The sequence below is a fragment of the Patiria miniata genome, unplaced genomic scaffold (genome assembly GCF_015706575.1).
Source record: "Patiria miniata isolate m_02_andy unplaced genomic scaffold, ASM1570657v1 HiC_scaffold_17, whole genome shotgun sequence".
NCBI lineage: Eukaryota > Metazoa > Echinodermata > Asteroidea > Valvatida > Asterinidae > Patiria > Patiria miniata.
This window is the reverse complement of record NW_024037055.1, coordinates 14,558,869-14,693,649: the sequence shown is the minus strand read 5'-3', so window position 1 is coordinate 14,693,649 and position 134,781 is coordinate 14,558,869. Positions and strand designations below refer to the sequence as shown.

The 134,781-nt window shown below is 39.7% G+C and overlaps 2 protein-coding genes across 4 annotated transcripts; both read right to left on the bottom strand.

Moving 5' to 3' along the window:
* Window positions 1-17,882: 17,882 nt before the first annotated feature.
* Window positions 17,883-32,466, bottom strand: LOC119723930 (kinesin-II 95 kDa subunit-like). Of its 2 annotated transcripts, XM_038194841.1 has the most exons (9): window positions 32,335-32,466; window positions 29,429-29,546; window positions 27,483-27,557; window positions 26,997-27,099; window positions 25,821-25,910; window positions 21,853-21,916; window positions 20,669-20,735; window positions 20,142-20,268; window positions 17,885-18,378 (listed from the first exon to the last, which is right to left on the bottom strand). In XM_038194841.1, the coding sequence occupies exons 2-9, from the start codon at window positions 29,496-29,498 to the stop codon at window positions 18,285-18,287; spliced, it is 690 nt and encodes a 229-aa protein (XP_038050769.1). In that variant the 5' UTR covers window positions 29,499-29,546; window positions 32,335-32,466; the 3' UTR covers window positions 17,885-18,284. The 2 variants fall into 2 exon arrangements, with proteins under 2 accessions (XP_038050770.1, XP_038050769.1); XM_038194842.1 differs by lacking the exon at window positions 27,483-27,557 and having other exon boundaries at window positions 17,883-18,378.
* A 39,636-nt stretch (window positions 32,467-72,102) lies between these two features.
* On the bottom strand, window positions 72,103-110,673 carry LOC119723929. Of its 2 annotated transcripts, none has more exons than XM_038194839.1 (3): window positions 110,557-110,673; window positions 93,197-93,872; window positions 72,103-73,338 (listed from the first exon to the last, which is right to left on the bottom strand). In XM_038194839.1, exons 2-3 carry the CDS (start codon window positions 93,632-93,634, stop codon window positions 73,228-73,230), a joined length of 549 nt encoding a protein of 182 aa, XP_038050767.1. In that variant the 5' UTR covers window positions 93,635-93,872; window positions 110,557-110,673; the 3' UTR covers window positions 72,103-73,227. The 2 variants fall into 2 exon arrangements, with proteins under 2 accessions (XP_038050767.1, XP_038050766.1); XM_038194838.1 differs by lacking the exon at window positions 110,557-110,673 and adding an exon at window positions 100,899-101,070.
* Between the last annotated feature and the right edge of the window lie 24,108 nt (window positions 110,674-134,781).

Below are 134,781 nucleotides of genomic sequence, written 5' to 3'. Positions count from 1 at the left end.
AAATCTTCAAAATTGTGCATGTTAGAGTATTGATTAATGTTCCTCTTGCTTCTAGATGAATTTCTGTCTTGTTTTGAGAAAAGTCAATTTTTGGCCAATTTTGACTAAAAATGTAAAGCTAACCCCTTGCATTTTTTTCAATTTTGGCCAAAAAATGAAATTGCTTGAAAGTTGCTAGAAAGATGCCTTACGGGCCCTAGAACGCATTCCAAATCGATTGCTGGACAGACGTGCTATTAAAGAGGAAGTTCCGTCGAAAATTTAAAGTAAAATCGCTCAGAAAATGTAATTCTTTTTCTCCCAAAATGGATGATTTTTGCCCAAATCTTCAAAATTGTGCATGTTTGAGTATTGATTGATGTTCCTCTTGCTTCTAGATGAATTTCTGTCTTGTTTTGAGAAAAGTCAATTTTTGGCCAATTTTGACTAAAAATGTAAGGCTAACCCCTTGCATTTTTTTCAATTTTGGCCAAAAAATGAAATTGCTTGAAAGTTGCTAGAAAGATGCCTTACGGGCCCTAGAACGCATTCCAAATCGATTGCTGGACAGACGTGCTATTAAAGAGGAAGTTCCGTCGAAAATTTAAAGTAAAATCGCTCAGAAAATGTAATTCTTTTCTCCAAAAATGGATGATTTTTGCCCAAATCTTCAAAATTGTGCATGTTAGAGTATTGATTGATGTTCCTCTTGCTTCTAGATGAATTTCTGTCTTGTTTTGAGAAAAGTCAATTTTTGGCCAATTTTGACTAAAATGTAAGGCTAACCCCTTGCATTTTTTTCAATTTTGGCCAAAAAATGAAATTGCTTGAAAATTGCTAGAAAGATGCCTTACGGGCCCTAGAACGCATTCCAAATCGATTGCTTGACAGATGTGCTATTAAAGGGGAAATTCCGTCGAAAATTTAAGGTGAAATCGCTCAAAAAATGTAATTCTTTTTCTCCAAAAATGGATGATTTTTGCCCAAATATTCAAAATTGTGCATGTTAGAGTATTGATTAATGTTCCTCTTGCTTCTAGATGAATTTCTGTGTTGTTTTGAGAAAAGTCAATTTTTGGCCAATTTTGACTAAAAATGTAAGGCTAACCCCTTGCATTTTTTTCAATTTTGGCCAAAAAATGAAATTGCTTGAAAGTTGCTAGAAAGATGCCTTACGGGCCCTAGAACGCATTCCAAATCGATTGCTGGACAGACGTGCTATTAAAGAGGAAGTTCCGTCGAAAATTTAAAGTAAAATCGCTCAAAAAATGTCATTCTTTTTCTCCAAAAATTGATGATTTTTGCCCAAATCTTCAAAATTGTGCATGTTAGAGTATTGATTGATGTTCCTCTTGCTTCTAGATGAATTTCTGTCTTGTTTTGAGAAAAGTCAATTTTTGGCCAATTTTGACTAAAAATGTAAGGCTAACCCCTTGCATTTTTTTCAATTTTGGCCAAAAAATGAAATTGCTTGAAAGTTGCTAGAAAGATGCCTTACGGGCCCTAGAACGCATTCCAAATCGATTGCTTGACAGATGTTCTATTAAAGGGGAAATTCCGTCGAAAATTTAAGGTAAAATCGCTCAAAAAATGTAATTCTTTTTCTCCAAAAATGGATGATTTTTGCCCAAATCTTAAAAATTGTGCATGTTAGAGTATTGATTAATGTTCCTCTTGCTTCTAGATGAATTTCTGTCTTGTTTTGAAAAAGTCAATTTTTGGCCAATTTTGACTAAAAATGTAAGGCTAACCCCTTGCATTTTTTTCAATTTTGGCCAAAAAATGAAATTGCTTGAAAGTTGCTAGAAAGATGCCTTACGGGCCCTAGAACGCATTCCAAATCGATTGCTGGACAGACGTGCTATTAAAGAGGAAGTTCCGTCGAAAATTTAAAGTAAAATCGCTCAGAAAATGTAATTCTTTTCTCCAAAAATGGATGATTTTTGCCCAAATCTTCAAAATTGTGCATGTTAGAGTATTGATTGATGTTCCTCTTGCTTCTAGATGAATTTCTGTCTTGTTTTGAGAAAAGTCAATTTTTGGCCAATTTTGACTAAAATGTAAGGCTAACCCCTTGCATTTTTTTCAATTTTGGCCAAAAAATGAAATTGCTTGAAATTGCTAGAAAGATGCCTTACGGGCCCTAGAACGCATTCCAAATCGATTGCTTGACAGATGTGCTATTAAAGGGGAAATTCCGTCGAAAATTTAAGGTGAAATCGCTCAAAAAATGTAATTCTTTTTCTCCAAAAATGGATGATTTTTGCCCAAATATTCAAAATTGTGCATGTTAGAGTATTGATTAATGTTCCTCTTGCTTCTAGATGAATTTCTGTGTTGTTTTGAGAAAAGTCAATTTTTGGCCAATTTTGACTAAAAATGTAAGGCTAACCCCTTGCATTTTTTTCAATTTTGGCCAAAAAATGAAATTGCTTGAAAGTTGCTAGAAAGATGCCTTACGGGCCCTAGAACGCATTCCAAATCGATTGCTGGACAGACGTGCTATTAAAGAGGAAGTTCCGTCGAAAATTTAAAGTAAAATCGCTCAAAAAATGTCATTCTTTTTCTCCAAAAATTGATGATTTTTGCCCAAATCTTCAAAATTGTGCATGTTAGAGTATTGATTGATGTTCCTCTTGCTTCTAGATGAATTTCTGTCTTGTTTTGAGAAAAGTCAATTTTTGGCCAATTTTGACTAAAAATGTAAGGCTAACCCCTTGCATTTTTTTTCAATTTTGGCCAAAAAATGAAATTGCTTGAAAGTTGCTAGAAAGATGCCTTACGGGCCCTAGAACGCATTCCAAATCGATTGCTTGACAGATGTTCTATTAAAGGGGAAATTCCGTCGAAAATTTAAGGTAAAATCGCTCAAAAAATGTAATTCTTTTTCTCCAAAAATGGATGATTTTTGCCCAAATCTTAAAAATTGTGCATGTTAGAGTATTGATTAATGTTCCTCTTGCTTCTAGATGAATTTCTGTCTTGTTTTGAAAAAGTCAATTTTTGGCCAATTTTGACTAAAAATGTAAGGCTAACCCCTTGCATTTTTTTCAATTTTGGCCAAAAAATGAAATTGCTTGAAAGTTGCTAGAAAGATGCCTTACGGGCCCTAGAACGCATTCCAAATCAATTGGTGGACAGACGTGCTATTAAAGAGGAAGTTCCGTCGAAAATTTAAGGTAAAATCGCTCAAAAAATGTAATTCTTTTTCTCCAAAAATGGATGATTTTTGCCCAAATCTTCAAAATTGTGCATGTTAGAGTGTTGATTGATGTTCCTCTTGCTTCTAGATGAATTTCTGTCTTGTTTTGAGAAAAGTCAACTTTTGGCCAATTTTGACTAAAAATGTAAGGCTAACCCCTTGCATTTTTTTCAATTTTGGCCAAAAAATGAAATTGCTTGAAAGTTGCTAGAAAGATGCCTTACGGGCCCTAGAACGCATTCCAAATCGATTGCTGGACAGACGTGCTATTAAAGAGGAAGTTCCGTCGAAAATTTAAGGTGAAATCGCTCAAAAAATGTAATTCTTTTTCTCCAAAAATGGATGATTTTTGCCCAAATCTTCAAAATTGTGCATGTTAGAGTATTGATTAATGTTCCTCTTGCTTCTAGATGAATTTCTGTCTTGTTTTGAGAAAAGTCAATTTTTGGCCAATTTTGACTAAAAATGTAAGGCTAACCCCTTGCATTTTTTTCAATTTTGGCCAAAAAATGAAATTGCTTGAAAGTTGCTAGAAAGATGCCTTACGGGCCCTAGAACGCATTCCAAATCGATTGCTGGACAGACGTGCTATTAAAGAGGAAGTTCCGTCGAAAATTTAAGGTAAAATCGCTCAAAAAATGTAATTCTTTTTCTCCAAAAATGGATGATTTTTGCCCAAATCTTCAAAATTGTGCATGTTAGAGTGTTGATTGATGTTCCTCTTGCTTCTAATGGATTTCTGTCTTGTTTTGAGAAAAGTCAATTTTTGGCCAATTTTGACTAAAAATGTAAGGCTAACCCCTTGCATTTTTTTCAATTTTGGCCAAAAAATGAAATTGCTTGAAAGTTGCTAGAAAGATGCCTTATGGGCCCTAGAACGCATTCCAAATCGTTTTCCGGACAGACGTGCTATTAAAGAGGAAGTTCCGTTGAAAATTTAAGGTAAAATCGCTCAAAAAATGTAATTCTTTTTCTCCGAAAAAGGATGATTTTTTGCCCAAATCTTCAAAATTGTGCATGTTAGAGTATTGATTGATGTTCCTCTTGCTTCTAGATGAATTTCTGTCTTGTTTTGAGAAAAGTCAATTTTTGGCCAATTTTGACTAAAAATGTAAGGCTAACCCCTTGCATTTTTTTCAATTTTGGCCAAAAAATGAAATTGCTTGAAATTTGCTAGAAAGATGCCTTACGGGCCCTAGAACGCATTCCAAATCGATTGCTGGACAGACGTGCTATTAAAGAGGAAGTTCCGTCGAAAATTTAAAGTAAAATCGCTCAGAAAATGTAATTCTTTTTCTCCCAAAATGGATGATTTTTGCCCAAATCTTCAAAATTGTGCATGTTAGAGTATTGATTAATGTTCCTCTTGCTTCTAGATGAATTTCTGTCTTGTTTTGAGAAAAGTCAATTTTTGGCCAATTTTGACTAAAAATGTAAGGCTAACCCCTTGCATTTTTTGCAATTTTGGCCAAAAAATGAAATTGCTTGAAAGTTGCTAGAAAGATGCCTTACGGGCCCTAGAACGCATTCCAAATCGATTGCTGGACAGACGTGCTATTAAAGAGGAAGTTCCGTCGAAAATTTAAGGTAAAATCGCTAAAAAAATGTAATTTTTTCTCCAAAAATGGATGATTTTTGCCCAAATCTTCAAAATTGTGCATGTTAGAGTGTTGATTGATGTTCCTCTTGCTTCTAAATGGATTTCTGTCTTGTTTTGAGAAAAGTCAATTTTTGGCCAATTTTGACTAAAAATGTAAGGCTAACCCCTTGCATTTTTTTCAATTTTGGCCAAAAAATGAAATTGCTTGAAAGTTGCTAGAAAGATCCCTTAAGGGCCCTAGAACGCATTCCAAATCGTTTTCCGGACAGACGTGCTATTAAAGAGGAAGTTCCTTCGAAAATTTAAGGTAAAATCGCTCAAAAAATGTAATTCTTTTTCTCCAAAAATGGATGATTTTTGCCCAAATCTTCAAAATTGTGCATGTTAGAGTGTTGATTGATGTTCCTCTTGCTTCTAGATGAATTTCTGTCTTGTTTTGAGAAAAGTCAATTTTTGGCCAATTTTGACTAAAAATGTAAGGCTAACCCCTTGCATTTTTTTCAATTTTGGCCAAAAAATGAAATTGCTTGAAAGTTGCTAGAAAGATGCCTTACGGGCCCTAGAACGCATTCCAAATCGATTGCTGGACAGACGTGCTATTAAAGAGGAAGTTCCGTCGAAAATTTAAGGTAAAATCGCTCAGAAAATGTAATTCTTTTTCTCCAAAAATGGATGATTTTTGCCCAAATCTTCAAAATTGTGCATGTTAGAGTTTTGATTGATGTTCCTCTTGCTTCTAGATGAATTTCTGTCTTGTTTTGAGAAAAGTCAATTTTTGGCCAATTTTGACTAAAAATGTAAGGCTAACCCCTTGCATTTTTTTCAATTTTGGCCAAAAAATGAAATTGCTTGAAAGTTGCTAGAAAGATGCCTTACGGGCCCTAGAACGCATTCCAAATCGATTGCTTGACAGACGTGCTATTAAAGAGGAAGTTCCGTCGAAAATTTAAGGTAAAATCGCTCAAAAAATGTAATTCTTTTTCTCCAAAAATGGATGATTTTTGCCCAAATCTTCAAAATTGTGCATGTTTGAGTATTGATTGATGTTCCTCTTGCTTCTAGATGAATTTCTGTCTTGTTTTGAGAAAAGTCAATTTTTGGCCAATTTTGACTAAAAATGTAAGGCTAACCCCTTGCATTTTTTTCAATTTTGGCCAAAAAATGAAATTGCTTGAAAGTTGCTAGAAAGATGCCTTATGGGCCCTAGAACGCATTCCAAATCGTTTTCAGGACAGACGTGCTATTAAAGAGGAAGTTCCGTCGAAAATTTAAGGTAAAATCGCTCAAAAAATGTAATTCTTTTTCTCCAAAAATGGATGATTTTTGCCCAAATCTTCAAAATTGTGCATGTTAGAGTATTGATTGATGTTCCTCTTGCTTCTAGATGAATTTCTGTCTTGTTTTGAGAAAAGTCAATTTTTGGCCAATTTTGACTAAAAATGTAAGGCTAACCTCTTGCATTTTTTTCAATTTTGGCCAAAAAATGAAATTGCTTGAAAGTTGCTAGAAAGATGCCTTATGGGCCCTAGAACGCATTCCAAGTCGTTTTCAGGACAGACGTGCTATTAAAGAGGAAGTTCCGTCGAAAATTTAAGGTAAAATCGCTCAAAAAATGTAATTCTTTTTCTCCAAAAATGGATGATTTTTGCCCAAATCTTCAAAATTGTGCATGTTAGAGTGTTGATTAATGTTCCTCTTGCTTCTAGATGAATTTCTGTCTTGTTTTGAGAAAAGTCAATTTTTGGCCAATTTTGACTAAAAATGTAAGGCTAACCCCTTGCATTTTTTTCAATTTTGGCCAAAAAATGAAATTGCTTGAAAGTTGCTAGAAAGATGCCTTACGGGCCCTAGAACGCATTCCAAATCGATTGCTGGACAGACGTGCTATTAAAGAGGAAGTTCCGTCGAAAATTTAAGGTAAAATCGCTCAGAAAATGTAATTCTTTTTCTCCAAAAATGGATGAGTTTTTGCCCAAATCTTCAAAATTGTGCATGTTAGAGTTTTGATTGATGTTCCTCTTGCTTCTAGATGAATTTCTGTCTTGTTTTGAGAAAAGTCAATTTTTGGCCAATTTTGACTAAAAATGTAAGGCTAACCCCTTGCATTTTTTTCAATTTTGGCCAAAAAATGAAATTGCTTGAAAGTTGCTAGAAAGATGCCTTACGGGCCCTAGAACGCATTCCAAATCGATTGCTTGACAGACGTGCTATTAAAGAGGAAGTTCCGTCGAAAATTTAAGGTAAAATCGCTCAAAAAATGTAATTCTTTTTCTCCAAAAATGGATGATTTTTGCCCAAATCTTCAAAATTGTGCATGTTTGAGTATTGATTGATGTTCCTCTTGCTTCTAGATGAATTTCTGTCTTGTTTTGAGAAAAGTCAATTTTTGGCCAATTTTGACTAAAAATGTAAGGCTAACCCCTTGCATTTTTTTCAATTTTGGCCAAAAAATGAAATTGCTTGAAAGTTGCTAGAAAGATGCCTTATGGGCCCTAGAACGCATTCCAAATCGTTTTCAGGACAGACGTGCTATTAAAGAGGAAGTTCCGTCGAAAATTTAAGGTAAAATCGCTCAAAAAATGTAATTCTTTTTCTCCAAAAATTGATGATTTTTGCCCAAATCTTCAAAATTGTGCATGTTAGAGTATTGATTGATGTTCCTCTTGCTTCTAGATGAATTTCTGTCTTGTTTTGAGAAAAGTCAATTTTTGGCCAATTTTGACTAAAAATGTAAGGCTAACCTCTTGCATTTTTTTCAATTTTGGCCAAAAAATGAAATTGCTTGAAAGTTGCTAGAAAGATGCCTTATGGGCCCTAGAACGCATTCCAAGTCGTTTTCAGGACAGACGTGCTATTAAAGAGGAAGTTCCGTCGAAAATTTAAGGTAAAATCGCTCAAGAAATGTAATTCTTTTTCTCCAAAAATGGATGATTTTTGCCCAAATCTTCAAAATTGTGCATGTTAGAGTGTTGATTGATGTTCCTCTTGCTTCTAGATGAATTTCTGTCTTGTTTTGAGAAAAGTCAATTTTTGGCCAATTTTGACTAAAAATGTAAGGCTAACCCCTTGCATTTTTTTCAATTTTGGCCAAAAAATGAAATTGCTTGAAAGTTGCTAGAAAGATGCCTTACGGGCCCTAGAACGCATTCCAAATCGATTGCTGGACAGACGTGCTATTAAAGAGGAAGTTCCGTCGAAAATTTAAGGTAAAATCGCTCAAAAAATGTAATTCTTTTTCTCCAAAAATGGAGATTTTTGCCCAAATCTTCAAAATTGTGCATGTTAGAGTGTTGATTGATGTTCCTCTTGCTTCTAAATGGATTTCTGTCTTGTTTTGAGAAAAGTCAATTTTTGGCCAATTTTGACTAAAAATGTAAGGCTAACCCCTTGCATTTTTTTCAATTTTGGCCAAAAAATGAAATTGCTTGAAAGTTGCTAGAAAGATCCCTTAAGGGCCCTAGAACGCATTCCAAATCGTTTTCCGGACAGACGTGCTATTAAAGAGGAAGTTCCGTCGAAAATTTAAGGTAAAATCGCTCAAAAAATGTAATTCTTTTTCTCCAAAAATTGATGATTTTTGCCCAAATCTTCAAAATTGTGCATGTTAGAGTGTTGATTGATGTTCCTCTTGCTTCTAGATGAATTCTGTCTTGTTTTGAGAAAAGTCAATTTTTGGCCAATTTTGACTAAAAATGTAAGGCTAACCTCTTGCATTTTTTTCAATTTTGGCCAAAAAATGAAATTGCTTGAAAGTTGCTAGAAAGATGCCTTACGGGCCCTAGAACGCATTCCAAATCGATTGCTGGACAGACGTGCTATTAAAGAGGAAGTTCCGTCGAAAATTTAAAGTAAAATCGCTCAGAAAATGTAATTCTTTTTCTCCCAAAATGGATGATTTTTGCCCAAATCTTCAAAATTGTGCATGTTAGAGTGTTGATTGATGTTCCTCTTGCTTCTAGATGAATTTCTGTCTTGTTTTGAGAAAAGTCAATTTTTGGACAATTTTGACTAAAAATGTAAGGCTAACCCCTTGCATTTTTTTCAATTTTGGCCAAAAAATGAAATTGCTTGAAAGTTGCTAGAAAGATGCCTTATGGGCCCTAGAACGCATTCCAAATCGTTTTCCGGACAGACGTGCTATTAAAGAGGAAGTTCCGTTGAAAATTTAAGGTAAAATCGCTCAAAAAATGTAATTCTTTTTCTCCGAAAAAGGATGATTTTTTGCCCAAATCTTCAAAATTGTGCATGTTAGAGTATTGATTGATGTTCCTCTTGCTTCTAGATGAATTTCTGTCTTGTTTTGAGAAAAGTCAATTTTTGGCCAATTTTGACTAAAAATGTAAGGCTAACCCCTTGCATTTTTTTTCAATTTTGGCCAAAAAATGAAATTGCTTGAAAGTTGCTAGAAAGATGCCTTACGGGCCCTAGAACGCATTCCAAATCGATTGCTGGACAGACGTGCTATTAAAGAGGAAGTTCCTTCGAAAATTTAAGGTAAAATCGCTCAGAAAATGTAATTCTTTTTCTCCAAAAATGGATGATTTTTGCCCAAATCTTCAAAATTGTTCATGTTAGAGTGTTGATTGATGTTCCTCTTGCTTCTAGATGAATTTCTGTCTTGTTTTGAGAAAAGTCAATTTTTGGCCAATTTTGACTAAAAATGTAAGGCTAACCCCTTGCATTTTTTTCAATTTTGGCCAAAAAATGAAATTGCTTGAAAGTTGCTAGAAAGATGCCTTACGGGCCCTAGAACGCATTCCAAATCGATTGCTTGACAGACGTGCTATTAAAGAGGAAGTTCCGTCGAAAATTTAAGGTAAAATCGCTCAGAAAATGGTATTCTTTTTCTCCAAAAATGGATGATTTTTGCCCAAATCTTCAAAATTGTGCATGTTAGAGTTTTGATTGATGTTCCTCTTGCTTCTAGATGAATTTCTGTCTTGTTTTGAGAAAAGTCAATTTTTGGCCAATTTTGACTAAAAATGTAAGGCTAACCCCTTGCATTTTTTTCAATTTTGGCCAAAAAATGAAATTGCTTGAAAGTTGCTAGAAAGATGCCTTATGGGCCCTAGAACGCATTCCAAATCGTTTTCCGGACAGACGTGCTATTAAAGAGGAAGTTCCGTTGAAAATTTAAGGTAAAATCGCTCAAAAAATGTAATTCTTTTTCTCCAAAAATGGATGATTTTTGCCCAAATCTTCAAAATTGTGCATGTTAGAGTATTGATTGATGTTCCTCTTGCTTCTAGATGAATTTCTGTCTTGTTTTGAGAAAAGTCAATTTTTGGCCAATTTTGACTAAAAATGTAAGGCTAACCCCTTGCATTTTTTTCAATTTTGGCCAAAAAATGAAATTGCTTGAAAGTTGCTAGAAAGATGCCTTATGGGCCCTAGAACGGATTCCAAATCGTTTTCAGGACAGACGTGCTATTAAAGAGGAAGTTCCGTCGAAAATTTAAGGTAAAATCGCTCAAAAAATGTAATTCTTTTTCTCCAAAAATTGATGATTTTTGCCCAAATCTTCAAAATTGTGCATGTTAGAGTATTGATTGATGTTCCTCTTGCTTCTAGATGAATTTCTGTCTTGTTTTGAGAAAAGTCAATTTTTGGCCAATTTTGACTAAAAATGTAAGGCTAACCTCTTGCATTTTTTTCAATTTTGGCCAAAAAATGAAATTGCTTGAAAGTTGCTAGAAAGATGCCTTATGGGCCCTAGAACGCATTCCAAGTCGTTTTCAGGACAGACGTGCTATTAAAGAGGAAGTTCCGTCGAAAATTTAAGGTAAAATCGCTCAAAAAATGTAATTCTTTTTCTCCAAAAATGGATGATTTTTGCCCAAATCTTCAAAATTGTGCATGTTAGAGTGTTGATTAATGTTCCTCTTGCTTCTAGATGAATTTCTGTCTTGTTTTGAGAAAAGTCAATTTTTGGCCAATTTTGACTAAAAATGTAAGGCTAACCCCTTGCATTTTTTTCAATTTTGGCCAAAAAATGAAATTGCTTGAAAGTTGCTAGAAAGATGCCTTACGGGCCCTAGAACGCATTCCAAATCGATTGCTGGACAGACGTGCTATTAAAGAGGAAGTTCCGTCGAAAATTTAAGGTAAAATCGCTCAAAAAATGTAATTCTTTTTCTCCAAAAATGGAGATTTTTGCCCAAATCTTCAAAATTGTGCATGTTAGAGTGTTGATTGATGTTCCTCTTGCTTCTAAATGGATTTCTGTCTTGTTTTGAGAAAAGTCAATTTTTGGCCAATTTTGACTAAAAATGTAAGGCTAACCCCTTGCATTTTTTTCAATTTTGGCCAAAAAATGAAATTGCTTGAAAGTTGCTAGAAAGATCCCTTAAGGGCCCTAGAACGCATTCCAAATCGTTTTCCGGACAGACGTGCTATTAAAGAGGAAGTTCCGTCGAAAATTTAAGGTAAAATCGCTCAAAAAATGTAATTCTTTTTCTCCAAAAATTGATGATTTTTGCCCAAATCTTCAAAATTGTGCATGTTAGAGTGTTGATTGATGTTCCTCTTGCTTCTAGATGAATTCTGTCTTGTTTTGAGAAAAGTCAATTTTTGGCCAATTTTGTCTAAAAATGTAAGGCTAACCTCTTGCATTTTTTTCAATTTTGGCCAAAAAATGAAATTGCTTGAAAGTTGCTAGAAAGATGCCTTACGGGCCCTAGAACGCATTCCAAATCGATTGCTGGACAGACGTGCTATTAAAGAGGAAGTTCCGTCGAAAATTTAAAGTAAAATCGCTCAGAAAATGTAATTCTTTTTCTCCCAAAATGGATGATTTTTGCCCAAATCTTCAAAATTGTGCATGTTAGAGTGTTGATTGATGTTCCTCTTGCTTCTAGATGAATTTCTGTCTTGTTTTGAGAAAAGTCAATTTTTGGCCAATTTTGACTAAAAATGTAAGGCTAACCCCTTGCATTTTTTTCAATTTTGGCCAAAAAATGAAATTGCTTGAAAGTTGCTAGAAAGATGCCTTATGGGCCCTAGAACGCATTCCAAATCGTTTTCCGGACAGACGTGCTATTAAAGAGGAAGTTCCGTTGAAAATTTAAGGTAAAATCGCTCAAAAAATGTAATTCTTTTTCTCCGAAAAAGGATGATTTTTTGCCCAAATCTTCAAAATTGTGCATGTTAGAGTATTGATTGATGTTCCTCTTGCTTCTAGATGAATTTCTGTCTTGTTTTGAGAAAAGTCAATTTTTGGCCAATTTTGACTAAAAATGTAAGGCTAACCCCTTGCATTTTTTTTCAATTTTGGCCAAAAAATGAAATTGCTTGAAAGTTGCTAGAAAGATGCCTTACGGGCCCTAGAACGCATTCCAAATCGATTGCTGGACAGACGTGCTATTAAAGAGGAAGTTCCGTCGAAAATTTAAAGTAAAATCGCTCAGAAAATGTAATTCTTTTTCTCCCAAAATGGATGATTTTTGCCCAAATCTTCAAAATTGTGCATGTTAGAGTATTGATTAATGTTCCTCTTGCTTCTAGATGAATTTCTGTCTTGTTTTGAGAAAAGTCAATTTTTGGCCAATTTTGACTAAAAATGTAAGGCTAACCCCTTGCATTGTTTTCAATTTTGGCCAAAAAATGAAATTGCTTTAAAATTGCTAGAAAGATGCCTTACGGGCCCTAGAACGCATTCCAAATCGATTGCTTGACAGATGTGCTATTAAAGGGGAAATTCCGTCGAAAATTTAAGGTGAAATCGCTCAAAAAATGTAATTCTTTGTCTCCAAAAATGGATGATTTTTGCCCAAATCTTCAAAATTGTGCATGTTTGAGTGTTGTTTGATGTTCCTCTTGCTTCTAGATGAATTTCTGTCTTGTTTTGAGAAAAGTCAATTTTTGGCCAATTTTGACTAAAAATGTAAGGCTAACCCCTTGCATTTTTTGCAATTTTGGCCAAAAAATGAAATTGCTTGAAAGTTGCTAGAAAGATGCCTTACGGGCCCTAGAACGCATTCCAAATCGATTGCTGGACAGACGTGCTATTAAAGAGGAAGTTCCTTCGAAAATTTAAGGTAAAATCGCTCAGAAAATGTAATTCTTTTTCTCCAAAAATGGATGATTTTTGCCCAAATCTTCAAAATTGTTCATGTTAGAGTGTTGATTGATGTTCCTCTTGCTTCTAGATGAATTTCTGTCTTGTTTTGAGAAAAGTCAATTTTTGGCCAATTTTGACTAAAAATAAAAGGCTAACCCCTTGCATTTTTTTCAATTTTGGCCAAAAAATGAAATTGCTTGAAAGTTGCTAGAAAGATGCCTTACGGGCCCTAGAACGCATTCCAAATCGATTGCTTGACAGACGTGCTATTAAAGAGGAAGTTCCGTCGAAAATTTAAGGTAAAATCGCTCAAAAAATGTAATTCTTTTTCTCCAAAAATGGATGATTTTTGCCCAAATCTTCAAAATTGTGCATGTTTGAGTATTGATTGATGTTCCTCTTGCTTCTAGATGAATTTCTGTCTTGTTTTGAGAAAAGTCAATTTTTGGCCAATTTTGACTAAAAATGTAAGGCTAACCCCTTGCATTTTTTGCAATTTTGGCCAAAAAATGAAATTGCTTGAAAGTTGCTAGAAAGATGCCTTACGGGCCCTAGAACGCATTCCAAATCGATTGCTGGACAGACGTGCTATTAAAGAGGAAGTTCCGTCGAAAATTTAAGGTAAAATCGCTCAGAAAATGTAATTCTTTTTCTCCAAAAATGGATGATTTTTGCCCAAATCTTCAAAATTGTTCATGTTAGAGTGTTGATTGATGTTCCTCTTGCTTCTAGATGAATTTCTGTCTTGTTTTGAGAAAAGTCAATTTTTGGCCAATTTTGACTAAAAATGTAAGGCTAACCCCTTGCATTTTTTTCAATTTTGGCCAAAAAATGAAATTGCTTGAAAGTTGCTAGAAAGATGCCTTACGGGCCCTAGAACGCATTCCAAATCGATTGCTTGACAGACGTGCTATTAAAGAGGAAGTTCCGTCGAAAATTTAAGGTAAAATCGCTCAAAAAATGTAATTCTTTTTCTCCAAAAATGGATGATTTTTGCCCAAATCTTCAAAATTGTGCATGTTTGAGTATTGATTGATGTTCCTCTTGCTTCTAGATGAATTTCTGTCTTGTTTTGAGAAAAGTCAATTTTTGGCCAATTTTGACTAAAAATGTAAGGCTAACCTCTTGCATTTTTTTCAATTTTGGCCAAAAAATGAAATTGCTTGAAAGTTGCTAGAAAGATGCCTTATGGGCCCTAGAACGCATTCCAAATCGTTTTCAGGACAGACGTGCTATTAAAGAGGAAGTTCCGTCGAAAATTTAAGGTAAAATCGCTCAAAAAATGTAATTCTTTTTCTCCAAAAATGGATGATTTTTGCCCAAATCTTCAAAATTGTGCATGTTAGAGTATTGATTGATGTTCCTCTTGCTTCTAGATGAATTTCTGTCTTGTTTTGAGAAAAGTCAATTTTTGGCCAATTTTGACTAAAAATGTAAGGCTAACCTCTTGCATTTTTTTCAATTTTGGCCAAAAAATGAAATTGCTTGAAAGTTGCTAGAAAGATGCCTTATGGGCCCTAGAACGCATTCCAAATCGTTTTCAGGACAGACGTGCTATTAAAGAGGAAGTTCCGTCGAAAATTTAAGGTAAAATCGCTCAAAAAATGTAATTCTTTTTCTCCAAAAATGGATGATTTTTGCCCAAATCTTCAAAATTGTGCATGTCAGAGTATTGATTGATGTTCCTCTTGCTTCTAGATGAATTTCTGTCTTGTTTTGAGAAAAGTCAATTTTTGGCCAATTTTGACTAAAAATGTAAGGCCTTGCATTTTTTTCAATTTTGGCCAAAAAATGAAATTGCTTGAAAGTTGCTAGAAAGATACCTTAAGGGCCCTAGAACGCATTGCAAATCGTTTTCCGGACAGACGTGCTATTAAAGAGGAAGTTCCGTCGAAAATTTAAGGTAAAATCGCTCAAAAAATGTAATTCTTTTTCTCCAAAAATGGATGATTTTTGCCCAAATCTTCAAAATTGTGCATGTTAAGAGTATTGATTGATGTTCCTCTTGCTTCTAGATGAATTTCTGTCTTGTTTTGAGAAAAGTCAATTTTTGGCCAATTTTGACTAAAAATGTAAGGCTAACCCCTTGCATATTTTTCAATTTTGGCCCAAAAAATGAAATTGCTTGAAAGTTGCTAAAAAGATTCCTAAAGGGCCATAGAACGCATTCCAAATCGATTGCTTGACAGATGTGCTATTAAAGGGGAAATTCCGTCGAAAATTTAAGGTAAAATCGCTCAAAAAATAAATTTCTTTTTTTTGAAAAATGGATGATTTTTGCCCAAATCTTCAAAATTGTGCATGTTAGAGTATTGATTGATGTTCCTCTTGCTTCTAGATGAATTGCTGTCTTGTTTTGAGAAAAGTCAATTTTTGGCCAATTTTGACTTAAAATGTAAGGCTAATCCCTTGAATTTTTTCAATTTTGACCCAAAAATGAAATTGCTTGAAAGTTGCTAGAAAGATGCCTTATGGGCCCTAGAACGCATTCCAAATCGATTTCTGGACAGATGTGCTATTACAGGGAAAATTCCGTCGAAAATTTAAGGTAAAATCGCAGAAAAATTAAATTTCTTTTTCTCCAGAAATGGATGATTTTTGCCCAAATCTTCAAAATTGTGCATGTTAGAGTATTAATTGATGTTCCTCTTGCTTCTAGATGAATTTCTGTCTTGTTTTGAGAAAAGTCAATTTTTGGCCAATTTTGACTAAAAATGTAAGGCTAACCTCTTGCATTTTTTCAATTTTGGCCAAAAAATGAGATTGCTTGAAAGTTGCTAGAAAGATGCCTTAAGGGCCCTAGAACGCATTCCAAATCGATTGCTTGACAGATGTGCTATTAAAGGGGAAATTCCGTCGAAAATTTAAGGTAAAATCGCTCAAAAAATAAATTTCTTTGTCTCCAAAAATGGATGATATTTGCCCAAATCTTCAAAATTGTGCATGTTAGAGTATTGATTGATGTTCCTCTTGCTTCTAGATGAATTTCTGTCTTGTTTTGAGAAAAGTCATTTTTTTGGCCAATTTTGACTAAAAATGTAAGGCTAACCCCTTGCTTTTTTTTCAATTTTGGCCAAAAAATGAAATTGCTTGAAAGTTGCTAGAAAGATGCCTTAAGGGCCCTAGAACGCATTCCAAATCGATTTCTGGACAGATGTGCTATTACAAGGAAAATTCCGTCAAAAATTTAAGGTAAAATCCCAGAAAAATTAAATTTCTTTTTCTCCAAAAATGGATGATTTTTGCCCAAATCTTCAAATTTGTGCTTGTTAGAGTATTGATTGATGTTCTTCTTGCTTCTAGATGAATTTATGTCTTGTTTTTAGAAAAGGCAATTTTTGGCAAATTTTGACTAAAAATGTAAGGCTAATCCCTTGTATTTTTTTCAATTTTGGTCAAAAAATAAAATTGCTTAAAAGTTGCTAGAAAGATGCCTTACGGGCCCTAGAACGCATTCCAAATCGATTTCCGGACAGATGTGGTATTAAAGTGGAAATTCCGTCGAAAATTTAAGGTAAAATCACTCCAAAAATGATCAATTTCTTTTTCTCCAAAAATGGATGATTTTTACACGAATCTTCAAAATTGTGCATGTTAGAGTATTGATTAATGTTCCTCTTGCTTCCAGATGAATTTCTGCCTTGTTTTGAGAAAAGTCAATTTTTGGCCAATTTTGACTAAAAATGTAAGGTTAACTAACCCCTGGAGGGTGGAACTTGGTCATGCATGTTCATGCATGTTTTATGTTTGTGGTCTTATATGCTGTGCATTTACTTCATTGGGCTTGCAACAAAGTGAAAATTGGGATTATTTACCTTACTGGTACATGTATTTGTATTCTTTGTAACTTCACATCCCCGCACAGTTATTCCCATATTAACGTGTATATTTAGAGAGATGCAGATGATTTTGAGTCAAGATTGGTTGTGTACGTGAAATGGATTCGGTTGTAAATAGTTTTGAAACATTCTTTTGCATTGTTTAAATACGATTTGAAAATTTCCCCACATCTAGGTTCTGTTCTGCAAAAGGGTTGAGCATTTATGCAACATGAATAATAGCTGAATTAAATTTGTGTGAATTTCAATTTGATTATTATTACACACTTAAATAAACAACAAAATTATCACTTATTGTCACACATCATAAAGTGTTGCATTTGTAATTTTATTTTTGCAAACTCTGAACAAACCAAGATAAAGATATTGAACTGTTAAAACTTTGTTTCATATTCAGAAATATTAAATTTAACACAGGTTATTAAAATTTAAATACTATGTTACACCACACAACTTCACGCACTTCCATATTTGCTGATTTGCTTTTCAATAGCTTTGTGTCATTTTCTCATTGTATTCTTCATAACTTGTGAAATATTTTACTGTTTTACATTGATTTCTTCTGAACAATGTTCACGAAAAAACAAACCAATACTTTGCCACATTTAGGTAATTTTAACAAAATCCCATCGAAAATTAAGGTAAAATCGAAATTTAAGGTAAAATTTCTCAAAAATATTAATTTCTTTTTCTCCAAAAATTGATGATTTTTGCCCAAATCTTCAAAATTGTGCATGTTAGAGTATTGATCGATGTTCCTCTTGCATCCAAATAAATTTCTGCCTCGTTTTGAGAAAAGTCAATTTTGGGCCAATTTTGACTAAAAATAAAAGGTTAACATTTTTTGCAATTTTTTTTCTCCAAAAAATGAAATTGCTTGAAAGATGCTAGAACGATGCCATCGGGGCCCAAGAACGCATTACAAATCGATTTCTGGACAGATGTGCTATTTAAAGGGCAATTCCGTCGAAAATTCAAGGTAAAATCCCTCAGAAATTAACTTCTTTTTCTCCAAAAATGGATGATTTTTGACGAAATTTTCAAAATTGTGCGTGTTAGAGTATTGATTGATGTTCCTTTTGCATCCAGATGAATTTTTGGCCAATTTTGACTGAAAATGTAAGGTTAACATAATGGATGATTGAACCTAACATTTTTTAGTCAAATTTGGCACAAAACTGACTTTTTCTCAAAACTAGGCAGAAATTCATCTGGATGCAAGAGGAACATCAATCAATACCCTTTCACACCAAATTTTGAAGATTTGGGCAAAAATCATTCATTTTTTGCGAAAAAGAAACTAACGTTTTTGCCCCTGTTCATCTTTATTTGTTGGATAGGTTGTTTGTTTTACAAAATCACTCTTTGAGAAAGAATATGTTTACCCCAACAATCCTGAAGTTAGAGGTCAGGAGTGCTTCCAGAATTACAAAATCAGAGATGTCAGATGTAACAGGAAAAGCAAAAAACGTGGACCCAAATTTATAGAATATCTCAGACACATGTAAAGGTGAGGTTTCACCTTAAAAAGAAAACTGAAAAGGCAGGTAGAAGCATCCAGTAAAATTGCACGTGCTGACACACAAGAGGTCAAAAATAGTGTCCTCATTCCTCAAGTTGGGCGAGTAGCTGTCTCTCCGTTTTCTTCATGTCGATAAGCTCTTGCTCTTCAAGCTTGACTTCCCGCTCAAACATTTCTCTGAAACAAACCAATGTCAATGAGGTTTTCAAATAAACTACAAGAGAAACTAACTGGGTGTCAAAAAGCCATATAGACAAAAACCATGATTGTAACTTGGTTATATGCAACCACCATTACCCTGGTGGTGAGTCCAATTAAACCTATCGTGATACAGGGTGAGTAAAAAATAGCGGAACCCAAACCCCTAATTCATTAGCTACTTTTAGATGAAAAATTACTGAAATTGCTCAATCCGTTCAAAGAATATCAGCATTCAAACACAATGACCCTAAAAAGCTCTTTCGTCCAAAATTGCGATTTCAAGAATCGTCGTCACACTTATCTTTAAATATCACCAGCGATAAAACCTCAGTTTAAAACGTTAAAAGCTTTCAACAAAGTCCTTTGGAAGGCCCGTCTTTAAAAAAAAAGAGTGGATTTTATAAATCATATTGTTTGCCTACAGGGTTGTTAATAAAGATATTGTGTACTACAGTTGTTGACAGTTGTTGAAACAAGTATTCTGTGTCATTTTCTTTGTTGTTCCAAACAGTCAGAATACACAATAAACTGCTTTTTTTTGGACGAAACAGGTTTTAGGGTCATTGCGTTTAAATGGTGATATTCTTTGAATGGATTGAGCAATTTCAGTATTTTTTTCATCTAAAAGTACCTTATGAAATTGTCTTTCAAGTCATTATTGTGTTTGGTGCTACATATTTTGTAAATATGAAATATATTTTTGGGCTTTGGGTTCCGCTTTTTTTACTCACCCTGTCGAATCGCGTCAATGCAGCTGGTGAAATATTGTCCAATTACATAATATACAAATGGACGTGGAATGCGCAAAATCTGAGACTAACTTACTGTACAAAAACTCCATGGAGTTGTCTAAGGGGCCTGGCTAACTGGCAGACGGCGATGGGTCAATTGCATGGCTCTGAGCTTATGATCACAATATCGCTGCTTATGGGCAACACGAGGCAAAATGTCCTTTCTAACTTTTGAAGTATGATTACCATGAGGCTGGTGAAGGGTGTTTGCTTATAGCCTTGAAACACGGCCCAAGTCTAAGTTTACAACTTTCAAAATGTATGTAAAACCCAAGTCACACATGCACGGTTTGACGCTAGAGATCTCCACGGTTTAAAATTCCGTTTTCCTCCTTATTACATCTGTGGTTATCCGTCATCTTCCTTGGGTATTCGTGGAGGGGCCACAGAAGTTTTAAACTGTTTCAAACTTCCGTGGTGAACCGTCATGAACATCAATCCGTAGTGCAACCGTGGGACATCCGTAGGACAACCGTACTTATTTGTAGTGGCATTCGTGGCTATTCATGCATATTCTTGGGGATTCGTAGCTCATTCGTGGTAGAAATCTCTATGAATTCGCTATGAATTTCCTACCGATGTGCCCGGATGTGGTAGGGTTCTGCCAAGGTTGTACCACGAATATCCACGCTTTATTCAGAGGAGAACCTTGGTCATCCGTGACCCAATCGCAGACAACCGTGGCGTTAATGTCATTATTCCTAGAAATACCGTCGATATTCTTCACCAATCCGTCTATATTCTTGACAAACCGTGGTGTATTCGTAGAGTAACAGTAAGACCGTCGTGACTATCTATCCTGAAACCGTAGTGCCTTTTTAGAAAGTTGATTTCTCCACGAACCTCGACGGTTCATCGTGATCGATTGATTCTTGGTAAACCATGGATATTCATAGCTCCAACCGTAAATATGTGACCTGGGCTTAAAAGCCTGCAGAGGCAACTTACAAATCTCGATATTGGGTCTCTAGTGGTATCTCAAGGAGACCCATCTCGGCTTGGTGTTTCTTGGCAACTATCTCCATGGCTTCAAACAGGCCCACTAGCCTCTCTGCCTCTGAGTCGATCTGATGCACTGTCAAGGAAATCAGAATGTGATGAGTAACACGATTAGGCAAACCCTATTTAAAGGGTCTATTTAGAGACTTGTGTCACTTTTCATGGTAAAATCTCTTTTTTCCCCCACCTGCCTTGATTGGCAACCATAGCCTTTCACTATGTGACATTAAATGACACAACAAAAACCACAATTGAAAAGTGGCGCAATTCTCTATTAAAATAGACCCTTTCATAAAATTGGTCACTGCTCAGTCAACCGTGAATGTAATGACATGATCAGGGTGTCATTTTAAAGAGGAGATTCAACCCTAACAGAGGATATCTCCCTTTGATTCACATGTGCCCTACTTCTGTTCCAATTAGCAATAAGATCTTGGTTTCGTTTTTTTTTTTTTTTATCCACCCTGTGTAGGTACCTTTTGAGGTGAGGTTTTGCATGTCATTCTTTGCCACACTGACTTCATCCTGCAATGACTGATCAACCTGGGTGCAAATTGAGAAGACTAAGTTACTTTACGTTTTCCTCAAGAGAAATGTAATTGATCTGAAAGTGGTAGTTGCTCACCACTTCGGTCTACTTCCTTCCGATACAGTTGAAAAAAAAAATGTCGGCCTAATCATTTACATAAACATACATTCCATTTCATTTCATTTGAAAATAGAGCAAAAGTACAAACTTTGAATGAATTGTGGTGTTTATTTTAACATTAAATTTCACATCAAAAGTTGGCTATGTTACCCCCCGTTCAGACAGGCGTTCCAGAGTCGCCCCGAACCAAATAGATTAGGAGCGACTCTAGGTCGACCTTATTAGAATTTTGGTTTCAGACAGGAAAACTTAATACATTGGAGTATTGTGTACAAACCAACAAACGCGGGATCTTAGCAACAAGCCTGCATTGTGCAGCGTCGATGTATAGGCTGCATGCGCGTTCCTTCACTACGCAAACGCCTGGCCGTGTAGAATACGTAATCGATGCATCGATGCTGATGAGAGCGTGCTGCACGAAGTGCGCGCGTATTGAAGAAGACAGCTCGCACGTACGCCATGTGCGCTCCGGTTATCTCTTGTACGTCACGCCCATAGACAAACAATTTGTATTTCAAGACTGCGCCGTGCCTGTATAACATGGATACTGGAAGTCTCGGTTTTCCGCTTTAAAAAATGTATCTTGTGTTGTATTGGGGCGACAGTGGGACGTACATTTATTGTAAGTTTTTGCTCTGTAACACGACATCGAAATCTCGTGTTTGAAAGGATTAAATCTGCAAAAAGAAAACTTTTCAATTATAAGCACTGCGTTGCGCGTTAAGCACATCCCCTGCAGTCCTTATATTTGAAGGTCACTACTTATTTACATACATTTACATACATTTGCATTGAGTTCGGCTCATGACTAGAGCGACGTGTGAAACCAAGTCGCTCCTGAGTCGTTCTAACGACTCCAACAGTCGATCTTTCGCCATCGAGCGCGTCAAGTCGCTCCTAATTGTTTCAGACATCGGACTTTTGATGCACTTCAAATCTAGACTTTCATTTGGTCTGAACCTAGTGTAAAACACTTATGCAAAGTTGAAACTATCACAGAAAAATACCCACGTAAAAATCCTTTCCCATGTGAAACAACTCTGTCAAGCTCGCCAGTTTGCCTTCAAGCAATTCCCTGCAAAAGAAAAGATACATTTACATTATACCCTAACTGGGACTAATTCCATTCAACCAAATGCCAACTATTTAGAACCCCCTCCCCCCTGTTCACATGGCATACGTGTTATATCAACCTTTATTCAAGCAGAATAGAAAACATTATTAAGCAAGAACAAAGCGAGGAACATTTAAGCCCAGGACGACACCTGAATCACAAAGTCGTCCAAGTAATACGCAGGGCTGTACAAAGTACCAAAAAAAAAAAAAAAAAAAAAAAATGTACACAATTGTCGGTTGGGTTCGGGTCGGTTTTTGCTTGATTTTTGTCGGGTCCATGAGGTGAATCCCTTTTAAAATCTTGGGCCCTTTTCATACCAGGCTTTCGATGTTTATCTTTGACTGAGCCCAGTGTAACATTATATCTGGTTATTCCCTTAAGGCATTCACACAGTTACACCATAGGAAGCCAGCTCCAAACGGTACTGGGCAATTCCACGGTTACTCACATTACATTTTTGATGTTCTTTTGAGTTTCCTTGGGCTGTAATTACTTAATACTGAAAAGGTCTAATAACTGTTATCCCCATGGTAGATAGAGTAGACCTAGACCTACCTAAGCACCAAAGATGGCATTCAGAAAAATGAGTTATGTATGATAAACAAGACGCACAAAATCGGTTACTCACGTTATGAAAATGTAACGTGAGTAACCGATTTTGTGCGTCTTGTTTATCATACATAACACGTTTTTCTGAATGTCATCTTTGGTGCTTAGGTAGGTCTAGATCTACTCTATCTACCATGGGGATAACAGTTATTAAACCTTTTCAGTAAGGTAATTACAGCCCAAGGAAACTCAAAAGTACATCAAAAATGTAATGTGAGTAACCGTGGAATTGCCCTACTGCTTACACCTGCTGGATATAGGCATTTTGAAACCCCATACAAGTTATACACAGACCGACAAATTCATGATTTCTGTTGTTTGTGCATCAATTTCAGTATTAATCTAAGAAAGAAAACATGGTTTTGAAAACGAATACATGTAGTAAGTTTGATATTTAATTCATGAAAAATGTAGGTGCATTTAGACCACTAAGGATGATTCAGGCAAGTCAAACAAGTCGTTAAGTCAAGCGATACTAATTGTTCCCTGCTGGTGGAAGTCATTCATTTGGTGCAAAACTGCCATAAGGAGATACATCTTGCGATAAGAGAGATCAGAAAACCTGGTTCAAAAACCTGAATATAAGGCCGCTATCTTCATCCCTTAAAAATTCATTAAAGAGCCATTTTCCCTTGAAATTACAGTTAACTAAACTTTCACGGATTTTTCAACATATTAAGCCAGATTAGGGGTCCGTGAAAACACCCTTAAGAGAGTCCTTTGTTTACCCATGGAGATAGACCCATCTATAACCAATGATAATCCTCAGTGGCCAGGGTCATTAAAAAAACAGTGAAAATACCCTTACAGGATTAGTCCTATATAAGCCAGATGTAAATGTCCGTGAAACATCTCTTAAAGATTCTTTTCACGGAGAAATAGACTTTTAATGAAAATTTAAGGGATCAGATGTTCATAGGGTAGTCAGGTTTTCTTTCAAAAGAGGATTCACGGCATGCAGGTTAGATTTGGGGAGTTCAGATCGGTTTCGGTTCAGATTCTGTTGATAATGTTTTGGGTCGGTTTGGCCTGGTCAACCCGACCCGATGCACAACATTACTCTCTGCATGTCTACACATCCGCTTGGACCCACCTCCCCCCGTATGCATGGTGTATGCAATGTTAACAATCAACCCCCCCCCCCCCAATACATGTACACTTTATGGTTCTTGGTTCTTGGTTGGTTCATCTCCTAAATACTCCGCGTGGGAGTTTATGCAGGAGACCAGAAACACCGGGGCAAACCCCTTCTCTTAGCGATAAATGTGTTCTTTTACGGTTTGGATTACACAACACATGGGACTACGGCTTTACGTCCCAACCTAAGGATGAAGCAATAATGGTGAAGTGCCTTGCTCAAGGGCACAAGTGTCCACCCAGCGGGCTCGAACCCACGCCACTGTTGCCTCTGAAACACCAGAGCATGAGTCCGGTGTTCTTAACCGCTAGGCCGACGGAGTTATTATTACAATTTGTTTGTGTCCCGTACAAAATCTGTGATGATCCTTTCCCAAGTAAAAGATATTTTCCTCCCAAATGAGATCCAGATTTTATTCCATCGGGCGGAAATTCTACGATTTTGTTCAAATCCACCATTTGTAATTTTGAGAAAAACACAAACATGGCTACAGCATAATGGCTTTTGCACCGTTTAAGCCTGGCAATAACAGCATGCATATTTTATTTCTTGGAAAGGTGTAAATTTTTCACAAGTCCCATCAAAAATCTTATTATGTTTGGATTACATTTTCTGTAACAAAATGCCCTGAAGATTTGCAGATGCTCCAACAGTCAAGACGTAATGGCACTAGGCTCGAAGTGCGATAAAAGGGATAATAACTTGTTCATACCACTTTTTTGTTTAAAAAAATACATTTCCACATTAATGGGGTACAGTTGACTGCAAATTTGGGATTTGAGAGGGGGCAATGGAGGGTACAGCAAAGCAAGATATTCTGTTCAGTTTTTTTTGTCCTGTAAAGGGGGAGTCAAAAAAGCGAAACCCAAATGTCGGAACTGTTGTTTTAGTGAAGTTCTGCATGCAGCACTTTCAAAATCTAGGACATGAAAGCCCATTTCATAAGCTATATTTTAGTACAAGAATCATTCAAATCACTCATGTACTTTTCAGGTTACGGAATTTTAAACACAACCACCGTTTTAAAGTTCTGTCCACGGAACACCAAAAAAAAGTGTGCATTCTTTCAGCAAACGAAAACAATTCACACACATCCCTATGTGATTTGTTTTGTTTTGCTGAAAGAACACTTACCTTCTTGTGATCCGTGGACAGAACTTGAAAAGTGCATGAGTGATTCGAATGATTTTTGTACTAAAAGAAGCCTATGAATTGGGCTTTTATATCCTAGATTTTGAAAGTGCTACATGCAGAACTTCACTAAAACAATGGTCCCGATATTTGGTTTTTAAAAATTTTTTTACTCACCCTGTACATTCCGGAGGCCTTTATGATCATGCGTAAAAAAAAAATAAAGAGGACTTTCTCGATACTTTAGAAATTATGGGTCATTGTCAATTTTACGTAATTAGTAACATGGACAGAATTTTTACTACAAGTCGACAGGACACTAATTATTATGTGCTTGAATTCTCCCATGTGTGTTCTCATTTATATTCACAGAGCTAACGCATCATCAGGTTAGTTATTATTATTATTATTATTAATCATTTCTGGTAATGAAACCAAGGATTAGTCAAAAGCGCCCTAGGCGCTGTAGCTCGCAAGCCTGAAGAAACCTGTGGAGAGAAGACAATGGGGAGAAATTACAGTTTTAGAGGTGGGAGGAAAACCCCAGAAGAATATTCTGGGGGAAACCCACGGAATCAGGCAGGGACTGAAAACCCAAGACATTGCATTAGGCTCAAGGTGTGATAAAAGGTATAATAACGTGGAATAATAACTCGCAAGCCTGAAGAAACCTGCGGAGAGAAGACAATAGGAAGTTACAGTTTCAGAGGTGGGAGGAAAAGCCCAGAAGAATATTCTGGGGAAAACCCACAGAATCAGGCAGGGAAAACCCAATCCACATATTGGCCCGGGCGGGATTCGAACTGGGGTCACAGCGGTGGAAGGCGAGGAAAGTACCAGTACACCAACCTGAGTTGTTAAACATCCGTCTTTACATTTTGAGCACTTTTGTTGCTTCAAAACGGAATGCACCAATGACAGATGGTCTACACTACCTTCAAAGTGGACAAGAAACAAAGATAACCGAGAGGTTTACTGTCTTACCTTTCTTCTTGCTGACGCCTTTCCTCCATCTTGCAGTTGTCCTTGAGGTGAGAAACTCTCTGTTTCACCTCTTGATTGATACTCTGTTGACTGGGAGTAAAAAAAAAGAAATTCAATAATGTCGAGATACTTTCCTGGGCTAAGGCTTTCAAGCAGACCCAGGTGAAAAGCTAGTCTATGTAACAGACCCATGGCGAATGCCATGGGTCTATGATATGTGAGCAGATTCGCTGATTAATTAGGCAAGACCCTGCCTTTTGACCTCCTAGATTTTGACCAATCAGTGGGCGCTTTCTATATCTGGTCTTCGGTCATTCACCCGTTGCGCGTTATAGACAATGGATTAAAAAGACCTGCGTCACGCGCTCTGTATATCATGTTATGCGATAATGCGCCCGGCTGTTGTTGCATTACAGAACACTGCATTCGAATTGACCAACCAAACGTTTAGTCCTGATTTGGGAATGAAATGACATCACGATTTAGCAAAGTCGACTCCGATTGGCTGAGGCGCGAGATCGCATAAATCTGCATGCTTTGATATATCAGACGTTAGACAGGAATCTGGGCTGCGTGGATAACGGGTGATACTTGTGAAAAGCCAGGAGGATTAAAATGTTCAAAAACAACAAGAAAACAGTAGGACTTTGGAGGACAAAATCAGGATAAAAGTAGGACTTTTGCAGGCTTCCAGAAGTAGTTTTTGATGGATGGATGGATTTGGGCATGAGCATTTTACAGCAAATATTTTTTACAATGACCTGTTTAAAGTTTTGTGTTTATTAGAGGAATTTTGCGTCAGGGTGATATAAATCAAATAAGGCTTTGCCCTTCACCGATGTTTAAACACAGTATACTCAGTATGTTACCTCCCAAGTGAAAGTTGGAAAAAATCACTCGGGTGGGACTCAAACCCAAGACCTCCTGCTTTCTAGTGCAGATGTCTTACCACTCGACCACTGAGCTAAGGGGATCGGTTGGCCAATTTGAATCCGATGTACATAGCAGCGGGTACGGCATAAACTATTACAAGATGGAATTTTGCGTCAGGGTGATATAAATCAAATTAGGTTTAGCCCTTCAGTATTAAATGTTGTATATTTACCTTAATTAACTTCTTGAAAGGTCATAGAACGGTCTTGATGACAGCTATAATTTAATTTTTTGGGGACCTACCCCTCTATAGCTGCCTGGGACTGGTCCACCTTGTACTGGGCAACCTTCAAGGTGTCTGTCATCTTTGCCTTGGTGTCCGTGGCCTGGTTGAATTTGCTCAAAGCTGGGTAGACAATGCAAGGCAAGATATAATATTAAATAACCCAAAATGATTCTAATTAGGGAGACATTCCTATAGAGCTGTGTACAAACAAAAATGTGATATCTGTTTTGTTTTCCCATGTAGCCTGGTTATCATTTTGAAAATTCCCCACCAATGGCATTCAAAAGCTTCCTTTCTCATTGTCTGAGAAGTTACTAAGTAATTTTTAAAGTTGGTTGCGGGTACCCGATCCCATAATCTGGAACCGGTTCCTGACATCAACGGTTGGGTATAGTAACGTACTTGGGTACCTGGTTCCGATAAACATCCCTACCTAAAGGAATTATTTCAAACATTTTACTACAAAGTGTTCCGCTACTGATGTTACTGTTAATGTCAATTACCTGTTTCATATTTATTTTCCAGCCTTTTCCTTTTGGATCTTGCTTCCGATAATTTTCTTTCGTTCCTTTCCTTTTCTGCCAAAAAGAGCAACAAATGATTAAACGTAGAGTACATCATTTGCAGCTATCCAAATACTAACTGACAAAATTATCGTTGAAAAGCATACTTGGTTAAAAGATGATAATGTCACTAAACTCCCTGTGAAGTGATTCTTTCTGGCAAGCTGTCATTTTGAGGAAATCAACGAAAGAAGGCCTTTCCAACGGTGCTTCTTAAGAAATTTCCGTTAGTAGTTTTTTTTTTTTTTATTCGGCGAACCGCGCGCAAGGGTTGAAACGACGCACATGCGCGCTGTTGCTATAATTCGTCGGATCAGTGTGCGACATCGCGTAGCTGCAATCAGCTCAGTGAGAACGTGTCTCGGACGCTGAATTTGGGCCCAATTCAAAACAAGATTCAGCAACTTTGGATTTAAAAATCGAGATCCTAGAATGTTGTTTTTCTCAAAATATACAGCTGAAGCTGAGCTAAAACTTTATCAGGTTAGTTGTTCAGCCCCCTTCTTCAGATTTTGATCACTTTTGTTGCTTCAAACGAACAAAATGCACAAATTACAAATGATGGACTATACCTTTAAGCACCCGTCTTTAGATTTTGAGCACTTTTGTTGCACTTGAAACGGAACAAAATCGCAAATGATGCATGATCTACCCTATCTTACAAGGATGGGTAAATTCTGAAAACTGCATACCTTGTTTTCAGTACTCATCGAGAAATTTTCCCTTGAACAAAACCTTTGCATTTTCAGTAGAAAGTCCTTTCACATATAAACGACAGAAATGGCAAAAGGAATGCAACAAAGTAAGGTTCTGCCTTCGTGCTTGCCATTCGCATTAGTTTTACTTTTTTTCGCTTTATGTTTGAAATTATACGGGGAGAGTCAATAAAAGCCGAACCCAAACCCAAAGAAATATACATATTTAAAAAAAAATGCAGCACCAAATATAATTATGACTGGTAAGCCAATTTTAAACTACTTTTAGATGAAAAAATACTTCAATTGCTCAATCCGTTAAAATTTTATAACTGTTTTAATAAACAAAATGACCCCAGAATCAGTTTCGTCCAAAAAAGCTATTAATTGTGTGTTCTGACTGTTTGGAACAACAAAGAAAATAACACAGCATAGACTACCTGTTTCAACAACTGTAGCACACAATATTTTTATTAACAACCCTGCTTTGGCTAATATTAGGATTTTTTAAATCCACTTTTTTTTTTAAAGACGGGCCTTCAAAAGGACTTTGTTGAATATTTTTTACTTTTAAACTGAGGTTTTACTGCTGGTGATGTTTGAAAACAATTGTAATGACTGTTCTTGAAATCGCATTCTGAGACGAAACAGATTTTTGGGTCATTTCGTTTAATTGGTGATATAATTTGAAGGGATTGAGCAATTGAAGTAGTTTTTGTTTCATTTAAAGTAATTTATTAAATTGGCTTACCAGTCAAAATTATTTTTGGTGCTACATATTTTTTTTTTTAATATGAAATAACTTTCTTTGGGTTTGGGTTTGGGTTTGGGTTCTGCTTTTTTTGACTCGCCCTGTACTAAAGTGATTTTACTGTGCATTGAACAGAGACTGCATTGAGCAGTACGCAAGGCCAAAAAAAAAAAAATTCTGCTTCCGGTTTCCCTACCTACCCTATTCCGACAGCCCCTACCCTATTTTTTTTATTGGAAAAATGAGAAAAAAGACCCAAACCATTAATTTCTACCTTTTACCCTTCACTTCACGCTGACGCCTCCATATGATCGTACACAACAAAAATTGGCAAAAAAAAAAAAAAAAAATTCAGAACTATTTTTTTTTTGGGGCCTAATACACCGGATCGTGGACTGTACTTCACCGGAAGAGAGAGACAGAGAGAGACTTTGTTATACCTTCTTGGAGATCTTTGATGCTGTTTTTGATGACGTCGATACCAAAAGTAGGTCCTGCAGTCTCCACCATGGTTAGATGAATATTAACACACTCCAGAACCAGTAATAAAGATCCAAGCTGTGCGAAAAGAAATAAGATAACCCCCAAAAATTAAGCTAGGCATACTAGCTTGTGACTAAAAATTAGTATCAATCAGGCTTAATAAGCCTTTTCGCTATTTCAACTGCGCGTGTGCACATCACATTCAACGATTTAGTTTCAGGAGAGAGAAAACAATTCGCTACATGTATGCAAAATCATAGGCATAGCGGGTACCAACGAAATCAAAGAAAAGTTCTTGTTTTGAAGTAAATGCAGAATTTAGATATGCAAATTAGAACAACTATCATAAACTCTTGTTGTGCACACGCGCATTTGAAACAGCGAAAAGGCTTCATCCCGTTGATGGATATTTATAGAACATGAACTCACAGTTACGGGAGGGTGGGGGGGGGGGGGCTTACGGGCGTTATCCCCCCCCCCCTCCCCGGAAAATGTTGAAATCTATGATGCTCCTGCATAAATAACCTGGCAATTTGAGAATACATTTTGGAACTTAAACTTTTTCATGTTTTTAAAGCATTTCCATTTTCATTTATAATTGGCAGTGGATATTTAGCCAGAGACGGCAAACCTTTAGTAAACGTTAGCTTGCCGGATATGCACTGATCATGCGCAGTTAAGCACTGTTTTTTTGTACCTAAGACATTTTCCAGGGACAAATTTTAGTCTGGCTCCATGCCAACATCATCTTTGTAACTTCGTATTCACAAGATGGGAATCAGACCATTTTACAATTTCGGACTTTATTTCCCTTTACAAAAAATCCTTCAGAGCCACAAATACTCTGCAAGTGCAATAAAATGTTTGAGACATGTTAAAATAAGGCAGTGTATATTTTGCCGGAGACGGCAAACCTTTAGTAAACGTTAGTTTGCCGGATATGCACTGAACATGCGCAGTTACTGTTTTTTTGTACTTAAACATTTTCCGGTGACAAGTTTTAGTCTGGCTCCATGCCAAAATTATCGTTGTTACCTCGTATTCACAAGATGGGATTCAGACCATTTTATAATTTCGGACTTTATTTCCCTTTTAAAAAAAATCCTCCAGAGCCACAAATCTGAAAAAGAAAATGTAATACTCTGCAAAAAAATGTTTGAGACATGTTAAAATAATAAAAGAAGAATATTCTTATTTTTTGGGGGGATGAGAAAAAAAAACTTAAAAATGTGCTGCGGTCGGAATGGAACCCGAGTCATCCCGCTTACTAGAGCCTTTGCTTAACCACCACACCAAACATGCTACACAACTTAAGGTGGGAATTTAATACATCTTATAATTCAACCCTATCTTAAAGAGTACAGCGCCCTCTGTTGATATGGATTGCCGCCGGCAAACCTTTAGTAAACGTTAGTTTGCCGTCATTACCTCCGGCAAAATATCCACTATCTTAAAATAATAAAAGAAGAATATTCTGTTTTTTTGGGAATGGGGAAAAAACCTTAGAAATGTCGCCAGCAGAGATCGGGATCGAACCCGGGTCTTCCCACTCATGAGATCTGTTGCTTATTCCAGTTGCTACACAATCGTTGGTGGTAATTTAATATAGGCCCTATCTTAGCTGGAGTTACCCAGCCCTGAGTTTTATCATTGGGTTGTCTATAAGGGCTGGAGCGAATTTTTCTCGTAACTTGTAGTATTTGCAAAATTTTTTGGAAAATGTTCAATTTTGTCCCCGTTACACACTAATTGCAACTGCAACTCACCCCAAACTTGCCTGGAATAACCATTACACAGGTCCTTGAAGTAAAAAACGATCCACGATGAAGATTCAGCCTACAATTGCAGTGAAAACAGGAGGAATAACCGCTAACTTGACAACCTTGCTGGATTGGCCAGGACCGCTATTGGTTTGTGCACAAAACAAATTGTATAGTTTCATGCACTATTGGTTGCGGTTCCAGTACCAAAGCATCGATGCGAGTGGTAAACCTCATATTAGTGCATGAAACAGTCATCGGGTGTTACGCTTCCGCGTGACGTCATGCGCCAACAGCCAGCGCAGCCGGCAAAAACGAGTAGTTGACAGCGATCGCTCTCTCTCTGCCGGTTAATCGACCGCCATTCATTGTACACAATTTGTTTTGTGCACAAACCAATAGCGGTCCTGGCCAATCCAGCAAGGTTGTCAAGTTAGCGGTTATTCCTCCTGTTTTCACTGCAATTGTAGGCTGAATCTTCATCGTGGATCGTTTTTTACTTCAAGGACCTGTGTAATGGTTATTCCAGGCAAGTTTGGGGTGAGTTGCAGTTGCAATTAGTGTGTAACGGGGACAAAATTGAACATTTTCCAAAATTTTTTGCAAATACTACAAGTTACGAGAAAAATTCGCTCCAGCCCTAATAATAGACAACCCAATGATAAAACTCAGGGCTGGGTAACTCCAGCTAGCCCTATCTTATAATTCAGCCCTATCTTAGAGAGTACAGCGCCATCTGTTGATAGGGATTTACTAACCTGGCTTTAGTAAACGTTAGCTTGCTGGAGTGGGACTGTGGGAGCCTACTCTACTGCCGGCAAAATATCCACTATATCTTTACAATTTTTGGACCCCCCCCCCCAGCAGAGCATGTCGTTTGGCACACCTTCACTCCTCCCCCCTTCCTATCCCCCACCCCCGCCCTGGGCCAGCTAGGTGTAGGCAAAAGGAAACTTGTCCGAAATCTGGGCAGAGTTTAAAAACAAGTTCGTGCGGATTATTCCACTTGTGTGTAAAGTTGCAATAAAATCAGGCCAATACTATGTGCTCATTATATTTGATATCCCCTGACGAATTACCATAAAGAAAATCGTTTTACAAACCTGCAAATTAAGCGCACGTTGGGCAGGAGAAATTCACGAGTGCAGACGACGATTCGCAACAATTTTGACATTGCGCGTTAACAACAAAATGTTCCTGGTATCCGCACTTCTTCATTCCATATATGCGCGAGTGCAAACTAAACCGTGCGGTTACCATCTAAAATGATTAAGGTGCTCAACAGAGGGCGTTGTCCAGCAGGTACAGGTTTATGCAAAAAGTGTGGGGGTGGGGTGGAGTGGGGGGGGGGGGGGGAACCACATCTGTATTATAGTACTGTCAGTATAATGTAGGGATCAGTGGAGGTAACGGTCGCACAATTCAAGTGATCAACTTTGCTTTCGAACTATAGAATGGCTTGTTGTCAAACCACTATAATGAGCCTAACGAGCCTTTAATGACTCAAATTGCGTGAGTTCATAATGCTTGAGAACGATCCGTGCACCTAGTAAAATAAGAAAATTAAATTTGAAGGGTAAAGCTAATCTTTCGAACTACAAACGTATTATCATTTCGTGGTGAACGCGTCTTCAAGCGCATTGTCTCAATAGACCTAAGACAGCATGACGTCACGCTTTGGAGCTGAGATCCACCAATTAAGCTCCCATAGGAAAGCGCACATGCAGCAAATTAAGCCTGTGACGTATGTCTGAGTCTATTACTGCGTGCAGTTAAACTGTACTTTCGACTGCAGTTAAGTTCATTGAACGTTATACCGCATTTTGCAGAATTGATTTTCTTCATTTGAGGATGAACAAGATTGAGGAGCAAAGTACACCCGTCCTGAGGAAGCTAAACTGGAAAGCCTCACTCGACCTTTCACGTTGAAAATATCGTATTTGTATGAGCGTTTCCTTTGCGTATCCAAGTTCAACAATATTGACCCATGTCCAGATTTAACCTTTACATGTATTTTTACAAGCCTAGAAATACAGTGCGTTCAAGGGATATACAAAGGTTTATCGCCGGTAAAAACAAGAAGAAGCTATCGCTAGCACCATGGGCGTCGCGAGGGGGGGGGGCAAGGGGGGCACTTGCCCCCCCCCCCCCTGGAAAAGCAAAAAAAAAAAAAAAAAAAAAAAGGAAGAAAAAAAAAAGAAAAAAAAGAAAAAAGAAAAAGAGGCGCGAAGACAAAGTGGTGTAAATTTAATGAGTTGGGGGGGGGGGGCAAAATGTCCCTGCCCCCCTCTAAAACTGATAAATCGAGAGTGTGTTGAAAAATACAAGCATTTTTTGGCAAAAAATTTTTTGCCCCCCTCTAGAAAAAATCCTGGCGACGCCCATGGCTAGCACCCAACCTGCTTCGTTCCCCCGTTGATGTTCTATTCTGTTCAATCACCCGGTCCCTTCTCGGAAATCATCCGCCTCTGAATGCTTGACTTACCCAGTCAAAAGCACGGAGTTCTAGGCTTAGGGGAAATCGATGTCCACCTGAAGCACAAGTCGAGCGGGCATGCAAACGGATGGAGAGAAATCAGGCTTGAGGAAATTGAAGAGCTGCATGAAATCGACATGGTACAACCCGCCAAACCAGCTTTCGTAAAGACGTAGTTGCAAGCTGGGAGTGTAAGTCGTGGTGAACAGCTAGGCCTCTTTTTTTGTCAGTGGGCAAGTTGCAGTCAACCACAGTAACACAAATTATACATGTTCAGATGTCATTAATCCAAGTCTTAAAAAAAACACCCGCTATAGCTACTTATCGTTTTTTCTTTCAAAAGTGGCAATAAGGAGTAAGATTGGGCAAGTGCACGAAAGCATGGTTAATTCGAGCACTTCGAGTGTTAAGAGGGCAGTGCACTGAACAACGAGTTCGTCTTTTAACGTTACCTACAATCCCGGCCAAAATGGTTGGGACACTTCCTGAGCCTGCCACGGTCACCCACTCCCCCGCTCCCCGCTCCCCCGGTCAATGTTGTTCTCTCCAGCTGATGCGCAATGAGAGACAACATCGAACGGGGGCTGGGGGTAGGGGCTTAGCGAGATTTGGCCAGGATTGTAGGCCTACACTTAGCCATAGGCTACTTGGGGTCTGAACTTTGCGACGCTCTCCAGCAGATTTGCCGATATTTAAAAACTTATTATATAGGCCTACTACTGAAGGGCGTAAATCCCGGGGTGGCTAGCTTGGGGAGGTCTATATGCCTACACGTTTTGACCGGAGGGAGGGGAAAATTAATGATGGGCCATTAAAAATGTCGATTCTATTAAAGGTTATTTTCTAACTTTCCAACAACCCAAATGAATTGTATGAACAGCACTGAAAAACGGAGAACGTACAGCAGAAAAGCTTTCACTGCACCGTCCGTTGTATTGTAAGCGCGCAGTTTGCAAAAGATGTAAGTTTGTATCATAAACAGCGCCCCGTAGCTAGTGCCATGTGTTGTCCAGCCCATTCAATAGGTTTTTAACAATTAAAAACTAATTGCCTTCTCCGAATTGTGACCGGGTGACACAAGCGTGGGGGTGGGGGGTAAGGGGCACGCGCCCCCTCCCCATTTCAGTTACCCCACTGCAAAATCCATAAAATGTGAGACCCTCGAAAGAGAGAAAAAAATCAACCTTTGCGTCACTTTATTTTGAAATCCCATGTCTATAACATTAACAACAGAGGCGAATATAGCACCGATGCAACCACCATGGTCTGGTACCCGCCGCCATTTCCGATGGGCAATTTGAGATTGTCATGATGACGTCAAGTCTAAATTATTCAGTGCGTGCGATCGCGACAGGCCAACAATGTCAGAGAAACTCTCGCAAAAAGTCGCGTATTTTATTCTTCAGATACTGAACACCGTGTTGTGTTTGACGACTATATATGAAACTGAAGAATATGATCTGAAGGGTTCATGAATAAACGATGTCTTGTCCTCCTGCAGCATTACTCTACACGATTGTTGGTGACAATCTGACACAAGAAGTATTACTTTAGGCATCTTTATTTTGAAGGTAGCAATGTTTTTGTGAAGTTTATTGTGAAATTTTCAGGTTATTTCTTTCAAGGGGACACTTCCCAAATGTCTAGTTTTAAGTTCCTTTTTTGTTTATAATTCTATGATGATTTTCAAAAGCCTTCATTTAATATCACTTTTTAAAAATAAAGATTTGGCCTATTTTTGGAGCACATGCCGACTAATATTTGACACAGCTATTAAAGCTTAGATCATAAACTTCAAAGATGTACCTTTTACAGTATAATAGAACAATTAATTGCAGAGTGACTATAATCTTCATAGAGATTTGCCTCTTCGTGAAAACTTAAAATCCCACACGCGTTGTTTTGCCCTAGCAAATTCAATTTTTCTTAGCCATGTATGGTGTGTATAAAAAAAAATCCAAATAAAATACAACGGAATGTCACTCGTAGAATGTGTAACCAACATAAATAATGTAGGTATGATTTGAAAGACACGCCTTTCCACTTTAAAATGAGACATCAAATGTCCAAATCTGATAATTTTTGACAGAGTTATATACGAGTAATTTTCCAAAGGTCAAATTGACCATCCATGGGACGAAGTTTCAATTTTAGGCAAAGGGACCAAAAGTAGGCTAATAACTTTTGTGTGGATATTTGCCTTGCCTAAAATTCTTTTACTGTTTGTAAATAAAAGAAAGGTCTATCTCCCAAGGAGTGGTTTTCCCTCTTAAATACCGTCGTTATGGTGACCTGCAGATTTTAGATATCTCATCAATGCATGCAGTTGGAAAATATATGCACTTACAAGAAATCAATTTAACTGGAATTATGTTGAACAATCTTGGCGCCTAGGTGCGAAGTTATTATTAGACGTTTGTGTGTCCTCTCCATTTACACATTTTCAATTTCGGAATCAAAATTGCCGCAAAATGGCCTTGACTTCTTATTGACGATCAAGGTGTTGTAATGAAAGGACCTCAGATCTTTACTTGAGAAGAGGTTCGTGAGACCTATGAAATGTCAGACCCTTGCGATATGTCAGTGATTTTCCATGAGATCAAGGAAACTACTTTCCCGTTTTAAAATTGAAAAATTAGATTATAAATTACTCGATTTTTAAATTAGCTTAGATCAGTAGGTATAGCTTCAGCGAAATGGCTGAGTGGATCGTTTTGAGAGGATCTCAGGGTAGAACTCAGGTTTTTTTTATCCCAGGGATAAACTTCTGTTGATATAAGATCATTTTATTAAACATACAGCAATTTTTTTTCAAGATTACTCCTCATGGAGAAAAAATTAAACGAAACTTACAACAGACAAAGACTAGATACAATCCTGAAAACTATTGACAACACATTGAGCAGTGTTCCCCTTTTGAAGTAACCTTTTGAAAAAAGAAAAATACAAATGTTTCTTACAAGGGAGACACATACATGTACATGCACAGGGTTCCTCATGGGGTAGAAACACAATAAAACAATAGACCCCATAATAATAAGGAAGTCTTTAGAAATCAATCTGTACCATAAGGGAAAAGTTATGAAGTTTGAGATTTCAATAGGAAGAAAGGGAAACAAAAGAAAGAAAACAAAGGTCTTACCCACAAGTAAATGTGTGTAAGGCTATAAGTTCGTAAAGGTTCGGGGCATCAGTGGCGTAGCACGGTCATTTTTATGGGGGGGGGGGGTAAACATTTCTTGAAAAGGGCACTTGCACATCCGTGGTGAAATGAGACACGTTTTTTTTCTCCGGACACTTGGCCTCCGTGAGGGAGGGGGGGGGGGGGGGGCTGATACCACTTGTCGAAGGGGGCGCTGTTCAAAACCGACGATTATGCATACTAACGGACAATATATAGGCCTATGGTGCTTCTTCGGGGCGATACATGCTTGAAGTACCAAAACAACCCACCAGAAACGGTCGATGACACAAAAAAGGGCACCACTTCTTTTTAAAAGGGTACTTGTTCAGAAAAAGGGGCACTTCTTAACAAAAAAGGGCACTTTTAACAAATTATGTAATGGTGAAAAAAGGGCATTTGAATGGAAAAGGGCAGTCTGTACAACATATTGGGGGGTAAATACCCCTTACCTACCCCCCCCCCCCCCCCCCCCCCCCGCCTATGGGCATGTTAAGCTAACTCGGCAGCCGTCTCACGACACAGTTTCTTCTTTTGTACGGCACTGGGCCTTTGTGTAACATTGGTGGACAGTGGAAGAACGCCTGGTTGACTTTCAGTACATAAGAAAAATACGCACAAGGTTAGCAAATATTGAGAAAGAAAGAGTCACGAAAGACATTGTCTTGGAATGTAATGAAATGGGGGCACGTGAGTGTTGTGGTCTTGCATAGTCTAATTAGCACAGCTTTTGCTTACCTTTCAGTTTGCTTACCTTGAAAAGGAGATCCGTTTCATCTTCCCATTTTCAGCAAGAGCACAACACCCACGTTGCTGCCCCCATTTAATTACATTTCAAGAGAATGTCTTTTGTGACTCTTTTCTATCTCAAATGCCAGGTCTGCGACGCAATTGAATTAACGATAGGCTTCTCTCCTTTCCCTTTTAAGGCATTACTTCACATTTAAATTTATGCAAGTGCTTTGATCCGAACTTCTAAAAGGATCCTTTTTTAAAGAAGTAAAGTGTTCGGTGCACCATACAATCTTTTTAACCATGTTTTTATCCGATTTTCCTTGTATAAGTTGTAAAAACATGTGACGCAATTTCAATGTTACTAGCCTTCTGATCTGGAAAGAGAGTTTGGATATTTGAAGGGTTATTGTGTCGTGGTACTAAATGTCTTGTTAAATTTAACGACGAAGAATGTATTTTTTTTCCAGTAATTGACATTGATTTATACCAGAGTTAGAGTTGACCTTTTCATGACTTAGGTGTTCCAATAGTCCTTTATCATGCTGCCGCCATTTCAGTCATGTTCCCTGTATCCAATAACAGTACTGAATGATAATTGTGTGTGTGTGCAGGAGCCAGACTATTTGTCCTTCCAGCCTCACTTTGGCCCCTTTGATTTGAATGGGAAAAAATCGAGATGGCCTCAACATGATAATGGTCTATTGTTCAAACCGATGAAAAATATGTGTTCATATACAAAGGTCCACTATTATGTTACCAAACGTTTGTGGACATCAAACATTGAGTCATGTAGATAATTTCACATTATTCCGTCTCCTTAGGTGATGGAAGACAACCCCATAATGAACCAAGTATATTACCACGAATATTTTGACATGTGTGACCCAACCCAACAAAATGAGTCACATGTCGCCAGAACTAGTTTTGAGCAATGAGCCTTTTTACGGAATCTTACACAATAAAAATCTCTGCGAACTGTCAACTTTTTACCCCACATAACATCTGCATGAATTAAGATGTCGAACTGAGTGATAAATAAAACGAAGGGTAAGTTATGTGCTTCATACTGCATGTGAAAACATATAAGTGAAAGAATGACTTTAAGACTCATTTCGTGGGATCATCCGGTCACATTATACATGTAATTTTTAATGAATCTGTAAATGAACATACAGTGACGATAGTTCCTCGCTGTAGATGGATACAGACCTTTTGCACAGCAGCCATGTTGGATGTGCAGTGGCTCAACAAGGAAACGCAAGGGCAGACCTTTCGTGCAATCATTGTTTCTGAATTAAGACAATTATCCAACGTGCACGTGCCGCTGTATGCAAAGGGCTTTTAAAAACACGCAACAGCAGTTTAAATTTTGCTCCAATTGAACACACCGACTTTATTGACGTCATAACAGCCACTTATTCCCTGCACTTAGCTTGGTCGGCGACCTTGACAGCCCCACGTGTCGCACTCAATTAGTGACGTTTTCTGCTCCTATTCAAAAGAAAGAAAGAATGAAATGAATCCTGAACTTCATTAAGAATTAAACCATTCTATAGGTTCCGAGAACATTGACAGAGCAGGTGTATTCTCACGGCCCGTCGCTTCGCCAAGCTCACGATGCATAATGCCGTCATGTCGAGATGCTGTACATCATTTCCCAGTATATTTCCGCTGTTTCCTTTCACAGGCTCAAGTGCAGATGAGAGATTTCTTAAAAGGGGCCTTGAGAATGTATTTTAAAGGTAGATAGTCAGATTAAAGCCACAGATTTGATAACTTTGGATATGGGAGGCTAAAAACGTGAGAAAGTTAAAGAAACATTAAGCCCCCAAAAGGCTAGGCCGACGTAAAGTTGCTTTACTCGGGGTTCCCACAACGGTTCACGTTTAAAGGTAGAGCAAAACAAAGCTTCAACTATGAGTATTTGGGGCAGATTTACAGATTCGTCTTCTAACCACGCTCTTGATACCATTTACACGTTAATGAGAAAACTACGACAGCGCTTTCGTATGTTTTGAAGTGAATGGTATTGGTGAGGAACGTCCCGAACTCCCGATAGGTGTGCATGAACTGCTTCGTGACGGATTGTCTGAGCAATGGCTAGCACATGGAAGTGATAGTGATGTTAAAACTGCTACCCTGTGGAGACCCGGGTATATCATGGAACATAGAATATAAAGGTCTCCACAAGGCAAATCTAAAGGTGTAAAGGCCTCCACAAGGATTTCATGAGATATACGGGTTTTACTCACAGGAATTTCCAAGGTGTACTTATACGTCGCATATTAAAGTATTTTATGTAAGGGACATTTGGTCCAAATTTCGACTCAGGAAAGTAATTGATTCTGGTTCAAATAGGAGCGTTTTGAAAATAGCTTTGTTTGTACACGAGAACAAAGCGATGTCTCCACAAGGTTAAACCATTGCTATGACGTCACACTATTGTTAAAAGTGTAGATTCGGATCTACGAATCTCTTACACTGGTCACAAAGTGTGGATTCGGAACGACGAATCTTTAGTAAAGTGTGGATTCGGAATTACGAATCCACACTTTGAACACCTCGGACAATTGTTCTCCATAACGAGCATGAATAGGACCGTCGTGAAAATTTGCTTTCCGAAAATTACTAATGCATCTTAACTGTCAGATTCTCCGCCGTCACTGCAAAATCTACTTGAGTCAGAAAGAAATCATCGTCTGAACTATCCATTTTGACATAAGGAGCCTATACACACAAAATGACTTGGTTGTAACTTGTACGGGTGTGGTGATGCACACATGCTTCCGCGCTTGTACACAAAGTCTATGAAGAGTCATTTCAAGTATTTCCTAACAAAATTGGAAACATTTCTCAGTCTCAGATTCATGTCTAATCATCATTTTTTGCAACGAATAATTTATTTATTTATTTATTTATTTATTCTCATCATGTAAAAACATGAAACTTGTCTCCTCGTTCTGCACACAAATATGATGTATAAAACACTTAAAAACTTCACATTAAAAACCAAAACAAAAACAAATTACATAAATGTACAAATAGGCGTAACAATATAAGAACACTGACAAGAGTACACGTAAACAGAAATAGAACAACAAATTGAGCCTGATTAAATATATAAATAAAAAATCTGGATTGATAGAGCTATTATGTATAAAGACGAAAAATGGGAAGGACACAATGGCAGGGAAAGGAAACAGGGAAAGGGTTTAAACTTACATGTACGAGGGGTATAAACACACACATTTACATCACGATTTAAAAAGCATAATATCTACTATAAGTCTGATTAAAAACACGAGATTGCCCTGGTTAAAAATAAGGGGGAAAAAAAAAAAAAAAAAAAAAAAAATGTGTCGTGTTAACGAGATTTCAATTTACTAATTTAACCTGACACAAATGGGTAGATGTGTGAGGAGGGGTGGATAAGAATATTATGAGATAAGACAGAATAAGGGCTAATCTGATTGCACTAAAAACACACTACAGCACGATTATAAAAACAGCATTATCTAGTATAATTCTTGTTAAAATGTGAAACTGCACTGGGTAAAAATGAAAGGTTGTGTCGTGTTGTACGAGAATTCAATTGACGGATTCTACCTGACCTGTTTTGTACTATGAACGAATGGAGTGGGTGAGTATTGTCTTGCATAATGGTTCTCAGTTTGGATTCAAGAGCATTGTGGTACATTGATTGAATGTCCAGAACATCAACACCAATGACCCTGCTGGCAATTTTAGTGATCCTTTTCAACTTGTTCGAATTCACAACAGTCAAACCATTAAACCAGACGATACAACAAAAAGACATGACGGACTGTATGACACTCTGATAAAAAAGCAACATAATATCACGATTAACATGAAATAATTTCAATTTCCGCAGGAAAAAGAGCCGTTGACTAGCCTTGGCACATAACTTAAGAGTATTCACATTCCAATTCAATTTACTATCAATGTACGTCCCAAGGTACTTATACTCTGTTACAATTTGGATTTCATCACCACTAATAACAACAGGTTTGATGACATTCTGATTTTTCCTAAAATCAAAAACAATTTCTTGCGTCTTCTGCGTGTTCAATATTAGGAAGTTATCTTTGCACCAATTACAGAACTTAACAATTTCGTTCCTGTATCCAGTCTCATTGTCATGACTAATCAACCCTGTCAGTGAGGTGTCATCTGCATATTTTATCATAGGACACATAGGGTCTTCACTTCTGAGGTCACTAGTGTAAAGAGTAAAAAGCACTGGGGACAAAACGCACCCCTGTGGAGCCCCTGTATTACTATGAACAACATTAGACAGGGAATTCATGAAACGCACCCTTTGCGTTCTGCTTGTCAAAAAATCACCGATCCACATAATCAAACAGGGGTTCACATTCATCCCTCTCAGTTTGCCAGTCAGAACATGGGGTTGGATCAGATTGAAGGCCGAAGAAAAATCCACAAATAATGTTCTAGCATACGTCCTTGGTTGATCAAGATGGCTATAGACGCTATGCAATAGTGTAATGATAGCATCTTCGACACTACGTTTAGCTCTATAGGCAAACTGTAAGGGATCAATGTAGGCACCTGTTTGACTGACAAGAATATCCTTTACAATGCGTTCAAAACACTTCATTACTATTGACGTAAGTGCTACAGGCCTATAATCATTGAGTACTGATGGCTTAGGCTTTTTAGGCACTGGAATCAAAGTTGATGATTTCCACAGTTTAGGAATTTGACAGGTATCCAGAGACCACTGAAAGAGGTCACAAAAAACTGATGAAAGTTCTTTATAACAATGTTTAAGAACTCTGCCAGAGAGTCCATCTGGTCCTGTAGATTTACAAACTTTTACCCGTTTAAGAGTATTTTCAACAACAGTAGCATCCAGTTTTATGAAGTCATTACTACAAACCTGGCTCTCATAACCTTCATTGAGATGATATATGAAGAAAAAATTGGCGTCAGGTTGCAACATTCTTTTTAATACTTCTGTTGACGCAGTGGTTTAAGTCGAAGAACACACTCGCAAGTGTGGATTCTTAATTTACGAATTGACTCGGCGCTTCGCGCCTCGTGAATTCTTAAATTACGAATCCACACTTTCTCGTGTATTCTCCTTAACATACAAACTTACTTCGGGATCAGTGTGCGGAGATTGGCTAAAGAGAATTCCAGCATTACAATGCTGATGTAAATATAGAGATAAGTCATCAAATGAATTAAAGACCTAACTAATCAATTCAGCAGATTGAAACTACGACCTGTTCACATTCTCTAATTGTCAAAGAATGAAACTGATGACAAGACGATTTAGAGTGGAAAAAATCACTTGAATTTTTAGATTGAAATACTTTGAAAAGGACTCACTTCAGTCGAAGCTCGAGTACAAAAAAGAAAATCGATCCGATGATTGAATTATTTTCTCTCTAAATCCTTGTGTCCCTGTGTTTGAGATGGATGGAGTGAACATGCACTCAAATGAAGTAGATTGTCACACTGTGGAGAGTGGAATATTGACTGTGTTTTAAATTAGAACTTTTTGCTATCTTATGCATGCTATAGCGGATAAGATTGTTGACTCTGTACAAGGAATATGACACGTTATAAGATTTGAGGCTTTGCATGGTGGGGTATCGGTATCGTTTCGGTTTGCGGTAATACCATGTGGTAATAACTACTGCTTAGAAGATATTAGTTCTGAGAAGAACATGTCCTGCTTATTATCAACTTTGCTAAGTAGCTTTTTGTTCTGTTAAGAACAGTCCTGCTGTAAGTTCTAAACGAACTTGTCTTTGGTCTCTGACAAGTTCGTTTAGAACTTACAGCAGGACTGTTCTTAACAGAACAAAAAACTACTTAGCAAAGTTGATAATAAGCAGGACAAGTTCTTCTCAGAACTAATATCTTCTAAGCAGTAGTTATTGCCACATGGTGTTACCGCAAACCGAAACGATACCGAATATGACACGTGCCCAGCGGCACATTTTGTTCTTTCCTGCAATTATGATAGTGGGGCAGACAAGGGAAAGATTTTAGGGAATTGTGCCTTTGATGATACAAGCATGGCATTTAACACATAGTCAGAGTATGTCTTAAGAAAGACATCTGACTATAGGGCCATCGCAGATTTGTCCTTTGAAAAATTTTCAAAAATGGCTGCCATCGCTTGTTATTCTACCTATATTGTTTCAAAGGACAAATCTGCAATGGCCCTATAGGGCCAAAGAAAAAAAATGTACTAAATCGTCGACGAAGAAACAAAGACAACAAACAGACATTGACCCCAGCAGAAACGAACATTCTGACAATGTATCTGCTCGAGATACTGTATAACACTTCATGACACTTCTTCTTGGCTCATGAATATGGAACGACGTATATGTCGGGGATCATTCGTTGAAGTCGATAGGGCTGCAGAACACCTCAGAAAAAGAAGAAAGAAAAAAAACTAGAGGTAACTGGTACAGAAAGTAAAGGTTCAAAGATTCCACAACAAATTCTTTAGAGAGGCGTTAGGCCTAATGAAGGCTCCATACTGCGGCACGGAAAATGTCTGCTTGGCAGCAGTGACTTCTGTGAGACCACTTGGTTGCCGTGGCAACCCTTTTATTTAAAATTGATGAATTAGTGAATTGTTAATGGATCCGGCGTCCACGGCGAAGTTGTACAAATCTCACTAGACAGCTCTATTTGATGAGACTCCTTGACCGCACTCCGAATACAGTGGCTACACCTGTGCCCTCCGATGTGTATCGCCGGCGGCTGAGCGGGATTTAATTTGTCTGCTCTCATATCCGCGCTCTACCTGCCACGCTGTCTCGGCTATGATCCTAATGAACTTGACTCAGCTGGTCAGCTAGGCCACTGGCAAGGCAGGGGCTCACGAATACAGACATGTCCATTTTTGTCATGAACCCCGGGAACGCCAGTTGTTATTTATTTCGGGTAACGAAGCCGAGGATTCTTCATCAAAAGCGCCCTGGGCACTGTAGCTCGCAAGCCTGAAGAAAAAATAGAGAGGAGACAATGAAGAGACAACAGTTTTTAACGTGAGAAGAAAACCCTAGAAGAATATTCTGGGGAAACCCACGGAGTCACCAGGTACGTAGAGTCAGTATCACACCCGCAGGACGGGGCATTGGGGCCATGTGTAGCGGTTCGATACTTTTTTTCAAGAAACTTAGGTTTCGGACATCTTTTTTTCCCTTCAATTAAAATAATCCTCAAGATAAATTTGGAGAAGAAAAACAGTAGATGAAAAATTGACATGATTCGAACCAAGATCTTTCGAGAACCAAGGTCCCACTCTCCACTGGGCTATTGTAGTATAACCTGACGACACCCGTTCTTTAAATTTCTTTAATGTAACTGGTCAAATAAGTAATATGCTGGGACGTCATTGTTCGTTCCTCATGAATAAACATAATACTCCCTAGGTTACTGATAAAAAAATGGCCCTTCCTCCGGGTGTGATACTGGCGCTACCAATCAGGTAAGGACAGAGCAGGGATCGAACCAAGGCAATAGAGGTGTAAGGCGAGGAAAGTAACCGCTGCGCCAACGCGACTCCCCTTTCGAATACCTTGATCACTCATGCAAAAAACAAGAAAGTTGAAAAGCTAAAAATATTGAACAGGGTGTCTAAAATGACAGTATACAAACTCGTCGTCATAAGATAGTCTGCCGACTGCAAGGATATGTTATTTTTGGCGACAGAATGACGAACTATCTTGTCAGGATGACAACTTCAATCTTAAGTTTCAGAAACCGCATATAAATTTTGTCAACGTGACAAGTTCTTTTAAGAATGACTTTATGAGGCACACTTTTGTATTTATTCCTGCTTTGTATTTAAAAAACAAAACAAAACCGGGTTCCTTTTTCCTAGCTCGGTTTACATTATGTATACGTCTATAGACGTATATGTGACAGCCCGATTGTCCGAAGGTATGTTCGGCCGAAGGTTCGTTAGTCCGAAGGTTTCATTCGTCGAAGGGCCCATACGTCCGAAAATAGAATAAGGATAAATAATCAAAAGGCTAGTCCGAATAGACGATATGTGACCTACTGAGGCAAAATGAGGAATGTCCCCCAAAACCTTGTTTTGAGTAATCGACGCCTGAAGTCGGATATGCTAGATCATGTCAAAATCGATATTGATTGTTTTGTATTTTTGAGTAGCCAAGGTATCCAAGATTCACACTATGCATTTTTGTTGGTTAAAGTGGTCGGTCAGAAACTGCCTCAGATCGCACAGAGAGCATCTAGAATCCAAAGATTTTTCATACCCCTCGCCGTAATTTTTTGGACCCACTTTTAAGTGGAACCAACAATTGTTTTGCCCCCCCCCCCCTAAAAAAAGTGTTTTGGATCTGCCCTAGACTATACCCGGTCCGGCCAAGCACACATTTATTCCCATTCATAAATACCTGTGGGTCAAAACAAGTCAAAAATAAAAAAATTCCAACGATTTTGTTCAACGATTTAATGTGTGGCTTTTTATACACCACTCTAGCTTTGTTATGATTATGTGCCTTGCGCGGGTACTAAAAATCTCCTTGTTATAAAGATTGGCGTGCGCGTGGTGCGTACTACGCGATGTGGCGCAGAACGCGGCGATGCCGGTGTTTTGTAAATTTAGTACTCTATGAATACGGACTCATTGGTAGTATTGCGCATGCCTAAGTAAAGATTATAAACGTTTAACCTAAAAGGGACCAGATTTCTAGGGGTCAAAATTTCATTTGACACCGAAAACGTGTTTAAAACCAGCCAGCCGGTGTTATATCAACCGTTTAAAACCACCCACGTGACGGGCTCTGGACCAATAGGAATGGATAAACTCTCTCAGGTATTTATAAATACTATTAAAGTACATAACTAATGGCAAATTTCAACTAAATGCATTGTCATTAGTTTTGAATCGTCCATAGACCTACCGATCAACTCTTGTCCTTGAAAGGCCTACAGAAAACTACATACTCTTTCTGCAATAGCTCCGTAAAACATCCAATGCACTATGTACAAAGCAGAGCATTAAACTTGCAGTGTCCTTTTCATACAAACAACTTTGGCTCGGAGGTGTACTTCCGCCTAGTGAAACCCAACTCCGTCCGCCGTGTAAACGATCATTCCAGCTCGCCACCACGGCTGGCCAAAGTTGGCTCACTTTGCGCCCGGGCCGGCGTGCGCTGGGTAACCCTGCCCGGCCACGTGCGGCCGTCCGTCACTGCACCTCGCGCGGCACAGCGCGCCGCGCCACCTCAGGTTCAAGTGTGACCACAACAGGCCCGCGTATAACTTCAAGAGGCAAATTAAATTCTACAGCTTCCAAACAAACGAGAAGAGGTTTTCTACCCGCGTTTGGCTGTATTGCATCGATAAAGTTGTCATGAGTACATGAGAACTGACGTGATCCGTGAAATAGAACCCTCAGGTAGCACCTCGTACACACGGCTTGAGTTTAGGGACCTACTTATGAAGGAGGTGTCATTGTGGGTAACACGAGCAGCGAGTCGCACCATTTAAAACGCTTTTACTGTGTAATGTGGACGATCGGATCGCTCGAGTTATGGCAGACAGTGTTACTACTAGTCTTCTATTTTCAATGACCGTTGATTGAAAATAGCATTATTCTGAGATAAATAGCATAATCTTGTTTTTCAGATGCCCCTCAGAAATTGTCGACAACGTTTACCGAATGTCTGACCAAGCACGCGTGGGTGTGTGTGGGTTGGTTATCCATTCAGACTGAGGACTTGGGACAATGGGGTGCGTGCGATTTCAATGGGCCCGAGGACCTGGGCCAGGTCCTCGGGATAATTCATGCACAAACCTTATGGAAGCTGTCGAAAAAATGTTAGTCCAAACAAAAGGGAACTAAGAAGGAAAGGGGCAGGTCCTCGCAAGGAAACGAGCTGGGTGCGCGCGTTTGTTAATGGTGTAAATCGATGACACACACGTGCAACATCATCGGTGAATCGAGGACAGGAACCAAATGGAAGACGACCTCGATTAGAAAACGTGTACAAAACCAATGGGAGCTTTTGCGAAAAGGTTTAAGGGTACAAACAAAGGAAAAGGGAAGAGGAACAAAAGAAAACCCTCGATTTAAACCATAAACAAGCGTGAGTGAGTCTGGTGTAGTAAACAACCAAAAAGTATAGGAAGTATCCAATAATTGGAATCACATGGATTGCTCACGGACACTGGTTAATAATTAACGACCTCGCCTGCTCATTTATATTCAACATGTGAGTATTTGCGATAGCATAATTGGTCATGTCATCGCAGGATCGGCCATCGTTTAAACTTGCGTCCCCACTTCAGAATGTTCAAGTATCCTCCGAAACAGCCTACCAAACAAAAAAAGACCGCTTAAAAATATCGTTTGGAAAAGCAAAAGGAGTTTTGGAAAATGTAGAGTGATGAGATGAAAGTGTTTAAGTGGTTGGTCGAGATACGGCGCTGCCAGGAGGTACTGCACCACATTTCTTAACTTCTTATTTCTCGAATCTCCCGCCTGAGATTGACCCGAAATACGGGTCAAACTTAGCCTAACCCATTTCCAGGTCAAAACTGAAAACCCAAACAGTTTCTCAGTTCATTTTGACTCCGATATAAAGTGTCATTTTCGACACTGAAAAGGGTTAGGCTATTTCGGACCCGGATTCCGGGTCGATTGACCCAGGCCTTTTCGGAGTTTATTTAAAATTGAGTCAAGCATATCGACCCACATTGGATTTGACTTCATGATAAAATGTGTTTTGTGTTGGGCAGTACGACTGCCGCTGATGGTTGGATGTAATTTTAATGGATTCATCCTCGATTTTCACACCGCAGTACAATATAATAGGTCACGGGGTCAGACATGGCCCGGAATCCTGGTCATGTCTTTTCCGGGTCAAAATGGCCCTCTTTTCCGGGTCAAAAATTACACTTTTTAGGATCCAAATTACACTTTTCCAAGTCAAAAGGCGAAATCTTTCTTTCATTTATTCCGGGTAATTTTGATCCGGAAAACTTGGAAGAAGTGTCGTTTTGACCTGGAAAAGTGTTCGAGCCAAATCGGGCTCGAGACATTTGAGAGTGATCGCTATAAAAACGCCTAGTCAGATTTACCTGTAGAAAACAAACATGCAGCCGTATGATACGGCTATATGGTCAGCTGGGTGCGCGATTGACTTTGACTTATATCACATTTGACGAGAGTGTTGTCAGAGTGAAGGTCAAGTTCGAGCCTTTTAATGCTCCTCAGCATTGAAAGGCGACTCGGTTCGTCCATTTCATTCTGGGATCTCTCAATGTCAAGATAATTGCGAATTATGCTTCACGATTACAGCTCTCGCTAGTCAAAAAGAAAGGACGAAGAAAAAGACAGAAGAATAAAAAAAATATGAACGCATCCCTGCCCTTCGTGGCTACTTTCAAGATGATTGCCTCTCCTCCTCCTTCTTTTCACGCCATTTTTCTGATTATTAACGACCCTAATGCTCAGGCAGACGTCGTTCAAGCAACTGATGTTCCACTTCATTACTGCTATTAGCAGCGCCGTACTAGCGCGGGCGGTATATCTCATGCGTGTTACAATCAAACGTGAGAACCCAATGCTTTGCTTTCAAAGATCGTGTCAGTGGCCTAGCGTCAAGCAGTGACCCGTGTAGGCACGAAACGATGAATGAGAAGGCAGTATTTTGTCAGCCATTACCCTAGCGTACATGTGTGGGACGAGTGTTTTTTGTGTGTGAATTGCTCATGAAACCGCAATAGCGTGTGAAAACTAAATTACACAAGCAGCCGATGTTTGAAAACCTGTGCCGCTGGGGCCCAAGTTCACGAAGCTACTTAAGCACAGGAATTTTTGGGGTGCGTAGGCCTTCCTCTGTTCCCCAATACCTATGCTCCCCAATACCGATGTTCCCCGAAATCCTTACCCTAGCTCTAACCCTTACCCTAACCCTAATGATTTCGGGGAACATATATGCATATTGGGGACATCGGGTAGACCCCGAATTTCGGTAAGCGTAGCAAAAACAGGTTCATGGCAAAAGTGTTATATATGTCGCGTCTTGTGTACAAGCATTCACTGTGTGGACTTCCGAACAAAAGAAGTCCACATAAACCAGGCAGCATCGACGTTGTGTGGAAGTTAGCCAGGTCCCCTAGGTTTCCCCCTCTCTGGAAAACAGGTTTAGAGGCATTTTGGGGTTAGGGTTATCCGTCGCAAATAAAAGAGGTACGCTCAAGGAAATCAGAAAACAAAATTTGGGTTGAAAGAGTGTTCATACTTTGAATGAAATAAGTTTTTTTTCCGCGGGTTTTTCTGAACTACAAGAAAACAAAGGAATGTTCGTGTGTGATCACTCTGAGTATCATCAGTTGTTCGCGGAGCCCGCACGCTCCGCAATAGTAACATCAGATATTCGTGAGCCAATCGGAGTCGACTTTAGAAATTGTGACGTCATTTCGTGCAGAAATTTGATCTAAGCTGCTGACTGGTCAAATGACTGTCTTTTAAAAAAAATGTTTATACAACAACGGGTTATCGAAGACCCGATAGAAGGCGCCCGCTGAGTGGTCAGAATCTGGAGATCAAAACGCAGTCTTGTTTTATAATGAATCACCGAATCTGCGCGGGCATCATAGACGCTTGCGGGTATCATATTCGCTACACAGAAAATGAAACGAGGATAATTATTTTGCAGGGATACACTAATGGTATTAGAGTTGTTATAAGGTTGTCAAAACAAAAATTGTACACAGCGTATCGCAATTATTGCATCATAATCAGGAAGACGATTCGGAAAGTGTGCGTGCACACATTGGCGTCAATCATTCCACAGCCATGCTTTGCAAAAATAAAATGTCAACCTCGTACTAACAGCTAGGGCCCAAATCCCTTGTGCATGTTTCTCCCCGACATATATCGAATCGAGAACAGACCCTGGGGACAACAATGTTCAAATGAAGTAGATGAAAAAAAGAGGGAGAAGGAATGTAAACGTAAAAATATAACACCGGGCAAGTTCATCACCCTCGTTCCCAAGCGACCTATACCTGTCAACATGTACTTCCGTGTAGCTTATACAGACATTGTCATTTCACTGTATTCGAAGGCCCCTCTTCCTCACCTAACAAAAGCCATGTACCTGAGGAACGAATTAATTGAATGATTCACCGAAGTGGTAGAGAACTCGAGAGAGCATTCAGCCACTTGACTTCAGCTTGCGAGGGAAACTGACAAATCAGGAGGGATTTGTCGATCAATATCACGTTTCTAGCGAGCGACAAAATATTTGATGTTCATCACAAAATGAAGTGGCCAGGCAATAGACCTTATGCTTAGCAGCTATCTTAGAGGGCAATGCCTTTGTTTTTGCTGGGATACCGAGAGAGACCCTTTTGTGTATTCCTTTGTACTGAATTAAACAACAACAAAGATGCCCTCTAAAATGGCCGCTATACAACCTCGTCCCCAGTGCTTACTTTATTTCCAACCTAGTTTCCAATAGTAAACCCTGAATAGGAAACTTTCTTCCTGCATCATGATTCGATACGGCAATTGGCTAGTAATGGATTTGTGTCGTGTACTTGGTGTTGTTATTCACAACGTGCAGTACGTGTTTCGCGATTATTCGTCCACGCCTTCTCGAAAATACTCATTCCTTCCCAATTTGTTCATATTAATATGAAATGTGATACTACATGTTGTCTCGGTAAGATCGTAACAATTCAATTAAATAAATCGTGTTTTTCGTAACTCACGTCATGCTCGCGCTGCGACGAATTGACTCTGCTTATACCCCAGACACCGCATACAAAAACAAACGCAAATGTAACGCACAAGCAGGCACCAGACTATTCCTCATTTGCATACGTGTTCAAAAATCTTGCACTCGCAAATGATCCAATACCAGGGTGAGAGAGCAGGTAATGATGGGCGCGTACTGCTCGACACCCTGGGGTCGAGGTTGGGTCCTATATGGGCCTGCTGGAAATGGCCAAGTATGTGTCGACAATTTGAAGAATTACATTAAAGGGGTATTACGTCCTGGAATGCGCCCAATTGGGCTACAAAACGCAGTTTAAATGAATTGACGTTAATTGGAAAGAACATTTAAAAGTAGGATATATAAACGTCCATACCACCATTAAGCCTTATTATTTTTTTAACAATCAATTCGATTTTGTTGCCGTTTGTGTACCTCAATTGGTGTTATCAGCACATATGCGCCGGCTAAGCTATATTGAGGAGGAATATGGCACTTTTAATACTATACTACAGATACTACAATATAAAGTAGGCTTATACATTACAATATCTTGTATACCTGTGTTGCGTCTCTGCCTTAATTACGGCATTCCCGTAATTATCCCTCGGTTTTTAAGTCGCGCTATGGTAGTTGAATTGGTTTCCTTGCAAACGATTTAACTATAGCCGTGGCTTTATAACTGACCCTACATCCATGCAGCGGACACCTGTCCCGAGAAACTGACCCATCCGCTAGGAGAATTGTTGATACAATCGAGTGCTTATATGGAAAGAAACAATTACCATTGCAGACATTGATGATTGCAGTCAAACACATCAACTGGCAGGTGGGAAGTTGACCGTTCATAGGCATATACCCTGACATTCTGTCGGACGCTTCCTGCGATCCTTATTGGGTATAAACAACATGTCACTGACCAGTTGCAAACAGCTGTTATTGGAAGATTTTGGGAGATATTAACAATTTAGGGTGATGTTTTTACGGCCAATGCCCGGTCAAAAGTGGAGATATATCATTGCCAAAGTCACTGTCTCTGAGATGGGTGAAAATGGATGAAGTGACCGACAGGCAGGTTAAGTGTTTTTTTTTGGGGGGGGGGATCCAGTGCAAAGATGATATAAAAGGATGTGCACTTCTAAGCGCACGTGTCCACCGGTGTTGGGTAGTATACGGCGCGATGCTGCCATTTCAGCGCAAAGCAGCTAAGATCACCGGGGTCTACCCGATGTTCCCCAATACCGATGTTCCCAATACCGATGATCCCCGAAATCCTAGGGTTAGGGTTAGGGTAATAGACCTAAGACGAATGACGTAATGGCTTTGTTTACATATGCGCTTTCCTATGGGAGCGAAGTCGGGACGCCAGATAAAGTGGGGACCGTCTACTACATAGGAAAGCGCACATGTAAACAAAGCGTGACGTCATTACGTCTCTGGCCTATTAGGGTTGGGAAACATCGGTATTGGGAACATAGTTATTGGGGAACATGGCTTAACTTTGTTTCAATTTAGAAAAATAGGACTCCAGAGATTAACTTGACTTTTTCAAATACACTTTCTCTTATTCTGAAGAATGATCCTTAACTACAAGGCTACAAAGTTCGTCTTAATAAAAAAAAAAAAATATTAAGCTGGTGCGTTGTATCTGGTTATTCTGTCTTACGTTCCCAATTCATCTTAACTTGTCCGCCTGAAACGTCAAAAACAACGTTTGATTGTTTTTTTTTTCTTTCTGAATGACCATCGCACTTACGTAGATAACTGTGTATACATTGATTATAGAACCGTTATTAATATCCGGCAATAAAGTTATGATGGATGTATGCTTGATGGGTGCCGGCGTTTGAACCTTCCGAAGGTGTTAACTGTCTCATGATGGCGGTCTCTGAAAGCGTTTCCATGTCTGTGCACGTTCTGTAAATAGCCTGAGGAACCGTCAGTAACTGAAGTCAAGATCACCCTAACCTTGAATTGCAGATGCCGAGGAAGGCAAAAACTAATCAGCGTCTGCAGTAAACAACCTCTCTTACACCGGCCCAAGCTCAAGGTCTTATCATCACGAGTCTATAACAGGTGGTTTTTTTCCTCTCTCGTCAAAATAACCGGATATTTAGCCATAGCGAAATTACATGGCTAGTCCCGTATGGTCGGTGATCATATCCGTCGCTACATGACAAAACAGGGACTAAAATAGCCGACCAGTTTTGAGGCAATCAACCTTGTCTTTGTGGCTCCATAACTGGGAATCATTGAAACGATGCAGTGGCCAACTCCATGTTTACTGGTCCTGTAACCCTAAAAGGGCCGGGGGTGGACCCTCGACTTTTTGCGTGATAGCCTTGAATTTTTTTTCCGCAACCCGTGCCGTTGTGACTTTTTAGCCTCGAGCCTTGCGCATCTTTTGATACCAAAAATATAAAAATCTGACCACGGGTCGCCGCGCAGCGAATTTTTCCAGCTCTACGAGCCATAAAAACTAAATTTTCTCTTAGGCCAAAAAAAAAAAAGTCTCCGGTTTCTGGTATGCGCGCGCGTCGCCGTAGCCATGCGCGTCGGCAAAATGAAAAAGTTTTTTTTTTAATGAAAGATGATGTCTCAAAACCGCCAAACTCACTGGTTTGACTGGAATCCTGCTGCTGCACAATTCTAACGTGTTTTTAGATTGGGTTGTGGTCGAGTATAAGCTTTATGTGGCCTCTCTGGACTCCCATATATTTGCACTAAGTTTAGTCGGGCACCATTTGCAGTCATCAGCCGACATTTGAAGCAAAAAAAATCAGGTAAAAAAAAAAAAAAAGCCGCGTCGCCGCACCACTTTTTGGGCAAGCTCCATACCAGAAACCGGAGACTTTTTTTGGGCCTTAAACGTCGTGTACAGAGAGCAGAATTATTATTCGTACATATAAATAATTAATAAGCCATAATTCCAAAACCCTTTGACCTATGGTCATGAAATTTCCTGAGTATGTTCATGAAGAGTTGCTCAATGCATGTACCGAGTTCCAAAATTTTTCGTTACTCGACTGCCGAGATCTTGGGGGGGGGGGGAGGGGCGGAATCCGACTGATCGACTGACTGACTGACTGACTGACTCCCCGACTGTCACTTGTGAATTAGACTTGCTTTATAAAGCCGAAAAGGATCATTTCCTTTAAATGCAATTTGTTCGGTTCCAATAATAACACCACTCCAAATCCAAAAAAAGAATGCTACAAACCTTAGTGTTGAAGTGTCAGCTGTGTGGATATTACGCTTTTCGGGTGAAAACCACGCACAACCTTCATCAGCAACACTCTTTATTAAACCCAAACTTGGTACATTGACTGATCGTTGGAAAGGTTACAGCCCAATAGTCCGAAGGCTCGATAGTCCGAAGGGTCATTAGTCCGAAGTTTCGTTCGTCCGAAGGTTCAATAGTCCGAAGGGCCTATTAGTCCGAAAATAGAATAAGGTTAATCAGTCCGAAGGTTCGATAGTCCGAATAGACGATAGGGTTCGACAGTCCGAATCGACAATAAGGTTCGATAGTCCGAATAGATGATAAGGTTCGATAGCCCGAATATACGGTAGGGTTCGATAGTCCGAATTGACAATAAGGTTCGATAGTCCGAATTGAGAATAAGGTTCGATAGTCCGAATGGGCAATACGGTTTGTCAGTATAACACTTCGGACTATCGGACCTTACTGTTGATTCGGTCTATCGGACCTTATTGTCGATTCGGACTATCGGACCTTATTGTCGATTCGGACTATCGGACCTTATTGTCGATTCGGACTATCGGACCTTTTAGTCTTTTCGGACTATCGAACCTTATTTTCAATTCGGAATAATGAACCTTCGGACTATTGAACCTTACTTTCGTTTCGGACTATTGAACCTTCGGACTGATTAACCTTATTCTAAATTCGGACTTTCGAACCTTCGGATAAATGAACCTTCGGACTAATGAACCTTCGGATTAATGAACCTTCGGATTAATGAACCTTCGGACCATTGCATCAAATGTTCGGATTAACGAACCGTATTTCATTTTCGGACTTACGAACCCCCTCTTATGGAAATGTTGTGCATTCGGACTATCGAACCTTCGGACTAAAGAACCTTCGGACTATCGGACCTTCGGACTATCGGGCGGCCCCCGTTGGAAATCACCGGTACGATCTCTAGATTCAAGGAGGAGTTTTGAAAATAGTTCGGTAGGTTACTTTTGGGATAAATGCAATTGATCACCTTTATTAAAAAACAAACAAATTACCCAGATGCTTTACGTTGACCACTTAGACGTATAAGTTTCAAATGAGCACAGTTTTCTGCTTCATCTGAATAACTTGGCTACGGCTGGTAGAAACACACGCTTCTTTGGGAAATGATTCAGCCGCTTCTATAATAATAATAATTTGGGAGGCTAATCATCCTTACTCGCAGCTAGTATGCTGAATTGCGAAGGACGCGGCTACAACGTGGTCGGGCCGCTGGCACGTAAAGGCGCCTATGGCCGCCGGCCACGTCGACCCATATATGACCACGGAACACAGCCTGAGATCGAAAGTGTTTGATTTTTCCGGAGGGAGGAAAACCGGAGGGCCCAGAGAAAAACCCTCGTGGCACAGGAGAGAACCAACGCACAACTCTACTCACATGTGATCCGCGGCCCGGATTCGAACCGTGGTCACCTTGGTGAGAGGCGAGCGCTTTACGCGCAAGCCACCCATGCCATGTGCTATTGAGAGTCATAGCCAAGTAGTTCGGACTCAGCTTGTCAGTAGTAGAGCAGAGAAGTCTCGCCATTTCACGCTCACTTTTTATGTTAACGGCATGAACCAAACACTGACTTGTCTAGCAGTCAAAGACTCCCTTGTAAGAATTCTCCCAATTACGTGTATTGTTATCTGCGTAATCAATTCAGCAGAAATTGATGTCAAAATGTTCGTTCACAGAACACAAACATTTTTCTTTACAGAACACAACTGAATAGGCCCATACTCGTAACAAAATGAAAGCAAAAAACAATGGGGCCATACACATTGAACACTCTGAAATGTCCGGGTTTAGTTTAGCCTGACACGTTTCTGGGTCAAAACTAATACTTTTCTGGGTCAGAATGTGACTTTTGCTAAGGTTTCCTTGTCAAAATGACCCGATAAAATTAGTAAGAGAAGTACCATTTTCCTCCGGAAAAGTGTCAATTTTGACCCGGAAAAAAGTGTCAGGCAAAATAGAACCCAGAATCCGGGTCAATCTATCCAGGGACTTGTTAGAGTGTAACTATATGCTATAGGGGGGGGGGCCTACATGGTGCCCGGATGTCCTGTATCACTCTTAAGAACATCGGGGTCAGATTGACCCGAAACAGAGTTCTATTTGGCTCAAACCTCTCCGAGTCTAAATGACACTTTTTCGGGTGAAAAAAATATTTTGACCCGGAAAAGCGTCCTTTTGACCCGGAAAATGGTTGAGCCAAATAAAACCGGGATTGTGGGGCAATCTGACCCGGATGTTTTTGGAGTCTATTCCCGTGAAGTCTCGCAGGTTTAGATCAACTTGTACGCTCTATTTTATGTGAATTTTTGTCCTCAGAGACTTATCGACTGAACACCACCCATACATTGTAACGTCACTCTTCGAGGATAAACCTCCTCTCTTTCATCAAATGCTCCAGTTTGTCTAGCCTCTTCAGTCAGCGGCGCACAAAATGCGTGCAGTGTAAGAACCGACAGTTCCCTTCGTTTCCGGTGCACTTGGAGTGGCGCACCTAAACTGTTATTGATGAAATGTTCCCATTTTTGCGTGTGTCTTATTTAATTTAGACTGGTTTGGGTTACCAGAATAACAGTCCGAACACTATTTTCCTGAACATTAACGGCAGTGCTACGACGGGCAGCTGGTCATATATCACACATTGTAGAGTGTTGTAAAAACAGCACATCTGTATAGGCCTGCATTCAGGATGGAGTGGATAGATTCTCATAAAGACGGATGAATATTGTTTTCACAGACTCCTCATACTTAGAGGAAGGCGGAGCGTTTCAAGTCCACTATCAACACGTGCGACAAAATTGTCTAAGACCCTTGATCTGATTTCAGATTTCTTTTCAATTGGGTAACCACTGTTGAATGTGCGCAGGAGGAGGTTGAAATTTTACAGAAAATCGTTACCTATTATACAGGCCGAGTCAAAACGAACGTGACCTAATTAGAATTGTATTTTTACATATATGACTCGCTCCGTTTCATAAAATAATATAGGGGTAAAGTACATGTTATTGACTAGTAACTGTGACAATTTCACGTAATTTGCATACTCTATTCCCAATTTCTGTCTATTTTGATAAAAAGATTCCAAAATTCAGCTGTCCACTACGGATCATTTTACCGTTCTTCGAACTGATGAATACCCATTAAAGGGAATGTACAACATTTGCTTTTGCTACAATTTTCAGAAATAAATGGATTTGGAGGATTAGTATGTGTTAGCAAATATTGTTAAAATGACAAATTGTTTCACGTTTTGGGCTAGTAGATGTTGGAAAAACCAAGAAAACCATTCATGTTCTTGTAGTCTGGTTCCCAGACCCCACTTAAGATGAAACGGAGAATTTATAGACTTTGGGGAATTGTAAGATCAGAGAGTCAGTCTAGTAGGCTTGTACCCCTTCACAGCTGTGTAATCAATTGCAAAGAAAACACGGAATAACTAATTATGAGAAATTAGGAGCAGTTTTGAAAAAAAAACCCACAGTTTTCTCCAACGCTGGTCGGCCGACCAGTGTTGGAAAAATACCATTTTTATTGAAAATGTCAGCACACCAGGAGCCACGATTTACAGGATGCTTCAGACTGTCATTCCCTAACAATCCAGCAAGGTATTTAGTGATAATTTGATCATTTCGTTTTGTAATGTTTGCAAATGTTGTATCTTCCCTTTAAGTACAATGAAACATGGACTTTTTCAACCTCCATGCATGAACGAAAACTTGCAAAGGCAAACAGACAAAATTCGACATCACTATTTCAGAAAAAAAGTTGAGTTGTTGAACACCTCACATTCAAAACGCAACATCCGACGGTAAAAATACTGTTTTCAGTCTTGACTCAATTGATTAAAATCTCACTTGCATTTGAATACCTACGTGTAATCTGTAATTTTCACTCAGCTCGATAGCTTCTAGTGGCATTCCATGGACAGCTATAAAAATAGGTCTTTTAGTAAAACATGCATTACTTCTCATAGCATGGATAATTTTCTGTATTTTTTTGGAAGAATGTGTTCTTTTTAAGACACAATTCATTGGTGTGTCAAATTTGATTGCTTTTTAAGAAAAGAAAATGAATCCATCGCGTCCAGCAGCACGCCACCATTGGCTGTTCTCCACCTTGGCATCGGAACTATTTGCATGTCAAAAATCTTGGATATAATAACTAAGTAGTATACGTAGACCAAGGCTTTGCTTGGTGTGGTATAGCTATCAATGTCCTTTTCATATCCTAGTGTATTAATAAATGATAATGCTCGTACCGATAGTGTTTGTAGGTCAGTCTCGGCGTCCTGCAGCTAAACTGGAGTGATTTGATTTCAGGTTGTCAAGCAGTTTCCCTTTCACTCTCTCTCTCTCTTTTAATATTTAGAGCATATTAAATGTTTAAGGCCAGGCATTTATTATCAGTCTAACTGTCGAATCAGCATAAGTCATACTCCGAAGTGACTAGGTTTTAAATTTATTTTCCTCTTACTTTTGAAGGGTTTACAATAAAGTTTATAATAAGTCATTTGCGCGTTGAAAGGAAGATACAACATTTGCAAACATCAATAAACGAAATGATCAAATTATCACGAAATACCTTACTGAATTGTTAGGGATTGACAGTCTAAAAGCATCCTGTAAAATCGTGGCTCCTGGTGTGCTGATATTTTCAAGAAAAAAATGGCTTTTTTTCAAAAACTGCTCCTATTTTTTCATATTTAGTTATTCCGCATTTTCTTTGCAATAGATTAAACACCTGTGAAGGGGTACAAACCTGCTAGAGTGATTCTTTGACCTTACAATTCCCCAAAGTCTTTACGTTTCTCCGTTTCATCTTAAGTTGGGTCGGGGAACCAGACTACAAAAAAATGATTGGTTTTCTTGGTTTTTTTCCAGCATAAACAAGCCCAAAACGTGAAACAAGTCAGTTTAACAATATTTTCCATAACATACTCATCCTCCAATCATTTCTGAAAGTTGCAGCCAAAACAAATGTTGCATTCCCTTTAAATTTGAATAAAATCTGGAACGTTGACTTAATCCACCGCTTTGCACGTTTGAATTTGCATTCTCTCGATTAAAGAGACTGTTACTACTGTATATCTAAAGAGACTGTTACTATATCGGGGCAAGCCTTATGCTAGCAACCCCCAGCTCCGGCATGGTCTGGTGTCTGTGTGCCATTCTCACCCATTGTGAACAATGTATTGGTGCTGAGCGTCTCTTACGTATAATGCAAGAGCTTGCCCGAATTATGTGATTAGCAACAGTGTTTTTGGTCTGGAGAATTCAAAGTTGAAATGTGCCAAGCATTCTGAGCAAGCCAGTGTACCAGATTTTTTTCAAATTTAAATCTCACTCGCAAATATAAATGGCTTATTCATATAATAAGGTTGAACAAGGAAATTGACTGGAGCTGCATTTGAACCGGCGACCGACGGAATATCCTACAGGCACCCTACCAAATGAGCAATCTGCACAATGTCGGCGGCCTATATACTATTAGTCGATAAGATTATGAAACTACGATATTACAACATCCCCAGTCCCATATAAAATTTACAATGTTACACCTGCTATGCCGGGCGTATAAATCAGTGCTAACGCATATGAACAAAATTAGTTACAATCCACGCCATTAATATCGGACTCCGTGGAAAAGAGACGGCGCGGAAGTCGGTTAATGGGTTCTTCTCTTCTCAGCCTAAGGCACATTTTCCAAAATTCCAAAACACAGGAGAGGAAATTAATAAAACTGGAACCATTTCTATAACAGTTAACCCAAAAATTACGGAATTTCTGAGAGTCGAGAAAAGGCTATTTTTAGTATAGACTGGTCGTGTACAAAACTCGGTTATTGAATTTGAGGACGTGCTATTGATAAACATTAATAAATATGGGTCCAAGACGGTAAATGGAATTTCAAGGCCAGTTATGCAGAATATTACACGAGAGATGGTTTAATGTTTATAAGACCGCTTTGTTGGAGACACCGCCGCGGAAGGGCATGTAGGGGACAGAGAACTGCATATTAAATATCGAGTTAAAAGCTTCTTCATTTTCTCGTAATTTTATAGACTTGGTGCCAAGTCGGTAATTGTTTTGCGTACTGTACCGGTTGGTTACTGGCTCCACGCTCGCAAAATATCGATAATGCGCGTATCCCAGACCAAATGATGCTGACTATTTCTGATAAAATAACCGACTTGGCGAACACGTTTTTAATTTTGTACACAACATATGGGACGAGTATTTGGAATCGCTAGCGAATTCTATGCGAGCACTCTGATTGGTTCAGATTCCAAAGCGTGTAGATGTATTCTAGGCCGCCGAAGAAGATCGTTCTCATTGCTTCGAGGGTTCGCACTTTGTGTTGTGTAACATCACAAAGCTCATTATAGGGCATACACGACTGAAATAATTCAAGTATATCACAATGATACATTTTATTTCAATACCACAATAATATTGACCAAGCTGAATTGGTCGTTATTCGCCAAATCTGCAAACAAATCCCTGACGTGTTGAAAGGAACTCCCCATGATTAAACGGAATGAATGAGTCCTTATTTGCATAGCGATGCGCGCGTAGATCTCACCGCAAAAATGCACTGCATAATATAGCGCTGCTTGCATTATGAATAACGGTGCAAAAACATAATCGTCAAGTCGTTACATTTGTCGCAACGCGGCCGATTGCGTAATAGTCTTATACCAGCCGCGCCGATGTAGTTCGACTGAAGTTCACGGACAAAATACGATCTAACGACTTACTTAAAGAGTTATGAAAAAAGTGTTTTTCCTTTACTCGGTTTTTTTTCCTTGGTACAAATAAGCATCTCGATCAGTTCTAATTTGACCAATGTGATACGTTCGAATATGCGACTGGCGAAACCAATGCTCAATTTAACATGTTGCCATTTTATTTGAAACAAAACTTGCCGTGAGCATGGATTGTTGTAATGTAATTCTAAAGTTGGAAGACTCGACATTTTCAAAACATAGAGTGCTGAATAGTAATTGCACTAAGCCTTTTTTTATAATAAATGAGTGCCAAAGTTAGGAGGATATTGAAAGGCATTTTTAGTTTCAAGTTAGACTTCACAGTTTCATAACCTTTTAGTTTTTCATCAATATTATGTTGTCTCTCTGGAGTTCAAAACCAAAACATCGAAAAAGTTATATTTCTCATAGGCAAAATGGAGAAAGATCATGCCAGGAACGAATCATCGGATCATTTTGGTATAATGTATGTTTCAGGTTACGCCAGTCAGTACGCACTTTGCAGCATTTGTATCATTTTTCATCTCACAAGATTTATCAGAAAACAACTTCGATCGGATCTCGGAAGCTGCGGGCCAACGAATTCGTGTTCATGCATACGTGCCATGTGATTAACGGAAGGAGTGGTGTTTACATTAAATAAAAACTTTTTTTGACCCCGTGATGACCCCGTCACATGACCCCAGTTTGGTCATGTGACATGTTGGGGCTGGGCTACTGATACTTTTGACAAAGTTTGGTTGAAATCGGTCAAATATGTAGGCGCAATAGACGGTGTCAACGTTTGTTACTAACTAACGGACTAATGGACCAACGGAGAGACATGATGATTTGTTGAGTCGCTATACGGCAGCAAAAAATGCAAATTCTTTTCAATAATACTTATCCATAGGATATAATCAAAATCTTACAGCAATTACCTTGATCGAGGAGTTTTGCTGTTGTTAACGCCTACACAAAGTCATATTTATATCCGTGTATTCCTTACATGTTTTCCCCCCTTCAATTATGCCGAGCGAAAGGCCTTCATCTTTTCATGAATACTACCAGTCATGCTGTCTTCATTATGCATCTGATTGCATCGATTCGACCTCTAATTCACAGAACAATTATTGCTAAAGGCAAACTGACATAGACACTCGAGCCATCACATCAATATAACGCCACCTACATGTGCATCCTCGAACACGTCAACTTTTTGACGTCTGTAGGACCTATACACTTGACCCGTAGTATGTTGAAAGCTACGACATTAACGCTGCATGCTTGGATAGTGCCCTTGAGGCAACCATGTTCACGTTAACATGAGCACTTTTCTAGTCCTGTAAACCACTCCACAGTAAGTAGTACTATGAGGCTTAACGCATCGAACGCTCTCCACCTTGAGGGTTGCATGCGACCGCGCCGACATCGATTGTACCGCTTGCCATCTTGCTTCATGCCCTCTGCAAAGACGCGTAGAGCTAGTGGTATATTTTAAGCAGTAAAGCGATGGGTCGGTCATTGTTACATAGCGGCTGCACTTAAAGGGGGAACTACGGCCTGAGATCCCAAAACATTTCGTGTTTTGGATTGTTTACCTACGCTATTTTAAAGTTATAGTTGAAAGGAAACTACCTAATGTCTTACCATTCCCAAGAGAATACGAAAGGAAATCCGGTTGTTTACATTGGATACGATGGAGTTCGCATACTTATTTACTGTCGTTTTCAATTAACGTACGATTCACGTTGTGTGTGTCGCATTAATTACACACAGCACCAATACACCAATGTTGTTTCTGTCAAAATTCTGTTGTTGTGTCAAAATTCACAGTTTTGCGGGTCATAATTGACACTTTCCCGAGTCAAAAACGGACACTTTTTCGGGTCAAACTACTTGACACTTTTCCGGGTCAAACTAATTGACACTTTCCCAGGTCAAAATTGACACTTTTCTGGGTCAAAATTGATAGTTTTCCGGGTCAAAACAATTTTTCTCTGACTTATTTTCCGGGTCAATTTTGACCCCAATACCTTGGCAAAAATGTCATTTTGGCACAGAAAAAAAGTGTCATTTTTACAGGCCAAATAGAACCCGGATTCTGGGTCAAACCTGACTAAGGACTTATTACAGAATAATCAAAAACCTCGCTGATTTCTCAAGTTCCGGAGTACTGACTGGAAAGTCTATTCGCTGTGGAAAACCCAACGCAGCGTATTTTAGCTTTCGACTCCATGACCCTGAATAGAAAAGAAGAGATTCTAAAGAAAGTGTCAGATGAGCCGACTTGTCTTCATAAAAAGCAAGGTGGAGTATCGTCTCATAGCATCTCCATGAGTACTAATGGAGGTGCCACAAATCCAATGTATGCCCACACAGGCACGTTAATGGCAGGTGATCCACGACAGAGAAGATCGGAACTCCATCAGATTGGGCGGAATGAAGATATGAACAACTCAATCCCAGACGCGAAGTAAACACGACAGTGTGCAAGGTGTCCGCCTTGCAACCCTCCTTTGCCCCCTCCCTCACCTCCCCCGGGGGCTGAGGTAGGCTGATACCGAACAAATTACTGCACACATGAGCTTCTCCACGGGCGTAAAGCTGGGTCATCGCAGCCAATCATATTAAACCGGCCCTGAACTACAGGCGTTCCAACCCTCCACGGTACGGTCGGACTCCTCTCGGAAATTTCACGGAACCTCCAATGTTGTCTTCAATTAATCCCCCCCAAAAAGTCCCCAGAAGCTGCGGTACATTACCACCTCCCCCTCTCAGTCGGCTGTCCTTTAAATGTGTGCTATTAATTATCACAGCATTCGGGCCGGGGTGAGAATGTCCCCCGGATGTAGATTATGAAATTATTGCAGGCCACTCATTTCCATTATCCTAAATGGTTAGACATCGGGGTCTTTGGTTACCCTTGCATTTCCCAGTATTCATTTCAACCTGCGAGTCCTGCCCAGGGCAATCGAGCGAAAGAAAAGTAGTACACCGATACGTCTTCCCAGGTCTTCCCTTGCTTTTGCTCCCTCTTTTCATTTATAAGGGGATATTCCTATACAATCAGCGCTTTTTAAACAGCTATCAAATTTGTATGCAGTCCCCACATAAGCTAATAAAGACGTAAAAGAACTGTGGCTTTATTTAATAAGAAAATGACCTACATGCATTTTTGCCTGGCTAGAGTAAACATTTTAACACAATTTAAAAGTGGTGCTTTGGTTGTGTACAGGTTATCTAGTCGAGAACTTGGGTGAGTGCGATAACTATGGGCCCGATGCTATCCGAGGACCTGGGTACTAGTCCTCAGGAGAATTTCGTGTAAAAACCTAATGGGAGCTGTCGAGAAAAAGTAAAAGTACAAAGAAAAGGGAGCAAAAGAAGGAAAAGGAGTTTGTTTCTGCATTCAAATAGGGGACGTTTAAAAATAGAGGACAATATGGTCCCCAATTCCCGAGAGGTCCCCAATTTAGATTCGTGTACAAAACAAATGGAAGGTCTTCCCAAAAAGTTGAAGTACAAACAAAAGAGGGACAATAGGGGGTCCCCGGTTGCAGGCAAATACACACTTGTATGGGCAGGTCCTCATGAGTATAGTAAAAATGTACAAGCATTACTTTCACTGTGTGGACTTCCGAACAAAAGAGGTCCACATAAACCAGGTAGCAGTGACGTTGTGTGGACGAGCCCACGTCCATACAATGTTTCCCCCTCTCTGGAAAACAGACTTAGATGCATTTTTGGGTTAGTTTTATCAGTTGCAAAATGAACAGAAACACTAAAGGGAATCATAGAAAAAAATGGGTTGAAAGAGTTTCCACAGTGTGAGTAAAATATTTTTTTGCAAGGTTTATTTAACTACACGAAAACAAAGGAATGTCCACACTAGGTATGTAACGTAAACATGTATGTGTTAGTGCATGTAATCCTGCGGATTTATGAGAGGGATCTATGGGCTAGTCTGTGTTCCTGCATGGAGTTACTGTTTTTGTGGCTTTTTAGTGGGGTTAGCTAATTCAAATGTTAATATTTGTATATACAAAGTGAATAAAAAAGAAAATGACCTGATTAAAGATTTCTGTTTCTTAAAATAGCAGTCTGATTTGAAACACCAGTGAGGTATATCTGAAAAGAGCATTTTCTTCCACACACCTAAAAAAAAAGAATTACTGAAATTGATCCATGCTATGAAAAGTTAGGTACGTTTTAATAAAAAGAACCCATTTTTATAGCTGTCCATGGAATGCCATTAAAAGCTATGGAGCTGAGTGAGAATTACAGATTACACGCAAGCGTTCAAATAAAAAGAGAGATTTTAATCATTTAAAACCAGACTGAAACATTATTTTTACTGTCAAATTTTGAGTTTTTGAATACGAGGACAATGTCACCTATTATTTTCTGAAATATTGATTGCGATTTTGGTATGCTTTCCTTTGCAAATTCTCCTCCATTTATCAAGGTTGGAAAACGTCCATGTTTCATTGTATTTTGGGTATTCATCAGTTCGTAGAACGGTAAATGGTCAGTGGTGGATAGCTGAATTTGGTGATCTTTACGTAACTTGGAAATTGAGTATGCAAATTTAGTGAAAGTTGCACAGCTGCTAGCCAATAACACGTGTTTTACGACTATATATGTTAGTTTTATGAAATGGAGCGAGTCACATATTCCTATTCACATTTCCTCTAATTCGGTCAATTTCTGAAATATAAGCCATCAAGAAGTTTTCAATAGAGACCTTTCGACGACTTTTCGTGAACAACTTTAGGAAATCATCTTGAAATCTGATCATAGTACTGTCCTTTTTACGAAAGTGACCATAACGATTATGGTACTTATCATTTTGGACTGAAATTCAAGAACTTGAATGCTAATGAAGAGTTGTGCTAATGCAATCTTCATTTCAATGGGTTAGGTTACATTTAGGGTTACTTTAGGGTACCGATACGCATACAATTTCGTCAAAGAAAGAGAGATGTTTTAGGATGTTCTGCTTACCAGTTCTTATAGTATTCGATTTGTCTTCCTGACATTTTCAGGATCAACCGAGATAGAATCACCATGACGACCTTCTACTGGATGGAGTCTAGGCAATGCAAATATGACAAGTGCACTCCTTGCTGGAGATAAGCCCAGGGCGATGTGCATTATTTCCGAATATTAATCGCGATACAGCATTTGCAGTATGTGGCCCCGTTTGATTAATGCCTCATATTACAAGCTATAGTATTTAGCGCATATTCAATTAGCTAGATTTAGTTTACAATTAGGATAACTGTATGATAATTCTTTGGCTCATGAGGTATAGCTTAATTAATGTTCGAATGCGATGCTGCGATAAAGCTTGCTGATGGATTACTGGTTGCAGCCGAAGTACAGTTTTGTTGTTTGTTTGGTTTTGGAGTATTTTAAAAAAATTTTACTTTTTTTAAACGTTTCTACTTTCTTTTATATACACAATTTGCCATCAAATGTAATCAGATTGACTTCAAACCAGACAGAGACAAATACCCCAAGGTTAAATTTACCTTTTGACAAGTTATGTCATGATGACGTCATAATAATTACGTGACGTCACCTTAAAGGTGTATATTTAAAGATTTTATATCTAGAGAACTTTAAGTCCGATTGGTATGGATATGTACATAAACAGGAACATGTTACAGAAAAAAATTGGGGTGACATTTTAATAACGTCAACATGCATAGGTCATGAAACGTCATCTTTAAGATGCAAAGATTAAGTTCTATATCTGGAGAACTACAAGGACAACTAAATAAAATATTGAACTGCGTTCTTGCAAAGACTTTACCTGACTACATGTGGACGAAAACAAAACAAACTCATAAAACAACACAATGCGGAAAAGCGCTATGTTCGGTTCCTCGAACAGACTTTTATATCTAGGTTTGGTTTTTTGATTGTTTTGTTTAAGGCCCAGGTTGTCGGAGAATGCCCCACCTTGCGCGCAACCTAAAAACAATTTTGAAGGTTTTGTTCGAAAGTAAGTGAGGTTTTCAATGCTGAGCGACGTCAAACGAAAGTGAGACAAAAGCATGTTGATTGATAAATCCTACTGATAAACATGGAAGCTTTTAAAATCATCCAGTTTTCCGGGGAGGCGCTCCGTCATTGAAGTATTTTTCACCAAGAATGGAGGGCGATAACCATTTTCTTTTCCATTTTTTCAGTTACTATAAAAACAAAGTTTAAGGCCGTACGAGAAAATGTATTTTCGCAAGGGGGATGAAAACACCGAGCTGTATTCTGCATTTATACTATAGGCGGACCTGTCAGTAAGACTTACAAAGGAAAAAAGCTCCAGACAATATTGCGGTCAACACTTTGTTTTTAAGGTAAAGTGAATAATAGGCCCACCCCAGTTATGGAAATGCAAGTGTATTGCAAAAATTTGGACTGGACCATAAAAAACAGACTCGGTGACCACATTAAACATATCTCATTGTAAAGAACAAACGTGGCCGCGGAAAGGATACTTTTTGGTAAAAATGGTAGACCAAATTTTGCGCAACAAAGGCTTCAGGGTGTTATACATATATACTGTAAAACGTTATTTTCGAACTTGTAAACATATAATAAACGTTCTTTTTCTAACAGGTTATAAACATTTTAACATCTTTTACGGAGAAACACCATTTACTAAAGAGTGGTCCCCCTAAAAAAGTTACACTGTTTCAGACGCACATTTCTCGAAATTGTGGAGACATGTTAAAATGGATAATCTTATACTACATCATCTACGTGGTACGGTGGAAACGGCGCTGAAAATATAGCCTGAATTAAGAAAAAGCGATGGTTTAAAAAAAAAACATGGTCTAGTTTTTTTCACACGCAAGTCTATGAGATATGGTCAACTCTAGCATACTGGAATTTGTATCCTTGTGGAGACATTTCTTTGTTCTCGTGTAGTAAAGTTTTCGAGTTTGAAAGCGTTGTTTCAAAATGCTCTTATTTTAACCAGAATTAATTTCCTTGGCTGAAATTCGGACTTAATATCCCTTTTCTAAAACTCTTCCATTTGCGATGGATTAACCCACCTTGGAGATTCCTAGTTTTGAGTAAAATCCATATATCTATTTCGTGAAAACCTTGTGGAGACGTATTCATCTATAGAAATTGCCCTGTGGAGACGTATACAATCTTTTGTTCCCGATATATTGTGTGCATGTCTCCAGACGAAGCTCTTTTTTAACATTTTGTTTTCTGCAAGTGACCGAAATTGTGACGTAATTTCGATAAGAAATGTGAACTAAGCAGTTGATTGGTCAAATTTGGCTATCGTGTTTTTGTGTAATAAACACAACGGGTTGCCGAAGACCCGATAGAAGGCGCCCGCTGAATGGTCAGAATCTCGAGGTCAAGACGCAGTCTTCATTTGCATATTATTCATCACCGAATCTGCTCGTATATGATAGATATATAGATATTTCACAGGCTGCCCATCTACCAGCCTTCTAAAAAAAATCTCCAAAAGGCCAAATGTTGCAATACAGTTGGAAACATTTTGTCTAAATACTACAAGCTCACAATTTTTGCACTGAAATATCACGGTGAAGTCTAAACAAAAAACTTAGCAGAAGGAAGGTATTATCATGATTTTACAAGAGGTTTTTTGTTTTTACTTCACCAGTTAGTCGCTAAGATCCATTCTCAAATACAATCGCTGCACTCTAACCTATTCTGACAAATGAAAAGAAAACGACTGAACATTATACATCAATACAAACGCAAGAAAAGCACTCGAGAATCATTGGACAAAATCAATTAGATAAATAACGTGCTATAATTCTTTTATTCTTTTTTTTTCTCTTGCTCGTGTTTTTCACTAATGCTACAAACTATATTTTACTGCGGAGATAGCGTTTTGTCCAAGAACAAAAAAAAAACCTCGAGTCTGAAATGTCAACTCTACAGCCAATTATTTTGGTTAATGTTAAAGGTTACAAATCATTAATTTAAGGGATCTTGATATTCCTATAGAAGGTTGATTTCTGTCCGTCGGTGCAAAATGTCCCTTTTCATTAAGTCTGGTTTTTAATGTCTATGGTTGTCAAACGTTTCAACTGCAATGTTTAATACTTTGGGTAATGTCTACCCTCAGTTCGCTTCTGATCAAGCAAAAACTCTTTGTCATATACATCGTGTTTAGGTATAATATTTAAGCGATTAACGGTTGTAATTCCAACTACAGTACGTAGGTCTAATGGTTATAATGTGTAAGGCATGGCAGCATTAGGGTCTATACAGGGTGGTTAAAAAAAAGGAAACCCACTTTTGACAGGAATTTTAAACTACTTACTTAACTTATTTGAGCTGGGTTTTTTTCTATAATAAAGTGAAGTATAGCTCTTCAATCATACGTGGTGAAAAAAAATCTTTAAAAAAATCGCAAGAATAGTGTTATTATGCTCAATTGAATACAAGTCACCAAAATCACTGTTTTCCACGTGTAGGCCAAGTGTAGTGTTTTTTTTTGTGTCTTCAATTCAAGCTCCGGAGCTCAGTCAAGCGGATGGTATAAGGCCGTCCATGGACAAACGGGTTTGGCACATGAAATGTTTAAACTAGCAAATATCTCAGAGACAACATTTGCATTGGCAATCATTTTTTTTTCGTCACTTACGGTTAAAGATAAATCTTTTAACACTATTAAATTGAATTTTGTTTATATATGCTCAACAAGTAGGTGAAAAGTAGCTGTCAAAAGTGGATTGACTTATTTTTGCATCATCTTGTATAACTAAGCTTAAAATACTACCCAGCATTAAAATGCATTGATACTAAGTGCAATGTCTATTCCGCGTGGCGTGAAAAATATGATGAAGAAAAAAGTCAGTGTTCGTGTTTAATTCTCCTCTACGTGATGGCAGGAAGGAATGAGATGTGATAAACACAAATATTAACGTTCTAGAAGAGTAACAAAATAACTGCATTTTATACAAGAAAAAAATAAACGTCTTATCTTTTTTTCTTTTACAGTGCAGAAGAAAAGATGTTACACTTCACGGTAAGGGCCTGAATATTCAGCGCATGTGATACGCCATAATGTTTCAACAAATGGTAGTGCAAACTGCAACGGAATATGAAATAAAGACAAAAATAGACCTACGGCTTAATTGCTGTAGTATTCAAAACGGACCCATTTGACGTATATGCACACGTATATTGTTGTACTCCAATTATAGGCCTACAGGGCGGAAGGGTCTATTTTTACATTTTGCAGTTTTCACAAAACTCTTTCTAGAGGCGTCTAATCAGTTTTCAAAACTGAAAAACAATATGTTGTATTATTGTTGGGCGCTTCTCTGCATATTTATTATTTTTGAAACTCTTTGGATAACACACCTAATTCTCAGTCCCTAAAGGTCACATTCTGACAAAAAATACTCTGAACTAGAATTATTTGATCCAACTAACGTTCTTTCTTCTCTTTTCTTTTCTTTTCTTTTCTGTTCTCTTTTTTTAAACACAATATTACAACAAGGTGTTTTAAATAAATACCAAAGTCTAGGAAGCAAACAAATGAATTTTAATTTATGTTTTTCTCAACTAAACAGATTAAAGTTTAGTAACTATCTTCTTTATACCATGTGAACATCAACAGCGACTAGATTTTGCGATATGGAAGTTAGAACCTTGAGGCAAAAACAAGGAGTTCAAACAAGAAAGTAGGAAATAGGATCACTACGATTTTTAAAATTATTTTACAAACATGTACATGTCCATGTTCTGTACATTATGTCTTTGTGTCAATATGAACATTTGTTTTCAACGCTGTTGTCGGGCACATGCGTTTTGAAGCCTTTTAAGGGTATTCAGTATTTTTTTCATACTATATTTTAGGCTACTTTTAACTTGTTTAAGTCTCAAAAATAGAAATAAAATGCTTCTGTATTTAAGTAGGCAATGGCTTTTGTTCGTGGTATACTTCCTATGTTTACTTGTTGATACAAGCAATGCAAAATGTAGGGAAAATATTACATTGATATTTCCCGGCAGGTGTTGATATGCTGATTGCCATGGTTTCGTGTCTATACCTTTGGAACACGCTGATTTACACATTTTCCGCAAATACAAGTGTCTCAAAAAACCCACATCACGCACCCTCTTTGCCACAACTTAATAAAAAAAATACATCAGAAATATTGATGTATATTTAAAAGTATACCCAATCGGAAAAAAAAATATTGAGTTGTGGCCGATATAAAAAAATACAGCCCTTTCATTTTGTCCACCATCTTAATTGTCACTTACTAGAAATGCAGTGGATTTGGGTTAAGGGTAGTTTTGTTTTTCTTCAACGTTTTTTTCTTTATTTTTGTTCTTTTACACTTTTTATTCTTTGCAACAATGTTCATTTCTGTTTTTGGAAAATGGTAGTCCTGAAAAGGACTGTTTTGTTTAGCTTCTTAGATGTTTACTGTTCTGATCCACCCTCTACTTGGCTGCCTCATTCATGGATGCAAGTTTCGGCCATTGTTCTCATTGCAGCTTTCAAACGTTGGACGCCGTGGACAGAATGAAAAAGAGGTACCTTTGTTTAATTAGCCACAACTCAACAAGTCTTGAACGGATTGAAATGATATGTTCAGTATATTAAAGCTAACAAATTAAGGTTTATGGACAAAATAAACCTTAATTTATAATTTTAATTAATAAACCAAAATAAAGTTGACTTATGCTTTACAAAGCTGTAAAAAAGGGCACTTTTGAGGGTTCGGGTTTTTTTTGACGCCCTGTGGGTTTTCTTTGTATTATATCTGCTGATACCACGCACATTTACAAGACATTTAGGGTGTTCATTAGAAATAGCAAGGCCTACCAAGAGACAAGGGTTGATTGCGACATTGCAATACTGAAACTACCTAGTTTATATCTGTGCGTTACTTTTTTTTACTGCATTTGCTGGTCGTGTTGTGTTATCATTTTGTACACTTATTGAAGAATTTTTCCAATGCGTTCTAACCATTGTCCGGAACTATTATTGCCATTCTTGGCTATCAGTGTTATATGTTCGTGCCTCCTTTCTGAAATGATTAATTTCCTGTTTTCAGCTATTTTCTGACCATAGTCATGAAGTTTGTACTTAATATAAACAATGGATTGGATAAAGAAAAGCCTCATTCATACCGGAAAGTATGTTTTGCGAGGGATAAAACTTATCTTACAAATCCCGTTTGACCATTGTCGTGAACGCAATGGCCAAAGTCTTAATTGACTTAGGAAAGGTCGCTTTTACAGCACTGGGCTCAGGTCGTCCCATTCAGCGCACCCTTAAAGACAGCTGATACACGGCAAGAATGCAAAGATGAAACAATATTTTGCATGAACAATTGATTTACTATACATGCCTCCGTATCGAACCTCGACACATTTGTTAGCGGCTCTCATATTCGCCACCTGTAAATTATCTCAGGTTGATTAGCAAAGCCACTTTTAAAATAATCAACATCTGCTCAATAGCTAGACGTCGGGAAACCAGGCGGAATTGGGGTACACTATGTGGCACTGTCTCTGACAGTGACATCTTTAATCGCGTTGATGTTGTAAGCCTAGTTGTCAGAGTCCAAAACTGTCGTACTCAAATCAGTCTTATTAATTACATAAAATCATATTCATCTTGTTTCCCAAACAGAATACTTTACAGTTAATCCACATTGACTTGAGCATGTACTTTCCCAAAATAATTCATGCCTGCAAAATGAAATGATCAGTTGTTTCCCGTACAATTTGACCTTTAGTTAATTATGCGTGTTTTATGTTCCGTTCCTACGCAGTTGACTCCGCGTCACTCTTGAGACTGTACCTGACCATCGCCCGGGGCTAGTCCTCTGGACTCGCCTAGGTGGTAATTCCTGCTTTCCCGGTACACGCTCTTGCCTTCGTAAAATTGTCGAACCTGGACAGGAATGGCAAATCGAGAAGGGAGAATAAAAATAACGTTGTAGTCTAAAAACAAACAAGACCTGTGTAAGATTTGACCCGGAATATGGGTCCCATTATTTTGATCTGATTTTTTTCAGGGTCAAAATGACACTTTTTTTGTGGTAAAATGATACTTTGACAATGTTTCTAAGTCAAAGAGACACAGAATATAATACGATTCAAGAGAATTGTAATTTCGACCCTGGAAATTGTCATTTAGACCCGGGAGAAGTGTCATTTTGACACGGAAAAATGTCATTTCGACCCGAGAAAGTGTCATTTCGACACGGGAAAGTGTCATTCTGACCCGGGAGAAGTGTCATTTTGACACGGGAAAGTGTCATTATGTCCCGGGAAAGTGTCATTTCGACCCGGAAAAGTGTCATTTGACCCGTAAAGGTATCATTTGATATGGGAAAAGTGTCATTTGGAACCGGAAAAGTGTCACTTTGATCCGGAAAAGTATCAGGTCAAATAGAACTTGGATTCCGGGTCAAATCTGACCTGGACTTTTAGGAGTGTGTAAATCAATACTGTTATAACTGTTAACTCAGTAAAGAAGACCTTATATTGTTTCTGCTGAATTTTACTGAAATTGCGAGGCATTTTATAATGAAGTGCACAAGTGAACCCGATCCTACGTCTTAGTCACTCTAAGTCAACCTCGCTTGGTAAATATGCTCTAATGTTCTCGCTTACGGGTAGCTGACGAGAATTAATTGCAGCAAATATAGTGTCTTGTTCAAAGCCGCGTTTGTCTTAAAGCAATAATTGCTGGTCCCAAAGGGTCAGCCTAGTGCCCTATTCGTGCCTGACTTCTTTGTCACTCACTGACTGACTGTCAGCTGCAAGCCGGGCAGTGCTATCGTATGGGATTACCCCATTACGCCAATGAGTGTAGCAAGCCGGCCCATAGACTAGATGTATGAAATGACTCCCAGTTAATAAGCCATTCTGAATCAATTGAATATAATGTTGTGCTCTCCGAGACCAGCTTTGTCTAGTCTTGCTTAGATTCGTTTACTTAGGAGCTCAACTTGAGCAACTGGTGTTCGGGGAAATCTTCATGAGATATTTTACACTTTAACATTCCCTGCAAAACATAATGAATAAAGTGTGTCGCTTATAGCTATAAGCACATTTCCATGGGCGTCGCCAGGATTTTTTCTAGAGGGGGGAAAACATATTTTTGCCAACAAATGCCTGTATTTCTCAACACATTCTCGATCTATAGAGGGGGGCAGGGACATTTTGTCCCCCCAACCCATTAAATTTACACCACTATGACTTCGCGCTTTTTTTTCTTTTCGTTTTCCCTTTTTTTTTTTTTTTTTTGCTTTTCGGGGGGGGGGGGGAGGCAAGTGCCCCACTTGCCCCCCCCCCCCTCACGACGCCCATGCACATTCCACAAAAGCTAAGTCTCAAAACACTTCACAGCAATTACCCCTTCATCAGGCCACAAGACCACTTTTCTGCAGCCAAGATCAGCGCATTCTGGTCTCTACCCTCACATGTACCCATTTACTCCCGAGTGGAGAGAGGCAATTGTAGTAAAGTGTCTTGCCCAAGGACACAAGCACCATTTTCATGACACAGAGCACCAGGGTACGAACCCATGTGACATGGCACATGGGTCGAACACCGTCACCATCGGAGCACGGCGCGCCACATACAAATAATTCGGCCGGTGCGCTGTTTGGATTAAAAGCGATGGCACCGAGAATCAAAAGTGACACCTGTAAATTGAACTTCAAACGGAGAGTTTCCAAAGTATCAAAGTCCAATCAGAATGTACTTCCAGTGCCGAATGAATCGCCAAACGTGAGCGCTACTCTGTCTCACAACGTGCTCATGTTGAAGAACGGGAAATGAATTCACAATGAGTGTAATGTGCCTGTGATCACTGTACAGTTGCTCTTTTAAAGCTCCAGACTTATGTTCCATGTCCCTGTTCTCGGCGAGAACAATGACACACGCACCGCCAGGTACGTCACTCTTAATTTCCCACTTCGTCGTCGAAGAGACTTACTGCACTATTGTGTATCGAGTGCTCTACATACGCAATGACCACACAGTGGAAATCTCCAGGGAGTGTAGTAACTACACCCGATATGTTTTCCTCGTTCATTATGATGTGAGAAGGGTCCGTATGCGATGCACTGACCGCGAAACCGAGACGGGTTGAGTGGGGAGAACCGATCGGTTGGGGTACCAGTCCTTGGGGTGGTTTTGTCCTTTTGCCTGGTCGCATCTTGGCGGAGGAGGGGTGTTATCTTACTGCTGATTCGGGGAAAAAAACATGAATACAATACGGTACATTGCAGGACTGCCCGCTGCGTGACTCTCAGATGGATAATTTGGCAGGACAATTTCGTAACTGTAAGGAAACAGTCCGCGGCGACATTGCAAAAAAAGAAGTCGACGGCAAACAAAATCTGAGTCCGCGTGGTCAAAGCGTTTTATGATCAAGTACACTGCACGCTATCAATTTACCTATACTGAGGCCCCCTTCAATGGCGAAAGCATTGTGCTAGCTATTGTGCAAAGCAACTTCGCCATTGAAGGGGGCCTCCCTCGAGTGAACAGTCATGGCGTTCTCGGATTGGTTTTATTAGACTAGTGAAGTTTATATTGCCGACCATGTGTAATGTGTATACCTGATAACACCTATGTATACCTGATAAATTGAGCATACTTGAAATTCACACTTTGTAGTTCCATGTTTCCCACCTCTCTTCCGTAGACTGAACACGCAGACGTACGTGTGAAGACCATTCTCAAAAAAGGGTCTCCGTTCGAGGACAGCAATGAATCCTACTAAATTGAAGCACTTGGAATTCGCATTATTATACTCTATCATAAACTACGCAGAGAGACGTACGTGTGAGGACTATACTCAACAATAGATCTCTGTTCGAGTACAACAATGAAACCTACTAAACTGAAGTACTTTGAATTCACACATACTCTCCCTTAGACTACGCACAGAGCCGTACGTTTGAAGACCATTCTCAACAAAAGATCTCCGTTCGAGGACAACAATTAATCCTACTAAATTGAAGCACTTAGAATTTGCACATACTCTCCCATAGACTACACACAGAGACGTACGTGTGAGGACCAGTCTCAACAAAAGATCTGCGATAGAGGACAACAATGCATCCCACTAAATTGAAGCACTAATTGGAATTCGCATTTTACTCTACCATAGACTACGAACAGAGACGTACGTGTGAGGAATATTCTCAACAAAAGATAGCCGTACGAGGACAACAGTGAATCTGCGCTTCTCTCTTTGTTTTGCTGTCCTTGGACTGTATACTGTATAATATGTAGCACCAAACACAATAATGACTAGAAAGCCCATGACATAAGCTACGTTTAGATGAAAAAACTTACTGAAATTACTCAATCCGTTCAAAGAATATCACCATTTAAACACAATGACCCTAAAACCCCTCTCGTCCAAAAATGCGATTTCAAGAATCATCGTCACAATTGTCTTCAAACATCATCAGCGATACAACCTAAATTAAAAAGTTAAAAAATATCCAACAAAGTCCTTTTGAAGGGCCGTCTTTTCAAAAAAGTTGATTTTATAAGTCATGTTGTTTGCCAAACCAGTGTTGTTAACTTTGATATTGTGAACAGTTGTTGACAGTTGTTGAAACAAGTATTCTGTGTAATTTTCTCTGTTGTTCCAAACAGTAAGAATACAAAATAAATTGCTTTTTTTGGACGAAACATGTGTAAGGGTCATTGTGTTTAAATGGTGATATTCTTTGAATGGATTGAGCAATTTCAGTAATTTTTTTCATCTAAAAGTAGCTTATGAAAACGGCTTTCCAGTCATTTTTATTTCTGGTGCTATATGTGTTTGAAAATAGGAAATAATTTTTTTAGGGTTGGGGTTCCACTTTTTTTTAACAATCACTGGACTTCATCAGATTTATACAACATTCTCTCAAACTGAAGGTTCTGCTCAGAAAACTTCACAGTCAAACAAGTGTTTTTACCAAAACCGTTCGCATTCTGTAACTTTTATTACCAGACGTACCGCCAACATATGTTTGTACACGATCCACCAACCACCCCTGCCAACCAATATTATTGCAAAAAACATACACTATTTCATGTTTCTGTTGACATAAAAAACAACAATGTGGACGTTATTTCTCAAATGACAACATGTTCGCCGGAAGGGTCAACCTGAGCGTGTCGGTGTCTTTTCCGTGTTTTGCTTACGATGATGCCGAGTACTTTTACACACACTCGTTTTGTATTCACGTTCGTCGTTGGTCACGACCTCCAAGGCAAATATCGGATTTTTGTCACTTTTTTTGTTTATGAATCCAGAGAGTTGTGTTTTCCAAGAGGGAAAGCGGGAGCTGCGAGTATGGAATAATTGGCCCGGCAGCGTGGACTAGGCGTGAGCCACAATTGAAACTGGATCTTTGGCCCGAGCCGGCCGGCGTATGTGGCTTTTGAGTTTACGGGGCCAGCGGGCCTCGGATTACCCGTGCTCGGCCCGGAGGCACGCGCTCGAGTGGCCCGCCAAAGATGGAATAACGAATTCAAGCACGCATTTTCATTCAGTGGAATTACCGTGTGATGGGGTGCAAAACTAGGCCGTCTTGTCGGTTCCTCAAGAGCGGGATCTGCCGTTGAGAAATCACACATAGCGAGTTTTTTCGCGGGTTGAGATCAACCTGTAAGTAGGTTGTCAATAATTGTTGACACTGGCCTATTCATGAACCAGAAACGGCAATCATTTCCACAACTGAAAATGAATTCATGTGATTTTTTTTTAGATGTATTTCAAGAATTATTCATGAAATTGTCAAGATGTCACGCATTCATCAATTTTTATCCATTCGCTGCAAGAAGTAGACGATAAATCTTAACGCTGGGCTATTCAAGTATCGCCATTTGTCAATTTTTTTTTTTAATTCCTATAACATTTTGATGGTCAAATCGGCTCAAGGGGGGTAGTGATTTCAGGACCGATATTGCAACATTGTGTGTATTAATCGCAACTGCCCATTTGCATTAAAAGGCTTCCCGTTCCCGTTCATAAAAACGACAGATATTCATTTCTGGCGATCATAAAAGACTTACATCGGCAATGATTTAATAACCACATGACAACATTCCAATAACACGAACCTTGGGTCAATAACACGAACCTTGGGTATAAAAAAGCAGCTTTCACAAAGCCCATGAAGATATCATGGTAAAGACTAGTCCTTTACTATACAGGGTGAGTAAAAAAAAAAACGAAACCCAAATGTCATGACCATTGTTTCAGTGAAGTTCTGCATGTAGCACTTTCAAAATCTCGTATCTGAAAAGCCAAATTAATAACTTTTTTTTTAGTGCAAGAATCATTCAAATCAGTCATGTACTTTTCAAGTTACGGAATTGTAAACACAACCGCCGTTTTAAGGTTCTGTCCACGGATCACGAAAATAAATCACATACGGATGTGTGTGAATTGTTTTCGTTTTGCTGAAAGAACGCACACCTTTTTTATTTGTTTTGTTTTGCTTTTTTTTGTTGCAAATTTGTTTCTTTGAGAGAGACATTTAATAGTTCAATATTACATCATTATCTATATGAAAACACTCCAATACGTTTTGCTATTACGCAAAACATAATGTTGATCATGAAAAATGTGGCTTAATTGTTTCACCAAGGTTTACCATGCCCACTATGCAAATTATTTCATCCTTTTAGAAATCTGGTAGCTAGCATTACAATATATAGCAAAATTCTGATGTTGTTGTTTTGGAAATTGGAAAAGGCGAAAACTATGCGTTGAAATACTGCGGTTTAATCGTTTCAAGTCGAAAGATATAGCAGCTTGAGCACCAATACCAGTAGATACATGCGCTTTATAAATACACATTATTATTTATAAATACACGTTATTAAGACAAGACTTGCTCGCCCAAGAAGTTAACATTGTTCGCATTTATGATCCAAAATATATCAGTTTGCAATGTCAGTATACCACTGACTTCTTGTGCGTTCCTACATTGAATACAAACAGGCATATTAGTGGTATGAAAACCACCTCCAACATTCTTTGCGAAGAATTCGAGACACAAGATGTTACAGTGCCACGTCTGAAATGAGACTAAGTCATGTTAACGCGTTCATTCTCGGCCACGGTAGTCTCGTATATGTGTCTATAATACACCGCAGGAATTACCCGTCATGCACGCAATGGCTTGCTAAAATAATGACAACAAGGGCTCTTGGATGCCCGGAGGGCGTAACATCTCAATTAATTCAATTGACTACGTGTCCGGACTAAGAATGGCACGGCCGGCTGGAACCTCCGCCGATCGGCCCTGTGCCTGGCCCTGATTGTGGATTCAGTTGCCGGGTCACGATTGTTCTAATGCAATGACGGACAGGCAAACAAACAATCCGATGAACAAGCAGAATCATAATTGAAAGGCCAGAAATAGAAGGTCGACCGAATCTAATATAAAGCACCAAGACGAGGTAAGATGGCCAACTTGACTACAAAGCTTTTTGCGCTGCGATATGTTCAAAAACAAAAAAACAAAAGCGGGAACAGTCCACCGATATCCTTGGCGATGGGTATGTTTTGGTTGTGTTTAGTAACTTACGGAATCTGTTGCTGGCACTTTCTTCAATGGGGTAACATAAATAGACAGTCCGGTTTAATTTGAGTATTAAGAGGAAGTTTTAATTGACCTTAACGTTCCCAGGTGAACATCAGTTGAAACCAGTTCAACTGGCTCAACTGGTTGCAACTGGTTCCAACTGGTACCAGCTGGACTGGAAATTGGTGTCTGGTTTTCAACTGGATTAGGCCTATAACTGGTTTTGCACTGCTGGTTTTGCACTGGTATAACTGGTTTTGAACCAGTTAAACCGAATTCGAAACCAGTTAAACCGATCACCAATTTCCAGTTGAACTGGTTTCAACTGGATTTTTCACCTGGTATGCAAAATTAAGGGCGATATGTATCATCCGCTATACCGGTGTCACGGTCTCACTTCTCCGGCGTGCTAGCTTCTCCACAGAAGGAAATTTCGCCTCAACACGCATGTGCAAATTGCGCAGTAGTGTACATTTTCGCCAACTTTATTTGTGTGCTGAGTTATTTGGGGTTAATTGTACTGCACTGGTGCACGTGTACCACGTGAGATAGGATATAGTCGAATCTAGAATTTTAGTGGCGCGCGTAACTAACTCCCACTACATGTTACCATGGAGCTGTAACCAAAAGGTTTTAAGGATACACATTTATTTAAAACCATGGTTACAAAAATATAGACAACCACGATCTAAACGAGCAAGGAACACAGACCATGCACAGACCAAGGAGTTCGTACTCAAGCTGGGAACGCAAATCAGAGTGCTTGCAAGACCATGGAATGACCCAGGGAATGACCATACTCCTCTCTATAAGCTCCATAGCTTGACCCACAGGAAGTGTTACATAACACATTCTTGGGTGTCCCTTACTGTGTTATTTATGGACTTGGTAGACTTCAGAACACAGCCCGAGGAAAAGTAAGCACAGCGGACACATGAGCATGTATCGTGCTCATGTAATGTGCACTGTAGCGTGCTCAATTATCCGCCGCATTCACCCGGAGAATCTAGCACGCCGGAGAAGTGAGACCGTGACACCGGTTTTCCCCCAAATATAAACCGGTATACCCTAGCCTTGTGAGATATGACTGACACGTAGGGGCGCTATTTGGAGTGGGTAAATGTTGGTATACAAAAGAGCTTAACCACTCAATAGCGAATTCCAATAGACATGATCCACCAGTCGGCCATTTTAAATGGAAAGTGAGGTATATTCTTCATTTTTGGAACTTGCGAGTAGAAATGAAAACAATGAAATACAAATCCATTACAAATTAATACCAGTCAGCTCTGATGATTAATTTAACATTTGTCATTAAGCATACGCTAATGTTTTAAGCCACATTACAAAAAAACTAAAAGTGAGGCTTGGTGCGCAATCCAATCATAGAATAGTCTGGCACCATCCCATTCGGCAGTTTTCAACTTGTAAAACAGATTCAGGGAACACAGTCGAAAATGGCTTCTTCGTAAATAAGGTCTATTGTGCCCAACACATATCTCAACAATAGTATACCAGTTCCTTGAAAAGGGTGACATCATGCGGAGATAGAGGCTTATTCAGAGACCAATCAGAGACCGTCGGTCTTTGATCTGTCAGTTCCTGTCCAAATAGAATCTGCTCTTATATTTTGAAACTTGAAACCTTCTTGTCCAATGCAAGTCCAAGTTTGCTTTTTGGTTTCAACCCCGCAAGATATAGAAGAGCTTTAGTTGACAATTTCCCTGTAAATCTTCAAGTGTCCTTTTCGGTAAATCCCAGGCATTTGCGGCGCGGTTATTAATTAACCAGGTAGTAACACCCTGGACAAACACCTGTTATCAGCTGGTCAAAATAAACACCTAGGAAATCCTCAATAATTGATGTGCATGGTTACCTAGCGGGACTTTGATGGTGCTTTTTACTCAAGCCCATGACAAGATCAGTTTCTTTGTGTCGTTCTCTGCCAAAAACCCTAACCGGCTGCCCAGCCACTGAATGTTTCATGGAATATACTAAGCCTTCGGACTCGCACACACTTATGACGCATGCACTTCCGTTGTTTTGGTCGCCTTGCGATGTTCCAAATCTTGTATAAAAGTATCAAGTATCGGCACAAGTGTTTCATTACCGTGTCGCGGCTTATGAATCATACATTTCGAGAATTGTTTATTTTGAGAAGTTGTTTTTCATTTCGTGTTAAGCCTTAAAATTCGCTCGCGTCATCAACAATGAGGGCGAGCCTATGTCGGTCGGGCTCTTCGAAAAGTAAAAAAAAAAGGGAAAGGCCTAAAGTTTTGGGACAACGAAACGACATCACCACCTTAGTGAGCTATAAACATTGCTGTGCTTGCCAGATATTCTTTGCTTTAACTACGTCAATTTTACAAGATTCTTAATTATACAAGATACTCCTAAAAATACAGGAACCCGTAATAGAGAATATTGTACTCTACAGTCCCTTCGATTGGCCTAGATATTTCTATTTAGACAGAGATATTAGAGATATTTTTTATTAAGACAAAAGATATCAATTTAGATATCTCTATTAGCAAAAGAGAAATGTATGTTTAAAAAGAGTATAATTATCGCAGTTAAATATATAAAACTAAGGGTAGCACTTTAAATGACTATACTAGAGTGAAAGTGTGCATAAGCTTTCGTTGCTACAACTACTTCATCAGATGAAATGAAGAGGGGCATCATCATACAAGGTTTACATAGGGGTACATGCAGTCAAAATAGAGGGTGGTGATCAATTATCAATGGTGTAGTGTGACAAAAAGCCACGATCCCTAGTAAGGCCTAGTAAAATACAGTCTAGTCTATCTCAGTTAGAAATAGAGGTATCTCTATTTGAAATAGTGTTATCTCAATTTTTGGATGAAATATTAAATCTGCATGCCAAAGTCTGATCTCCTTGCAAAGCATTCTCGCAATTCCTCGAGGACTAGGTTGAAGGAGAGCTTACGATTGGTGCACCTGGATTCAGACTTGAGCATTAAGTCAGGTGTCGATAGTGCGCATTATACAACGCCTGAACAAATCTCCGTCCTCTGATTGGTGGTCATTGATCACATGCCATTGAATTATTCCTCCCAACGCACGGCCCAGCTGCACCGAAAAATAGAAGTACTATTGCACGGTAAATAGAAGTTCCATTGCACGGTCACACTATTAGTGGCTATGGCCAATCAGATGACGAGGATTTATACAGGTGTTGTATGAAACAAATAACGAATGCTTCACATTCGTGCAATGGAAAGAATAATTTCATTCGGTGACGGATGGAATGTTCGCCTCGTGGAATGGAACATTCTATCAGTCACTCCATTAGATTTTTTTAAAATTATATAACCGACATACAGATCCTTGTCATTTGACTGGTGGAACTCACATCACGTGACATTCGTTATTGCTCCCATTTACGCCGGGGCTCAAAAAGTCCCATTTGCCCATGGGGAATGGGAAGTACTATAGACCGCTTGCAGACGCGTTCGATAATCGACGCGCGAAGGCGCGCGACGCCATGTTGTGGGTCAAGCGCATATCTATCCATGCACATTTTGTCCCACAACATGGCGTCGCGCACCTTCGCGCGTCAATTATCGAACGCGTCTGCAAGCGGTCTATTGAACAGTTAGGATCATTCTTGTTCTATAACGCGGTATATGTGTGCAAATGCATGCTGGTGTGCGCGTTCAGCGTTGCGCGTAGTGCGTATTGTTCAAAAAGAGCCAGCGCTACAGCGTTGGGTTCAAACATTTTCGTAAAGGGGTGGATTGGAAGAGAGATATACATTTTTCCACCAATTTTGTATTGAAATAAAAGTTCAAATATCAAATAACAAGAATCTATATGTCAGTTATATAAAACAAATATTGAGTGGCTTTAAATTGTGAAATGGGAGGAATATTATGGCTCGGTAAAATCGGGACTTTTCCAGTTCACTCGGCTTCGCCTCGTGAAATGGAAAAGTCCAGATTTTACCTTGCGATAATATTCCTCCCATTCCACGCTGAGCCACTCAATATTTGTATACCATTGCACTCATAAGCATCCATTACTTGTATTACTGTATGGAACCTTTTTTATTTCTTTTACTGTATTTTATCATATTTTTTTTACACAATACAATGACCGCTGTGTAATAGCTGGATAGGCTTGTGAGGGGTTACAATTTTAGGAAAGGTTTCTTCCCTTGCGCATCATTACCATTTACGCCCCTTCCTTTTGTGACAGCAAATTTATCAGAGCGAGTTGGCAACCAAAAATAACCACAACAAAAAAGGCTATTACAAAAGAACAAAGGAAAAGATATTGCCTGGCCCAGTAAGCTAGTGTCGCCATGGCCTTGATTGTCTATTTATAGCCGTACGAGTGACGAAGGCATAATTTACGTTGGCGTGAAAATTATATGCAATATATCACCTATGACTAGGGTGGGTAGCAGATAAATCTTTGGTTGTGCAATGGCGCAACTATAGTCATATTAAATGAAACTGAAAAGAGAATATATATTTGACGGATATTAGATTTGTCAATGTTTTAAAGGTTACATATGAGAAAAACACTGATCTTAGATTTGTCACAGCTATACATTCGAAGCATCCACCATCAATCATAATAATTGACTTCAAGGACAGGATTGCTGGTTGAAAATATATTCCGAATTGGACACTCGTCTTTGTAGAATTTGCATTTCATATTCACTCTTTTGTATGCACATAATGGTAATATATTGCGTATGAAATTCTCTCAAGTGGGCCATTAATTTGTATATCTCTACCTTGAGATAAGAAAATAGAAATAGAAAGCATATGTTCTTACACATTAAATTGGAAGTCTGCATGCAGTTTCTTTTTCACCGAGAGCCAGTCTTTTTAATTTTAATCGCCAACAACCACAACGCCCAGGGCCAATCAAATTGGTGACTGCCATCAAGAAGTAAAGAAACAAGTTTTAAAGGTAATGGACGCCATTAGCTAAATAGATATAAGAAAACTGTGAACATTTTTCTCGACGAAAAGCAAAATTTCAGTTGAAAGCCCTCCCGTCCAAAACATTAATGAATGCATTTTGACTTTCAGCTGGCCAGTGTTTGATGACGTCGGTGAGTCAAAGCCTTAAGAAAGCTCATCGACCGACAAAGTCACTTGCCGAGCCAAAACAAGTTCTCAACACTGGGAACTGGAATGTTAGAACAACGTATGCAATTGGGAAGACTGCTCAGGTGGCCAAGGTGATGAAAGAGCTTAAGATGGATACAGTATACTAGGCATTAGCGAATTGCCGCTGGACCGGATTGGGAAACATGGCGCAACGTAGGAAGACCGAAAACAAGGAGAAGAAGGACAGTAGAAAAGGACAGAAAGTTTGCAGGATTGAGGAGGTGGAAGGAAGCAAGGGGTGCACGGGACAGACTCAAAAGGAAGCAGAGCACGATGCTCTTATGTGCCACAGGGCACGACACGAAGAGTCCGGATATTGATAACTATATTATCAATATTAAGAAGCTATTTCTACAATGTAATACAGTTCTAACTACAGAGGAGCAATAGATGTGCCAACATTTTCAGTTGATTCCAAGCCCCCCTTTTTTGCAACGCACATGACACGCCCACAGAGGATTTTAAAGGGAATGTACAACATTGCTTTTGCTGTATATAATTTTCAGAAACGGATGGATATGGGGGTTAGTATTTTATAGAAAATATTGTTACACTGACTTGTTTGAAGTTTGTGCTCCTAGATGCTGGAAAACCCAAGAAAAACAGTCATGCTCTGTAGTCTGGTTCCCCGACCCCACTTAAGATGAAACGAAGCAATTCAATAGACGTCCGGGAATTGTAAGGTCAGGGACCAGTCTAGCTGGCTTGTACCCGTTCATAGGTGTGTAATCGATTGCAAACAAATGCGGACAAACTAAATATGGTAAATTGGGGCAGTATTTGAAGAGGAAAAAAACATTTTTTTCCAACGCTTGTCGGCCGACCAGCGTTGGAAATTGATACAAAAATACCACTGTTCTTGAGAATGACAGCACACCAGGTGCCATAATTTTACAGGATGCTTTTGACTGTCATTAATTTACAGTCCAGTTAAGTATTTCGTAATGATTTGGTAGTTTTTTTAAGTTTGCAAATGTTGGATGTGCCCTTTAAGCTGTAAGTGCATACAAGCTCGAATCAATTTGTTAATTAATACGATACTGATCACAAGGTGCAGTTGTTATTGTGCCGGAAGCAGTGTTGTTTCAGACGGTTCCGCGCGGTTGAAAAAGGCCCTCCCACTTGGGGCTAATTTTCAGTCGCGGTTCGGACCAGGGGAAAAAAATATGATTCTCCCTACTCCCTCGCCAATATGTGACAACTGTTCGAGATAGGCCATCTCCTGAGGGAAGTGAGTATGCTCTCCTTTATCATAGACAGGGAAAAATTAATCCCAGTGTCGGATGCACAGGAATCACTTTCGTCACTTTTTGTCGGCCCAAGACGGACAACTTATATCTCTTAATACCCGGCAGACGCAATTGACTTATTTTTCCTAAGTCCACTGAGGCAAACGTGTCAGAAACGTTTTCAAGCGTTTCATTCCAAGGGCGGATCCAGAACCCTTTTTTTTGGGGGGGGGGAGGGCAACAAAAATGTGGTCCTTAAAATGTGGTCCTTAAAATTACGACGTGGGTTTCGGGGCCCGCTTTATTAAGGGCCCGAAGAAATGTTTAGATTCTAGATGCTCTGTGGTGCGATCTGATGCAATTTCTTAAACCATTTTTTGTTGAGGAAAAGATGGTAGTGTACGCAGTGCATATCTTTATTGCGACGTCACTTAAAACAAAAAATGGCTTCGTTTTAATTTTTTTTGGGGGGGGCATGGTACCCGTTGCCCCCCCCCCCCCGATCCGCCATTGTTAATTCATTTATGTGTCATTCCATAAATTTGGGGTCCAAAAGTGCGACATTTTTTTCGTGTCCCCGTAATACATCTGACCTGTGCAATTTCGCCATGCAAATTATCATTAAATCAAGTACCATTATAATTGACATCACTGTTCTTTTTTTTTTAAATGTGTCTGGTAGGTACAATGCTTTACGTGATCACTATTGGAGATAGTAAGCATTAAATATAATATGTCCTGAATTACAAAATCGTATACATGTCAGATGTAACAGGGACACAACATATTGGACCCCAAAATTAATGGAATGACCCTGATGTAAGACGGCAACTCTCAAAGGGATGTAAATGATTCGAAAAGCCAATTTCGAAAGCCCACAAACCCACGGGAGTCATCGGTAAATATTGTACCTTCAAAGTATTCATGCAATTTTTTAGTCTCAAGGCGATATTTTTTGGAATAGTTTGTAAAGATACTCATCAGATACGCATCGAGTTCAGGCATGCGTACTTTTAATGTTTGTTTTCCCCTATTGATAAGAATACGCTAGGCCATAAATGAATTAGAGTGGAATAATTTAACTTCATCTATGATGTCTTAGTTCAGGGTGCTCCAGTTACCCCAGCGTCTTAGGTCATCTCCAGAGAATGCGAAATCTTGCGATCATTGTACCCAATTGCATTAACAATGCAACACTCACTCTAAAGCGATATTCATAATTTTGTGAATTCAAGATATCGCTCAGGCCGACTGTTATCGCTTTCATCTACTTCACCGTTTAACTGCGACTGACGAAGACACAATTTGATGAAATGGTGACTTGTACGCTATATCTTCGCTACCGCCGTATCGATTTTTATTGGGAAGGGAATAATTGTTTATATTCGGTGCGGTTTTTTGACAGCAATCTTAAAGTTATGTCTCTTCTGACCATTTTGAAAACACTACAGTAAATGTCCTAAAAAAGGAGTCCGTCGGACTGTTTTTCAAAAAACTACAAACCATGAATTCAATTTTGAAAATGTTTAATTGTGCAGTCACTCCTTATTCTTTGCCTTAATATTAGTTTCATTAAATTTCAGTCACGCATCGCTACACAGTTGTCAATTGATCTCAACAACAGTTTTGGACACTGTGACCAAGTTCCTTGCCTTTTAATAATGAATTTCAGCGCTGTGCTGTGTAAGCTGTGTAGAATCCAGCGTGTTGTGAAAAGGGCTGCAGTTGGGATTGAAATCATTTGCCTGGCTATCAGTCATCATGGCAAGACCTCAGTTTAATGCTCAAGGGCAAGCGATTCCATTCCCAAACCAGTTCAGCCTCCCCCCCCCCCCCACAAAATACAGGATTTGACACAGCTTATAACACAGCACTGAAGTTGATTAAAGCAAGGAACTTGGTCACAGTGTCCAAAAATGTTGCTGTGATCGATACTGACCATTATATGCAGTGATGTGTGAATAAAATTAAATGAAAGTCAGAGGGGCATAGGCCAAAGATATGGGATATCTGCACAATATTAAACACTTTCAAAATTGACTGCATGGTTTTGTAGAAATTTCAAAAACAGTCAGTCGGACAGTTATTTTCGGGGAAATACTGTAGTCTTTATCTCGTTTATTTTCAAGTTATGTAAGGCCAAATACTGTCGGCTTTTGGTGAAGGCTAAGTGCAGCAGGACAAATACGTCATTCAGTATTCCTGTAAGGAAGTAGTTCTTCCTAATTTGATGTGATGGGGGAACAGAAGAGAGCCGGTTTCCACTAATTCAGTCCATTATAAAACCGTGGAAAGTACTTCGTTTGATTTTACTTTGCAATTCAAATCGGAGATATTTTGACTTCGACATGCATGCAGCACTCCTTCAAGGCCACACCGGCGATGAGGCACCGACATTTTTACGGTAATCGATGGCCGGCTCTCGTACCCGGGTGTCATCGCAAATAGACGGGAGCAATCTCCGAGGGCCCTGGGATCGATCGGGGACGAGTTACCGGTGCGTAGATTGTACGTTTGTCTCGCTGTTCACGTTCTATGGGCATTTCTGAAAACCCCCGTACGTCCCCAGGGAGCAGCTTTAAAAGTAAGCGACTGGCCTGCCTGTGTGACGAGGAGGAGGGTGGTTGGGGAGAAATGTCCCGGCAGTGAGGTGTTCATTGGTAATCGTTCCTGAAAGACAGTCCACAGCCGGTGACAATACGACCAAGACTGTGGGATGATGCATGACTCAATCAATTATAAACGCCTACAGGTGTCGGGAGACAACAGGTTAATTTGACGATATTTCACAAAGCAATTGCCTGCTCGTCCCATATTCATATATTTCATGTCAGGAACTTCACGGATACATTTTTTTTTATTCGAGCTCGTCCGACAAGTGCGCCCAAGTAAAGTTCCGCACTCGTAAGTTAGATCTATTAATTAAAGACCACTAATGCAATATAATGCAAAAGTCACAGTCCGCTGTGGGTTGCTTAAAAATCCATGAAAAGACATCTTATACAGGTTGAGTCAAAAAAGCGGAACCCAAACCCCCAAAATTATATTCTATATTTTAAAAAATATGTAGCACCAAAAATAATAATGACTGGAAAGCCAGTTTCATAAGCTACTTTAGATGAAAAAAAAATACTGAACACTTATTTGTAATTCCGAAAGTTGTTCTCGCATGCATAACAAGAATAGAACAGAAACGCCCAGTTTTTAAAGGACAGTTATGTGAATGTTTAAATCTATATTAAACGTTCTTTCCGATTAATAGCATTTTGTTCAAATCGCGTTTTGTAGCCCAATTGGGCTCATTCCAGGACACAGTTCCCTTTAAACCTACATCAGTCACTGAAGCAGTGTAACAAGTTTGGGTGATCAACCACGCATAGGTTATTATTGGGCTAATAATCGGGGTCAGGTGAATTGGTGTTATATGGTTGAATGACTAAGCACATTAATTATTAACAGTCGATATCAAACTAAATGAAGCACATAAATGTCGTTACGGATAATGGCTCCTAAAATGCGCAACTTCGGTCTTGACATAGTACTGGCATTACTGTATTGAAATTCATTTCCTCTTCTAGTAGTTGACTTCGGGTTTTCTTTTCCCTCTGTGATATTCAATTATTATTGCTATAAGGGCCTAATTGATATATGGGCCTTATTGCTTTTAACGCAAGACATGTAGAAATATTTGTCCATGTAAAATTAAATGAAAGTAAGTAAAAAATATAAGGTTACTGGAGATGGATTTAACAAGCGTAAGGGAAGATGGATCGTGCTAAGTAAGGAATACTTGTCAAACACAAATGGTAACTTACAGAGTTAAGTTTAAACCCTTTTTAAGTTCTTCCTTTTTGGGATGGCACTTTGCCATTAAATTGCCCCTTAAACTTTGAGGATTGAACAGAATTGACAGGTATACGGAACTGTTCATCTTCCAGACAATGAGTCATTGTATCAAGTTCAACATGATGGAGTTCAATATACTTCCAGTCTGCTCCCCAAAATCGATCCCGGGGGATTGTTGGTTGAGCACACCAATGCCAGCCGATGCGAACCGCCTTGCCCTGGTCTGTTTCAACACCGATTTGACGATGGGGACAAATTCTCTGGACAGGACACTGGCGCCAGATTTACGGTCGAAATGAACAAGTGTCTTCTCTCCAATTCCTAAGTAAATTTCAAGCAGGAGGCCTAGCTGTGGCTGTGTGCGCAACACCACGTTCGGCCCGCTGCCTCCAACCAACGTTGGACGCGTCTACTTTTACACTTATTTGTAATTCCAAGTTTTAATTTGACGTTGTCAGTGGCACGCCTTACGTTACACATCCTTCAGGTTTTAAGGCTTTTTTCCGGTTTTCATGCGGGGTTTGCGGAGTTGCAAGCATAGGACTGTTTTTTCCCCGTTTGGAACTTTGCTCTGAAGTGTTTCCATTTGCGGGTTGCCCGACCTTTGGTTTACTCAGACTGAGAGAGAAAAAAAGAACAGATCGAAACAAGTTGCGACTGATGATCGACTTACTAATGGAGGCCTATCGACGCCTAAAAAGACGATGTTTTCCGGATATAGGAGCTGTGAAGTTTCGACCAAACTGACGAGAGAGTTACAGTTAACGATGTCTTAACCTGAAACCGAAGCAGTCACTTCATCTCAGCGTTTGTATTTAAGCCACGCACAGCCTTTTCAGAAGAATAAGATTTCACTTATACCGTGAATTACAAATTAGAAAAATACAGATGAAACTCGAAGTAGGCTCAATTAATAATGCCGTCACATGTCAGTTGCTTATTTAATTCAATGGGACATCAACAGAAAGAGACTTCGAACGGCAATGTCATCATACCAATTAAGCCGAGAAGTGACATCGCCAACGTTTGTAACTCGTGTAATTCAACATTACACAAGAAAACAAGGAATACGTGAGGAACAGGTGTTTATTACCTAATCCAATCAGCACACCAACCCGTCCTTGCTTAGAGAAACTGTTACCGTTCACAACAAATCAAGGGTCAGACAAGCAGTACTGGAAATAAGCAGTTACTGGCATAGAGAAGCATTTGCTTTTCATGCATTATGTGTTCGTTTTCAACAATGACATCACTCAAAATCCAAAGAAGAATGTTCAAAACCTAACTATTGAAGTTTCAGCTCAGCGGAGATGACACCTTTCGAGAGAACGGTGAAAAACAATGCACAACCTTTTGATTACAAAACTGATCACGAAACACGATTTCGTCAATATCGCTCTTTATCATTTTGTAAGAAATAAAAAACAAGTCAAATGACTGGTCGTTGGAAATCATCTACATTTCTTGATTTGTTTTTAAATGACAGCAAGCCAGACGGAATAATTTCAGGTGGTGTACAGTACCAGTACGATCTTTAATCCGTTTGCTTTTTATGCAATTTGTTTGTTTCTAATTATCATACCAACTCAAAATCCAAAGAAGAAATTTCACAACCTAACCTGTTCAAGTTCACCGTCGTAAAATATTGAAAAAAAATATCAACCACAAGTAGGCCTATGCATTTATGTAGCCAGTGGGCGTATGTGGTCAATAAATTATACCCAATATAATAATACCTGATTTTCCCCCTGAGTTCATAGTGGTGCTTTCTGCCGTCAAACACAGCGCATTGCCCCCGAAATAATGCCGTTGCAAGTTGGGTAACGGATCTTGTGTTGATTTTTTTAATCTTGATATGAGGATTTCATTTTGCCCTTGAAGCTTATCTGAACCGTTTGTCGATATCATAGTCCCTATCACTATGCGTATGTTGTTGGGCAAGACACAATGCTGCAACTGCCTCTCTCTTCGCGAACCGTTCCATACTAATCAAGGTTGATCGTAGCCTTTCGTCCAGGCTATCGTGGCTTAGAACGGCGAAGTTGCGAAGACCCGAAGCGACTGGAGCAAAGATTAAGTCAGCAAGCACGAGTGGCAAAGCCACGAGGCCTTTCGCAACTTGATTTTGTTGAATTATTCATAGTTTTTATGCAAATAAGAAGAGTGCTGAAGGTTAACCAATCACAACGCGGATTTTGCCTAGTCGCTTCCATTTTTAAAAGAAGGGTGAGTAAGGAAAACGTAAGAGCAAATAACTGTAAGCTCAGATGAAAAATCTTTGAATGCGGGCAAGTTAAGCCACGATGGCCTTGGTGAAAGGCTAGGTTGATCGCGGCAAAAGACGCTGAGCGTACGGACCGGATAAGTTTCAGGAAGTACATACTTTAATACCTGTCATTCTGAATAATCATGTTCAGCTATGATGTTATTACGCGTAACGTTACCATAATGTAATGTAATGACTCGAGCCAATGACTCGAGTCAGAGTTGTAATGACTCGAGTCAATGACTCGACTTGGGTCGACTCGAGTCACAGTTTCTGATGACTCGACTCGACTCGTGTCCCAATGACTCGACTCGACTCGACTCGAGTCACTGCGAGCAAATGACTGAACTCGACTCCCTCATCAGAAGACTCGACTCCAGTGACTCGACTCGACTCGTCTCGAGTCACAAAATTCAGTGGTTCGTTACAACTCAGGATTTGACCCGGAATCCGGGTTGTATTTAGCCTGACACTTTTTAGCTCAAAATTGACACATTTCTTGGTCAAAATGACACTGTTGCCAAAGTTTGTCGGGTCAATATGATCCAGAAAATGAGCCAGAAAAGTGTCGTTAAGACCCGCTAAGGTGCCATTTTGACCCAGAAAAGTTTCAGACCCCGGATTACGGGGACTTTTTAGAGTGTAAAACCATTTCTCTGGGTATTCTTTTTCAAGTAAGAAAAATGTGAGATTGTGAACTCACCTTGTGCAAATCATCCAAAAACTTGTGGATCGCATTCACCATGACGTCTGCTTGGTCATCAAGGCGACCGAAGAAGGCAGCTGACACCAAGTCCTCCTCTACCGTGCTGCGGCGCCGCCTCCTCCTCCAGCCGGGCATCTGGAACCCTACGTTTTCCTTTTTGGACCTGGCCGGGATCCCGTAGCGTATCATCTCCTCCTCGCGCGCCCCTTCCCCGGCCTTGACCTCCTCAAACTCGCTCAGGGTGCTCAAGAACTCGTGCATGTTGTCCACGACCGCCACGGCGTCCCGGTACAGTAGCTTGGATCCCGAGCCCCGCGAGGGCGCGTTTGTGTTCGTGGTGGCAGATCTGGGATCCACGGCCGGCGCCGCCAGAGACAGAGAGCACGTCAGGGCCAGGACGAGTAGCGCGTGCGACACTGTCCTCGGGGTTGCCATTATTTAGGAAAGGGGGCAAACGAAAGAAACAAAGGGGAGGGGTAAATGGTCGGGTCACAGGGGTGCTTGTGTTTCGCTACACAACTGTTATTGTGGTTCTTGTGGCGGGGGCTCAGACACGAAGAAACAAGGACAGCTGGTCGGGTGAAGCCTGCAATCTCTGGCCTGGACGGAGACGTCGACTCTCCTCAGGTTGATCCGTGTGAGTGTGGGTAGCAGGGGCGACACTGATATTATCCTGTTACAGAAACAAGGACAAGGCGACGAGAGAGAGAAAAGAAAATCAATTTATTAGATTCGGTCGGAGGGGAATCATCTGCGTCAAATGAAGTCACCGAGGCGGACATCTGTTGTTTACCGTACGTAGGCCTACGTCTAATAGATTTGGTACAAAATCACTTGTGTATCCTGCGTGGGCTGGATCTAGAATACATTTTCAGTAAGAAAAAAACCAAGATCCCGTATTTTTTCACGTGGATAAGAATCGTTGGCCAATAATTATGGTAGTTGATCGGCGATTCCAAAGTTACTAGAGATTCTTATCAATGAACTGCCAAGAGAAAGTCGGCGGCGTCGGAACGTTTCTGAAAGTTGGGGAACACAAATTCTTCTTACCCCATTCTTTCGGAAATTTCTTGTCTGGAAAAGCTTCGAATAAGAAAAAAAAAGACTGTATAGAAATCAGTAGACACTTGCGAAATATATTTTTGGTATAAGCGAAGCATGTTTGTTTGTATGAATGTGCATTGTACGTCCTTTTCATTTGGATAACTACATTTTGTGTCGTAAGTATCTGACTTTTTTCGATAAAAAAGTGAAGTTTACAAAAGTGGAGGAAGTCCCCTGATATTGAGGAACAACTGGAAAAGCTTTCACCCAATACCAACATTTGTTAGTAATGTTACACTCTCGTAATAAATCGTGTTTATAACATGCCACATGGACAGTTTTACATTTTAAAATAAAAAAAAAATCTGATGGAATTTTGCGTCGGGATGATGTAAATCAAATTAGGTTTTTGCCCTTCACCGACGTAGAAACACACTGAGTATACAGTGTTCATACGTCGGTGAAGGGCAAAAACCTAATTTAAAATAAAATCTGGTTACTGCGAATGTTTGTCCAGAAACGTCACTCAAGCAACTAAAATAATTATGCTACGCACTCTTCAACTAAATTAATCTAACGAGAAAAATATGACGCGGGTGTCAAACAAATTCCATCACGTCAAACCTGTGTCTTCCCACGAAACACCTGCCCTCCGACGCAGTTCGTCGTGACAATGAACAAGATAATATATTGAGTGGATATAGATCTTCTAATTTGGAAATATTTTTAGTCAATGATGATAGAGTGGCATTGTAGGCAATTGTATAATTTACATGATTGAAAACAAAAAACAGGGATTATATTATTTTTTACTGCTGGATTACTTTGCGCAATATTGAATGATATTTTGTAAACACTGTTTTCCCTCTTTGTGAACGCGAACGCAATAATAATAATAATAATAATAAAAATAATCGGCATTTAAGAACGCTCTGATTAGTAAACTAAATCACAGCGCTTACAGTAATATTATTACCCCTGATCATTGGGCCAATTAAACATTCCAAATACCGTCTCAGCTCACTGAGGAGTATAGAGCTCGAGGTGGAATCAAGTTTACAAGTGGAATATTCAACGCTTACAAAATACGTCCGAATCACCACCGGCAATTGGGAACGAATAGGCTTTTTGTTTTAATAAAAAAGATACCCGAACGAATCGTTATTTAAAAGCTAAATCGGTTTTCAAAGAATCATGTATCAACTATTTAAAATGCAGGCATAATGGCATCAAGAGTTAATCTGTGGTCACGATTTCACAGCGACAGAAACTGCGCAGTGAATTATGTTCACTGGCGTATACAGTCTAAAGGGATAAGTTATTAACCCAATCTGTTTCAAATAGAACGGACTGAAACGCTTAAGCGTTTTGTCGGCTTGATCACTCGTGCGGTCCAATCCGTCTTCTAGTGCGTTTTGTTATGTGCCTTTGGCGTTAAATGCAGTTTCTAAGGATTCCAAACGGCGTAGCGCATGAACTATGTTTGCACGCGCCCAATAAGCTGCTATTCCCCCAAAAGTTTTTCAGATGCAGACAAAATTTGCGACCGAAAACTCTTTTTTTTCTCAAAGTTATTGATTAAAGTGTTTGAAGGCACCAAATTTATTGTTGACTCAAATATAGGGTGTCGCCAGAAAATGATAGCAAATATCCTTTTATTTCTCAAAAACTACTTAACATGAGTATCTCATCTTGATGGAGCAATGCATATTAATTATACTCTTGTGTATAATCAGTGAAAATGCCATGAAAATCTGTTCATGCAAACCAGAGATATAACAGATTGTAAAAGGCTATGGGTTTTTCACCAATTCCTATGGGATTTACACAGTTAGTGATATCAAGGCATCAGATTGTTATGGGCATTTTCACTCTGATGTAAATTAAGTTAACTGTGTAAATCCAAACCCATTGAAATGGGTGAAAAACCCATGACCTTTTATAATGTGTTAGATATCTGGTTTGCATGAACGGATTTCCATGGCATTTTTACTGATAATTCACAAGGGTATAATTTATATGCTCCATCAAGATGAAATACTCATGTTAAGTAGTTTTAAGGAAATAACGGATATGTGTGTGGGGGCGGGGGGCGTGGGGGCGTGGGGGCGGGGGGCGTGGGGGCGTGGGGGCGGGGGGCGTGGGGGCGTGGGGGCGTGGGGGCGGGGGGCGTGGGGGCGCGGGGGCTGTGGTCCAATGGTTACGGTGTTCGACTTGTGTGCCGTGGTACATGGGTTCGAATCCTGACCGCGGGAACATGGTGCTTTTGCTCTTGAGCAAGGCACTTTACCATTATTGCTTCGTCCTTCGGATGGGACGTGAAGCCGTAAGTCCCGTGTGTTGTGTAATGCACGTTGAAGAACCCAGTAACACTTATCGCTAAGAGAAGGGGTTTGCCCCGGTGTTTCTGGCAGTGGCTGCAATATGCGCCGCAGTACCTTGTATACCCTTTAAAAAGGTGCTACATAATGGGTCTCATATTTCCCATAGACTTCATTTATCTGTCTTTAACAATATACATAATTACCAGCGCCTTGTGGTACCTAATTGTTGGTAGCTACGTGCGCTATATAAGACTCCGGTATTATTATTAGTATCTGCTTGCACCAGGCACGGTTCTACGGGGGGGGGGGGGGGGGGGGGCTAGGGGGGCTGTAGCCCCCCCCCCCCCAAAAAAAAAATTGCACAACTTTTTGTCGGACAACCTGTACGTCGGTACGGAATATTGTTGCTAATTAATTAAGGGAATTGCTGATAGACAATAGGCAAGAAGCACAAGTTTCTCCGTTAACATTACAGGGCTGTGTCAAGTTTTCCCCTACCTTTTTCCCGACGAATTCGCGTTCTGTCATATATAATCACTAATACCAATCCAGGATTTTTAAAAAGAATTGATTCATTTTTGTCAATCAGGACTTTAGTTTAACCCGGTACGGGACATTTCCACGCATGGCCTGCCATCAATGTTCGGCTCATGAATTAACGTGGGGGATCCGGAGCCTGCGAGACCGCTGAGTTACATAGCAAGGACCTTTGTAGCCTCGAGAGCACCTGAATCAACGCCGAGTCGATCGAACTCGCGACGCGCTACACCGCCTGGATCAATGTCGACATTACGCCTTCGTAATTGGCTTCTCCGCTTTACAACATTCGCTGTCCTCTGCAAATCTATGTCAATCTTTAACTTCCCAAATTATTTCATTTTTCTTTTCAAGCCCAGAACATCGGCGTTCACAACTCCTCGAGAAGAGAATCCTTTGAAAATGTTAGAATATATTTGTTTAAGGCGAGTATTCTTTAAAATATTAACAGTGTCTAATTTCTTTTTGTTGCCTCTACGAGAAGCCTGTTCGGGAACACATCCTGTAGATGTAGTTTTGGTGATACGTATTTACAGAAAATGTAAGTTCATATGTTTCCCGTAATTTATAATTGCTGCTGCACGAAACTTCAAGGTGCATCCGACATTTCTGGATACATTAATTGCGCGTCCTGAATTAAAGAGCGCACTGTGTCTATTTCAAGAAAACGCCCTTTAAAAGTGCCGTTTTGATTGAATTATCGTCATTAAACTTGAAGGTTTGCAAACACGACAATTGATAGCGGCAGTTTAAATTATCCTTAATTCAGTAAGAGATAGTCCCGCTTCCGCTGTACATTTTGTATGCATAAACCTGCAGGCAATGCTATTCTGAGAAGTTTGCTGTTGTATACTGTGTCAAAAAAGAGTCCGTCTGACTGATTTTTTTTTTTTAAATAACTACAAAAACCAAGAGGTCAATTTTGAAAATATTTGGTTGTGTAGATACTCCTAAGCCTTGGCCTCAACCCCTATGAGTTTCATTACATGTCAGTCACGCATCACTGCACAATTGTCAATTGATCACAACAACATATTTGGGCGCTGTGACCAAGTTCCATGCCTAAATACATTTCAGTACATTTCAGTACTGTCGGCTGTGTAAAATCCTGCATGTTGTGAGAAAATAGGCTGATGTGGTCTGGGATTGGAATCATTGCCCTTGAGCGTTAAACTGAGGTCTTGCCATGATGACTGATAGCCAGGCAAATGATTCCAATCCCAACTGCAGCCATCTTCACAACATGAAGGATTTTGCACAGCTTACTCAACACAATACCGAAATTGAATACGGCAAGGAACTTGGTCACAGTGTCCAAAAATGTTGTTGTGATCAGTTGACAATTGTGTAGTGATTTGTGACTAAAATTAAATCAAATTCATAGGGGTTGAGGGCAAGGTTAAGGAGTATCTGCACAACCAAACATTTTCCAAATTGACGTCGTGGTTTTGTAGTTATTTCAAAAATAGTCAGAAGGACACTTTTGGGGGGACATCCCTAACGTGGCGCGCTTCGACGTTTTTCCCGACTTTCCTCGTGCAGTGTTGCCAAACCTCTTTGTTGACAAACTTCAAATTCGTTCATTTAAATACTGGTACTTTTATCTTAATAATGCTTGCTGTCGAATCTTTGTGAAAATGTTTATGAAATTTAGTCCGCAATTACAAAAAAAAACAACGGTGGCGTCCTTTGGCACAAAATCGGCTGAGTGTTAACATTTAAGTTAACATTTTAGTTAACATTTTAAGAATTTCTTTAAAGTTGAAAAATTCTGATCAACCATTATTATCTCTATAGGCCTATACCACGAGTTTGTAAGCAAATAATTTTGTAATTTTTAGGCGCATTTTCAAAGGGTGCACCGAGCACTTCAGAATAAAATCGCCAAAATAAATTGCTCATCTAACTTTGTAACTGGTAGATAAACTCACGAGTTATGAACGGGAATGTTTAGAGCTTGATGACATTTCACTTACTGTGAAATCTCAGGTAAAACTTTCGCTCTGGCAAGGCGCTAGAGGCGAAAAATGAAAGTGACATCAACACAAGTAATATGATCGTTATCCACAGAGCGAGGAAACAGCCAAGCGTAATATTTTACCATATCACTTTAAGATTTCTAAGCACCCTGCAACAGACCAACGTGGGGATTATCAGAAGTGATATTGGGTATAAACGTGTGTAACTCGCAATCGGCTTTTCCGATCGAGGGTCTATCAGATTTGAATCCACGGGGGGTTGGAGAGGCTGTGTCCAGGGCGACTTAAGCCGAATCATACCCCGAGGCGAAACGCCCAGAACGTTCACCGAGCATATCTCGCGACGAAATGATCGACTTGCCGTATATACGATTACACTTTATCCCAAAATTGGCTTTAATATCGTTTTATAGTTGACGTTATATACAGTTTTACCCCAAATTGGCTTTTAGAGGCAATAACCTAATACGTTAGACGGTTGGGTACGGACGCACTTGGCGAATTAAAGTGCCATTCCAACCAAATGGGATTACTTTTTGAACGTAAACATCACTGTGGGAGATTTTGTTAATATCATGAAAAACTGAAGTTTGACATTTCCGTTGTTTTTTTTACGATAGCCTTTTAATCGGCGTCCAAAGAATGAATGATGAACCCCGTTCGTTTCAGAAACGTCGTCATACGTCGCGTTGCAACTGATGTACTTTTGTTCAGAAGAGGGAAGTTTTGCCTGAACGTAACTCGCTTTATTAACAAAACGAGTGTTTGAACAACTTTTCGAATTTCACTTCGGTGAAAGTTGCTGCTCAGATAAAATGTTAGGCTAACAAAATCCAGTAGTTTCATACCATGAAATTATACATGATGCTATAAATCGGTCAAGATACACACATTGAAAGTAAAGGACTTTTACTAATGTCCGAGTCAATTTAGAATATGGAATTATTAATAATTCTAACTTTAAATTGATCGTTAAACCTTCGCGTCCTAACCTGTTTTACGTATTGTAGCCGGTCATGTATCATACCACTTTCTAGCCGTACGTGATTATGCATAACCCAAGAATAGTGCTAGTATGCCAAATAGGCCTACATTGTAAACATAATTTTTGACAAATCTGGAAAACAGTACGTTAAGTCAGTGAAAGAAGGAAGCATTCGGGCTGTGCAAATGGTGACTGCTCTATGTTCCAACACCCATTATGTTCCGATAACCCGCACATAAAATTGTGTCACTTCCGGTTAGGGTTAGGGTTAGGGTTAGGGATAGGAATATGTGCAGTCGGAACATAGGCGTGTCGGAACATAGGGGTATCGGAACACAGGTGTGTCGGAAAATAGGTGTATAACCGTGTGGATGCGGGTCTTAATTCTATAGATAGGCCTATCTATATTCTAAATTGACTCAGACATTAGTAAAAGCCCTTTACTTTCAATGAGTGTATCTTGACCGATTTATAGCATCATGCATTATTTCATGGTATGAAACCACTGGATTTTGTTAGCCTAACATTTTATCTAAGCAGCAACTTTTCCATTCGCCGTACACACTTGTGATTTACATACATAACGGTCTATTCATGTTGTATATCGTGTTCCAAATGCTATTTTCCCGAGATTACAATTAACCGAAGTAGAGGAAGCACTTAGCTGGCTCCTAGATAAAATATACATATACAGAAAAACTAAAACTTGAACAAGTCTCTCTTTTTTCAAACTACTCTTGCAATTATCCCAAACTATCTCAACAAGATCTTCACTCTCGACGAGTGTCACTCGCGCCTAAATCAACGGCAGGTCTGAACGGTGCACTTACCGGTAATTCCTTCACTCGTCTCCAGGAACGTAGCACAGTCTCTTGTGGTGTGCAAACTAGTAAGGCCCTTCTCCGGCGCACTCACATATATATATTTGCTCTTCCTTTCATTCGGTTGCGACAGAAGATGATATAAAAAGAGCCGTCGGCTCCACTCCAGATCCGGCCCACGTCATCCAATGAGATCGTCTGTACCCTTGGCGCGACACCGGCCAAGGATGCGCGCCGCGCTTCCGTCTGCGACTCGGTGAGAGCAAACCGTGTTGGACGCATGCTCAGTTGTTATACACGCTGCGTGGTTTCTCAAGAGCAATTTGCGAATCGTATAATGATCGCTCGGTAGTCACTGAATGGTTTAGGAATGCAGGGTTTCGATTGATGCGCAAGGCTCATTGGGACGGAAACATGATCACATGATTTTAGGGGCAATCAGAGTTAGTAAGCTTACTTGGAAAAAACCACTGCCAAAAGGTTCGTATGTCAATTTCTCGTATTCCTGGTAAACTCTAGAAGCTATTTTATTTTTTATTTTATTTTATTTCAGCCACATCCAACAGTGCAAGCGCCAATAACAGGATGGAGAAATGAAGAGAAGACAATGAGAAGAAGTTACAGTTTTAGAGGTGGGAGGAAAAGCCCAGAAGAATATTCTGGGGAAAACCCACGGAATCAGGCAGGGACTGAAAACCCAATCCACATATTGGCCCGGGCGGATTTCGAACCCGGGTCACAGCGGTGGAAGGCGAGGAAAGTACCGCTACGCCAACCTGACTCCCCTGACTATAAGATTTATAACTTAAACGGAAGCGCTACTTTCTATATCATACGTTATCTTTCTTTACCACAACTACAGTATGAAATACTAAGACGGGGTACCAGTACCAGTAACGTTAAGATAATATCTAATTTGAATAAACTGCTTGAAGAAATCACTAAGGATAATAAACAATATAAATTCAAGAGCTCACACAGCACCCTTTTCTCATATAGCGAATACACCGTATATCCCTGAGTTATATAAATACCACCTTGGAGTCATTATGTTCAAATATGAGAGGAATTTATCACCTACTTCTATTTCGGGTCTTTTCACAAAGAATACAGACATTTTTTTTTCAGTATAACACAAAGGATTCAAGGAACTTGCCTTTTTATAGAGCAAGGACATCTAAAAAATATTGATCTAGAGTTAAACATGAAGGACCAATTGGTTTTTTTTTTTGGGGGGGGGAATAGTCTGTCCCCCACTTAGGTCAATTGTAGCTTTAAAAGATATCTAAAGAAATATCTCTTCAGCAATTGCAATTTAATCAGTATTTTTATTTTTAAAAAAATGTTGCGTCTATACATATACCGGTCCAAACGCTTCGCTCATTAATTCATCTTAACGAACAATATTATTGATAATAAGAAGAACAATCTTAATACTTAATACCCACTACAGTGTGTCCAAGAAACAAGCGGGTATGAACAAATCAGCGGCCATATCTAAACAAATATTAATGTGAGACTAAAAATTTGTTTGTGTTTTTTTCATGCTGTTGATGTTGTTTATTGCCTGTGGAAAAATTGATTGAAAACTTTAAAATGACTAGAAACGTAAGAGCACCATGACATTGAAATGCACACTTCTTGCGGCCTAGTAGCTTGTGCTAGTAGATTGTTGGAGAGAGGGAGGCCACGAACCTGTAACACACAAACACATTTCACATGCAAACAAGACGAGACTATGTCTTTATTTCGTTAACAGCCCGATAGTACGACAGTCCGAAGGTTTTTTAGTCCGAAGGGTCATTAGTCCGAAGGTTCGTTAGTCCGAAGGTTCGATAGTCCGAGGTTCGATAGTCCGAAGGGCCCATAGTCCGAAGGGGCGCCCATAAGTCCGAAAACAGAAGAAGGTTACATAGTCCGAAGGTTCGATAGTCCGAATAGACGATAGGGTTCGATAGTCCCAATCGTTAATAAGATTTGATAGTCTGAATGGACGATAAGGTTCGACAGCCCGAATGGACAATAAGGTTTGATATTCCGAATTGACATTAGGACCTTATTGTCGATTCGGACTATCGGACCTAATTGTCGCTTCGGACTATCGGACCTTATTGTCGATATGGACTATCGGACCTTATTTTCAATTCGGAATGATTCAAGGTTCGGCTGTCTGTTAGCCTCCACCATTCTTGAAAATGTTTGTTGTATGTTACCTTAATATCAATTGTTCATTATTAGAATCATGATGTTTGGAAATAAATGAAATCAAATCAGTCATTTGAAGGTTGTGCCGTTCACCATCGGGAGAGTAGCAACTGATGAGAGTAGGCCTATTGTTGTACCATCTTTTGTGGAACAGAACAGCCTTTGTGCTAATGAAATCGGGTTACAATAACTGGGACAAATTAGATGTTTGATACGGTTTAAATTACATTAAAGTGCCTTACGCTAAGATTTTTTTTGGATACATACGGATCCACCGTCACATAATTACCAGAGTAGAAGAAAAGATTATTACAGAAAAAATATACCCCTAGTGACTTCTTACATCTAACACGGGGTGCTGTGGTCCAATGGTTACGGTGTTCGATTTGTGTGCCGTGTTACATGAGTTCGAATCCTGACCCATGGTGCTTGTGCTCTTGAGCAAGGCACTTTACCATTATTGCTTCGTCCTTCTGATAGGACGTAAAGCCGCACGTCCCGTGTGTTGTGAAATGCACGATAAAGAACCCAGTAACACTTATCGCTAAGAGAAGGGGTTTGCCCCGGTGTTTCTGGCAGTGGCTGCAATATGCACTGCAGCACCTAATCAACCCTAATAAGATGCTACATAATGGGTCTCATATTTCTCATATACTTTTTTTACCTTTCTTTAATAATAGACATCATTTTCAGCGCCTTGAGTACCTAATTGTTGGTAGATACGTGCGCTATATAAGACTCCGTTATTATTATATTATTATTATTATTATTATTATTAACATTCCATCAAAACTTTGATGCCAATTTACCTTTGAATGGAACATCTGTGCAAAAATGGAGTTGGAATTATGTTTTGAGACCGTTGAGCATCTTCCCTGCCAGTTTCAAGCATGTTCAATTTTATTGGCAAAGATTGAAAAGAGTTGCAAAAGGTAAACCTTACATTTTCAAATCAAATTTGGCAAAAAAAATTATGCAGACATGTCCTTTAGATGCTAGAGGAACATTAATCGATATTCAAAAATATTCAAAAAAATTGCGCAAGACTCGAGGCTAAACAGTCAGGAAAGCCCGGGTCGGGAATTTTTTTTGGGCAAGGGTATCGCGGAAAAAGGTTGTGGGGGGGGGGGGCGGATTCCCCCAGCCCTTTTAGGGTTAAAATGACGAAGTACCTGCACGCCACAATTGTTATTGTTTAAAATCAATATTGAATTAAAATAAATTCCTTAAGCATTCATCTGTTTTTCATCGTGACCGAATTAAAACACAAACAGATGTTGAATTACAATACCTGCCTATCCTTGAATTGAAACGGTCAGCTACAGAAACGGGTCAATAAAGGCCGCGGAATCATCGTCACATTTATACACTGCCGCGTGTAGATACGCGCTGGTAATTGTTTTAGTGGAGGGCTAGGGATGGACACTGTCATGTTGTCCTTTCTCAACAGTTACATCTAGCGAAAGCCAAGGCCTCAGGGATTAGAATTGTTAGATCACTCAACTGGAATGTGACGAACCATGGGCAGGAGACTTAAAAGTATTTGTATTGTCTTCCGTGGCGTTCAAGCAGGAAGCCACACCTGCTATCAGCGTTGCTCTAGCAGCTCAATGCATTGTCCATTATTTTGACGAGTACCATAAAAGGTTACAACAGCCTATTTCCGTTGGCATTTAGGGAACATTGCTTGAATCGCCGCAGCTGTTATCAGATAATTGTGTACGCAGTGCTCTTAAAAGACTACTGTCAGTCGGGGGATACTGGGCTGACCCTTCGGTCTAGCGAAAAGGTCGATGGTGTGAATTTATATAATGACCTACTTTATTTCAATGACATCTGTTTCGAGGGTCTTTGGAATACACAAGATTGCATCGATAGATATCTACCGGAATTAGTTGGGAGGGCTTTGGTATTGAAAACTGTCAATCACTACAAGAGCCCATGCATGGCGTCTCATTCTTCTTGCTTGCAGTGAAGGACAATGGGCTTTACAATTTTTCACTTCCGGACCTTACAGTAGATGTATCAGGATAAACAATGAATACTCCTCAATTTTCATGTTCCATCTTTTTTATTTTATTTTATTTTTATATTTTATTTTATTTTTATATTTAGAGTCCCTCATCCTAAAGTTCATTCTAGGCAACGATGATATTTTGACAGTTAAAATTCAATATTAGCAATTATTCTTATATAAATTCATAAAAAAATACCAACATCTTTTATTGTCTTCGATAAGCTTATATTTCTCATATCGCCTATTTTGTTATAAAGCTTTTTGTAATTAACACTTGTATCAGTCGAAGGATATTTATCTTATTAATTATTAGGCATTTCTGTCGGTGCTCTAAGCGCGATGTTTGTCATGGGAAATTGCCTCGAGTCACTTTAATTGTTTGACACGACAGCTTGTACAATTAAAATTAACCATTTAATTACAACTCATTGTGAGTGTGTGTTGCACACGTTTCCGCACACATCGGTTATATTACACGTTTGGTATGTATTTGACTCTTTGTGATATTGAATGGTCAAGCTGTGCAAATGACCAATCCAATAACTTGACCAAACATTGCTGGACAAGACTAAATCTACGCATGATAGCAACTGCCAAATAATGACGAGGAATTGTCACTTTATTTGACATCTAAGATTACGTTTATTTCGAGCTCTTTAAAGCTTAATTGCACGTCGGTTTCATCTTCAAACTCTTGTATTCTGTCATCTTAATATTTTTTGTTCTGGGTGGGGTTTTAAAAGACTTGTTATCTTTTTACAACTCATTTTAGGATAATTTTATTTCACTGTTAAATGCTAATTTTATATTGACCTCAAGGAAAAAGCACTTGTAAAACTAATTAAACCGTCCTTTTTAAATTAAGCCCATTAATAAGGGAATAAATATGTGCTTGGCCGGTTTAAAACAAATACAATTAACACCTGGTAGGGGCCTGGTAACCGATGATGGCCCGATCCCATGGCGAGGGTCATTATCCGCGGCCAGGCCCTATGCTGGTTTTAAACGTACTTGTTTAATACCGGTCAAGTACATACATTTATGTACTTATTCCCATTCACAAATACCTTTCGGTCAAAAAGTCATAACAAGTCAAAACTTCACAATTTTCCAACGGTTTTCTTCAACAATTTTACCTCATGTTTTGTAAAACACCCCTCTTGCCGTGTCTATGGTATGCGCCTCGCGTGCGAAGTGCTAAACATTTCCTTTTATGGAGATTGGCACGCGCGCGGCGCGTGCCGCGCGATGTGACGCAGAACGCAGTGGTGCAGGAATAAAGTGTTTCAAAACAAGTTGGTGTTTTATAAAATTTACAATTAATGTAAAGTGTGTGTGTACTAATAACACCGAACTTCCGGTTTAATGACGTCACAGCATTAGGAAACCCAAGGTCAACTTTGTACCTGATATCATATTTTTGTGCCACGATCATCGCCACTGGATACAGATTAAATGATGAATTTGGTTAATAAAAGACGATTGATCATTTTCAAGTTCTCCCAATTATGAAATAAAAAATAAAATATGTTGCAATGCTTTCACGTAGCGCTTTTCATTGTATCAACACTAATCTCTTGTGAGACAACCTATAGTCTTGCAAGTTATGTTTGGATGGTCCTATACATATACCATGCAGTCTCCATATCCATTTAGGTATGCTTGAGAGTATGTGGGAGGCTACTTCAATTATATTCGATAAACACAAAAATCCCCCTTCCTTAAAAATCAGACTTCAAAATTTCCATCTAAGAAAACCCATCACACTTCAAGAGCGCTCCGTGACAAATATTATCTTTCAAGATCAATCTTTAAAATCCATCATATAATTTTTTTTTTCAAGTTGACTTCGACAGAAAGAACAATATTTCTCTTTGCACGTCTGCAATTCTAATCTTTGTGGGCGGTTGCTCGTTTGTTAATGTCAGTCGAAGTGGCATGGGTTTACGTTTATTTTACAAGACGATAGAGTTACGATTTAATTTGTTATCGTAGAATCGCAATAGTTGTGTCAGAAGACGGTAGCTTGTTTACTGACAACGCTCTAGTTCCCCGGTGTGACTGCCAATTCTTTAAAGTCTTTATTTTCTTTGCATGACATCTTTTTTTTAAGGTGCTCGAATTCTTTGCGAAAATGTCACTTTTGTTGCTTGAAAAAATCCAAATCCAATTCTTGCGTAATTGATTTTATTAAAGGAATAAATGTGTGCTTGTCCGGTTATAAACACTCTGTTTTTGACAGTTTGGAGTATGGATGCTGAGAATTACATGAGCCAAAGGTGAGGGTCATTATCAGCGTTCAGACTCCAAACCGGCCAAGCACTTATTTAGTCCCATTCATAAATACCTTTTTCGGTCAAACAGTCAAAACAAGTCGAAAATTATACATTTCCAACGATTTTGATTAACAAGTTATTTCATGTTTTTTTTACCGCCCCTCTAGAAATGTTATGGTATGTGTCTCTCGCAAATAGTCGTAAACAACTCCTTTTATGGAGATTGGAGCGCGTGTTGCGCATACTGCTCGATGCGTCGCAGAACGCAGCCGTGCCGGTGTAGTGTGAATTTAGGACTATGAACTCATTGGTAGTATTGCGCATTCCTAACCGATTAAAATATGCAAAAAAACAATCCATAACAACAATCTCTGGGGAGAACCAACGCTCTCCGAGGACAACCAACAATCTCCGGGGACAACCAACGATCTCCGAGGACAACCAACGATCTCCGAGGACAAGCAACGATCTCCGAGGACAACCAATGATCGCCGAGGGCAACCAACGATCTTCGAGGACAACCAACGATCTCCAAGGACAACCAACCTTCTCCGAGGATAACAAACGATCTCCGAGGACAATCAACGATCTCCGAGGACAACCAACGATCTCCGAGGACAAACAACGGAATTATGGGCTGATGAGAATTCAATCCACCTGTTTTGATAGATGGGGTTCTTACCCGGCCCTAGCCACAGATGTGTAAGGCGAGGAAAGTGCAAACGTGCCAAACTGAGTGTCAGTCCTTCGGTTAATCTTAATGGTATTCGATACAACTGTTTGATCCGATGGCAATTAACTAAGTCAACTTTACCAGAGGACGCAAACTTTTGTAATCCATTTATTCGTACAAACAAACGTCGGTCAATTGTAATTTGTTTTAAATATAGATAGATGCCTTGATAAAATGTTACCGTCAATTAAGGATTCGTCAGGTACCGTCAATTAACACAAAATGAATGTTTTTTAAGCATCTTTCTTAGAAGACACGTCGCACATGTCTGAGATGAAGTATCCAGATACTGTGCGGTTTGATCACAGGCACAGAAGATATTATTTTTCTTTGATCACCCGATCTCTCCTCTGTGTTACCGGCGAAGGTTATTACTACAGCTTACAAAAACATTACCCAGCGGGTAGCAAGATTAATCAAAAGCCTACTCCTAAAGTTTGTCTGTTATACCGATGGCAGGTTATTATGTGGCTTAGTAGTGGATGTCAGTCAACCGTATTGCACGGACATGGGTGGCAACAGACACTGACGCAATGTTATTAACCATCAGTCTTAAAGAGGCATTTGCAACGCTCTTTCATGTGACCCCCCTAAAAAAAAGGCAGTTAAACCCTTACAAAAGTGTTTCCATGGCCACTTCAACCACCTTAACCATTCTATTTCTGATATGATTTTACGGGGTAAAGAGTCACTTTAATTACCCCCCCCCTTACACTAACATCATATTCATTGCCTCCCCCTTCAATTTTGCCCCTTTCCTTATCGACTTGCTTCCTCCCCACCCCTCCCTATTATCATGGGTGCATAACTATGTTCCCCAGTCCCTACGTTCCCCAGACCTTATTGTTAGGGTTAGGGTAAGGGTTGGGGATCGGGGAACATAGGGACTGGGGATCATAGGGACTGGGGAACATTGGAACTAGGGAACATATGGACTGGGGAACACAGGGATCGGGGAACATAGGGGCCCGGGGAACATAGGGATCGGGGAACATAGGGACCGGGTAACATAGGGACTGGGGAACATAGGGACCGGGGAACATAGGGAATGGGGAACATAGGGACTGGGGAACATAGGGTTCGGGGAACATAGGGACTAGGGAACATAGGGACTGGGGAACATAGGGACTGGGCAACATAGGGACCGGGGAACATAGGGACTGGGGAACATAGGGATCGGAGAACATAGGGACTGGGGAACATAGGGACTGGGGAACATAGGGATCGGGGAACATGGGGACTGGGGAACATAGGGACTGGGGAGCATAGGGACTGGGGAACATAGGGACTGGGGAACATGGGGACTGGGGAACATAGGGACTGGGGGACATAGGGACTGGGAACATAGGGATCGGGGATCATGGGGACTGGGGAACACAGGGACCGGGGAACATAGGGACTGGGGAACATAGGGATCGGGGATCATAGGGACTGGGGAACATAGGGACTGGGGAACATAGGGACTGGGGAACATAGGGACTGGGGAACATAGGGACTGGGGAACATAGGGATCGGGGAACATAGGGACTGGGGAGCATAGGGACTGGGGAGCATAGGGACTGGGGAACATAGGGACTGGGGAACATGGGGACTGGGGAACATAGGGACTGGGGAACATAGGGACTGGGGAACATAGGGACTGGGAACATAGGGATCGGGGATCATGGGGACTGGGGAACATAAGGACCGGGGAACATAGGGACCGGGGAACATAGGGACTGGGGAACATAGGGACTGGGGAACATAGCGCCGGGAGCGTCGCGCACCACGAACCGGCGCATCTCGATTTTTATTTCATCAAAATGCTCATCCTCACAAAATTGTATTGCGATCTGAGTTCTAATTAACTGAAAACACTATTTACACTCTGCGGTATATCTCTAAAAACTCTGAAATCGTTCACCACGAAGTGACGTTTTACGATACGCCGCTTTACACGCTAATACGAACCGACGTATCCCATAATTATCTGGCACAAGGCTATTTTTACGCACGTTGTATGAAATACGATAAACATGATAAAAATCTCTTTCACGAAGTGTCGTGTATCTTGGGAACTGAATTTATTAAAAACTAGACAACTCCGATGCACACGGATTGCATACAATAAGGTTTAATCTATAATTTACTAGCAAAAACGAAACAGCTTGAATTCTTACACAGGGAGTAAAAGGATTGAGCCAACAAACATATGACAAACTTTAAATCGGTTTTTCTCAAAACACAACTTGCACCCCCTGTGTGTCCCCTCTGTCATTTGCCTCTGAAGAAATCCTTGCTAAGGATGAAAATATTAGGCCGCTCTAATTTTTCGACTGGTTAAACAAAACAGCTTTTGTTGTTCCCAGAGAGGGCGGTTCACAGTCCCCTTTGTACTTCACTGACTGACTCGGTGACTGACTGTCACTTGTGAATTAGACTGATTACCTATCTCACCTTTACGGGCTCGCCTACTGCTGATGTTTGTCATGTAGAATCTTGTCATGATACATGTGTAGGCAATAAGTCAAGTCTCCATGCGAATGGTGAAAGTAGAGTTTTCATATCCATCTCGTTTGTCTGCAGGAGAAAAAAAAAGATATGTGTTATTTTACCGATGAAATAGTCCCCCCTGCTATTTATTTTTCTGTCAACCTTTCATAGCGCGCCTCTTGTACATCGCGCAGTAGATACCACCATGATACCACTAACCGCCCATCGATCGCGCACCCGATGGAGCTTGACGTATTGTACTAAGTAAGCATTCTCATGGTTCCCTGCGCAGCGCACAGCAAAGCACATCATTAGATAACCCTATCTGCTTGAGTGTGTGGACATGTGCGTTCAATCCTGCGTGACATTATAAAATAAAATACGGTTGTACGTTCCAAAACAAGATGGAGATTATTTGAATTTCTTTTTAACCGAGTCCGGGAATTTTAGGGGTGCGGTAGTCATCAGCTCTTACAATCATGTAAGCAAATGGAACTTTCATTCGCCTTTGTTTTATTCACGTTTGACTCAATGTGATTGGTGCCAACAATGCATTAGTCAATCGAGACGATTCAGTTTCTTGTCGTCACCGACAAGAAATTTAGCAGTACTGCAAAGTAGTGGCTCGCCACGGCAATTCATGTGCTCATAATTCACATTTGCGGCAACATGTTTTTTTTCTCGAAGCATTCAACTGTTATCGTTTCATTGATCCAAAGTGTCTGGAGGATAGTATATTGAAGGTCGTTTTTTTTCCAACTAGGTCAACCGATACAAGACTGAGCGTCTATATTACCGCGGCGGGATACAGGGTCGATTGAGGTGTCGTTTCTCCCTTGACAAATATCAAAAAAACGATCAGTTTTGAGACCTTCAAAATGAGTGATTTGTTTGTGGGCGGGGCGTGAAGAGAAGATTTATCTTAAAGGGCTCACGACGTTTTACTTGGGAACATATTTGTGCAACTTTCTACTCCTCTTAAATGTATGAAAACTATTTGACATCACTATTTGGCCATCACTATTTGGCCTACTGTCATGTACTGAAACAACAACAAATCACCAAAGAACGGAAAATTTACGATGGCAAAATATCCAAAATTCTGACAATTTTTGGGTGCTGAAATAGCTGTAAACGTTAAGGTTTCTGCCCGAAATGACATCACATTTTTGATCATGAATATCCAAATTCTCATTAGCATAAAACAAAAAAGGCACCAAAAGTGCCATTAAAAATGGCAAATGTAAAGGTCCCATGCAATGTCATTTTTTCAGAGCAGTCCTTGTAAATGCATCTTTGTGTCCCATTAAGCTTTATTTTTAATTTTCATTTTGCCCTTTCAAGGGTATGTTGGTGTCTCTTTTTGGTTTTTATGCTAATGAAATTTCCATATTCATGAGCAAAAGTGTGATGTAATTTAGGCAGAAACTTCCGTGTTACAGCTAATTCAGCATCAAAAGTTGCCAGGATTTCGCACATTTTCTGTGTTTTTTTTGCTAATTTGTTGCTGTGTCAGTATAGGACAGTAAGCCAATGAAATTTTCTGAGCGCCAGAATTATATGCACAGGTATTCAAATTCAAATGAGGTTTAATTTGAGTGAAGACTGAAACAGTATTTTTTTACAGTCAAATGAGGAATAAATCCGGTTTTTTTTCTGAAATGAGAATGGAGATTTGTCTGTTTTCCATTGCAAGTTTTCGTTCATTGTAATTAAAGGTAGGCCTATTCATTAATGCGTTCGGTAAAATGATCAGTTGTGGACAGCTGAATCGTGTGGTATTTCTTTTAAAATTAAGAGAACTTGTTAAAAGAGTATGGCAATTGCGTAAAATGTACACAGTTATTACAATTATAAGTCAATATTACCTCTACTTTATTCCTTTGGTATTTTTATTAAACGGAGCGAGCCACATAACTTTTAAATATTTTTTTTCTAACTCGGTCACTTTTATTCTAACTCGCACTGTATTCATCACATCATTTATCCACGTTTTCACCTATTTTTGACCAATTTGCATATTAATGAAATTGGTATGAGCTACATCTGCCAAAGAAACACCGAGCAAATACGCGCAGTCTTATGGCAGGTAAGATCGTACCAGCCTAACCCCGAATCCGTTTCTGATGGGGAGATATCTCGTTTACATCATAATGTAAATTTCTTTTCAATCGCACGCATCGGTAAAGCGATTGGGATCGAGAGTTCACTTGCAAAAGGATTTAGGGCTGAAGCAAAAACTGCTCAGTTGGATCTCTTGGTTGTAAGGCCGTGGTGCGCAGTACTTTGTTTTGCAACTTACTTCTGGCGCAGGCAATAAGACGCATGCGTCAGAAGCAGATTTGTATTCAAGTCAGCAAAGATCGAGTCCGAGTCCGAGTCACCTCTCCCGAGTCCGAGTCCCGAGTCAGGCAGGTCGAGTCCGAGTCCACGTCACGAGTCACAAAGGTCGTGTCCGGGTCCGAGTCACGTTTAATCATAGAGCTATATTAAATGATCAGAGCGCTAACTCGATGTACAAAGTAATGCCTGATGGGCGCATCCATGTTTGTGCAGATGCTTTTTGCCGTGACTTTTTTGAACTGTCATGACGCGCTTAAGTTGTTTGCGTAAGTTCTACTTGCGCGTTGCATGAAGAGTACACTTTCAAAATTCAATCCATCTAATTTCATTATGTTCTACAAACACGCACATGAATTCAAAATGTCTGCTTCCAGGACGGCTTCAAAGCGTCTCCACGCGCAAGAATGAGGAGTTAGCGCTCTAGTAATTTAATATAGCTCTATACATGCTTTTAATATATATTGAAAATATATATTGAGGCACTGCTATAAAAACCTCACAGTGTAAATGTTTCCATTTTTCACAGCTTTTCTTTAATTTAATGAACGGCAAATACACGATGTCAAATAAGGCAAGGTACTGCAGTGTCTGGAAAGGATAATCTGGTACCGAACACTATCAAGCTTGCATTTTCGAGCTTGCAAGTGTGGAAGCTGGGTTACATGTTTCGATACATTGATTTCCCTAAACGATATATCGGAAACAAACCAGCCGCACGCGCTGTGTATGTACAGTACTTTTGTGCGTTTCTTCTGTACGGCGCTAACTGTATCGCTTGCTCAGGAGAGGATCGTCTTCAAATAATTTATGATTATATTGTTAAACAAAACAAAAAAGTAATTTCGGATGATTACCGAGTCACACTGGTCGAGTCTGTGTCGTTCGTCATCGTGACTCGAGTCCGAGTCACGGAAAATGGGACTCGAGTCGGACTCGAGGCCGAGTCCGAGTCACGAGTCATACAAGTCTGGTCAGTTGAAAGCACAATGGTTCTCGACCTTTACTTCTATTGAAAATATACCCTCTACTGGCATGCGTAAGAAAGAAAAGATGAAATTTGTTTCAATACAAAGTAGGATTCGTTTAAACTCAGTAAATGGGGAACTGGAAGAGGAATGACGATTTGAACTCGGGTTATCCACAGTCCAACCCATCGGCATAAGTTACTAAGAAATCGAGCCCCTTTAATCTTTGATAACATTTCAAAACGTTAAACTATACTCGAAATCACGTTACACATTATTTGAACGAGACGTGTTTTACGCAGGCGCGTTAAGGTCAATGACAGTAGGCCTATTTGGCTGCCAAAAAAAATATAAATAAATAAATCGAATAAATAAATAACTAAATAAGTCTTGCCGCCGGTATAGTATTGTGTATGTCACATTTCACATCCCGCTTACTATCCAATTTTATTCCCGTAACCACAAGTTTTTGCATTGAGATAACTGTGAAAGAAAAAGAAACCATCAATATTATCCACGCATGTGGGTGTGGAGTTCAGCAGGTGTAACATTTTGATATTATTCGCACGAACCTCTCAAAGTCTCTAGTTATCAAAATATTTTTTCCATGGCATTTTGGGGCTTGCAAATACAAGCTGTTTACCCAAAATCTCTCCTGCCCTGAAATATTTCTCTCATTTATCTGCAAATAAATGACACATGGGACTGTTTGTTTAAACACAGGACCAACGATGCAACCTAACGTGTCGTTGATGACACCTACCTGGCACGTTCCATAACATGGCGAACTTTGATTTTTTTTTCTCTGACGCATTGCATCCGTAATAGTAAATATTGCAAAAAGTGAAAAATCCGGTATGTTGAAAATTCCACTCTTCGTTACTCTTGAGCTAACAATAGACAGATTGTTTCGAGGCGATTTCCGATTTTATTTTTACTTGAAAAGTGCAAAGTTTTAAAATACGTAGAATTAAAAATAACTTGGCAAACACGAGGTTGATTATATGAATGTAGATACTAATGGGTAATCATAATTTTAAATTTCTAAAGTTATTTCTTGCAGATTAACTTAAAATAATTCTTTGGATATATTAAGTGAATCATTACGTTAGACAACCCTGAAGCCGGATTTTGTGTCATATTTCAGACTGAATTAGATATGACAAACTATTATTCAAATGATAATAAATATGTTTCCATGGCAAAGTGTTATTAAGATAAAATTAACAATAGTTAACTGAATAAGTTTCAGTTTTGGCGACACTACTTGAAAAAAGGTCTTTGAAAAAGTCGAAATGCGCTACATTTACGAAACTTTCAACTACACAAATAAACATGATTTATTTGTCCCTATCTCTAACCCCAACCCTAACCCTAACACTACCCCTAAACCAAACCCTAACCCTAATCCCAATACAAACGATTACTTCAAATCATATGAATACACGTATTTTGAAGAACAAATATCACAAAGGCCCATTTTCTGAAACCCAGGAATCAGAAACAACACAACCAGCGTCTTTAAACCACAAAGTACTGAATAAATACGCAGAAACGATGGCCAACTCCTCACAGCGAAAACAAACCAAAATAAACAAATAAACAAACATCCCAACAAACAAAACGACCCAGCACAACCGATGATAGCTCTCTAGTCATATGTACAAAATATTCTGTGTCACTTAATGTGAACCTAGCAAAGCCGAATGTGAGCGTGTTTGCTGAATGCGTTTCCAGACACTGCAGATATTTACGTAAGGTGTGTTTGAAAGTGGTTCCTGTATGTTTTTGGAAACTTACTAGGGCTATCAAAATGTCACGTTTGAATGTTGATGAATGCAAAATGCATAGGTACAATGTTTGAACTACAGCAATTGAATGATGTCGAGTGTTTCTTCTACGACGGTCGGAACGTTTTTGACGAAAATGTGCGCACGCTTTCTCAGCCTGGACATATCTTGAAAGGGGAGGGTTTTGCACCAATGACAATTTTTTTTCATGAAGAGGGAATACATGAATAACAAACGTTTTGTTGCGGATGTCCCTTCCCTCAACTTCTGCCGCCTGTAAAACATTTGAATTCGCCATGAGCTTATACCGTTTATTACTACAGGGCGTCCAAAAATACCTGGAACTTCTTTGCGAGGCTCTAGCGTCGGCGCGGAAACACGTACCGCCATTATTGCTATAAGCTTGGGATCTTAACTTTGTCCCTGGCGACTATTGGTTTGATATTTAAAACAGTTTTACAATTATTTGTGTTCAAATATAAAGGCATGTCGAAAAAAATCAACAAATTTTAAGGAAAATCGATGATGCGGTACATCAGAAGTAAACTCGAGTCAACAAGCTGTTGAAATAACCCAAAACAAAAACAGTTGATTTAGATAAAATAAAACCACATTGAACTTGAAACGAAGCACAATATTGTGAATTCATTTAAGGTGTAGTCTACGTGGATCAAAAAGAAAAGGAACCACAGAAAGTAAAAGGCAACGAGATCGTCACATCATGAACATGGGTGTATATGATGATTTTGATTATGATTATGATTTGACGCCAAGAGTCCGTGGAGATGATTATAAAATACCAGTGGATAATGTTAATTTCGACGACTTCTTTAATGCAACATACAGGTGAGTCAAAAAAACAACACCCGAAACACAAATGAAAGAACCAATTTTTGGATTAAGGTTTGCCTATAGCACTTTCAAACTCTAGGATATGAAGCCCAGTCACTAAGCCTTCTTTTAGCACAAGAATCATTCAAATCACTCATGTACTTTTTAAGTTACGGAAGTTTGAACGCAAATACCGTTTTAAAGTTCTGACTACGGATCACGAAAAAAGTAATTGTTCTTTCAGCAAAACGAAAACAATTCTTTTATCGTATGCATGTGAATTGTTTTCGTGTTGCTGAAACAACACTAAGCTTGTGGAAAGAACTTTAAAACCGGTGTTTGTGTTCAAAATTCCGTCACTTGAAAATTACATGATTGATGTGAATTATTCTTATAGCAAAATAAAGCTCATGGATTGGGGCTTATATATCCTAGATTTTGAGAGTGCTACAGGCAAAAGAGTCCAAAAAATTGGTCCTGCCATTTGGTTTTTTTTTTTTTACTCACCCTGTACAATCTAGCCATTGCTATTGTGAACATGAATTTGTTTTTTGTGTATCGATTTTGTTCATCTGTACTTTATCACACCTTTTCATCTTCCTCATTTTGTAAATTGGGGGGGGGGGGAGCTTTTCACTACACTGAGGATACTGGAACGAATCATGATTGAAACAGTACTCAAACAGTACGAATTCAATTTCGAGATATGAATCTTAAGAAAAAGCCACTCGCAAAAAGGCAATCAAAATACACTGGATTCGCGATCGGGTGCAAAAATGTTGAGCTGAAAAAGTCAGAATTCAATTTCAAGATATGAATCTTCAGAAAAAGTCACTCATAAAAAAAGGCAATCAAAAAATACTGTATTTGTGTAAACATTTTGAGCTCAAATAGTAAGAGTTCAATTTCGAGATATGAATCTTAAGAAAAAGTCACACACACAAAATGTCAATTTTATTCAGAAGGTGTAGCAAAACAGGCAATCAAAAAATGCTGGATTCATGTCTTAACATTTTGAGCTCAAATAATAAGAATTCAATTTCGAGATATGAATCTGAAGAAAAAGCCACACACAACGTATTAATTTTATGTAGAGGGTGTAGCAAAAAAAATCAAAATACTGCATTAGTGTGTTAAAATTTTTAGCTTGAAGCTCAATAGCTACACTGCTTCCAGTCACACCACATCACACCCCTTCTCCGTTGAAATCCCTTCAGTCTCCTGAAGACGGGAAGAGTGTACTGCCCGAAACGTTGAGTTTCCCTCGGTTCTTTTCACCTCACAAACTCACACACACAAAATGCCACATCGTGCTACCGTAAACATTTATCTTATAGCTTTAGCTTGTAAATGTATCAGTTTTCCATTGATACCTTAATTTCACCCCTGAAGTCATGTATGCTTTGAAAACATAGGATCGAAACCTTTTGTCAAGTTGGTATTCTTTAGTGGTGGTATGAGCTGACCAAACAATGAATATCCCTGGGCATATGGCCGGTGTGGCCTCCCCTTTCGACGCGGTCCATGGTAAGGTCGAATCTCACGGAGAGTTAATTTCCTTGCACAAAATCAGCTCAAACCTGGCTGAGATGACTTCTAGATGCTGTTTTGAAATGACTGGTGTTCAGTGCAAGGTATCAATGTAAAGCTCAATTTCACTATCGCTACAAATACAACCGCAACTGACAGTGTTCAAGAGGGGGTCCGCTCGAATAGGGTTAGGGTTCGATAGTCCGAAGGTTTATTGATCCAAAGGTTCGATTGTCCGAACACACACATTTCCCATACCCAGGGGTTCATTTATCCGAAAATAAAATAAGGTTCGTTGATCCGAATAAATTTGATGCGATAGCCCCGAAGGTTAGAAAATCCAAAGGTTTATTGTCTGAAGGTTCGATAGTTGAATTTAGAATCAGGTGAATAAGTCCGAAGGTTCAGTAACCCGAAAGCTCACAGTTTCGATAGTGCAAATTGACAATAATGTTTAGTGTTGTCAATTCGGACTATCGAACCTTCGGATTATTTAACCTTCGGACTATTGAACCATTGAACTATTGAACCTTCGGATCTACGGGCGTCGCAGGAATAGGGCAAGGGGGCGCTGCCACCCCCCCCCCCCCAAAAAAAAGAGACAAAGAAAAAAAAAAGAAAAAAAAGGCGTGAAGTCACATTTGCTATTAATCTAATACACATTTAACAAATTGGGCGTCTGCAGGGTGTCAATGGGGATGGGGTGGGTAAATGCCCCTCCCCCGCCCTCCCTCGAAAAAAATTATCAGGTGAGAATATGCTAGAGAATTAAAGTACAAGGTTTTTTTGGGGGGGGTTTGTGCTTTTGCCCCCCTCCCCCACCCGGAAAAAATCCTCGCGACGCCCATGTTCGGACTATCGGACCTTCGGACTATTACCTTCACACTAGTGAAGCTTCGGACTGACGAACCTTCGGAGTATCGACCCTTCGCAATATTGAATCCTCGGACTATCGAGCGGTAACCTAAGAACGTAATTTTCACATACATTCCCATCGTGTTTTGATAACAAGTTCTGATACACCCTGTGTGCATATATTTACACTGCATTGTGAATACTACGGTCTGAATCTGAGAGCTTTTAAAGAAAAAGCATCGCAATGATGTTGTACGTTGTATGGTGTGTTCCAAATACGAGGGTTTTGCTTTCAAGGAACCTCTCGTGTGCGTGTATGATCCTATAGTCAAGAAGGTAAGGCTTTTAAATGCACAGGTCGCTGGATGAACCTCGCTTCATCATACACTACAGGGACTGACAATTTCGATCAAACAAGGCACCAAAATAGCTTCTGCCATAGGGGAAGACGAATGTGTTAACCTAATTAGATCCATCTGTTTGAAACATCTCGGGCAACATACACTGCTACATTTATCTATATTTTTCAGCAGTATTTTAACCAATATAAAAGGATGCAGACACTCACAAGCTTTTACCGCAGTACGCCAGGCAGTTATTAATTTCTATGTTGACAGAAATATAGTGCGCCTTCAACCAAAGATTGAGAAGACAAATGAAGTAGACGCACTTCACAGTGACTCGTTATATGCAGTGAACCTTAGGCACACGTGAGCGCAGGTACCCAGCAGGTAGCATGTATCATCATCATTTTCCCCGATTTCTCGTCAAACGGCGATGCGGTTGTCAGAGCAACGTCACGTTCGTCAAGGAAGCCCAAAGAATAAAGGGAAATAATAAATAACATTCACATCGCTGCAACCAAACTCAAGTGGGTGTTGGTGAAACATGTTTCAAATTTAGAAGAAAAAAAATACTGATAATAATCGGTGGATGTCTTTATAGTGACGGCAAGAAGCTAAATAAAATTTCAACTGCAGTAAAGCCTGGCTAATTTGTCAGCTCTCTGAAAGGCGCAATAACCAGCATTACTCACAGTGCGTTCCATGCAATGAGGCTGCTGAACCATATAGTTTGGACCACAAAAAGGATCGAATGGAAACAAAGTGAAGTGATGTAAAAGATTCGAATGGAGAGAAATTTCCAACACTGCAGCGCGCCATAGTACCAGCAATATTTTTTTGCGTGGCTCTAGCGTCACCGCGAAAACACACACCGCCATTATTTTTATATCACTTTAAAGCTTGGAATCTTAACTTTATCCGTGGTAAGTATTGGTTGGATTGTTAAAAGGGTTTTGAAATTATTCGTGTTCAAATAAAGGCATGCAAGGGGCAAGGAAAATCAATCATGCGCATTTTTTCTAATGTCCAAATGCTTCACCACTAGAATAGAGTTTATGAAGAGGTGTCCGACAAGAATGAACCGCCCCAGTTTGCGAATCCGACTCCGATCCGCGACACTTAGACCCGGTTTACTGAATTTGGACGACAAAGGGGAAACGGTCCCACCAAACCGGAAAACACAGAGTGTAGGGTGTGATGGCGAAAGATGACAAACACTAGCACCGACAGATTTCCGTGTATTGCCCTCAATTTGGCACGTTTACACCGGCTCAACAAGGGCAGGCAAAATGCAACCAGCCCGCTCTAAGTACTTCCGACGGCAGGGATTGTTTTAGGAAACCGCCAGGCCAAGCCGTTAAGGACGCGCCGTGCGTTTCAATTACATCGGGACACCACCCCATCGAGTGTGAAACGGTGCGGGACAAAACGTTAATATCAACAGGCCCTCGAGCCGTGGTGGACCGCGGTGAACTAGATAGAGCTCCGGGGAAAAAACCGCTGCACAAATAAAATTAAAGCTCTCCGTCTCGGTTGTAAAATGACCTCCAGATGCTGCCTTCCCACACAGCCTCTTTACAGTCTGATTCATAAGGGGACGAATGACATCTTTCTCCTAGGGCTTGCTTATACCGGAGACATTTTTATGTTACATTTGCAAACAAAACGAGTTCAAGGCTTCCTTGTGGCACGTTCTTTAAAATACTGCTCAGGAGAATAATATCCCCTTTTGCAGTCGAAAACACTAAACCGCCCATTCCATTCATTCGATTGTTTTCATTTTTGTCAGGACTGGTTGCACGATTGTTTTCATTTTTGCTAGAACTGGTTGCCCGATTGTTTTCATTTTTGCCAGGACTGGTTGCCCGATTGTTTTCATTTCTTTGCCTGGACTGGTTGCCCAATTGTTTTCATTTTTGCCAGGACTGGTTGCCCAATTGTTTTCATTTTTGCCAGGACTGATTGCCCGATTGTTTTAATTTTTGCCAGGACTGGTTGCCCGATTGTTTTCATTTTTGCCAGGGTTGTTGCCCGATTGTTTTCATTTTTGCCAGGACTGTAACCCGATTGTTTTAAATTTTGCCAGGACTGTTGCCCGATTGTTTTCATTTTTGCCATGACTCGTTGCCTGATTATTTTCATTTTTGCCAGGACTGATTGCCCGATTGTTTTAATTTTTGCCAGGACTGGTTGCCCGATTGTTTTCATTTTTGCCAGGGTTGTTGCCCGATTGTTTTCATTTTTGCCAGGACTGGTTGCCGTTTGTTTTCATTTTTGCCAGGACTAGTTGCCCGATTGTTTTTATTTTGCCAGGACTGGTTGCCCGATTGTTTTTATTTTGCCAGGACTGGTTGCCCGATTGTTTTCATTTTTGCCAGGACTGGTTGCCTAATTGTTTTCATTTTTGCCATGACTGGTTGCCCGATTGTTTTCATTTTTGCCATGGCTGGTTGCCGATTGTTTTCATTTTTTTGCCAGGACTGGTTGCCCGATTGTTTTCATTTTTGCCAGGACTGGTTGCCCGATTGTTTTCATTTTTGCCAGGACTGGTTGCCCGATTGTTTTCATTTTTGCCAGGACTGGTTGCCCGATTGTTTTCATTTTTGCCAGGGCTGTTGCCCGATTGTTTTCATTTTTGTCAGGACTGGTTGCCCAATTGTTTTCATTTTTGCTCGAACTGCATGGTTGTCCGATTGTTTTCATTTTAGTTAGGACTGGTTGCCCGATTGTTTTCATTTTTGCCAGGACAGGTTGCCCGATGGTTTTCATTTTTGCCAGGACTGGTTGCCCTTTTTCGGAGAAACAAAAATGTGGCCCCCTCCAACAAAAAGCGTGCTCTAGATCCTTCCCTGACCCTATATAGTCCTCGTTTTACCTGACATAGTGACTGATTGACCGTCACTTGCACTTGCACTTGCTGGTCTTACCTTTTCCCAAAAGATCGAAACAGGATTGCCCTGTTTACAACAATGAATGCGTTAAATCCAGTACCTTGTGTTGTTCAGCTGCACGGAAAGACTTCCAGTAAATAGAATTCTATGCACGCTGGGACGAGCTTTACTAGGTACGCCTTGTCTTGTTTGTGACGTGTGGTGCGCGGAGCTCAAGGTCTCGTGGGTAATTTTAGAAATCATGAGTTCGAATCCCGCTTGGGATTCGTGACGCGTTTTCTTACAGTTAAAGACATTTTGTCTGGAGTTATGACTTTAATTAAAGTGTATAATTAAAGTGACACTTGGAGCGTTTCCGCATTGTACCATACCCTGAGCCATGCATAGGTATACCTTGCAAGTGAAGAGCCTAGATTTTTAATGATACAATTTGACACAACATTGGTTTAGAGAATTTCAGGCGACCTACCGTCGGAATTTCGAGGACAGTAGTCGATGTTAAAACGATGCAGTTGAAGACCGCATATTCCTCAATTATTCCTACTGAACACTGTGAATTGAAACCGAATTTCTACACGTCCATTTGCCGCATAATGTAGATAAGGATAAGCAAGGACGTTGCACTGGAAAGCTGCTATATATAGAACTTAGCCAATCCCCCATACATTGGCGGCTAATTAAGTCAGATTTGAATGCTTTTGTCCTTTCAATGTCACGGTGCACTTATGTACTAACGAACGCAAGTCCTCGATTAGGACCTTAATTTCGTGCATTTAGCTCTTATTAGTGGACATAGTGTAACCTTACTCGGAAACGAGGTCGCTTGTACTCGGGTCTGTCCGAAATGGTTTTACTGGGGGTTCGTTTTTTAAGATGCACTTGGGGCAGATGTCGCAGGGGCACTCAAGATCTAATTCAATAACAGTCCCCAAATTGCGCTTGTCTGTCATTCGCTCGTTCATTGGCTCTGTGACCTCTCAATTCTTTGAGTCTTCACTGGACTAACATTGTCCCATGGACTATCGTGGGATCGAATCAGATGGCAGGAAGCAACTTCATTCCAATGGTTTTACCTTGATCCGCTGACCCCGGACAACACGCATGTGCATGAAACGTGCGCATTAAAATACATAGATCGTTACAAAAGCGTTATACCCATAATACGTTGCTCCGTCCTCGTTTCCTTTACAAGATTATGTGTAGGAGATTAAGGGTTGGATATGCATGAGGGTACTAGGTTTGCCGCTGATACCATTGTCGTTGAAGCAGTTCGTCTGTTGACCCCGATGTACAGTTGTATTGTGAGTAAGCATTGCATACGCTGTGTGGCCGTGGACTTGTGAACAAAAGATGTCCACACAGTGTGGGGTAACGGACGCTATATGGACTTACACAGTTTGACAGAGTGCACTGCACTTTCTGAAAAACAGGTTTAGAGGCATTTGTGGGTTAGGGGTTTCCGTCGCAGAATGAAGTAGAACATGAAAGGGAAGCAAGGTCGAAAATTCCCTTTCAAAATTTTTGCAGTGCGAGTGACAACAGTTTGAAACAAGTCATTCTTTAACAACACGAATCCAATGGATTGCCACGCAGTGTATGCAAGGTGGGTGGGCGTCACCTCGTTATGTGGAAGGTTGTTTTTTGTTGTTAGGCAAATTGATACCAAGTTATGGGGACTTTCTGCAGTCCCCACAGTGCTTCGGTCCCCATAGTACCATGGGACAACTCGTGTGTAGTCCCCACAACTACGGAACAAGTGTGTCTGGACCTGTGTGTGTTTGTAACTCATACTCTTTTGTAGCTGGTTATCTTTTTCGTCTGAGGACTTGGGACAATGGGTACCTGCGTTAACAATAGACCCGAGGACCTGAGCCCATGCGAGTCCTCATAAGCATTTCGTGTACAAACTGTCGAGAAAACGTTTGTCCAAACAATAGGAACCAAAGAAAAGAGCAGTAAGGGTCCTCAGATGTATAGTCAAACCAGGCTTTGTGTACACACGGGTTCCTTGTGGGGTATCATCAAGTACACAGAGTAACAATAGGCCCCACAGATACGTTTTTAGAAATCTATCTGCCACAAGGCAAACTCAGTGGAGTTTGAGATTTTTTATCCAAAACAAAGGAGAAAAGAAGGGAAATAATGGTCTTCACCCAAGTGTATCAAAGGTTTTGTACACCTGTACGATATAATCGACGATACACTTTTTGATTGAGGACGTGTACCCAAGCGCGGACAGTCCTCGTTTATTGAGCGTGTGCAAAACCAACGAGAGGTACTGCATGAAGCTCAAGTACACATGCAAGAAAAATGGGATAAATGCGTATACGTAGAGGCTAATGTTAGAAGTTTTGTTTTTGTTCTGAAACTGTCATTTTTTATTTGTCGCTTTTTGGTAAATGGGCGTCAGTGTTTCATGTTTCGTAACTCGTCATTATCTTGTGATGTCATCGCACTAATAACACCTGAACACATCCAGCACTGTCACCTTCCGTATCATTACCAGATGCGTATTTTCGCTTTCCAACACCGTATGCATAACATCATGATACTGAAATATAATGGTATATCTTGCCAAGGTATAATAAACATTGCAGAAGTTGAACATAATTTTCATACCAGTGTGACATCCGAAAAAAAACAAAAAAACAAGTTGGACAGGTTTTCCTTGAATCACTGAGTGGCCGTTGGTGTGAACACTTGACAAGCGTTGAGTGGTCACAGGTGGGAGCAGCTTTCCAAAGAGACAATTAATGCATAAGAACCGAGCCATTATGGCCTGTTGAAATTGCCTCTCAACTCCATAACACCTTTACGAGGTTTTATCATAATAAGTTACGATTACAGCTTTGGCCCCGTTCAGGTATAAACTTGGGTACGTGTAACATGGTGCACATGTTGAAGGAAAAGATGATTGCCCTTTTTATTGCATTGTTTTGAAGCGTAGTTCTAAGGGTGTCATGTTGTTAGTGCTTTAACCTCGATAGCACCTTACCAAGGGGGCCTTGAAGGCATATATGAGCCTTTGCATTTATCTGAAAGGTAACCTAACGAATTATTATCAAAAAGCTGACTTGGATTAAAGATGGTATACTGGTACTAAAAACCCCGTGAAATTATTCTGTCCTTAGCTTGCTGCCCATTAGACAAGTGTAATAGAAGAAATCAAGAAATGTAGGCGATTTCTAACGATCAGTCAAAGGGTTGCGCATGGTATTTAACTGCCTTCTCCACAGAGCTGAAACTTAACCAGCTTAGGTTTTGAACACACTTCTGTGAATTTTGAGCGGTGTTATTATTGGAAATGGACAAAATGCATGACAATCAAATGATCCTATATGCCTTTTACGACTTCCGTTCAATGAAATGCCACGTCGAAGCGCCAGCCATGCATTGAAACTCTTAAAATCTAACATTGTCAGCCATTGTATTTTGTAGTCTCTATCTCTCTCTCTTTTAATTGAAGTGCCTCTCCAGTGAAGCCTCACATTTTATCCAAATTGCTGGGAGGAGTGGGAATTAGATGACCGGGGATATATTGGGCGCTAAAAGGCTACATCGTACGTAGATGGAGAGTGCTCGCAAAATTGTCATTTGCATTAGTGGAAGAAAGACACATGGTGCCATTTTATGGCCGTGAAGATACACCGTAAAACATGTAGCATGGAAGTGCACTTGAATCGTATTCGATACATGTTGAGTGATTCGATAATGGATCCTTCTCAGCTGCGGGCCAACACACTTTGGATGCATTCTTGTTGATTCTAGATGCTCTGTGGTGCGATCTGAGGCAATTTTTGAACACTTTAACCAATGTTTGTTGAGAAAAAGATGGTGGTGTACTCATTGCCTGCCTTTATTGCGAAGTCACTAAAAAAAACCTTTGCACCCCCCGATCCGCCCTTGGCATAGATCCCCCACCCCTAAAAAGCGATTGAAGGTTAGCATTTAAAGTCACCTTAAATTTAGACAAGCATTGAGAATGCTCACTATCCCTGCACTGCAAAAACTGCAGTGTTAAATTTACACCATTGGTATCTATATAGGACCATCTGGTGTTAAATTTTACTGGTGATGTCCTATATAGATACCGGATGGTGTTAACTTAACACTGCAGTTTGTGCAGTGCGTAGACAGCGATATGAATTGCACGGCAAATAATGTGGTGTTTTATAACATGGAATTTGCGTCGGGAAGATACAGATTTTAAATTGGATTTTGCCCCTCGCCGACGCTGCTGCATCAGACTCCCACCGGCCAACCACGCCCGACATGTTCGGTGGTCGAGTGGTAAGAGGTCTGCACTAGTAAGCAGAAGGTCGTGGGTTTGAGTCCCACCCAAGTATTTAGTAAGCTTGTGATTGTGTTCTCGCAAACCCCCAGACAACACTGAGTATGCAGTGTTTACCAAAATAAGTCAGCGAAGGGCAAATCTCAGTTAAAAATTTAGAATAATTAGGTGACTTTAATACGATACGAGATGCGCTAGCCATATTTGCATTTGTATCGAAAAGACGGCCAATTAATGAATAAGGTCAAGGTCATGGTCGTCGAGAGGAGAGGGGGTGAAGCTGGGGGAACGAATGATATTGATAACGTGTGAGGGCGCACTGAGGGGCCCAAAATGCGAGTAGCAACATATTGTGTATTCGTTGGAACTGCGTCCCAAAGCTTCGATTGATGATCGGTTTTCGCGGTCAAAAGACTTACGAAAGGCAGGCGTAGGCGCGCTTTCCATGCGGATGGGAATGGACACCATCTAACACAAGGTTGCGCCGTGGGTCAACGAGAAGGGGTGGGACAAGGGCGCTAAGGGGGAGGGGCTAGGAGGGGAAAATTCGCTTAATCAGGAAGGAGGGCTGTATTTATAGCCTCTGAATTCCCCCATCTGTTCCTTGCTGTATGGCACAACTGTGGTACAAATGATCTTTCCCTTACTTCGTACTTCTCGCGAGCTCAGTATGCTCAAAACGACATTTTATTACCATCTTTGGAAAACAAACTTCTTCCTTTCGTAAGGTATAATACATAATTTCATGACAATACTGATACCCAAATTCAATGGAATTTAAGATACATTGATTGCGGCTTGTGGGTTTCCATATTATTTATTTGATCGTAACAATCTGTTGATCTTGAAGGTGACACGAAGCATATCAAATCAGTGCCAGACCCTGTTACCGAAGCCTTGTGTGCAAATGTCAACGTTCATTGAAATTATAATGCAATGAATCTATTGCGAATTAAGTAGTTCGTTTAAATGCTCGGAAACCTGGCGTAATGCCATTTGGCTTACCTGTTTCCAAAATAGAACAACAACTTCTACTGATCTTTAAATTTGACCTGGATAGGTATCTATCGCGGTACTTACTTTAATCGAAGGGGTCAGAACTAAAAACACCAAATGAGTGTTTACAGTAACCCGAATTACGGTAACCCAACTTGGATTTGTTTAGGCCAAATTGACAACCTCAAACTTGTTTTTGCCACATTTGGCCCAACATTTGAAATAAAGTATATTTTGAACTAAAAAACGACTTCCTATGCCAGTCTTTCTGCGTGTGTCATTGGTTTATTAAACACTGAAATGGGTTAATTAAACAGAAAGCTGTTAAAGGAACCCTAAAGTAGACAAAAATCAGTATTACAAAGACCGATAGACAAACATCGAAAAGATCAAAGTTAATTATTTTCCTAGCTACCTACCTACCTACGTCCTACCTACCTACCTACCTCCCTACCTACCTGGATACATTTTAGGGCGTTACCGTTAACACGCATCAAAGAAAATGGAAAACCTTATCAATTTCTTTTTAAATAATTGACACGAGGCAAACGTTTTATTGCTACAAGTTTTATTTCCTAATTTATGATTCGCTCATAGGTTTACTTTTTTTGCAGTACTGTATCAATAAGGGGATAATATTGTGCTGGAATAATATTTAACGAGTTGTTTGGGGTCTGCGGTTACTAATAATGGCCCGATGCGAGGGCTACCTTTTCGGTCAAAAAGTCAAAACAAGTCAAGAATTGACAGGTTTTCAAAGATTTTGTTCAACCATTTTAATTCCTGCTCTGTCAAACACCCCTCTGGCCATTCCTATGGTATGTCCCTCGCGCGCGTTGTGCTAAACGTCTCCTTATATGGAGATTGGCGCGCGCGTGGTACGCAGTGGCTCTCAGCGCCTTTAGTCAGCGGTGTTTTACTGCACGGCGGTTTCAAAGAGCCTATGTGATGGGCTCTCGACCAATAGGAATAGGTAAGCTGTCTTAGGTATTTGTGAATATTGGGACAACCAAAATAAGATTTTGGGCTATCCTGATTAAACAACTACATAATATTCTATTGGTAGGCTCGTGCTTGCTGTGTAGGCCTATATTGTTTTACTTTTCTCATGGACAACTTTCAACCCGTAAAGTAACACCGGACTGTGATGATTCAACAAATCCAAGCCACGAACAATGCTTTTATACATGGGAATGTTCTAGCACAAGATAACCCTACAATGTCCTATATCGAGAAACATTACGGATCGATTGTAATGTTACACACAGAGAGTTATCGAGCAAACACTCTAAGTAAGTTAACACCGATTCCATTCTGAGTGCTGCGACACTTCCAGCCCTGGCAAGGTTGACTCACTGCTATATGCTGAGGGGGATATGGTCTCACCGCTTTGCCAAACAAGGTCAAGTGTTGCCACCTTGAATAATACATCCCCTTCAACTCCCAGCTATAGTGACTTAAACTATTTTATTTTAGGTCAGGCTTAACTGCCAAACGATGTTAGTCACACCTCACGCACAGCATGTTAGACCTGAATATTCGCAGCAGTCGTTATATCGCCAGAGTGCCATGCACGCATGAGATGAAACAAATCATGTGTAGGCATAACTGTATACACCTCTATCACGAGGAAGCCTTTTTCGATCGTGTTCCCTGATTCTATTTTTGCAAAACTGTTGAATGGGATGGTGCCAGACTATTTTGTGATTAAGAAGCGGGTTTTTTTTGTAACTGTGGCTTAAAACATTAGGGTATGTTGAATCTCAATTTTTTAATTATTCATCAATGAGATCAGACTGGTATTAAATTGTAATGAACATTTATTTAATTGCTGTAATTTCTGCTCGCAAGTTCCAAAAAAGACGAAGTCTACCTCGCTTTCAATCTAATATGGCTGACTTGTAAATAAAGTGTATGCTATATTGACAAATGAAAAAGGGAATCGCTCGAAAAATTACAAAAAAGAGTATTTCACACAATTTTATCCATTGATGTTTGCAATCACGTTTTCGACATGACCTTATGTCTATAACAGGTTACAACTTCCCTCTCACCAGCAAAGACCTGATCATCTCTGTTTCAAGTTTGGCAAAAACCTTCTCTCATCTCATAAATACCGTGACTGGCTCCCAACCAAAGGTCAAACCGTCTCCGCAATACCAACACTCTGTCAACTCCCCCCCCCCCCCCCGATGTGTTAGATGGTGTCCGATACAAGAACAGTGCGATCCCATTCAAGTTGAACCAATCTCCTAAAAATAAATAAGCATTACGCTTAGCCTGGCTTGAATTTTTTTAGTGACATTTAATTCCCCCCCCCCCAAAAAAAGGAATTGCTGGGGTTATCCGTTGACTTTTAGGAGAAATTTCCATCCAAAGATAATCAGCGCCAAAAGTAGTCCTGAAGCCCATCGCCATTTTCAAAATTGATGCCTACACTTCATTGCAAAATACAGCAATTTTAGAGCCTAATGTCAGCCAAATGTCACAGAAGTACAAGCTTGCAGTCTTGTTTACGGCTCCTGTTCTTTTTTTTCTTCTTTTTTTTTTTTTTTACAAACCCTTGAGTTTATGCCCCATAAAATGCTCTAATAGAAGAGAATTTGAGGGCATTGAAATCATGATTTGGCCGGCGTAGGTAATGTTAGGCATATTTACTGCCCTGTACCCTTTACAAGGCCCGCCGTTGCACTTGGTTCTAAAAAAGCTCTTGATTTCAAATTTGTTTTCCGAATCAAAGTCCAAAGCTCTGCGAACCAATCCGTGCGTGACACGATCCAAAATGCACCTCGCACCTTGCACATGGGAATGTCATGTGGCCAGCTCTGTTGCGTCATTGTATGCAGGCGATGTTTTTACGCCAAGATTTTAACGCCTCATCAGTCGCCTTCTCTGTGCCGAACGCGCCCGAGCCACTTAAAACCAATCGGCCACTTCAAAAGGTACGGCCTGCGCACATACCTATTTATGAGCGCCCCGTGTGAAGCTCCACCTCAGCCTGGTGTCGGGCATTAGGAATGACGCTGCACAGAAACAAAGACAAAATGTTCTACACTCCGCTTGTATAGTGGAATTTACTCCCCTGATTTATGCGCACTCAATTTGCTATTCGTCGAACTTGATCCGCTCAGAAATGCCTGACCATTTCCATATTAATACATCCATTCAAGGCAGTTATTAAGCGAGGTGAATAAAACTGCACCTGCGGCGATGAGTAGGCCTATACTCGTTTTGATCGTATAGAAACCTTTTAGCCAAATTCGGGCCGATTTTTTTTTTATTTTTTTTTTATTTTACACTTTCATTCTTCATTAACCAGGATGGCGGCATACTTCAAAAGAGTCTCAGTAGGATCAAGTTGGTCTTAATAATCATGTCTTATCACTGCTTTAATTTCATGAATCGGACAGTTTCATAAACGGACACAGCGCGCAGCTGATGGTGTTAAATGCTTGTCTCAGAGACGAATAATGAAGGTAATTATCAGTCCGACTTGTGGAATTGCGAGTTGACATTCTACGCTTGCCACGCCTCGATTGAAGTAACTTAGGACTGATTAAAGACTTTGCGAGGGGAAAGGTTTAAAGGTTTGTGCCTCCTTTGATGCCCGGTCAGATCTTGATCAATGCCTTATAGTTCTCTTCGACTAATAAAATGAAAGAAGACGGCTAAGGAAGTACATTTTCTCGCCGTAGCTGTTGCTAGAGTTCATGATACTGAAAAGCAATCTGTAACTTTGTAATCGTAAATAGTGAGGGCAATTTTTACGGGGTCCGCCCGATAGTCCGAAGGTTCGATAGTCCGAACACACACAATTCCCAGAACCGGGGGTTTATTAATCCGAAATTGAAGTAAGGTTCATTAATCCGAATATTTGATGCAATAGTCCAAAGGTTTGTTAGTCCGAAAGTTCGATAATCCGAAGGTTCATTTGTGCGAAGGTTGATAGTCCGATCCATAATAACGTTAATTTGTCCGAAGGTTCAAAAGGCCGAGACAAAAACAAGGTTTAACAGTCTGAAGGTTCAATAATCAGAAAGCACATTAGGTTCAATGAACTGAATTTACAATAATGTTCAATACTGTCCATCCAGTGTGTTGAACCTTGTTGTCGATTCGGACAATCGAACTTTATCGTCTATTCGGACGGACGTTCTAGCCAGACGGACTTGTGGGGTGATAGCATTGTGTTCCCATTATCCCTTTTTCTAAAGATTCTCTTCTGGGGTGATGTTTTTCCATTGTGAAAATAGTGGGGTGATGTGTTCTGAAAGGAACATCACCCCACAAGGGGGGGTATGGTCAGAACGGACTATCGAACGTTCGGACAAAATAGTGAACCTTATATATTTTTTTCAGACTAATGAGCTTAACATTCACTATCGAATCTTCGGACTTTTGAACATTCGGACAATCGAGCTGTCACCATGCTTACCACGCCTATTGGTCAAGAGCCTGTCACGTGAGTGGTTTCAAACCGCCGCCGGTATTTGAAACCTGTCAGTATTAAACGTGGCTGACAAACAATACCAAGAAACCCAGCCTGCTTCCATCATTTTTTATTGAATTTTGATAATCGATGAAAAGAACATTTGGGATATTACAAACTTTAAGTATTATTGACAGGAACCGCTTTGCTATAGTACAATATTCATAAAAAGCTCAGACAGTTTACCAATTCCAATTGGTCGAGAGCCCGTCACGAGGGTGGTTTTAAAGCGCCGGTAAACACCGCTGCGTTCTGCGCCCCATCGTGCAGTACGCGCCGCGCGCGAGCCAATATCCATATAAGGAGATTTTTAGCACAACGCGCGCGAGGTACATACCATAGACATGGCCAGAGTGGTATTTCACAAAACATGATGTAAAATTGTTGAGCAAAATCTTTGGAAATTTGTGATTTTGTTACTTTTCGATTTCGGCTCAGGCCATTATCCGCGTCCAGGTCCTAGCAGGTTTTTAACGTACTTGTTTAAAACCGGCCGAGCAAGTTTTTAATCCACTATGAAAAGAGCCCCCTCAGTTGAAAGTTGTTGAAGCTCCCCTCCCCTCACAATCGCCCAACCCACCTAAACCTGAAGTTGCCATTCCATGTCACGTTGGAGAAAATCTGCAATAATAGGAGAGACGATTTGCATTTGAGCTATCGCCTTTTACACACTCGATTGTCATAAACTCCACGGCACATTTCAGCGCTCACAGTGTTTTAATCACAATTCGACACGAGCGCGGTAGAAACATGAAAACTACATTTCAGCCTCAAGGATTTACCGACGGAACGATACTGACGTAAACAACATTGCAAGATTGCATCAGCTAACTCGATATTCAGCATTTCCTGACACACAAACCCGAAAACAACGAAAATAAATCTACAAGTCCTAGTTCATATTCATCACATTATCCCCACGCGAGATAAAAACAACCAGATTGAATTCAACAACGGGGCAGGGGAAAAAATCGATTGACAAAGTTGAAAGGCCAATTTCCTTTTGCAGTTTAAGAGGTTATCGTCATCTTTAAGCCGTCAGGTTGTCTCCAGATATCTCAACAAAAGCTAGCTACTCTCTGACAGACTGAGCCAAATAGGAACATGTCCGGTGACTGAAACCTTACGGGTCTGTAGGTCTTCATTAGTTTACAGCTTATCATTACCATCACGGGCACAGAAGCAAACCTTTGGGTCTCCATCCCAACCTCCTCTTTTCCCCCTCCAATCAGGCAAGTATCAACCCCCAAACCAACCCTGCCCAAACTCTTTAGCATTTATATTGACAGCTTCATTAAGTCTCGCCAATCCTCGGGCTTTCCTTGTCTGCAGGCTTGATTTCTTCAAGAGGGAGGGTTAACAAGGCAGGTTATTAGTTGTCCTTATTCTCCACTGTGGTACGAGAATTCGCGGCAAAAGGAAATCAATTTTGTAGCTACCTTTCCGGCCCCGGGCTGTGGATGCTCGCGTTTGTGTATACTGCGCTTCTCCACAGGCAATTGTCTCACTCGATATTTCAAGAGCGTGCCAATTTTTCCCGCTTTTTCGGTATTCGGGGAAAGGTAGAGAGAATCGCACGAACGTGCAGCTGACACTACACCCGAAATCCTTCATTTAAGTAATTGATTGTCATGAATTATTTTCAAATTACCGCAGAGTCATTTTTCTCCCATCAGTGGAGGTAGCGCAGATACCCAAGCGTATCAGGTATACTCTTGACGATTAAAAAAAAAAATCGAATCTTTCCTTTCTAAATGATTACCACTTCGGCTTGTCATGATGACTCTATAATGGATCGCTTCCTTTAATGATAACGACATTTAAATTGCTTGATATACCCTCATGTTTGTTTCAAGTTAAGTTGAGATCATCGACTTCATTCACGGTTCATGTAATCATGGTAAAACGACACTTTGTCTGCAAGGTGTTTGTTTTTGCAAAGATTCTCATTTGGCGGACTCGTACTCAAGAAATGGCCGGGCGTAGCCAGTCTTTAGGCGGGGACAAAATGAGAATTACTTTCCACAAATGTTACACTTACTTTTTTTTTTCTAGTTGAGCTGTATACCAGTAACGGATATGAAATGCTGTTGCAAAAGGTCGCCAGGGGATCTATTTTATTTATTTATTTGTTTTATTTCTTGCTGGTAATGCAACCAAGGATTCCTCTAAAGTGCCCTAGGTACGTAGCTCACAAGCCTGAAGCAACATGTAGAGGGAAGACAATGAGACGAAATTACAGTTTTAGAGGTGGGGGAAAACCCCAGAAGAATATTCTGGGCGAAATCCACGGAATCAGGTACGAGTCCGCCAAATGAGAATTTTTGAATTTGCCATCGGACTCAAAGCTTCAAAGCAACGGGGTCGATTTACAAACTTATAGGCCTACTGAGATAGCTGAAAAAACTACTTGCCATTCAAATGAAATACTAACAATTCATCAAATTGCAACAACCTGTATAATGGTCTTGATCTCCGGAGATCGCGATACAAGTCCAATCACCATGAACAGAACCGCATTCTCCTGTTCCATTATAGACAAGTTGTGACTTTTTTTAGTGAGGTGTTATCTTAGACTAGATGGTGCAAAAAACCAGAGGCCACAAACAAAATTTGAGAGTCCAAAACATTCATAGGAAGAACTAGTGTTGAGATAATGTTCGTGAACATTTTTTAAGGCATATTTGTTAATTGTATAACCTATCTTTGATCTTCCCTGGAGAGAGTGGAATTAAACTGAATATCTCTCACACATAGGCCTAGCAGTGATGTCTTTTAACGCAGTCTTCCGCCATCGAAACTGCACCAACGGCAATTTCACGCCTATCTGAACCCTGAGTAAATTTCGAACGTTCAACCTGCTT

What these genes read in the sequence shown, in the direction of transcription:
- LOC119723930 (XM_038194841.1), bottom strand. Translation starts at nt 29,498, where the DNA reads ATGGTGGAGACTGCAGGACCTACTTTTGGTATCGACGTCATCAAAAAC. An exon ending in CATCAAAGATCTCCAAGAAG is followed by an intron (nt 27,558 to 29,428) that starts GTATAACAAAGT and finishes TCTTTTTGGCAG; the next exon opens with AAAAGGAAAGGAACGAAAGA. An exon ending in AGGCGTCAGCAAGAAGAAAG is followed by an intron (nt 21,917 to 25,820) that starts GTAAGACAGTAA and finishes TTTCTTTTGCAG; the next exon opens with GGAATTGCTTGAAGGCAAAC.
- LOC119723929 (XM_038194839.1), bottom strand. Translation starts at nt 93,634, where the DNA reads ATGGCAACCCCGAGGACAGTGTCGCACGCGCTACTCGTCCTGGCCCTG. An exon ending in TTTTGGATGATTTGCACAAG is followed by an intron (nt 73,339 to 93,196) that starts GTGAGTTCACAA and finishes ATTCCTGTCCAG; the next exon opens with GTTCGACAATTTTACGAAGG.